The sequence below is a fragment of the Vipera berus genome (genome assembly GCF_964194415.1).
Source record: "Vipera berus genome assembly, chromosome: 1".
NCBI classification, from domain to species: domain Eukaryota; kingdom Metazoa; phylum Chordata; class Lepidosauria; order Squamata; family Viperidae; genus Vipera; species Vipera berus.
Window position 1 is genome coordinate 162,277,256 of NC_138202.1, and position 143,244 is coordinate 162,420,499.

The 143,244-nt window shown below is 43.2% G+C and overlaps 2 protein-coding genes and 2 long non-coding RNA genes across 12 annotated transcripts; 2 read left to right on the forward strand and 2 right to left on the reverse strand.

Annotated features, from left to right (window-relative positions):
* Positions 1 to 34,101: 34,101 nt before the first annotated feature.
* Positions 34,102 to 56,330, forward strand: HNRNPA3 (heterogeneous nuclear ribonucleoprotein A3). Of its 7 annotated transcripts, none has more exons than XM_081313617.1 (16): positions 34,125 to 34,184; positions 37,964 to 38,067; positions 42,618 to 42,740; positions 43,591 to 43,737; positions 43,861 to 44,071; positions 45,589 to 45,678; positions 45,767 to 45,859; positions 45,951 to 46,028; positions 48,598 to 48,735; positions 50,679 to 50,804; positions 51,092 to 51,163; positions 51,250 to 52,700; positions 54,576 to 54,633; positions 55,379 to 55,440; positions 55,786 to 55,889; positions 56,167 to 56,330. In XM_081313617.1, exons 2-11 carry the CDS (start codon positions 38,005 to 38,007, stop codon positions 51,145 to 51,147), a joined length of 1,125 nt encoding a protein of 374 aa, XP_081169743.1. In that variant the 5' UTR covers positions 34,125 to 34,184; positions 37,964 to 38,004; the 3' UTR covers positions 51,148 to 51,163; positions 51,250 to 52,700; positions 54,576 to 54,633; positions 55,379 to 55,440; positions 55,786 to 55,889; positions 56,167 to 56,330. The 7 variants fall into 7 exon arrangements, with proteins under 7 accessions (XP_081169749.1, XP_081169743.1, XP_081169745.1 ...); XM_081313619.1 differs by having other exon boundaries at positions 55,838 to 55,889; XM_081313618.1 differs by having other exon boundaries at positions 51,250 to 52,423.
* A 2,525-nt stretch (positions 56,331 to 58,855) lies between these two features.
* NFE2L2 (NFE2 like bZIP transcription factor 2) lies at positions 58,856 to 89,446 on the reverse strand. Its single transcript, XM_081313616.1, has 6 exons — positions 89,210 to 89,446; positions 65,389 to 65,658; positions 65,149 to 65,241; positions 62,834 to 63,031; positions 61,972 to 62,022; positions 58,856 to 61,218 (listed from the first exon to the last, which is right to left on the reverse strand). The coding sequence occupies exons 1-6, from the start codon at positions 89,228 to 89,230 to the stop codon at positions 60,295 to 60,297; spliced, it is 1,557 nt and encodes a 518-aa protein (XP_081169742.1). The 5' UTR covers positions 89,231 to 89,446; the 3' UTR covers positions 58,856 to 60,294.
* A 7,086-nt stretch (positions 89,447 to 96,532) lies between these two features.
* Positions 96,533 to 109,628, reverse strand: LOC308663827. Of its 3 annotated transcripts, XR_014025501.1 has the most exons (5): positions 108,639 to 109,628; positions 108,190 to 108,275; positions 106,106 to 106,188; positions 105,752 to 105,841; positions 96,533 to 96,640 (listed from the first exon to the last, which is right to left on the reverse strand). It is a non-coding gene; the product is annotated as an uncharacterized lncRNA (long non-coding RNA). The 3 variants fall into 3 exon arrangements; XR_014025500.1 differs by lacking the exon at positions 108,190 to 108,275; XR_014025502.1 differs by lacking the exon at positions 108,190 to 108,275 and having other exon boundaries at positions 96,539 to 97,226.
* LOC308663835 lies at positions 100,673 to 105,546 on the forward strand. The gene is made up of 3 exons (XR_014025506.1): positions 100,673 to 100,919; positions 101,088 to 101,140; positions 105,005 to 105,546. It is a non-coding gene; the product is annotated as an uncharacterized lncRNA (long non-coding RNA).
* Positions 109,629 to 143,244: the final 33,616 nt, after the last annotated feature.

Consider the following 143,244-nt stretch of genomic DNA (forward strand, 5'->3'; position numbering starts at 1 on the left):
GTGTTGGCAGGGGGGCAGAGGTCGACCCCTAGGACTCTCGCTTGTGGAGTTCCTCAGGGGTCGGTCCTCTCGCCTCTCCTGTTCAACATCTATATGAAACCCCTGGGTGAGATCATTCGTGGTTTTGGAGTTGGGTATCATCAATATGCTGATGATACCCAACTTTTTATTTCGACCCCAAACCACCCCAGTGATGCCCTCGCTGTGATGTCCCGTTGCCTGGAGGCGGTTCGGGTCTGGATGGGGAGGAACAGACTTCAACTCAACCCTGACAAGACTGAGTGGCTGTACATTCCGGCTTCCCGGGACACCTGGGATGTTCCATCTCTTTCTATGGGGGGTGAGCTTTTACCCCCTGTGGATAGGGCTCGCAACTTGGGAGTCCTCCTAGATCAGGGGTCGGCAACCGGAAAAAGGCAAAGAGCCACTCAGAACCGGTTCCGTCACAAACACAAAAAAGTGGGAGCCGCAAAATGTGCACGCGCGTGCATGCACGCACGCGCATGCGCAAAACAAGGCAAAACGTGCACCAGCCCTGCCCCCATCCACCTCCAGTATGGATGGCTCTGCCAAAAGAAAAGCAGCCGAAGCAAGCCTCCCATTGAGAGAATGGGGCGGCGGAGGCTTGCAAAAGGCGGATCCAGCCTCTGCCGGCAGACACGCTTGCAGCTTGCAGAATGGCGGATCCAGCCTCTGCCGCCGGCAGAGGCTGGATCCGCCGTTTTGCAAGCCGCCGCCGCCCCATTCTCTCAATGGGAGACTTGCTTCGGCTGCTTTTCTTTTGGCAGAGCCATCCATACTGGAGGTGGATGGGGGCAGGGCTGGTCCCGTGACAGCCAGTCGGGCAAGCAACGCGAAGAGCGGCAGGGCTTTATTTTTGCACCGTGGAGCTCCCCCTCCCCCCAAACTCCCCCTCCCTCCCACTTCCCAGAGCTGAATACAGGGTATTAACCGGCGGCGGAGGCTTGCAGAACGGCAGATCGAGCCTCTGCCGGCGGAGTTTGGAGTTGGGTAAGGAAGCGCAAAATTCAGGAAGGAAAGCGGGGCGGCGGGCGAACGGGAGACCTGCCGACGTTTGGGGAGGTTTGGGGAGGTGCACGCCGGGGAAAAGGCTGGGAGAGGAGGGGGTCCGGGCTGGGGGGGAGGCAGAAGCGAGGGATCAGGACTCCTCCCGCTTGGCTGCTGCCGCCGCCGCCACCACTCCTACGGCCGCCGCCACCTGCTCTCTCGGCTGGTTGCTTTCTGCTTCTCTCACCTGCCCTGCCTCCCCCCGCCTGCCCTCCTTCCTGCCTTCCTTCCCTCCGCCTCGCCTTCCCCGCTCCCGCGTTTTCCCTCTCCCCGCCTTGGATTCGGGGTGATTCCCCGGGAGAGGGCGATGGGATTCCAGCAAGCTTTCAAGCCTTCTCGGCGGTCTCCGGCACGGCTCAGGAAGCGTTTCTGTGCCGCCCGGCCGGAGCCTTTGCCTCCTTCCCTCCCCCAAGCGAGGCGTCCTTTTTCAAGTTGCAAAACCAAGCGGGGTGAAGCGGGCTGTCGGGAAAGACATTCAGGAGGGTCATCCTGGAGAGGAGAGGGAGCGGGAGAAGGAGGAGGAGGAGGTGATCGACTCGCCCGACCCAGTCCGGGCCGGCCAGCCCCGTAACATCCGAGCTTGCACCGCGGGCGGAGAGGCAGGAAGCCAAGAGGAAGAAGACCGCCAGGAAGCTGCCTCTGCAGCCGCCGCCTCCTCCTCCTCCGCCGCCGCCGCCTCTGTCTCTGCCGCTGCTAGGAAGGCTGCCGGTGCTGCGGCCGCCTTTGCCACTGCCTCCTCCGCCACCAGGGCCCGACCGGAGGTGTCGCCGCTGGAGGAGGAGGAGGCGGCAATGTCTTTCCCGACAGCCCGCTTCACCCCACTTGGTTTTGCAACTTGAAAAAGGACGCCTCGCTTGGGGGAGGGAAGGAGGCAAAGGCTCCGGCCGGGCGGCACAGAAACGCTTCCTGAGCCGTGCCGGAGACCGCCGAGAAGGCTTGAAAGCTTGCTGGAATCCCATCGCCCTCTCCCGGGGAATCACCCCGAATCCGAGGCGGGGAGAGGGAAAACGCGGGAGCGGGGAAGGCGAGGCGGAGGGAAGGAAGGCAGGAAGGAGGGCAGGCGGGGGGGGGGGGGCAGGGCAGGTGAGAGAAGCAGAAAGCAACCAGCCGAGAGAGCAGGTGGCGGCGGCCGTAGGAGTGGTGGCGGCGGCGGCAGCAGCCAAGCGGGAGGAGTCCTGATCCCTCGCTTCTGCTTCCCCCCCAGCCCGGGAAGCCTCCTTCTCCCCCACCCCATCCCTCCCCCCCAGCCCGGACCCCCTCCTCTCCCAGCCTTTTCCCCGGCGTGCACCTCCCCAAACCTCCCCAAACGTCGGCAGGTCTCCCGTTCGCCCGCCGCCCCGCTTTCCTTCCTGAATTTTGCGCTTCCTTACCCAACTCCAAACTTTCTCTAGCGCCCCTGTGCTTTAGGAGGGGGAACCAAAGGCGGAGCCGTTTCTCTCTCTCCCCCCCCCCCCGCTTTTGCCGCTCCCCCACCCAACCAGTATCCCGCTTCTCCTTCCTCGGCAGCTTTGCAGATGGGCCACACACACACACACACACACACACAAAAGCACAGAGAGTTCCCCTTCCCCTTGTACAGGAATGAAAGGCCCCCCGAAGGAAGCCCAGCCTCTTCACCGCACCGATCCGCTGAGGAGGAAAAAAGCTTATTTCTATTGCCACGTGCAAACTAAATTAAAACAACTTGGGAAGCTCGCCCGTGGGCTGCATTTAGAAGGATTTGGGGGCTTTTGTGATTTGCTTCGCCTACAAGTGCCTTAACCACGACTAGCCCATGGCTCCAATTCAACAAATTCCCCAAACAACGCAATTCCTTGCAGCGATGCGGACAAGAGGGAAAGGAAGCCCAGCGGCCGGACCGCGCTCCCGCCCTGCCTCCCCAAGGGCTTGTGCGCGTCCTAATGGCTTGCGCGCGGCCTCTCGCAAGGTTGCTGCCCCTCGTGAGCCCGCTGGCTCCGTCTCTCTCTCTCTCTTCCTTCCTCCCTCCCTCGGTCTCCCCATCCCCCTTTTCCGGCTCAGCCCCACTTCACAAGGAGACCAAAACGGGGACATCATGGCAGAGCGGAGGAGACACAGGAAGCGGATCCAGGTACTGGGCTGGCTTATCTCCTCCCTCTTTTCGCAACCGCTCTGCGGGATGAGTTTCCCTTTTCCTTCTGGCTCACCCCCCCCCGCCGGGTCACCCTTCCCTCCTCCCCCTCCGCCTCCTCCGAGGCCGCCGCCAGTCAGCATCTCTCCTACCGTTTCTGCAGCTTTTCCGTCGCCCCCGCCGCCGCTCCCCCTTCCCCGCGGAGCCGGCCGCATCCAGCGCCTTCTTCCTCTGGAGGGGAAATCGTGGCCCCTCCAGTTCCCGCTTCTTTGGGCCAAGCGCCGCCTTGAAACTTTGGAGAGCTGCGCGCGCACCTCCACCCGTTCGGAGAGGTGCGCGCGCAGCAGGCGACTGGGAGCCGCAGGAGACGGCTCAAAGAGCCGCATGCGGCTCCGGAGCCGCGGGTTGCCGACCCGTGTCCTAGATTCACGACTCACTTTGGAGGATCATATAGTGGCCGTGACTAGGGGGGCTTTTGACCAGGTTCGCCTGGTGCGCCAGTTGCGGCCCTATCTGGACCGGGAGGCCTTATGTACGGTCACTCACGCGCTCGTGACCTCTCGCCTAGACTACTGTAATGCTCTCTACATGGGGCTTCCCTTGAAGACTACTCGGAGGCTCCAACTGGTACAGAATGCGGCCGCGAGAGTTGTCTTGGGAGTTTCCCAGTACTCCCATGTTACACCTTTGCTCCGTGAGCTGCATTGGTTACCAGTTGTCTTCCGGGTAAGGTTCAAGGTTTTGGTTATGATCTTTAAGTCCCTACATGGCATGGGTCCATGATACCTCGAGGACCACCTGCTGCCGGCGTCGACTCCCCTCCGCCCTGTGCGTGCCCACAGAGAGGGCCTCCTCAGGGTGCCTCCGGTCAAGGAATGTCGACTGGTGGCCCCCAGGGGGAGGGCCTTCTCTGTGGGTGCTCCGGCATTATGGAACCAACTGCCGGTTGAGCTCCGGACGGCATTAGACCTCCGATCCTTCCGTCGCGGGTTGAAGACCCATTTATTTGAACTAGCGGGTCTGGCCTGATGGGGGTATATGGGTTTTTATAGGCTTGTTATTTTTTATCATTCTTGTTTTAACTTGGGCATTGATTTAATTGTTTTTTAATTTTTGTATTGTTATTTATACATGCCCTGTGAACCGCCCTGAGTCCCTTTGGGAGAAGGGCGGTATAGAAATCTCAATAAATTAAATTAAATTAAATTAAATTAAATTTTAGTGTTAGTACTTTGTATGTATCTATGTTAAAGGGGAGTTAAAGCACATTATGAATTTGGTTAATTTTATATTATGGATAATTTTTAGTTAGAATATGATTATTATATCTATAACCCTGTATTTAGCTCTGGGAAGCGGGGGGGAAGGGGGGTGGTTTGGGGTGGGTGGGTTTTGGGGATATGTATTGTAAAAAAATGTTTTTGTAAAACTCTTTAATAAAATAAAAAAAGATGCCGACATGAAAATAATATCAAGACAACATCCCTGCTTATGAACCATGAAAGCTCTTAGTTTTCAATATTTTCTTGTAATGTTACCACATCCATAAAATACTATATTTTATAATTACAATTTATAGGCACCTTAGGCTGCTGACTGCTCCTCGTGCAGTTTAAGCAGTTGGGGCAAGATTCTGGAATGTATGCTTCTACTTTTCAGATCCTTGGGCTGCCAGAAGAGGTCATTGCTCAAATGATCTATCTTCTGAAATAAAACCAACTAGCTGGACACCATGTGGAACTTGAGCAAGAAAAAATGCAAATGGTAAGTGACACGAAGTTATGCAGGCTGATGAAAACCAAAGCAAACTTTGAAGAGTTCCAAAGGAATCTTTCCATAACAGGTTAATGTGCAATGCAATGATAAATACAGGGTAAGGAATTGAAGATAATGTAAACATAGGAAGAAAGAAATGCATAACATACAGTACACTGGCTGTGTGCATGCAACATCCTTACCCATGATTAATAAAACATATTTTACTCAATCAATTTTTTTACGTTCACTTGTCATAATGAGTCACAAAGAATGGGATGGACTCTCATAACACGCTAGGCCCCAAATGTGATTCAGTATATTGCTCTAACACAGGGATCTTCAAACTTGGCCCTTTTATGACTTGTGGACTTTCACGCTGGCTGAGGAATTCTGGGAGTTGAAGTCCACAAGTCATAAAAGGGCCAAGTTTTGTTCTGTTCCCGCAACAAGTCTGAAGACCCTGCTTTAACACAAACTTCCTCTAATGTGGTCAAAACTGGCAGCGATTAAAAATACATCGTGGTTTACATATCAATAAAATATTAACTCAAGGTACTTCCATGTGCGGCCAGTATGATGCTCCTGAACCTGTGTGATTCCCAAGCTGCTTATTTTATCCGGCATCTGAACCAATTTATCTGAACCCCAAACCATCATGAGTCTGGCTTTCCGGTAGAAATACTGGAGCTCAATGTCCTTCTTCCATTGACAGGAATACTTCTCTCATCTTGTGTCCTAATTCTTCAATCTCCCTTTAGGGGCTTGACTGCTGTAGCTTTATCACTACAATTTTATTCACTTTTAAACTGATCAAAAAATAAAATAAAAAATAAAAAAGGCTCCTTGGTAGTTTTTCAGCCCCCAATAGCACAGTACAGAGTTTTAATCAATCACAAAGGTAGCATGAATTAAGAACATGGAGATGGCAAAGCAGTGGCTAGATGTTTTAGCTGTTCTGTTGGTCAGCTGAATGGAGCATTAATTGCTTTGTTTTATTATAGTTGTTGGGTTGTTATTAATTTCTTTTATTCAGGAACTCAATCAGCACACAAAGAAATCTCCTTTTATTTTATCCCTACATCAACAATTTTGTGAGGTGAAAGGCCCAAAATCACTGAGTGAGTTTCAGTGGATGAGGGTCTCCTTGAACCTAGTGCCACGTTGTTATTGCAATAATGTTTTGAGTGAATTTGACCGTGCGTGGTCTTCAGTGTCTCAGGATTTGAAGAGTGAAAATGGTGGTGGCATAGAGGTGTCCTCAGAGTTATGTAATGGGATAGGAAACAAATTCCATATTGAACCTAAGATGTGGCCTTGGAAGGGATGACCATTTTAAACACCAGAGATGCCTTACAGAGCTCTACCTCTCATCCTTGTTGTTTTGTCCAGTGAACCAAAAGGATGATCTATTGTCTTTTGTTCAGGAAAACTCTTCAGGACTGCTTTATTTGTTCTTACCAAAACTCAACTAGTGTATTTAGGAGAGGGGAGTACTTACATTCATCTAGACTGAGGCAGCCATTTGGTTGACCACTGACTCCTTCTCGTGACAGGCCTCCTTTCGTAACCACTAAGTCACAGGATGAGCGAAAATTGAGAAATCATTCAGACAATTCACAGATTTCCTTAAAACACTTTTTAAAAGCGTGATGTAAAGAAAATGCAGACTCTATTCATTTGGAAGGTTACTCTATGATGGCTTAAGAGATGTTGTATAAATAGCCTAGCACAGGGCTTTTCAACTTTTTCATCCATTGTGCCACATTTAGGATAGGGCAACATCCGAGTACCACCTAGCAAGGTGTCAAAAACTTGATGACCAAAAAAAAAAGGAAAAAAGTGATGAAGTACAGGTAGTCCTCGACTTACAACAGTTCACTTAGTGACTGTTCGAAGTTACAATGGCACTGAAAAAAGTGCCCCCCAAGCCACAGCCGAGCAAGACACCTGCCTGCCCGCCTGGTGGCACCCTTCCTCCTATCTGAGGTTTTCATTGGATTGGTAGCAGGGGTGGGGTGAGGAATGTTTGGTTTTTATTCCTCCCATCTGCCTGGTGGTTGTAGCACGTTTTGGTCACTTCACATGACCCTGGGACACTGTGACCACCATAAATATGAATCAGTTGCCAAGCATCTGAATGTAAAACAAGACTCTGGAGATGCTGCAACATTCCAGCTGATTGGTGCTTCTTCTGGGCTCAGCAGACATGCCGGGATCAGCGCCAAGCTCCAGCTGGAGCCTGGCACTGATCCTGGTGCTTCTGCTGAGCCCTGACAGCCCTGCAGCTCCAGCCATCTCTCGCTCAGGCTCATTCTCCTCCCCCGTTACTTTTCTAGGATGGCCGCATACCACCTGCTAGGTGCTAATGTACCACAGGTGGTACCCGTACCACTGGTTGAAAAGCCCTGGCCTAGCACTATGAGTACTGTACAATATAGAGACAAGGCTCCCAATTCGTCCCCATATGTTACAATACTCTATATGACATTTTAGTGCTGCAAATTCTGGATCTGACCATCAAGATTAACAGATGTCGAGACTTAGGAAAAAGTGCAAAGAAGAGCAACTAAGATGATTAAAGGCCTGGAGACTAAAACATATGAAGAACGGTTGTAGGATTTGGGAATGGCCAGTCTACAGAAAAGAAGGACATGATAGCAGTATTCCAGTATTTGAGAAGCTGCCACAAGGAGGAGGGGTTCAATTTACTTTCCAAAGTAACAGAAGGCAAGACAAGAAACAACAGATGGAAACCAATCAAGGAGAGAAGCAGCCTGGAATTAAGGAGTAATTTCCTAATAGCGAGGACAATTAACCATTGGAACAGTTTGCCTTCAGACATTGTGGGTGCTTCATTACTCAAGGTTTTTAAGAAGAGCCTGGACAGCCACTTGTCTGAAATGATATAGGGCACAGGTGTCAAAAGTCGCCATGTCACATGATGTTGTCGTGACGTATCGCGACTCTTTTTGCATTACTGGCAATGATGTAGATGCGGCTTTGGTATAATGAAACCGGCCCATGGGCCGGCAGTTTGACACCCCTGATATAGGGTCTCCTACCTGAGCAGGGGGCTGGACTAGAAGACCTCCAAGGTCCCTTCTATTCTGATTGACGTCCAAAAGCAAAATTGAGCACATCAAGATTGGGGAAAGCTTTTAAATCTCAGGACTATCAAGTGAGATATTTGTAATTCTGACAAGCCCAAATTTTCTGTTGCTAAGTAAGACATTAGTTGAGTTTTGTCCCATGTTATGACCTTTCTTGCCACACTTATTAAGTGAATCACTGCAGCTGTTAACTTAGTAAAACAGTTGTTAAGTGAATCTGGCTTCCCCTTTTTTGCTTATCAGAAGGTGATCCCATGATTCAAGGACACTGCAACCATCATGAGTCAGTTGCCAAGTGTCTGAATTTTGATAATGTGACCAGGAGGATACTGCAATAGCCATAAATGTCAAAAAGTTATAAGTCATTTTTTTCATGCCACTTCGAATAGTCACTAAAACGAACAGTTGTAAGTTGAGAACTACCTACCTCCTATTCTTTTATATCCAGGAATTAATAATGTTGAACCCCAGCCTGCTTTGGTGGAATACTAGTTGACAGTGCTTTTTTTGTAAAAGAAAAAGGTGCCGGAACTCACACATGTCATACAACCTGCCTTGCCTACCCTACAAGGTTTCATCCAAAAAAGGTGCCGGAACTCCGTTCTGAGCGTTCTATGAGAAAAAAAAGCCCTGCTAGTTGATATGGTTTTGTTAAAGTCAGTAAGACTTAAAACAGGTTAAAAACAAGCTGAATTAGGCGGTGAATTGGAGTGCTAGTTGTTTAATGCTGTTTCTCAATTGTACATACTATAATGTGCTGTTGTTGAGCAGCCTCTTTTTCCTGGTGTCCATTTGTAGTTAGATTCAAAATATTGCCGTGCAGTATTCATAAACATAAGAGGCACAAGAATATCAGAAATGGTATCCCTATCTCATATTTCCCTAGTAAAGCAGACTTACAATATTAATAAATCACAGAGAAATGGGTGGGTAAATAAATAAATAAATACATAATCAAACAAATAAACAAATAAATAAATGTATTTGCTTTTTTACTAAGCAATTTCTTTGCCTGGTTCTGTATATAAATCAGAAGCTTAGCAAATATAATTAATGTCAGTTATGTGATTGCTTTAAAACAAACAACATCAATTATTTCATATCTATCTCTACATTTGCAAGTTTTATTAGAAAAGATCATGTATTTTTTACAGGGAATATGTAGTTTTTGTCATAATCCAAAATCTGTTTTAATATTCAAGTTTAACAGCAAGTGAAATAATTAAAACCTGAAAAAATAATACTTTTAAAAATATTACTTTCTTTAAAATTTAACAATATTAAAATCCTCTATGCAATAAAACCTAGTTTATATTTTGAATCCACCAAGTAACAACTCATCCTCATTTGTGCTGTACCCTCAATTGTGAACAACCGTTAATAATTTTGAAGCATCCATTATAATACCATTGCAGAGTTACTGAAGTAGTTTTATTAAGGTAAATTTATAGTAATGGTAGAAATTAATACCACTCTTATTTTCACCACAGTCTAGCTTTATTGAATGCCGTGGGGCATATTAATCAGTAAAGCCAAACAGAGCATGAAATAAAAGTATAAATTAACCTGTAACATGAATGAAAAAATAGGGATTAATAAATATGAAATAAATAACACTTTAGCGATAGTCAACAGCCTGGTTTAACCAAGGCCAGAGTGCAATAATGCAGAAAACAACTACTGATATTTATTTCAAGTTTAGAGCTATAACCCCAACAAACATAGTATAATCAATACCATACAATTCAAATTACACTGGAATTATTATATTAAACTTTCAGGAATAAGGCTAATTTAAATAAATAAGCTCTATAACCCGAGTAAATACGAATTAGAGAATTGTGTTGTCCTATTGCAGAGTCTATTTAGGTCAATCATAGGGTTGACTGATAACATTAGAAAACTTTTTCTACCCTATTCCAAACAACATGATCTGGGGATGGATGGATGGATGGATGGATGGATGGATGGATGGATGGATGGGCAGACAGTTGGATGGATAGGGAGGGAGGGAGAGACGAGAGAGAGAGACCCACCCCAGAGAGGAGGAAATTCTACATTGCTGATGGAGAAGACACTGTGTTAGGCATATGATTAAGTCTACCTGGTTGGGTTGGAAATATATAAGCCATGATGTATGATATCACTTTAAATGTGATGATTGGCCAAGGGTGTGTTTGCCTCCCAACGGCCATAAGAGGGAGCTAGGGACGTAGTTTCTCTCTCTTTGCTCTTGCTGTTTTTTCACTGTTAGTTACTCTGTTACTGCTATTGTTGTTTTGCTACTGTGTTAAACCTGAACAACTGTGTTTTGACCTTTGGAGAAGACTTTGTATTTGGAATACTCCTTGGACTGTTACTATCGTTTATCTGTTCTTTACACGTGTATGACCTGGACTGTTTATTTTTGACTGTGCTTTGTATTACACCACAAAGTAAAGTATTCTGTTTTTCACACCTCAGTGTATCTGTGTGGTTACTGTGTGAACTTCGCTGCTCTCAGTACCCTTTTTTGTCTGTGCAACTTCTTGTTAGCTCAAGGAGATCTCTGCACAATTCCTGACACACTGCATCCTGCAGTCCTATTAATCCATGGACACTTCTGTGGGCATAAAGCATTGCCCAGAAATTCTCACCAGCCATAAAACCTAACAAGAGTATTGAGTAGAGCTTGGGGACTGATTAAACAAAATTAAAACTGTTCTATTGTATGCTCCCTAAATAGGGTTCATTAGACCAGCCAAGAGATGATGGGGCATCTTAAGGGAGCTAGTTCACTTTTTGTTTTGTGATTATTTGTCTTTACCTGGCAGTCATTGTGTAAATTAATCAGTCATCCCTGTGGCAACCATGTTGTGAGTACACCTATCATATCCTTTAATTCAGGGTCCCCAACCCTATGCCGTGGCTCACTACTGGGTCTTGAGCTGTTCGGAACTGGGCTGCAGAAGTGGTAGGCAAGGCGTGAGCATCCCCACTTGTGCGACCAGTGGGCGCACGTGCCCGCCACTCACGCAAATGGAGCTGCGCGCATGTACTTGCCCACCACATGCACAGAAATATCCCCTCTCCCTCCCCCACCGGTCAGCAAAGCTGAAAAGGTTGGGGGAACTCTGCTTTAAGTGGAGCAGTGGGCTAATGCCTCCTTAAGTAACACCAGCTGCCTGCAATTAGTGCAGGTTCGCATCCCACCAGGCTCAAGGTTGACTCAGCCTTCCATCCTTCCGAGGTAGGTAAAATGAGGACCCAGATTGTTGGGGGCAATTAAGCTGACTTTGTAATAATGCCGCTTGGGGTGGTGGTGAAAGCCCTAATAAGCAGGCATATACATAGAATGAAGGCTACTGCTAAGCTTGTAAGCCGCCCTGAGTCTTCGGAGAAGGGCGGGATATAAATGGAATTAAAATAAAAAAAATAAAAAATAAAGTATTCTGAATGTGCTTTCTTCTCCAAAAGTTGCCAGCAACCACTCCGCACAAACAAGGAAAGCCCCATCTGCAGGACACAGGCAACACACAAAACCACACTCCCTCTGGTCAGCGGAAAAACCTCTCTCCACGTAACCAGTCCCTGGAGCCCAAAAGGTTGGGGACCTCTGCCATCCCAGACAAATGGTTGTCCAATCTTTTCTTGACACTTCTAGTGATGGGGCAGCCGCAACTTCTGGAGGGCAGGCTGTTCATTCTGCTCATCAACTGTTCTCATCTAGGACAATGGAACACACATCCCAAGGAAAGTACAAAACATTAGTAAAAAAAATCAAACTCTCACCATCTTCAAACAGTGACCTATGGCAGAGATCAAAAGATGGTTGAAAGAACCACAAAAAATACTCCTGAGGTATTATCATAGTAAAAACCTCAATTTCACGGATCCTGCAGTTAGCAGACTTTGGATGCAACAGACCAAATTTCTATTTTGCCCCACAAAATAAACGGTCTAGGTGAGACAAAACAAATTAATATAATTTTAATTTTATGGCATCCTGGCAATTTAGGTCACTTTGCTTAATCAAAGGTGAAACAGATCACACATGACACATTCAAAGTGTCATATTTCATGGACAAAGACACTTCCTCCACTGAATTGTTAAAGGAAGGTTTTGTTGTATCACTATGTTATAATTTCAGACAGAACTTTCCAACATAGTGAAGGAAAAAAACAATACATGATGTAATGAGGGGTTTTTTTTGTTTTGTTTTCTAGCCATCTTGTTACAAAGCCTGATGATGATTAAGGTTGAAGGGGAGTGAGTGGCCCAACAACAGCCATCTGGTTTCCATGTTCAGACCGGAAACAGAGATTTTCTGTTCCTAGTCTAGCACCTTAACCATCATTATACTATGCTGATTCTCAACAGAAGCCTTAAAGCAGGGGTCTTCAAACTTGGCCGTTTTATGACTTGTGGACTTCAACTCCCAGAATTCCTCAGCCAGCATGCCTGGCTGAGGAATTCTGGGAGTTGAAGTCCACAAGTCATAAAAGGGCCATGTTTGACGACTCCTGCCTTAAAGAAAGGGTCTTCAAACTTGGCCACTTTAAGACTTGTGGACTACAATTCTCAGAATACCTTGGCCTGCCAGTCCACAAGTCTTAAAGTGGCCAAGTTTGAAGACCCCTGCCTTAAAGAAATCAAAGCCCTTCAATAAGGCCTCAATAAATTGAGAATAAAAGAATACCAATACTTTTGTTAAAAAAAAATAAATGCAATAAAATGTTATGATAAAAAATAGGTTTTTTTTAAAAAAAACTCAGAGATGCCAAATTAAAAAAATAGAAAAGTCCTGGTACATGAATAATTACAGTAATACCCCCACCACCCCAAAAAAAGTTTTTTACATAAACAAAGTTAAAAACTGTGACTATTTGACCCAAACTTGCTGCTATAGGATAACCTATGAGCGCCCTCTTCTGGATTTCCTGTAAAAGAATTAATAGGTAAACTACAATCTTAGCCTTGCTGTTCCACCATTAAGGTTATGAAAGGGTGAAGGTGAACTTAACCACTGTTGAAATGTGTACTGTACTGTATCAAAATCCTTTAAAAAAATGCTATCCCCAAACCCTCTTTTAAAGCAGTATTAAACTAAACTGCAAGTTTTAATCAAAATACCTCTAAAGATTCCGTAACCCCTCCCATTTAATGCTGATGTGTCTGCCAGTTGCATGAGCCAGGTTATGTTATGTTTGCCTTTATAAATATACCCTAGGTGCCAGGCAGCCAGTTAAAGATCTGAGAAAATGTAATGATGCTGAGCAGGAGTAAGTCTTCACATTTAGTCAAATGAAGTCCCAGTTTTCTTCCATGATGTTCCCAAGGAGTTCTGTCAGCTAATGAGCTGCTAATGAGCAGCTATTTCCTAACAGATGTGAGCAAACCACCATCTTGTGATGAAAAGCTCAGTAGGTGAGCTTTTGGAAAGAGAAGAAAGCAAAGTTACTGGCTATTGTGCTACTGGATATCTGTTGGCTTTCTTAGAAATGCTCTTCCTGCTTTGACTGAAGGTTGTGTGTGTGTGTGTGTGTGTGAGAGAGAGAGAGAGAGAGAGAAATGGGCAACCATATACATTATTTAAATATATAAAGAGTATTAATGAGCTATTCACTGAATCACAGAAGAGTCAAAAGATGGCCACAGAAAAACTGGGAGACTTTGCTCACATATACAGTTATTCTTCTGTGAAATGGGTACAGTTCTAAACAAGCAAATGTTTCTTGCAAAAATAGGAGCGGTATGATCTGGAGGTATTCGTAAACTAAGCCCATTAATAATCAAATGTGAATTTTCTACATTTCAAGCCTGCCTCCTTAATAATATTTTCTCATGTATGTTAAAATCATTAAGTAGTACAAAACCAACTTTAAAAAAATAAAAGGCTGGATTTTTTTTTTCAATTGTGAAATATGTGTCAAGTGTGTCATTATATAAAGCTGGATTACGTGAATTTGGGGAATACACATGACCTTTGGACTAAACCTCACATTCCATAAATGTGGTGTGAATGTACCTCATTAACTATTTTAACACTAGGTCTTCATAGAGCTACCTTCCTCTTGTCCCCAGTCCTTAAAGTCACTGTTAGTTGTTCCAGTTTTAAATACTGATTTTTTTTTCTTCTCCTGCCACACTTTTGTGGTATAGATGCAATATAGTGTGCTTCATTAGCAATGTAATTTCAGGCCACTCTTGAGAGAGACTAATTGTGTGTTGCACAAAAAAAATTAAACACTGATATAAACCAGGAAAGAGAGTTATGTTCTGTTCTCTGTTTCTGGCAAAAAGGTTTTTTATGTGATCATACTTTTTACTGTTTTCATTACTGTGATTGAGTTATGCCTAGGGCAGGAGAGCCAGTTTGGTGCATTGTTTTAAAGTTATAGATTGGGAGATCATGAATAGCCGCCCTGAGTCTTCGGAGAAGGGCGGGATATAAATGGAATTAAAATAAAATAAAATAAATAAAGCCAGCTGAGTGACTTTGGGCCGTTCACTCTCTCTCAGCCCAAAGAAGGAGGCAATAGCAAACTACTTGTGAAACCTTGCCAAAAAACCTGCAAGGATTTGTCCACTAGGAGTCAAGATTGACTTGAAGGCATTTAAAAAAATTCTGGATCCATGGCCATCTGTAGATTAATTCTGGGTGCTCTGGCCAGAATACCAGAATCACTGCCATTCCTAGACAGAACAGCTCAAAATTGGAGCTTGGTTATCATTAATACCCTTGTGCCAATTCTCCACATCTATGTCCTATCAGCTGGGCTATTTCTGGACACAGGTTGAGCACTTCCAGAAGAGTGTTACCCTTCTATTCAGAAATAGGCTGTTGGATAGGTCACAGATGGAAAACATCTCCACACCTGACACCTGTTAGTCTGGCACATTGATTGATGGTTGTCTAACCATGCCACTCCAAATACCTGCCCACACTCTTCCAGTCTAAATTGGGTTGCATGATTGTATTCCTACCAGCAAGTGATGCTGGGGGAAGATGATAAAGCTGGGGGAGTCTTCCATTTGCTTGTCCCATGTTAAAATGGTAAAGACAGCATCACTGCAGGTTTTTCATTACTGTGATAAGAATAGTACTCAGCAGACAAGGCAGCAAAAGTTATGCCAGTATACAGTACTTTTCCTACTGGTTCAAGAATCAGGGGAGAGCACTTTAAGGTGACCATTGGCTGTGCCTTTTATTTGGCACTTAAAAAATGAAGAGTGCAGCGCCACCCAGTGGGTGAAACTGGAAGCAATTAATACAAGATACTGTAAGTACAATTTCACCAAGTTAATTTCAACATAGTACGATTACTCCCCATATGTTTAATAATTTTTCTGTTTTGCCAACACTTGAGGGACCACTCATGACCCTGAGGCACATTTGATATAAAACAACCAATGGTATGTATGTATGTATGTGTGTATGTGTGTGTATGTGTGTGTGTGTATGTGTGTGTGTGTATTCATATTCATATTCCTGCACTTTCCGCCTCATTGGACCACACCAGCTCTGCTTAAGTGCTGGTGACTGTCATTATCTCTCATTTATTTTCACAAAATGTTATTGGAAGTGCTTCTATCTGGGGTGTCTTTATTCACAGCGACTGACCTTCATAAGTATATGTGACATTTAAAGAAAAGTTTGACTTTATTGCTTTTCTAATACTTTGGGCTATAAATTATTTGCAAGTATTAGTAATAATAATTGATTCCTACCTGTTAGTAATAGAGTTATAAACAGCTCTCACTATTTAACTATTTAACAAACAGAATGCCTTTAGCCCCTAATTTTATTTCTTTATTATTCTAAGATCTCTACAGCTTTTCAAAGATCAGATAAGCCTAATCAAACTTGAAAAGATGACCCATCAATGGTTCTTTGCATATACAACATACTTGCTACCGTATGTAATTTACAGATTTTTTTTGCAGTTTGCTGAGGATTGAATAAACAAACATAAGGTGGGGAAGAAAAGGACCATTTTTTTCCTTCTGAAACACAGGATCCTTATTTTTAGTCAACATAGCACCATTTTTAAGCCAGTGCAGAATCTCAATTTTATTAGCCATTTCATAGCCCTCTTTATGTTCACAAGTGAACCAGCTAGACAAATAAGACAGCTACACTCTTTGTTGTTGTTGTTAGCTGCGAAGTCATGTCTGACCCATTGCGACCCTATGGACAACATTCCTCCAGGCCTTCCTGTCCTCTACCATCTTCTGGAGTCCATTTAAGCTCACGCCTACTGCTTCAGTGACTCGATCCAGCCACCTCATTCTCTGTCGTCCCCTTCTTCTCTTGCCCTCAATCTTTCCCAGCATTAGGCTCTTCTCCAGTGAGTCCTTCCTTCTCATTAGGTGGCCAAAGTATTTGAGTTTTAGCTTCAGGATCTGGCCTTCTAAAGAGCAGTCAGGGTTGATCTCCTCTAGGACTGACCGGTTTGATCACCTTGCAGGCCAAGGGACTCGCAGGAGTCTTCTCCAGCACCATAGTTCAAAGGCCTCAATTCTTTGGCACTCAGCCTTTCTTATGGTCCAACTTTCACTGCCATACATTGCAACTGGGAAGACCATAGCCTTGACTATACGCACTTTTGTTGACAGGGTGATGTCTCTGCTTTTTAGTCTGCTGTCTAGATTTGCCATGGCTTTCCTCCCAAGGAAAGCTACACTCTTAGTGACTTTTTAAAGGAAAAAAATGTGTTAAAAATTACTGCATTTTTCAAAAACAAAAACTGCAGTATGTCTAATGATGTGTTTACAATAAGTAAATAAACAACGGGCAAGGTCTACAGTTGTAAATACTGAAATGAAGAGAGATGGCTGATAAAACGTCTGACATGAGCCAATCGTTCCATAAATACAGTGATAACATTACAATTCCATATAAATATAATTAAATCCTATTGCAAAGGTGAGAAACTGCTGCCAGATTTTACTTTGCTATTTCCCTGTTGCCATTGCACTCTTGGTACAGTGACGGGATAACTGACAAATAAAACATAATGTCGACGAAGATAAAATTACATTATGTATCCTTACAAAAATATCAGCCCTGTGATGGAAACAATCAAATTCATCTCTCTGCCACTAGCTGGCACCATCGCTTTAAAAATGTCATTCAAATAGCTATCTCATTTGGGGATTCCTAATTAGGATTGAAAGCCCACATATTTTGCAGGCAGAAGAGGTTGTCAAAGCAAAATCCAGGGTCGAGCAATCTGGGCACATATATTCTTTTTTTTTTACTGCAACAAAAGCAGTCAATAAAAAAAAGGTCCAGTGGCCTCTGAGCGGGGGGGGGGGGGGCGGCTCACCAAAGTTAAACGGAAAGGGGAGAGAACAGATAAATGTAATTTCTCAAAACAGTGTAAAACTAAATAAGGTGTATTATTTACTGTAGCTTTGCTTGCTATTATAGATTCACGCTAGACCAGAGGTCAGCAACCTGAAACAGTGAAAGAGCCACTCGGAACCGGTTCCCTCACAAAAGGAAAAACTGGGAGCCGCAAAAAATGTGTGCGCATGCACGTACATGCGCACATGCGCAGAACAGATTTGACTGAAGACTGGAGCCAAGGTGAGATATGCACCTACCCTGCATATTTGAATTGACTGGTTGAACTTTTTTTTTTTTTTATTGAAAAGTTTTAAAATACAATTTTCCTTTAAAAAACCCACCTTCCCCCTCCCTGCTCCCCCCCTACCTCCCCCCAACCTCCCTCCCTCCTCCCCTCCCTCCATCCCCCCCTCCCCCCACCCCGACTTCCCAGAGCTAAATACAAGGTATATATCTATAAAAAGGCAATCATAAACAACCATATACTACCCACTATAAAATCTAAAATCCATTACTCTCTAGCTTATATAGGATAAAACACACCTTAACAATATTAACTATATATAAAAAACTAGAATAAAAAAGGAAAAAAAACGAAAGAAGACTTATTCGAATGGTACATAAAACTTCTTAACCCTATACTTGTTCTGGATAAACTCAATCCATTTTCTCCATTCCATAATATAGCGTTCTTGCGAATGATCTTTCAAATAGGCCGAAATCTTCGCCATCTCTGCCAGGTCGGAAACCTTTAAAGTCCACTCTTCTATGGTCGGCAATTCCTCTTTCTTCCAATATTGGCCTATCAAAAGTCTTGCTGCCGTAATTAGGTTCAACATCAACTTAGTGTCCACAACTGTAGCGTCTGCAATTATTCCCAACAAAAAAAGTTGCGGACAAAACTTTATCCTCTGTTTAAAAATCTTCTGCATATTCCACCAGACTGGTTGAACTTTTTTAGTCCCACTTTTTTTTTTGGACTACACATAGCAGAGGACTGGGAACCACAGGAGACAGCTGAAAGAGCCGCATGCGGCTCCGGAGCCGCGGGTTGCAGACCTGTGCGCTAGACCTATGCAATTATCCAAATTCAAAAGGTAAAATGCGGCCACTTGGGTAACCTTGGGTGGCAACTGTCTTGAAAATTGAGAGCACCACACCGAGAATCATGTACATTGCACATTGAATGCCTGCTTTAGACAGAGGGATCCCAAAACATGGGAAAGCAAAGATATGGGCTACATAGCAGGAAATCCTAAGGATGTGATTGACTGGCCAATTTGGGGAAGCTAGGCAGGTCTTTGTCCTTGTAGCTGGGGGTGAGTTAGAGCAAACAGCCCTTTCAGGAGGATCAGCAGAGCTGGGGGAAAATCCATTGTAAAGGAAAAGGAATCTTGAGGTCATCAGCTGATGGAGGATGGGGGGGGTTGGGCTTCTAGGCTTGTTACCTGTGTGCAGATCCTTATGAGGGCTCCTTGGGCTGTACTTTGAGCTGGTGAGAAGGCTTCTCCTTTGGTTAGATGGGAATGAAGAGGAATGTTGTCCAGGACAGGGAAGGACAATTTGGGCCTGATTGGATCAGGCAAAGTGAGCCGCTGGATGTGACTCTAGAGGTGTCCGAAGCAGGAAGGAAAAGGCTGCAGTTTCTGTTTTGTTTGCTAGATTTATTTTCTCCACTATAGCAACTCCTTAAAACACTGTCCTATATGAGTGTGTTTATCTTTGGATACTGGTAGGTCATTTGGAGAGAGAAAAATATATTTGATTTAAAGGTGTTCTGAAGTGTTCTCAACACACCTCCATGTGCTGTTACCCATTCTGTCATTCGAATGCAAAGATCTAACACAGGCAATGAACATTTCCTTTTGCCTGGAAGTGAATAATTTTCCTCTTGTAGATTGTGCTTTGCTAATGGCCACCAGCTCTTTTTATAGTCTAGTACTGAGGGAATTAGTTATCCCGAAAGACAAGTTGGATTTATCATTGTTTATTTGACAACGTATGTTGTATGAACCCATCATTGTAGTTTATGGCTTTCTAAAGACAAGCTATATGTGACTAATTCAACAGCCATTTATTAATCCAATCATGATTTAGCACAATGTGTCAGGTAGGTCTCTCTGTTGAAACCCTCCCTTGTTCAGCTTTAAAACATTCAGCACTCAATTCCAATTCATACATCCTGGAATAGATCCAGTTTGCACATGATTTGTATAAGCCATGCTTTGCTTTATTGTGGTGTGTTGAATAAACTATACTTGGTGAGGTTTGCAAAACTAAGTTAACAGCTAGGTTTATAAAAATCACTGAAAATATCTCTGAAACTGGGGCTGGTTGAATGATATTGGACTTATTTTTAGCATTTTAGTGTTCTTTGCTCTTCTGGCAAGGACTGTTTACTTAGCACTAGTATGAGCAAGGATTATAGTTCAGTTTCAGATACTATGTACTTTACAGGTAAAACATCTCCTCAGTTACAAAAAAATGCCAGGGAAAAGCTTTAACTGAGACCTTAAAAGGCATTCATCATTTGTACAGATACTAAGTCAAAACACTGGGAACAAAAAACTAGGCAACCCTTGAATTATGGTAAAAGGATACAGAAAACAAATAAGTCTTAAATGCTAATAAGCAATCCTCTGGATCTCTGCAGTACACTGGTTAGCCCTAATATTTGGAGAAAAGCAAGGATAGATAAATCTTCCAAGCTTGGTGTTTGTTGAACAGGTAGTAGGTACATTCACAAAATTGCTGCTACAGAAGACCTACTGGTTTGTGAAATATCTGCTATACAGTACTGGGCAGGACCAGACCCCAATTCTTATTTACTAGAAAACAAAGTAATTCCACAGGATGCTTTCTATCAATCTGCCATTTCTATCATTAGGCCTTTTGTGAGAATGAATGAAAGAATGGAGCTTGGCTCTGCAGTATGCCAGGTCTCTTAATTTTACATTTATTTTTAGTCAAGTGGGACAAGAAACTTGGTCAAGAAACTTGGTCAGCATTAAGAAAGTTATATAGAGATAAGCTGATATCTGTGGGCATCATGTTGCCTTATTCCTGTAGAAGAGTATAGTGGACTGGATAAATTTGCGCACCAAACCTGTCTATAATATAGGAATGGTGCTCAGCTCTCTGTCATGGTTCACAGATCCACTCATTGGACTAAACCAGAGGTCTTCAAACTTGGCCCTTTTATGACTTGTGGACTTCAACTCCCAGAATTCCTCAGCCAGCATGCCTGGCTGAGGAATTCTGGGAGTTGAAGTCCACAAGTCATAACAGGGCCATGTTTGAAGACCCCTGGACTAAACTGTAGGTTAAAACATTTTTAAGCTTTTTAATTTAAAAAAAAATCGCCTTATTTCCTGACCGGCTTTTATTTATTTGCTGATTTGAGAGTGGCTGGTGCTAACTGCCGTCTGCTTATGCTTGGTTTAATTCAGATTCCAGGCAACATGCCGACTTTATTTCCAATAGAAACCACTCATTTAATTGCATGACAAGTTTTATGAGTCATGCCTCAGGCTGCATTTTTACAGGAAGTACCTTGGTACTCAGGAGACAGGAACTTGCCCAAAGCACAGCCAAAATAAGCTTCCTTCCTAAGCGAAGGGTGATTCTTCACAGATTTGTATTCATGTAGCTGAATATTTATTTATATAATCTCTTAAAGCTGAATAGCCTAAGATGAGGGATTAAAAGAAATCACTTCCATTCTATGGGTTTAATTTCCTTTTCTTATTTAAAATAGATTTTAATTCTAAAGCTGATTAAATGAATAATGAACCACGTCTATTTCTAGCTGTATAGAGACTGGCTGACTATTATTAATCCAATCTTGAAATCAGTATATGATTTAATGGGGCAAGTTGTTACGTACAAATGACCTGACATCTTCCATCTCCTACTTGTAACCTTCTCAACTTCCACCTGAATGAGTGGCTGAGAAGCTTCCTAATGTTGAAGTTAAACATTAACCAGGTAAAGCAAAATTCAGGTAAGAAAAACAAGCTCAGCTTAAAAGGGATATTTTAAACACTAATGTAGCCAGCATTCAGTAAAAAAAAAATGGGAGAGTGGGGAAGGCCCAAGAAAGTTTGCTGGCACAACTGAAGACAGTAGCATTGCTTCTCAGATCATAATATCCTGATCACTGGCACTGAAATTTACGTTATAACCCCTTTCTATATACCCTTAAAATCCATGGTTAGAGAGTTATCAGTCTGTTTAACTTCAGCTTCATTAATTTCACTATCATTGACTTGATAGTGCTTGAAGTAGCTTAAAATAAAGCAAAAACCACAGTGGCCAGGAGTGGAATAAAATTGTTGCTGCTTATTTTCTAATTAAATGTAAGTGTAGTGTCTTAACTTGATCCTGAAAAGTTTCATTTGGTGGCTCTTAATCACCATCCCAACCAAGCAGCTGCATCTTTTTCATCCTTAGTACAAGATGTTGGCTTGGGAGCACTGAATTCTCTGCTGTTAGCCACAAGCTTCTTCTGGACACGGAAAAAGAGCAGCCTAATTTTTTCAGACTGGAGTTATGGTTAAGATTGTGGGTAAATTAAGAGTAAGAGTGTATTGGCCCTGCAAATCCCAGTTTAAACCCAAACAAAACTGAGCTATGCCATCCCTATTAAGTAATGATATCAGGTGGGAACTGACTCCCAAACAAATGAAAAAGATCAAGTTGCCTCCTCCTGCAGTATCATTCTCATTTTATAAACTCTGTTTCACTTAACAGCTCTAACAGCTGCAGGACTACTTAGTTTTGAAATGCCATGAAGTTGTTTATACAGGTAATCCTCAAGTTACGAATGTAATGGAACCTGCCAATCATAGGAATCATGTAACTCCCTGCTTTTGCCCACACAATCACTAATCAAATGGGCGGGACATTAATTGCACGAGGTATCTCAGGACGGAGAAGGCTATGGGGGGGCCTAGTGCTTCCAACCACCCAAGGTCTCCCCTGACCCACTGAGAGATCTCATGCTTCCCCCTCACCCCCATCCTGCCCGACTGGGTTACTTAGCTTAAGTCAAGGGTCTGCAACCCGCAGCTCCGGAGCTGCATGCGGCTCTTTCATCCCTCCCAGTCCTCCGCTGCTATGTGCAGTCTCACAAACAAAAGAAGTGGGACTAAAAAAGTTCAATCAATTCCAACTTCTCGCGGGGGAAAAAAAAAGATCTTGCGAATTGGGAATTGGTTGAAATTTTTTTAGTCCCACTTCTTTTGTTTGTGGGACTGCCCACAAATTTCTTTTGTTTGTCGGACTGTCCACAGACTTTTGTTTCTGGGACTGCACGCAGCGGCAGAGGAAGTGACGGAGGACCGCGGTGGAGCTAGAAAGAAGGTGCCACATGGGTCCAATCGGGGGTGCAGGATTTTTGCCAAACAACTTGTAGAGAACCAGGGAAACAGGCCTGGTTGGGGGCTGCCAATGCCGCTGCCATGAGGCTTACCAGAGGCCCCCCGAGCGGCCATGATTCCCCCCTCCCCAGCCAAGCAGTCACTATTGTCGGTCCTACTCCTCACCTGGCCAGCCGCCCTCACACTCTTCTCCTCCTCGTCCTCCCCACTCAATCGGCTGCCAGCGGCTTGGATAGGTCTGCTCCGTCTGAGATGAAGAAAGCAAAGGTGCAGCAGAGGGATTGCTCTCATACAATTAGAGCTGGGTGCGCTGCTCGCTCATGTGTCCGACTTATTGAGAGCAATCCCGCTGCTGCGCTTCTGCTTTCTTCAACTCGGACGGAGCAGAGGTACCCAAGCCTCTGGTGGCCACTTGAGTGGGGAGGATGAGCTTTGCTGCTGCTGCTGCTGGGCCATGCCTGGGCTACACCCTGCTGCTGCCTCCCAAACTGCACCTTCACCACTGGGGGAAGCAGTGACGAAGCGCACCGTCCTGGGGAGAAGCAGTGGCGGTGGAGCACTCTGTCGGGATGGGTGGGGGAAAATAATGGCTGGCAGCAGGGCACTTCGTGCAGGGGGAAGCAGCAGCAGCTGTGGAGCGCTCCGTTGGCAGGGGGTTGACAGAAGCAAGGGCGGCAGGATGCTTTGTGCGGAGGGGAAGCAGCATCAGTGATGGAACGCTCCGTCGGGGGGGAAGCAGTGGCTGTCGGCAGGCGCTTTGTGCGGAGGGGAAGCAGCAGCAACAGTGGAGCGCTCCGTCGGGGGGTGGGTGGGTGGAACCAGTGGTGGCGGGGCACTCTGTGCAGGAGGGGAGATAAGCAGCAGGGTTTTGTGGCTCCCGTTTTTTTATTTTCTGAGAAATGGGTCCAAATGGCTCTTTGAGTCTTTAAAGTTGCCGACCCCTGCCTTAAGTAGATCTCAGTGATTAAGGAAGTTGTCTAGTCTCCAACCTCTCTGCCGCAGTTTTGCCTTGAGCAAACTGCAGGGGAGAGTCCCTCTAGGCTCCGGTCATCTTTACAAAAAGCCTTTGCCGCCGAGAACGGAGGCATGGAGGGAAGCATGAGCCCCTCCCAGCCTCTGTTCTCAGCAGCAAAGGCTTTTGGCAAAGATGGCAAAAGGCTTTGCAAACAGAGGGAAGGCTTTGGTGCTTCAGGCCTTCCCTCCGTTTGCAAAGCCTCTTGCTGCAGATCTCGTCTAGGCCTCTGTTTGCAGAGAACAGAGGCCTAAAATACCGTGATCTACTGATCTACTGATTTCACGTGAACTTGTGGCACTTTACACCTCCATTCTCTGCGAACACACCAAAAGCATGAAGCACCAAAAAAGGCCAAGAAACCGAAGGCTCACCAGATCTTCGCAAAGTAGTCAGTATCCACAGGCCCAGTGTCTGTGGAGGCCCGGGGAGGGGTGTGTGGAATAGGCAGGGCGAATGTTGCAGTACCTCTGTGGTTGTTCATAAGAGTGAACATCTGCCGTGGCACTGCAACATTCGTAACTTCAGGACTGTGTCATAAGTACTTGGCGGGGTTATGTCGTAACTTTGAACGGTCACTATGTGAACTGTCATAACTCAAGGATTACCTGTATATTTCATGGAAGCAGTAAAATCACAAAAGGAAGAGGATTGGAAATTTAAAAGGTAGGAGAAGACAGAAGCATGACTATAATGATCACACAGATTGCGGTTTTGCTAGTTTGCAGCATCAGTTCCTGCCCGTGGCACAATAAAGGTAAAATTAAAGGCAACAGTTGTCAGTATTGTCTGCAGCAGGTAACTAGCACACCAACAGAGGAATAGAGATATCTCTAGTACAGAACCCAGGTTGCTAGCACAGGGAAAAGAAATAAAAAAGTAGTTTCAAATATCAGACATGTACTTAATAAGGAATCTAGATTAGAAATTCCTGATGTTGAATTACAATTTCCAGCAAGCTTCATCGCTGGCCAAAGAGCCTTGGTGGAGCAGTGGGCTAATGCCTCCTTTAAGTAACACCAGCTGCCTGCAATTAGTGCAGGTTTCGAGTCCCAGCAGGCTCAAGGTTGACTCAGCCTTCCATCCTTCCGAGGTAGGTAAAATGAGGACCCAGATTGTTGGGGGCAATAAGCTGACTTTGTAATAATGCCGCTTGGGGTGTGTGTGAAAGCCCTAATAAGCAGGCATATACATAGAATGAAGGCTACTGCTAAGCTTGTAAGCCGCCCTGAGTCTTCGGAGAAGGGCGGGATATAAATGGAATTAAATAAATAAATAAATAAATAAATAAATAAATAAATAAATAAATAAATAAACAAATAAATAAATACTTGTATAGGGCTCCTAAGAGTTAAAGCTCAGCAACATCTGGAGGGCCACAAATGATCCCCCCCCCAACTCCTACAGGCATTCCAGATGAGAAGGAATCTAAGAATTCACTGAAAGCCCTTTGCCTGATCTTTGGTAACAGAGAAGTGATTTTTACTGAAAGCAAACGAAAGATCAACCCGGTGACAAAAGCTATTACAGTTTAGGGCAGCATAGGCAGAGGGAGTGGATTGTAAATAAAAGAATGAGGGAGGTAACACTGCAGCGTATTCAGTTTTGCCATGCAATTTCTTGAGGTACTAAATGCAACAGTATCAGGAGAAATGGAGAATTGTGCAGAAAGAAGGAAACTCTAGTATGTTCTCAAAGCATGTTGCAGTTGAAATAAATTTCTTTCTCGGAAGAAAGGAAGACTGTTCAGTGCTGATAACATTCCTATTATGGAGCATAAATAAATAATAAACACACGTGCTGCTTCTTTAACCGTTTAATCTTGAACTTCTTCAAGCACAGCTATTAGGAACTTGGGTATTATAAATCTTTTAAAAATTATACTCCCAAACATGATCGTTACTGAAATGTTTTAACCATTTTGCACCTGATGTAGTTCTGACAGCTAGGGATTACATAATGACAGATTTACAGTTATTTCACCCATGAAGCTTTCTAGTTTAGGATTGGTATGAATGGGAAACTAACTCTTCTGCTTTTCACAGTTGTATAACATGCCAAAATGCAGCAACCTAAACCTTGTGGAGTGGAAAAATAGTTATGGATAAAAAATGACATGTAGATACTCTAGCAGTAATACATCATATTACACATGTAATCCCTGATTGACTCCATTCCTCCCTTTGTGGTTTAATGGCTGTTTTGGGGGAACCATCACCCACAACTAAATTCTGTTGCAAAGCCAAAAAAGTAATTACTAACTAGTTACAGGACATAAATATATATATAAGTGGTGAGGTGTACTATATTTTAATTTCAATTATTGATTTTTTTCTATTTGTTCTAGATATGCAGTACACTGTCCTATGTCATGTTTATGTTACTCTGTGTCTTTTGTAGAAATAGACAGTTAGTTTTACATATAATTAGCAAGTGAACTAAATCAAACTCACTAGATCAAAATGAGAAATTGAGATATTTGGGGTTTTTTAAAGTAACTTCTCATATGATAATTGATATTATAAATAGGACACTACTTTGCTTCTTCTATATTACTAATGTACATCTTGAGTATATGACAGTATAATCTGGGAAATCTCTGTGAAAAAAATAATTCCATCGCCAGCACCATAGAAGTCCTGCTCTGGGCAGTTTGTGAACCAAAAAAATAATACAGTAACATTTTCAGAAGATCTCAGTAAGTAGAGAGAATTAATGAGAGAAAAAATACAAAGGTAACTCAAAATCAAGTTCTATATAAGAAGATCCTCAAAAGATATGCCCGCTCACAGATGCATCTTACGTGCTCTTCACTTTTGCCCATTCGCTTTTCAAGCAAGACAGGTGAAGAAAAAAAGCAATAGAAATTCTACCATGTGAACAGGAGAGCTGCCTCCCCATTCAGTACGTAAAAACAGAGAGGAGTCAAGCACTAGTAGCCCTTAAGTTTCTAAAGAATCGAGAAATTTTAATGATGGGATGCAGGACAAGCTTTGACTGCTCATCATTAGAAATCCACCCTATATTTCCCTCCAAAGGAAATGTGGAACTGCAAACGTCTTGTTACAATATTTTGTCTGGATTGAAAGTTGAGCCAATTAATTTCTCTTGTTAATTAACACAGCTCCCAAAGTACAGGAGTAATGTTTAAATTAACATTATTTACATAGTTTATATGGTTACTATCATAAACAAGGAACTCTGGGCACCTAACAAATAATAAAAAATATAAAATAAAATAAAACAAAGTGCAATAACACAATAATCAAGTCACCACACAAATAACTTACAGTCTCTGATCAGCAAGGCTCTTGGGTGTGGAAAAACCCTCACTCTGATTCCTTCAATTGGGCTCAGGAGTTCAAGATGTAGAACTTTCAGGACTGGTATTATAAGGGTCCATTTGCACCAAATGCAGCTTTCACCTGTTCTGCAAGGATGTGTGGCAGCATATGAATACTGTCTGTTTGCCCCATTCAAGGGTGCATTGCCATTGCAATCACAGAACCCAATATGGGTAGTGCTTCACTGTTAAACTGCTATTTAAAGCAAATAAAACCTAAAAAACAACTAGTGCTTTTATTTTATCTATTCATTTTCAAATTAATCTATTAATTTGCTTAGTTTTGATTAGATCAATGATAGGACTCCTACTATCATTTACATATGCTGGATTGTCTAGGTACAGATTGGACCTATTAAAAGGTATGTAATTGTAAAAATGTTTTAGAATGTAAAACCCTTGTTGCTGATTACTGAATTATAAATATATTTTAACTGAAATATACTTTATACTCTTAACAAAGAATAGAAACTTTTTCTATTCTTTTTTATCCATGCACATTAACATATGCTTTTATCTCAAAAAGTGATTGTTCTGATCTGAAGGGTATTTCAGTTTCATGAAATCATATGCATAAGAATTAATCACACAGATATTCCATTATATGTATTGTACAGTTGACTTGAACTTAATTTTTTGTTTGTGTAAACTGCTTGTTACTCTTCTTTTTGTTAGCATAGGGGTATGATTAATCATATGTTCTATGAAAGCAAGAGACCTCAAATCATGGGTGTCCTAAAGGCAAGAAATGTCATCAAGTTATATATTGCCAGAAATATCTGCAGTATTCAGCACTTTCCTATAGTGCCTGTTGCAATGTAATCTATGATTAAGCATTTGGATGTACATTACTGTACTGAAAAGAAACACAAATGTATCAGTGATAAACCAATGGATTTATGCTTTAATATGTTCATCAGTACTTAGACTGCTATCTGTTCTGTATTTAATGAATTTAGTTTTGGCAAATGATCGTGTTCATTAATTCTGCCAAGACATTTCGTCTTATGCTTAAAATATGCTTATCACACTCCCAAAAAGTCAACCCATTTATGGGAAGCCATGTCACACATTAAAAGCAATCAGTCAACAAGAGAAAACTGTTGCATTTGAATGAAGTAGAAACAGATTATTAGACAGACCGTGTTAGACAGAGTGTTATCTTTCAAATCCACTAGCAGTAAGAACTGATTCTTCAGATCTTATATCTATATTCTGAGGGAGGGTGTTATACCCATCATATAAAAACAGCATAATGTAAAAAAAAACACCCCAGTAGTCTCCTACTATTTTTCTCCTACTAAACTGTTATTAATGAGTGCTTCCAGAATATGGGAATTAAGAAATTTGCTTGTTCTAGTTGAGGCTACAATCCTTTCAAAGCAGCAAAAATATAATTTGGGGGTGCTTCTAGCGTCTATACTGTAGATTCGATTGTGACAGAACTTTCTCACTCTGGGAGTGAGAATAGATGTTTTCTTAACATTGATAAAGAAGAGCAGATGACATTCCTTTGTTTCCTACCTAAAGGCTAACTTGTTACACCTTAAATGAAGTAGAAAGATCAAGGACATCAAGCAAGACCTACTTAAATTTACTCATAAGATGAGCTAAAGTACACTCATGTCCAGTTTATCAGGTTCCGTAACCTTTTTCTTTGCAATAAACCTGACTAAAACTATTGTGCAAGAATCTACTTTCCTTGATTACTGTTAGGGGGCTTAACCAATGATTTATTAGGCCAGTTTCACTGACATACCAACTACAGCACCATCCTTTTCTGGATACAGATAACAGGTAGCATAGTCTACACACTGTGTTCCCATGTTTAGATAATTCCAGCACTTTATGTGAAGCTATTCTTTACTGCAGAAGCGGCATCCATGAGGAACACTAAGGCCAGGCTAGATACCTGGTTATGTTCACATTGCATTAAGGAAAGGAGTAATTGTGCTACTTTTCAACCAGTTTCGGAAGATAAAACCCTAAAAACCTTGAGACCAGCAGAGGCCTTCCTTAATATAGATCAGAGAAAAGCCTGCTGTTTGAACCAAGAGTCATGATGACATATTTTGAAAACACTTTGCCCAGAGACCCTGCAAACTTAGCAATCTTCATTCTCTATAGTAGTGTTTCTCAACCCTAGCAACTTTAAGATGTGTAGACTTCAATTCCATAGTAGCTGGGGAATCCTGGGAGTTGCTAGGGTTGAGAAACTTTCTGAAAACTCTTACAATCAGTATTATTGCCACTTGCCCTCACAAAACATAGTTTCGCCAAGTTTGCAACTACAGTATGTCTGCTGTTTTGAATTAGGGTCATATCCTGGAGTTGTTCTGTCTCAATCTATAGATAAAGTTGCCTAACCATAGCTATCACAGGCACTTATATGGCAGGACTTCCCTCAGACCCTCCCTCTCCTTCCTTCCTTCCTTCCCTCCTAAGAACAGAGCGATGGGAAAATATTTGAGATGAGGGAGGGAGAAAAACAGGCAAGAAACGCAGCTGGGGAAGTGTCATCCTTCATGAGGAATGAAGAAATACACCATCGCCTGGAAGTGGCCAGCACAGGGCCCTCTCCTCACAGCGCCGAGAGGCTGAGCCGGGTGGCACAAATCTGAAGAGAAGCACAACGCTGCCCAGCCCCTAGCCTGCCCGAAGTAGGCAGGGTCATGTGCTGGCCACTTCCAGGCGATGGTGCATTTCTTCATTCCTCACAAATGGTGATACCTCCCTAGCGTGCACCCACGGGCAGGGCCAATGCGGCAGGGGCCGGTCCCTCATTGTTTCCAGATGGCCTTGTGGAGCTAAGACTAATGTATTTCAGCATAGATGACCACCACAAAATTGTACATTGGCTCCTGGCCGGCCTGGGCCAGAGCCAAGGCAGCGGGGGCCGTTCCCTCACTGTTTCCAGGATGGCTTCGCGGGCCACATGAAACCACTTCGCGGGCCAGATCTGGCCCCCGGGCTTTGTGTTTGACATGTCTACACTAAAAGGTTATGATTTCAGGTCTAATTTGCTTCTGCTAAATCCTAAGAATTAAATTATCTTTTATCATGATTCCTTATTTGTTTAATAAATATGCTAAGGAAATTACTTGTCTTAAAGGAAAAAAGGTGAGATTTTTTTGTGTGTGTTTAGAAGCCTTTGAAAAAGAAAATTCAGATCAACAACCTATAGTCAAATCCAGCTGCAGAGAGTTGACTATTATTGGTTGAAACACAAGCTAGGGCTTTTGCAGGGAGCTACTCCGCCCCCCCTCCCTTGTACAGACCTGCATTGCAGTCATGGATTTTTTTTTAATCCTGCTCATCAGTAGAGACAGTCAGAAAGGGCACATACATATCTCCTAAATTCTGATGTTTAAAATCGGGTATTATCAAAAGTTTACATCTTATTTGTAAGTATGATAACATCTATTTTCCCACTGTAAATCTCATCATGGAAATTAAAGGGATTACAAAGGAACATACTTAAGTGAAATCAGCAGTCACTAACATAAGCTAAAATACAGCAAATGAAATTTGTTATCCTTCAATAAAATATGAACAATCTCCCTTCCATTTTAAGTACTCCCTCTGATAGACATATATTTTATGGACTAGCGTAGACATTTACAGGAGGTGGAATAAAAAAATGTTACCAGTCACAAGATAAAAACATACAAAAACATGCATTCCTGCATTGTATAATATTGCTGGTATGCCAGTAGGGATAAGTAAAATTATTGAAATAAAAAGGAAGAGGTTGCTCTGTATACAGTAATTCTGTATACATTATTAAAGCCTCCTCCAATACATTCTTTCATAGGGATGTCATCCTTGAGAAAGAATATACAAAGACAGATACATTATCCATGCAGCAGTAATTATTGCACAGGATAGAATCCATCTGCTAGTAAATGAACTGCAGAGATATAAAACCCAAGATACAAAATCAAAAACCTAATCACCATAGTTCTAAGCACACAGCAGATGTTCGTAAGTATATAATTGACAAATTTAAATGTTTATTCTGGATTATCTAATAAAATATGTAGTATGATATTAAAAAAAATTGGTAAAGAAATACTAAAAATCTGGATTGTTACCACACATGGAGTTACAAATAAGATCATCTATTTCTGAAAAATAAGCAAGATAATCTATTTCTGAAAAACTAACACCAGCTCTTTGACTACATTCTTTTAAGGCAGCATTAAAATGTCAAATAACAGTTTTAGAGAAGTTGGATTTTTCTAGAATATTTGTCTTAAGATTTAATCAAAAATATTTTTCATGTTCTAGAGATGGATTCTTAAAAATTGATTCTTTATAATTGAAAGAGAAAGCTGTGCAAAATAACTCCTGAGCAGTTGGCCATCTTGGCATCACTAGGAAACGTCTCCGCATTCACCCCTCATAGGTTTTATTCCTGAGATTAGCAATTGGATGTTATACATTTAAGAAAAATTTAGAAAGACATAAACACAGATCATGCTTCTTTAATTTTCTAGCACACATTTTAATAAACCTTATTTTCAAGAATAAATTTTCCAGTCTCAGATTTCTGGATAAAATAAATAGGTATATGAATGAATGTGAAGCAAAGTTATATTACCTTCATTTTTCACCATGTAATTAATTTGATTTTAAAAATTCTTGCTTGTTCTCAGATTGCCCAGCTAAGTGAAAGCATGTAAGACAATCTTAACTGATCCTGAAAAGCTAAAGTTTCGACTAGGTCAGGAAGTCAAAAATAATTTTGAAACAAGGTGACGACAACCCAAATTATGTCCATGAAATCACCAGAAGTCAGGTCTGTCTCAAAGGGAACTTTTTTCCCATGCTTGAAGTAGGTTTAACTGTTATTAAACTGCAACTCAGAACATGTTCTCACTGTTAACATTATTTTGGAGCATTGTTTTCCATAAATCCTATTATATATTTGTGTACAGTTAAGTGCATGTATTTAATGTCTCATCAAATCATTTGTGCATATATTATCTGCCTCTTTACTTCCCAGGAATCTTATGAGAAATCTTATAGTAACACAAACCATTGGAGGTCAAGATATGAAATTGTCGTTAATGGTCCTTTTTCAACTAAAATGTGAAAAGTGTTTACTTGCCGTGCTGTAAATTTGTAAGAGCGTTACCACTTGTTTATAAGATTTGGTTAGTATTAATCTAAATACTTCAGCTGAAGATCAGGAAAACCAAAACTCTAATCCTAACCCAAGTTATCATCCGTCTTCTGGAGCGTTTTTCAACTGAACAGGACAAACGTTGCTGTTTGAATTTCACCCAGCCTACGCAACTGTGCATAATAACAAACTGAGGAAGCCAATCAACCGCCCCTACGCCTCTGAAGAAAAGATTTCAGGTAAGGTCTTAGCCGTTGTTCCCGAGAGAGATTTTGTTCTTCTAGAGAGGCTGAGGGAGGGGAAAAGCGCTTTTCTTTCCGCTGGGGACAACAATGGCGCCTCCTTCACCTCAGCTTGAAGGAGGCGCAGCCGAGAATGGCACCCGTTCTCGGGCAGCCCAGCAACAGCGAAAGGGTCAGCCGAAGAGCGCTGCTTGGCAGAAAACTAACGTTTATTTATCTGACCGATGAAATTCCAATTGAAGCCGCCTCTTGGGAGTATTCAGTTAAAAGAGGGTGAGCGAGACTCCCATTTCCTCTTGAGGGTCTCTTTTGTGGAAAGATGATGGGGGAAGCCAGGAGAAAACACAGGATGGGTATCTTTATCAAACCAACCTGACCTGAACATTTATTTCGAATTCGGTCAGCGGGGTCGACCAAATTTGCACGGTTAACAGCTTCTTGCGTGTGTGTGGGGGAGGGGGGAAGCAACAAGCGCCATCAAAGCGCCTTTCACCCTGCGAAGCCGAAGGCAACTCGGCTCCATGCGGCGGAGCCCAAGATGGGAGATTGGCGATGGAGCCAATCACCTCAGAAAGGGCGCTTGTCTTTCGCCCGGTACCTTCTTTCTAGGGACGGCGAAAGCGCGGCCCAGAAAGAACCAAGTGAACAACCACGCTGCTCTTAAAGACAGGGGTAGGCAACCTTGGCTCTTTTATGACTTGTGGACTTCAACTCCCAGAATTCCTGAGCCAGCTTGGCTGGCTCAGGAATTCTGGGAGTTGAAGTCCACGGAGTCAGAAAAGAGCCGAGGTTACCTACCCCTGTCTTAAGACAAAGCAGCCGGGGTTTCCGACCGCTTATTCCCTCCCTCCCTCGCTGTCCTTTTTCAACCCGGCGCTGCCTTGCACTGCTACACTACACCGAGAACCCACTAGGGCGGGTCAGATCACGTGAGGTTTGTACTCCCAATAAACCAGGAAAAGGCGCGCCAGTTCGGGAAAAGCTATATAACGCGACTGTTCTATACGCTTTCTCTTAAAAAAAAAAGGCCGCTTAAGGGAGAAACACGACTAAGCCGTCCTCGCCTTCTCGAACCCAGCTTGCTTCGGTCCGAGGCACGAGCTGAGCAAGAGGGAAAGCGCTCCGTTCTTTCTATCCACTTCGCCTCGATGGTCTAAAGCAGGGGTAGGCAACCTCGGCTCTTTTATGACTCATGGACTTCAACTCCCAGAATTCCTGAGTCAGCATAGCTCATGGACTTCAACTCCCAGAATTCCTGAGTCAGCATAGCTGACTCAGGAATTCTGGGAGTTGAAGTCCATGAGTCATAAAAGAGCCGAGGTTGCCTACCCCTGGTCTAAAGGGAGGCGCCGCAAGGTGACGGACAGCCGCGCGCACCAAGCGCGCGCGTGGAATTCTCCTCCCAGCTTCTACCGTTGCGCTCTTTCGTGGCAACCCCCCTCCCGCTCTTTCCTCTTCAGGTAATCGATGACACGACCACCTGGTCCTCCCGCCGGCCCCGCCTTGTGAAATACTATGCCGTACAAGTAGTTCGTAATCAAAATTATAAAATTGAAAGAGCCCCTCCTCCTCCTCCTCCTCTGCCCCGGTTTCCTGGCCGTCGAGCCCGCCTTCCTCTCACGTGCCCTCGTTTCCTCTGACCCGCTCCTCCCACCTTCTTCCTCTCGACTCCATATTGAGGCTGAAGGAGGCAAAAAAACCCCAGTCACAAAATGGAGGTAACGATGCTCGGCGTCGCGCGGGAAGAGCGACGGGCAAGGGGCTCCGCCAGCAGCGGACCCCGGAAGATGGCTAGGCGCGGCAGACGAAGCAAACGAGCGCGGGGGGGCCTGGCTCCTTTCTCGAGCCGGCTCGCTTCTCTGCCTTCCCCAGCTTAGCCGCGCGACGTCTCCGAAATGGCGCAACGAGGGGGAGGGGGAGGAGGAGTAAGGCTTGGAGTGAGGAAGGCGGCTGTTTCGGCCGCCATTGTGACCCCGCGCGGGGGGACACCACAGAGGCTGAGCTCCAGCGAAAGCAGCCGCAGTACAGCGGGGGGGGGGTGAGGGGTGGAGGGAAGAATCGTCAGCGGGGCCCGTTAGCTCTAAATTTGAGGCAGCCGACCTAGTTTCCTTGGAGGGATGGCTGGGGCTAACAGAGGATACAAGCGCGCGCAGTAGAGACGACGCACGTGCAGATCCCGCCGCCGACTCGTAATTTATTTATTTATTTTTATTTATTTAGATTTATATACCGCCCTTTCCCGAAGGACTCAGGGCGGTTTACAGGGCATTTAAAAAAGAAAGTCAATACAAACATTAAAACAAATTAAAAAAAAGATTAAATAAAACCCTGAGAAAATTAAAAACCCAGTTAAAATTAAAATTAAAAAAAAATTCTCAGCCTGGGCCAGAGAGCTCGAAGAGCCAGGTCTTCAGGTCCCGGCGGAATGAACGGAGGTTGGGGGCAGTCCTAAGCTCCGCAGGCAGCTGGTTCCACAGGGCAGGCGCACGTAATTGTGCAGGGTTTGGTTAATCCCTTAGGAAAACGTTTCCCTTTTACAACTGCGTGTGATATTTTTGCAATCCACGAGCAAATCCCTTTGAATTAGGATCCCTAAATATGAAATGTTGAACGCTGCTTCTGGTCGTTGAAAACATGCTAAATATTGCACAGTTAAGATTTCTGTCTGGGACGTCTCTTTTATCCCCACCCCAACCCCGCGTGGAGTGATACTTTGGGTACGTCGCCAACTCACCGCGAAAATAATACCATAGGTGCTAGGGTTAGTTTTCTGTTTAAGCAGTCCTTTCTGGTAGGATTTGAATGGTTTCGATATGAAAGCCATTGGGCTTCTGATCGTTCTTAAAAGTGGTGCTGGATCACAATGTATTTGTTTGGAGTCAGTTTTTTTTCTTCTTCTTGAAGCTATGGGTATGAATTTTGCTGGTTCAGATAACCACAATTCTATCTCAGGTTTAATGAACATTTTCAATCTTTAGATTCTTAAATGACTAATATCCAAACCTAAGTTCTGTTTTGTAATTACATAAACGTGAATGTTCATACTATACCTGATCCTGTTATGTCTTTGAGTGCTCTCCACGCTTGTAAGTACCACAGGATTAGTGTACAGTAATTAAATCCTGCTCTTTTTGAATCCAGATGTGACATAAAAGTCAGTAAACTGTATATAATAAGATTACACTGTAGACTAGATTAACTTTCTAGACCCTTTAATTCTGTATTTAATTTATCCTCATAGCTACAATTTTAAAAGTTTTTTTTGCCTCTGTCACATAAATTGCCAAACTATTCAATTTTAGGAAATCATTAACCTACACACGTCTAAATTGCAGAAGAACAGACAGCTCTGGTTATATGTTACCAATTTATTTGAGAAATGTGCCCCTCAGTTGAGTTCCAAGTAGGCAGAAGTATACTATGGTTGAACCTAAAACACTTCATTTTGAAAATAATCATAATTTGGGGCATAAAATGTACAAATTGTTTTAATTGTCAAAGGATTCAACTAGTGAACAGTCTTTTTCAACAGCAATTCAGGGTCAGAAGATTACTTTCGTATTATATTTTTAACACTGAAGATCAGTGATCTAAGGTTCTAATCTAGCTGCTTGTTTCTTGCTGAAATCAGCTGTGTGGGACTCTGCTGGGGCTTGCTATTGTGTGTTGTTTCCAGGCTTGCATTCTCTATCTTTGCTTTTCCAAATTATGATTTGGGAACCTGTGTCAGCAACTGATGCTTCTGTGTCACCTATAGTTTTGAAGGAAAAAACAGAAAGGGCCTTTCTTGTATTTCTTGTTTGATTTTTCTTTTTCTGGCCTTGTAGAAGGCAGAGTTTCCTATATACATTAGTAGAAAAGCCCACAGTTTTAAAATTCTATCTACACATTTTTAAGTGGGCAGATATAATATGAAGGCAAAATGGATTCGAAAAACTGTCCAAGTTATATCCCATTTTAATCTTTTTATTTCAAGAAAAGTTTTGTATGCATATCAGAATCTTAGCAAAAAAAGAGAGCAGAGAAAGTATGCAAAAGTATGTTGAAACCCAAGAATACTTTTAATTGGAAAAGGTGTTTTTTGTGATTATACCAGTCTCAATTCTACTTTTAATTCAATTACTTCAGGACTATTGCAAGCAATTATTTTAGCTGAATGCAATTTTATCAATTTTAGATTCAGCTCACTCAAATCTATAGTCTTTGGGTAATATGTTTTTTGTACAGTTTTTATAACCCTTCCCAATGCAACATTTTTTAAAAGAGATAATAGAAATATCTCTGATGGACACCAGAAACGTTCAGACCTGGTTAAAAGAATGATATATGGGTAGGACAACTCTATGAAATACCAGAAAAGATGCTCAAACCTCTAAAGGCAAGGAGTTCCAAAGAATAGAGACTAACAAAGAGGACTTGCCACCTGACCTTATCTCCATGGTGGCAGTGTTAGAATGTGGTATTTCAGGCTAATTCTGCTGAGTGCCCACTGCCAGCAGTTCAGGTCTCACCAGCTCAAGGTTGACTCAGGCTTCCATCCTTCCAAGGTTGGTAAAATGAGAACCCAGATTGTTGGGGGTAATAGGCTGCCTCTGTAAACCACTTAAAGAGGGCTGTAAAGCACTATGAAGTGGTATATAAGTCTAAGTGCTATTGCTATCTCCATCACTTCACATAGTGTGAAGGCCTTTTTGAGATATTCTTATCCAACAGTTAGGTTCACCCCTCTGAAAGCAGCACCTAATAACTTGGTGCAGTGGAAGTGCTGTTTTTAAATGTGAAACATGTTAAATAATTTGTTAACTACTTAATAATTTTGGCCAGTGAAATACTAGTGCCCAGTTACAACTGCATTTAAATGGTGCATTTTAATTAATATATATGTGAACAAGTTATTGAGCACTTACATGCCCAAGCTTGAATTAAGATGTTCTTAAGGAAAATAGTGAAAAGCTTCTTTTCCAAATGCTCAAGATAGCTTTCAAAGCATTGCTATAGCAAAAGCCTTAAAGTACTATATTAGTAACCCCTCCCAGATCTAGAATAGCACAGTCAAGAGTAATATCCAGGGAATAGGGTGTTTATAAACTGAGTAAAATGGAGATGCTCTTGATTCTCTCCCCCCTGGTGGGATTTGCTTCTTTAGTCCCTATGATGAATGCAAATAAATATAGTATCTATTTAGAAACAATTTTAGTCTATTCTTATTGCATAGTTTTGAATACAGTTTAATTGGCTAGCAGTTCATTTTGCTATCTTTATGGCATATGATGATGAACATGCTTGTTTTTTCAGTTGATACTCCCTGTATTTTTATTTAAAAATATATTTCATCAGTTGATAATAGAAGCCCATCCTTTTTTACTTATTCTCTCATACAGTAACATTATTTAAGCTAAAGTGGCTCCAATATGTTGTCCATTGAAAATTAGGGCCCCTTTATTTTGTATGAGAGTAAGGAGAAAACTCACAGGAACTCGTACTACTTGTTACCTAGGTTAAAAGGAGCAACTGAGTCAGAACACACTCACTCCCAAAATGGCGTGTAAAGAGGAGAGAGAGGCTGAAGATTACAAGAGAAGGGGAAGAAGATCCTCACAGGTGGAATATTTTTATGATTTTAGCTTTTTTTACTTGAGTTAACTGGAGTCAGTTTTTGCTTGCTGCTGCTTTGATCAGTCTTTGTGGCTCAAATTTCACATTGCACTACTCTGTTCTGCTTCGCTTTTGAAAAGACAATATTCTTTCCTTTTCCTTTTCCCTGTATAAATGCTTACAGTAAGTTCAGTATTATATGTAAAATTCTATAAATTAATATATTACTGTAAAGGGAATAATTTAAAAACTAATATCTAAATAAATCTTAAAATTGTAGTTAAATTATTAAAGTCCAGAAACAGGCAATTCCTGGTGGTTCTGACTGCTTGGATGGGCATGTCTAGTTGACTAAAATCCAAGTTGCATTGAGATAACTACAGGTAGTTCTCGACTTACAACAGTGCAAAGTTACAATGGCACTGAAAAAAGTGTCTTATGGCCATTTTCACACTTAACGGTTGTTGCAGCATTCCCATGGTCATGTGATCAAAATTCAGATGCTTGGCAAATTGACTCATGATGGTTGCAATATTCTGGGTTCCTGTGCTCGCCTTTTGCAACCTTCTGACAAGGAAAGTTAATGGAGAAGCCAGATTCACTTGACAACCGTGTTACTCACTTAACTGCAAGATTCACCTAACAAATGTTTCACTTAGCAACAAATTTTGGGGTCAATTGTGGTGGTACATCGAAGACTGTCTGTATTGCTGCTATTGCATCAATATTGTTCCATAAAAACTAGAACATTGAGAATTAAAATTTTACATTCTTTAAAAAAGTACATTGTTTCATTTGGTAAACTGAATCTAGACTCAAGAGTTGCTTATTGCATCATTCAAAACTAGTTCAAATGCAGCTCTGAATTGATCAATTAGCTTCACTTGAATACACACCTGAATCTTTGGGTTATGTAATATTTATGTATGTTCAGCAATTAAGCTGTTTTTGAGCACTATTGCCATCTGTTGAAAATTAACTATAGAAATTGTAATTATTAACAGTGTTTAAGCAAATAACATTCAAAATATTAGAAGTAATCAATATATGCTTTAAAGAATGGAACTTTAAACTCCTATAATTGAAGATTCCTTCTTATATTCATTACGATTTCCATCTTATAACATGGTTATAAGGAACTGCAGGGACTTGCTACTGTCAATAGACAGATGGCTTGTATAACCCTCATAAATGTATCTTAAGGGATTAGGGAGAATTAGAACAGATACAGTGGTAGTTCTTGATAAAATTGTAACTGTCCAGACTTACTTTTAGTTTATTTAGTGGAGCCTTTATTTCCCTTGTAGTGTTGAATTAAATAGAGATTATCGAAACATAGAAAACTGACGGCAGAAAAAGGCCTAGTGGTCCATGGCCTTTTCCATCTCTAAGAAAGAGATTGTTGGGGCTAGCAATTTGGTAAGGAAAGGCTTTAGAATTAAGAGTCATGGAGACCTTTTACTGCTTTACAACAGGTGATATATTCTTGTTCTTGTGTCAGGGAAAGATTAAAGTATACAAGCAGTGTTTGACTCATTATAAATGCAACTATGCAAAGGGGAAATGTAGGCTAGCTGTTTTGTCAAGTATGGCCATTGATTACAATTGAAAACATAGGAGATCAGAATAAACATTTTAGCTAGGTTATTAAGGCTATTCACATTTCAATGTTTAGTTTCCATTATTCAGATACTAATTAAAACTCCCTTGAAGTCAGCTGTTGTGATAAAAATCAAATAGTTTTACAACTCAAATGCAGGTTTTTTTCCTATTATTTGTGCCTTTATTAGACACACCCTATTTGATTCGCTGACAAAATGACAGTTAAATAACTTCCTCCTTCCTTTGCAATCTTAGAATTTGAGTTAATGACTTCAGTCTTTTAAAATGTGCTGTTACTGAAGCAGAAAAAAATTGTGATCTGTTTTGATAATTACCAATTAATCTGATTAATTCAAAGAAATGTACAATTTCTAATATGCACATTGAACTTAATGATAGCAAATTTATGTTTCTCTTGGTGAATTGTTTCAAATGAAGAGTTGCTAAACAGGGAAGTGAGAATGTTAATATGAAAAATATTTTAATCCATTACCTGGATTTATCCATTTGTAACTAGTGATATGTTTGGAAAGAAAATGTATTAAACTCTGCACACATTCTCTTCAAGGTCTGTTGTTTCATTCTGCCCACATGAGACTGTTTTCAGAGAGAAGGATCCATAACTGTTCATCTGCTCTGAATTCTATTAGTCTAGAATTTGGAGCAAATCCGGAAGTTCTGGATAGAGCAGAGGTCCCCAACCTTTTGGGCACCAGGGACTGGTTCCGTGGAGAGAGGTTTTCCACGGACCAGAGAGTGCGTGATTTTATGTGCTGCCTGCATGCCACAGATGGGGCTTTGCTTGTTCGTGAGGACTGGTTGCTGGCATGCCGCAGCCTGGTACCAGTCCACGGACCAGGTGTTGGGGACCCCTGGGATAGAGGAAACAAGATTTTCAAATTGAGAGACTGGACTAGGAAACTATTGAACAGCAGCAAGGAGAGAGAATAATTTCTGACTTTTTATTGCTTTTTTGTGATATGTAGAAATGAAAGGCCAGATTCTTTAAACACTCAACCTAGTGTTTAAAGAAGTGTAGTCCCCATCCTTTTTGGCAGCTTGGCACTGGCGGGTTGCCATCAAGTAAAAGGATGTGCAGTTTCTATAGCCTGGGATATATTTATTTTAAAAAGTTCCATCTGTGGTTGGCTGGTTGCCATCTATCCCTCCATCTTAACTAATATGGAAGATATAAGTCAGTGATGGTGAACCTTTTGGGCTTGGCATATCAAAAATTCAGAAAATGTATAATTTGACTGCTGACGTGGTCTCCACCATGAACGAAAGAAACAATTCTGTATCTCTCCATTATCTAGGCTGCCATGAACAACAGCACTCACAGAACCGAGACTAGGTCTGAAGTAGAAGCCCAAGTCTCATCTTCAGTCCTTGCACCTCTGCTGCCACTCAAAAAACCGGCCTTGCCCCATTCCCTAAGAAGCACAAGCCTTGAAGAATTGTGTGATTGCCCCATAGCCCAGCATTGTCCAAGAATTGCCATGCATAATTTACTTTCAGGCGGTGCTCTTTTTCTGTTGACAGGCCCTTGTGGCCTATACAAGGCTGCTGGGTTGCATGACACCTTCATTTATGAAGCATCTTCATAGAATGCTCTTCCACTGCCTCCAAAAACTGTGTGAAAGCATGCCCTGTTTTTTGCATGATTTTTAGAGGCTCTGGAGGCATGTCCTCGACACTGAAAATTGTGTGAGAATAGGTTATGCTTTCAAGAATTTTTGGTGAACACTGTCACCCAAAACAATCTGACATGTCACCTTTGACATGCATGTCATAGGTTCTCCATTTCTGATCTACGTTGTTGGTTTTTTTCAGTCCAGGGCATTACATCCAAAGTTGGCATCAGTCACTCAATTCTAAACCAAGCAAAGCATGTGGAATGCAAATATTTCACACTGCGCATGGGTTGTCTGGAAGCTCAAAATCATATAGCAATTGGAAATATATTTCCCTGTGTTTCCCTTTCATCTTGCTTTCTGTACTATCAGCCTGTCTGGCAATTCCAGCTTTGGTTCTTTTTGTCATCAGCAGGCGGATTACTAAGTGACTTGGGGAGATGGCTTAGAAGTACTCTTTCCCCACTTTTTCCTCCCTTGCATAGAGTCTAGGCAGATACCACCTCCTCTATAGCATGGCTTATGCAAAGCCATCTTTGCTTTTCCCCACAGTACCACTTTGTTCAACATTGATTTCTTTGCGGTGGCACCAGCTACTTGATGCTGTGAGGGATACTCGATGCTTGCACTGTGTGGGACAAGCTAGCTTTGCAGAAGACATGACTTGGGGGAGAGGAAGGATGCCTAGGACTCAAAAATCTGGGACAAATGCATACATTGGTACAGGAATAAAAGCTGAAATAGCATCTGATGTGTGAGCCATCATGGGCCTTACAGAAAAACTCCGCAGGCCACAAATTTGAGATCCCTGGAATAGTATGACTAGAACCCAATAGCTTTTAACTTTGTTAGAATGTTTTGAACAGAATAGTATGAACATTGCAAAAAAAATTGGAATCTTGCTAAGTTTTTTTTAAAAAAAAGATTAATAAAATTTTCTAAGTATGGTCCTTTAATCATAGCTAGATAGAATGTAATGAAATTCTAGCATCAATAACCCTTTGTATGGAAATAAAGTTTTTTTATAAACAGGGATATTGGCAGTTTTACTGTACTTGTGATTCCTTTTCTACTTTTCATAAGTCATAGATTTCAGTTGGACAAAACTTAAAGCAGTTATGAATAGAATTGTAGCCTCAGATTATAGCTGTATGTCCACATGTTAGAAAGTAAGTACGTAAGTGCATTTGTATCATACTAAGCATATAGCTATAGAAGCAATAAGTTATTTAATAATTGCAAACTGTATGGAGAAACAAATGTGAATTTCTGAGTAGCAGTATGAATCTAGTGCAGATTTTGAAACTCTTCTTTTTTCAGGGTCATGATCCTAAAGAACCAGAACAATTGAGAAAGCTGTTTATTGGTGGCTTGAGCTTTGAAACAACAGATGATAGCCTAAGAGAGCACTTCGAAAAATGGGGCACGCTCACAGATTGTGTGGTGAGAAATTATAACATTTGTATGTCTGTGCATTTGGGAAAAACCCATACACTAGTCCAGGGGTCAGCAACCTAAAAAAGGAAAAGAGCCACTGGGAACCGGTTCCATCACAAATTTAAAAAAGTGGGAGCCGCGTGCGTGTGTCCATGCATGCGCAAAAAGTTTTTTTGCGCATGCGCGGACACACGCGGTTGCCATTTTTTTAAAAAAAGTGAGATGGAACCGGTTCCCGGTTGCCCGATGGCGACGGCCCGTCTGCAAAGCTGCCGCTTTCAGCAGCTTTGCAGACGGGCCACGGCAGCTTCTTCAAAGAGCCGCGCCCCTGCCCATTCTGAGAGGTGCGCGCGCACCTCTCCGAACGACCGGAGGTGCGTGCGAACGACCGGAGGTGCGCGCGCACCTCCCCAAACCTTTGGAGACCTCTCCAAAGGTTTGGGGAGGTGCACGCGCACCTCCGGTCGTTCGGAGAGGTGCGTGCGCACCTCTCAGAATGGGCAGGGGCGCTGCTCTTTGAGGAAGCTGTAGCGGCCCTTCTGCAAAGCTGCCGAAAGCGGCAGCTTTGGAGACGGGCCGCTACAGCTTCCTCAAAGAGCAGCGCCCCTGCCCGTTCGCGCGGAGGTACGCGCGCACCTCTCCAAAGGTTTGGAGAGGTGCGCGCGCACCACTGCCCGTTCAAAGAGGTGCGCGCGCACCAGGCGGCTGGGAGCCGCAGGAGACGGCTCAAAGAGCCGCATGCGGCTCCGGAGCCGCGGGTTGCCGACCCGTGCACTAGTCAATAGGATTAGAGCATTAGATTTTAAACAAAAAAAATGTTTCAATCAGCATTCTCTGTATTATATATTTCTTGAAGGTGATGAGAGACCCACAGACAAAACGGTCTCGGGGCTTTGGTTTTGTGACCTATTCTTGCGTGGAAGAAGTAGATGCTGCAATGTCAGCTCGACCACATAAAGTTGACGGCCGTGTGGTAGAGCCAAAAAGAGCCGTTTCTAGAGAAGTAAGTAATTGTTAAAATGTTACATCTTGATTATACAAATGTTTGCTTTCTTCTAAATGTATTTTTCAAATATTGAACTAATTTAAAAGTTTGAAATACTAAATTTAACTTAAAATTTCATAGGATTCTGTGAAACCTGGTGCTCATTTAACAGTGAAGAAAATATTTGTTGGTGGAATTAAAGAAGACACAGAAGAATATAATTTAAGAGAATATTTTGAAAAATATGGCAAAATTGAAACCATTGAAGTAATGGAAGACAGGCAGAGTGGAAAGAAAAGAGGTTTTGCCTTTGTGACATTTGATGATCATGATACAGTAGACAAAATTGTTGGTATGTAGTATTTTGTCTTTGTAGTAACTTCTGTTCAATAAATATTGATTTATACTATGTTTTAATAAACAAAGAACTTTTCATTGTAGGAATAGTATAACAGTTCAGTGTTTTAAAAGATTGTACCTTGTAGCCCCAAATTCAATTCTTGACTTTTTTTCTCATGTGGTTTTAATTTAGTTCCTACAGTTTCAAATATCTAACAGTTGTTTATTCACAAGCAAATGTTTGACTCCATCATTTCCATTACCTAGAGCTTTCTTGAATTTTTCCAATATACTTAAATGTCTGCCTGGGAGGCAGTATGATAGTTAATATTTCTCATATAAATTATATTATTCTCAGTTCGCTTGTTTGCTGTTATTGGTACACAGAAATCCACTTTAGTACCTGGTTGAATTTCCCAAACTAAATTGAACAGCCTAACTTTAGCAGAATGTAAAAAACATTTAAAAAAAAAACAACAACCCTGATTCCAAAGGAAAGATATGCTATACTTACAACAAGAGAAATAAGTAGGGGAATGAATTTGAGAGATTCCAGCTCAAGTGATTGTTAATTACACAAAGACAGGTTGGATTGAGGTCAAAGCTCTAATTACAGTTTCAAATTTTAAAATATCTTTATTATATTAAATAACAATAAAATACAAACTAGCATGAAAGAAAAAAGGAAGGAGATAAAAGGATAAAGTTTAAAAGTAACAAAAAAGTAAATATTGATGGACCAGAAGCAGGGGTCTTCAAAATTGGCCCTTTTATGACTTGTGGACTTCAAATCCCAGAATTCCTCAGCCAGCATGCTTGTCTGAGGAATTCTGGGAGTTGAAGTCCACAAGTCATAAAAGGCCCAAGTTTGAAGACCCCTGATTTAGTATAATTGGGTCATTACTGAGGAAAGCACAAAAGAAACTGAAGGAAAAATTGTTTGACAAACCAGATATTCCCTAAATCCAAGAACTCTTAGCTCTGTTGCAACAAGATTTGCCAATCTAATAGCTTCCTACTTGTACAAGCAGAATTTTATCTGTACTCTACACTCATTCAACTGAGTTGGGCTGATTGGAAAGCACCAGCCTCTGGTTCCTCATTGTCATGTTTTGCTTGCTTGCTACTTGAGCTCTTTTACTTCTCTTTAAAATTCTCTTGGGTCCACATATTCTAGGGAGAAAAGGAGGAGGAGGCAAGCTGATTGGAAACCAGAATTCTGCTTTTTTTCTACCCAGAGTTGCAAGGCAAACCAAGCCAGATTAGAGATCAAAACAATTTTGACTCAGTTTAAAGTTAAGAGATAAAAGTCTAGATAAATTACTTTGCAAGTGTTTGTGGATAACCTAGAAAATGAAGAGTTTTCATCATACTTTTAATTACCTATGGATAGGAGAGTCAGTATAGGTTCTTTATTTTATGTTCCTGTTTGTTTTGATTGTTTTGGTATATTTTACAATATTTTGCATAAATCATTACTGAGCAGATTGCATATTTTCATAGTATTACTTATTTTGAAATTTATTTTAGTTCAGAAATACCACACTATAAATGGACATAACTGTGAAGTGAAGAAAGCTCTCTCCAAGCAAGAAATGCAGACTGCAACCGCACAACGAAGTGAGTTTTACTCAGTAGGAGTCCAAAATACAGCAATTATGCTATCTACAAACACTATTAGGCATTTACTGTGTTGTTTTTATTTAAGGTCGTGGGAGTAGTTCAAGCAACTTCATGGGTCGTGGGAATTTTGGAGGCAGTGGTGGAAGTTACAACAGAGGTGGAAGTTTTGGTAGTAGAGGTACATGTTAGTTCTTCCCAGTGTCCTTCCAAGATGCTATTTTACACTGTCGTTGATTTGTTCATAACATAATATTTTTGTTTTGCTTTAGGAGGCTACAGTGGTGGGGGTAGCAGCAGCAGTAGAGGAAGCTTTGGCAGCGGCGATGGATATAATGGTTTTGGTGATGGTAAGCATGGTAGTGCAAATACCACTTGCATAATACCTGAGATGTGTAACTTTCAATAGCTTGGTTACACTGGTGTCAAAATGATTTCAATCCAGAAGTGGACCTAGCAAGGATCAGATTGGAAAAGGTTTTTAAGGGATAACATTTTTTCTGTATAATTCCCCATTGCAACCACTCCTGTCCCTGGTATGAAAAGGGGTAAGACGTTATCATTAAAGAAAACTAAAGTATCATAATAGGACACATTTTTAGTAACTTATGGAATATCTTGACATAGGAAATGTTAAGGTATACAAAAATATACGAAATAATTACATGCTTGTAAGTCATTAGTAGCTTAACCCATTAATTTCAATGGAGCACAGTGTCATTGCTTTCAAAGCATGTGCTAAAATATGACCTAATGTCTTCCTACAGAATATTGCTTATGTTCATTTCATTTCATTTCATTTATTATATTTGTATACCGCCCTTCTCCCGAAGGACTCAGGGCGGTGAACAGGGCACATATAAAAATACAGAATACAAAAATTAAAAAAGAATTAAGAGCCCGAGCTAAAAACAGTAGAATAATATAAAAATCCCCAATAAAAACCCCAGCACATCCCCCATCAGGCCAGGCCGGCTTGTTCAAATAGGTAGGTCTTCAGACCGCGTCGGAAGGAGCGACGGTCAGGTGCCATCCGGAGCTCAACTGGCAGCTGATTCCATAAAGCCGGGGCGCCCACAGAGAAGGCCTTCCCCCTGGGGGCCACCAGCCGACATTCTCTGACCGGTGGCACCCTGAGGAGGCCCTCTCTGTGGGAACGCACAGGGCGGAGGGAAGTTGACGCCGGCAGCAGGTGATCCCTGAGGTACTCCGGACCCATGCCATGTAGGGCCTTGAAAACCATTACCAAAACCTTGAACCTCACCCGGAAGACAACTGGTAGCCAATGCAGCTCGCGGAGCAAAGGTGTAACATGGGAGTACCGGGAAACTCCCAAGACAACTCTCGCGGCTGCATTCTGTACCAGCTGGAGCCTCCGAGTGGTCTTCAAGGGAAGCCCCATGTAGAGAGCGTAGCAGTAGTCCAGACGAGAGGTCACGAGCGCATGAGTGACCGTACACAGGGCATCCCGGTCTAGATAGGGCTGCAACTGGCGCACCAGGCGAACCTGGGCGAAAGCCCCCCTAGTTACAGCTACTATATGATCTTCCAAAGTAAGCCGCGAGTCTAGGAGGACTCCCAAGTTGCGAGCCCTATCTACGGGGGGTAAAAACTCACCCCCCATGGAAAGAGGTGGAATATTCTGAATATCCCGGGATGCCGGTATGCACAGCCACTCAGTCTTGTCGGGGTTGAGTTGAAGTCTGTTCCTCCCCATCCAGACCCGAACCGCCTCCAGGCAACGGGACATCACGTCGAGGGCATCACTGGGGTGGTTTGGGGTCGAAATGAAAAGCTGGGTATCATCAGCATACTGATGATACCCAACTCCAAAACCACGAATGATCTCACCCAGCGGTTTCATATAGATGTTGAACAGAGGCGAGAGGACCGACCCCTGAGGAACTCCACAAACGAGAGACCTCGGGGTTGACCTCTGCCCCCCTGCCAACACCGACTGCAAACGTCCCAGGAGATAGAACCACTGAAGAACTGTGCCTCCCACTCCCAATCCCCTGAGACGCCGCAGCAGGATACCATGGTCGATGGTATCGAAAGCCGCTGAGAGGTCTAATAGGACTAGGACAGAGGAATATCCCCTGTCCCAGGCCCTCCAGAGATCATTCACCAGAGCGACCAATCCCGTCTCCGTGCTGTACCCGGGCCTGAAACCCGATTGGCACGGGTCTAGATAATCCGCTTCATCCAGGACCAGAGGGAGCTGATGCGCCACCACACTCTCAACAACCTTCGCAAGAAAGCAAAGGTTGGAGACCGGACGAAAGTTATTTAACACAGCTGGGTCCAAGGCAGGCTTCTTGAGGAGAGGTCTCACCACCGCCTCCTTCAAGACGGCGGGGAAACTACCCTCATTCAAAGAGGCAGATATGACCGCCTGGAACCAGCCTCGTGTCCCCTCCCGAGCTGCATACACCAGCCAGGAAGGGCACGGGTCCAATAAACATGTGGTGGAGCTCAATCTCCCCATAATCCTGTCCACTTCCTCAGGGGTCACAGAATCAAACTCCTCTCAGATAACATTGACAAGACCGCCCGTGTCCTGATCGTCAGACTCCACCCAGCTGGAGTCCAGACCGGTCCGAATCCGAGAGATTTTATCCGACAGATTTTGACCAAACTCCTCGGCACGACCCTGCAAGGGTTCCTCCCTCACCTCCTGATTAAGGAGGGAGCGGGTCACCCTAAACAGGGCGGCCGGGCGGTTATCTAGGTACTTCCATTTGTTTTGATAAACAGTTCTGATCAGCCAAAGGCATACGTGGTTGTTAATCAGGAATGATGCATGCTGCGAGCCAAAACATCTGAAATAAAGAGGCATTGCATAAAGTTGATTGATTTTATTTCCCAAGTTCCACTTCCTTTTTATTGATAACAAATGTTTCTTACATTTAATTCAAGGTGGAAACTATGGTGGTAGCCCTGGATATGGTGGCCGAGGTGGTTATGGTGGTAGCCCAAGCTATGGAAATCCAGGTGGTGGATATGGCGGAGGAAGTGGAGGCTATGATGGTTATAGTGAAGGAGGAAGCTTTGGAGGTGAGAAGCCTAAATTGCATTAGAATTATAAATATTTATAAATATAAATTTAATAAATAAAATTTTATCCTGATCATTAAAAATTTCAATAAAGCAATTTTTTACCTGTTGCTTCAAAACATCATGTAGGTTTTATTAAGAAAAAGGTTGTGCATTGTAAACTTGTTCTCAAAGTACACTTCCAGTGTTGTGAAATCACATTTGAAAAAATTTCTGAAGGACTCAGAGGCATGTTTCAATGCTTGCTATCATCTATGTTAGATTGGTAGCTTAATTTTCAAGACCTCCAATGCTAGCTGCTAGGGATATGGCATTGATTTTTTTAACCTGTATCTGTTTTATAAGTAGTCTGTTCTGTTAATTTTTCTGTAGCATTCTGTATTATTTTTTTAAAGGAGATATAAAGGGCATAGGGATTGGCCTTAAAGGACAGAAGGAAGAGCCACTGTTAGGTAGTAGTCAGATAAGCACCAGGGCCAGAAAATAATCTCACACCTGCCCCTACCTAGCTCAGATAAATTGGAAGGAGGAAGAAGCACATTCAGACATGCAAAATTTTCTTGCTATAGCTGTATAATAAAAGTAATACTGACCTTCATGGCATTTGTTTCTTAGTCTGATCTACATGTAGGATTAACAGTAGGTAAATGTCACATTTTTTGTGAAATTTTCCCCAGTACTATTTATATAGCAATAACACTTAAACTTCTATACCACCTCATAGTGCTTTAGAGCAGTCTCTGGGCGGTTTACAGTGTCAGTGTCATGGTTCCAACTAATGAAACACTTAAAGAACCTTCAGGCATTGTTTATTCTAAAAAGTCTATAATAATGAGAAGAAAGCGCCATGGCATGTTGAGATGCCAAAATCTGAATTCCCCTCCCTTCAGCACCTAATATCCGACACAGTTCCCTCCTCCAATTTGCAGTCATAATTCACATTCTCCAATCAGTTTGAAGGGCAAAGCTTCCCTTCTGTTCTTATTAAAAACAAGTGGGATAACATTCTCCTCTCCCCAGCTTCATCTAATTCTAAGAGCAAAACAATTTAAAGGAAAAGGCTGCCTCTTATATTGTCAAAGCAAAAACATCCAATGTTTGCAGCATTGACAGCATATTGCTTCCAAAAAACAATTCTCATTTTACCAACCTCAGAAGGATGGAAAGTTGAGTCAACCTTGAACCCCTTCAGGCTTTCTGTGAACAGAGTTTGCCTGTAGTACTGCAATACAATAGGCTGAGATGCATAGACACATAACTTCTGGATGCTTTAGAATTCTGACAGAATTGACCATGATGTGATTAGTTAGAAACCTGTTGAGTAGTTTTGCTCAAAAGTTTAAAATATCCCATAACATTCTTACAAGTTCGCTGCAGGGCACAGTTTGGGAACTACAGGGCATCATGAAAAAATTATGGGACACTTAGGGATACTTTGAACTGAGAAAATTTGGGAGTTTCTACAGTATATCAAGTCATCAGAAAGCCAGCTATCTGCCAGCTGGTTTATGGAGAGGCTGGTATGTCACTTTCTTACAGACTTGTTTTTTTTCCTTATTGAAAAAAACATACTTTGGTACACTTAAAGTGAAGCAGAAGGACACCCGTGACTTTTCTTCTTCCCAGTGTTCCTAAGGTTTATCATACCAAAGTTACTGGCTGGAACCAAATGTTGCTTGTTTCTTACCAGTGGGGAAAAGAAGAGAAACAATGACTTAATGACTTCTATTTTTGTAGCTAAAAACTGCATATGTTTCTATGATATACAGCTCACATTGTACATTGAAATTTCGTAGATTTGCCTTCAGTAAATCCCTAAAATGCATATGTTGCATATTAAATTGTATGTAATAGTGCTTCATTTATTTAATCTAGTGAAGTACTTTTGTAATTTCAAATTGTATAACAGACTTAATGAACGTAAAATTAAATGTCTCTTTTAGGCAACTATGGTGGCAGTGGAAGCTACAATGATTTTGGCAACTACAGTGGACAGCAGACTTCAAGTTATGGGCCCATGAAAGGAAGTGGCAGTTTCAGTGGCAGAAGTTCAGGCAGTCCCTACGGTGGTAAATGCAGCATTAAAATATATTTTTTATTTTTTTTATTTTAATTCCATTTATATCCCGCCCTTCTCCGAAGATTCAGGGCGGCTTACAAGCTTAGCAGTAGCCTTCATTCTATGTATACGCCTGCTTGTTAGGGCTTTCACACATACCCCAAGCGGCATTATTACAAAGTCAGCTTAATTGCCCCCAACAATCTGGGTCCTCATTTTACCTACCTCGGAAGGATGGAAGTCTAGGATCTTTCAACAAAAGCTTGAATATAAACGGTTATTATGCTCCATTTGTAGGTGGCTATGGGTCAAGTGGCACAGGAAGTGGCGGCTATGGTGGAAGAAGATTCTAAAAACTAGTGGATAATGGTATGTATGCTACAAATAAGTGTTTTTAATTAAGCTTACAACATTTATTTGAGAGTAATCTTTTTTTTTTATCCTGTATTCAACAGGCTACAGTTCTTAGCAGGAGAAAGCGAGGAGTTGTCAGGAAAGCTGCAGGTTACTTTGAGACAGTCGTCCCAAATGAATTAGAGGAACTGTAAAATCTGCCACAGAAGGAGCGATGAACCATAGTCAGAAAAGTTACTGCAGCTTAAACAGGAAACCCTTCTTAAGGACTGTTATAGCCACAGTTTGCAAAGAGTGCAGCTATTGATTTAATGCAATGTAGTGTTTAGATGTACATTCCTGACTTTTTTAATTTGTTGTTGTAGCTTTGTCTTTTCTTCATAAAATCAGGTATATTACCCTGTAAATTTGTGGTAGTGGTACCAGGAATTAAAAATAATTAAGGAACTTTTAATTTTTTTCAATACTTGTGTAGTTCAGTTTTTTCTTACCAAAACTTCTTTAAACAAAGAAATGTAGTTTTAGGGTATATTCTTGCTAGGAAAAAAAAATCAGTGCATTATAATCTGTATTAATTTAAACCAATAGAACTGCTGAACCATTTTAAATACCTTAATTTTTTTCTGCATATGTAACCAAATGACATGAGTTGCACATGCATAGGGAGAGGAAAGATGTTTGCATTAAAGCTTGTGTAGCTGTATAATTAGGACTGAGTCAATTTAAACCAATGCTTGTGAATGATAAAAGCTTTACTTTCAAATGAGAATTCCAGATATTTCTGGGCTGTGCATATAAATTTGTAGCATTTGTTTTTAGTTTAAACCTAAGTAAATAAGCATTGAAGAGATCTTTTAAAGTTTATTCAGTTTGCCTCCCACTTTGCTAATATATAAAGGAGCTACAAGAAACATTGGCAGAACAGGTTTCTGCCTTTTATAATTATTGAGACTCAGTTTCCCTCAAATTGCAAACAGATTAAATGCACACATATAATTGAATTAAAACTTTGAATCTAATAGCGTGGGTCTGTTACTTAGCTTACAGTTCTACAGTTTCATATGTATATATATATATATCTGCCCCCAAAATATAGGTTCATCTATAAAGGTGCCTAAGTTCTACTGTGTATAATTCTGTATGCCCCTTTCTATCTGATGCTAATTTGCAGCACAGAAACAATCTGAGTTCGTTGGAATAAGTATAACTCTTCTGAGCATGAATGCATCAAGATGTTTCACACATTTTCTAATGCCCTGATAATGGGTCTTGAAGGTAAAGGGAAAGAAATAGGAGCTAAATTGGTAGAACCTGTTGTTGCTAATGAGGGTCCTATGACTACAATTAAATAAATACTGTGCGTTGGAATGATTTGATAAAAATTATTAAAGTCACAATCATGACTGAGTTGTTTACTCCTTCACTTACCTAGATTTATTTACAGCCACGTTCCCTAATAATTTGCTATCCTTCTTAATCTGATCAGACTTCTTTTTGAACTATTGCCAGAGCAGTCCTTTCTGTCAGTACACATCCAGAAGAGTAGGGCACAGTGAGTAGAAGAAATTCAGACATTTTTCACCTCTTTCTTCTGTAGGTCAATAAGTTTAAGATAAACTTAATTCCAGTGTAGGAATTGATTGCTGAACAAATTGCTCAAGAATCAGACATGAAGTCATCATTGGGTATAGAATGCTATGGTTAAAATTTACTTTAAAACTATATATAAGGAAACATAGTGGTGCGATGGTTGGAATACAGTATTGCAGTCTAGCTCTGCCAAATGACAGCAGTTTGATCCTAACCAGCTCAAGGTTGACTTAGTCTTCCTTCCTTCCAAGGTTGGTAAAATGAGGAGCCAGATTGTTGGGGACAATATGCTGCCATTTGTGAACTGCTCAGAGTGTTCTAAAGCAACAGACTCCAACCTTTCAGACTTGATGACCCGGCCTAGGAGGGGGGCATGTGAATGGCAGGCACAAGCGTGTACAGCTCCCATTTGTGGGAGCGGTTGGGTGCACACACCACTCACATGAATGGAGCTTTGTGCATGAACGGAGGTTGTTTGTGCTCGAAGCTCCACTCAGACGAGAGGCAGCACTTGTGCGAACAGAGGCGGCTCTCGTGCAAAGCTCCATTCACACGAATTGAGCTTTGTGGCTAGCGGAACTTTGCACACAACAGCAAATGCCCTTCACTCGCACGAGTGGAGCTTCATGCACGAACGCACCCTTGCCTGCCACACGTGAGTGAAGCTTTACATACGGACAGTTGCCCATATCTGCCGCGGCCCAGTTTCAAACAGGCCACAGCCTGGTAGTGGGCCACGGCCCAGGGGTTGGGGATCTCTGTTATGAAGTACCATGGGGTGATATATAAGTCTAAGTGCTATTGCTACATGTGAACCCAACTCAAGAGTATCAGTCTCCCAAAAACCTACAGTTTCATATGAGTAAAGGTGGGAATGAAGTGTTCGTTTCTCGATGTGTCTTATCTCCAAGAAAGTGCATTCCAATAGTCCAGGAGTAGGCAACCTTGGCTCTTTTATGCCTCGTGGACTTCAACTCCCAGAATTCCTCAGCCAGCATGACTGCCTCAAGAATTCTGGAAGTTGAAGTCCAAGAGTCATAAAAGAGCCAAGGTTGCCTACTCCTGCAATAGTCAAAGCTTGTTGAAAGGGATTCAGCTGTTACTGTAGCGTTCTTATGTACTTGTCTTATTTTTTTAAATTTCTATGTCACCCATCTCCCTAGTAGAGTGACTCTGGGGGGACCTTACATTAGTACACACGTGCATTTCCTGTAAAGGTAGATCAGATACAACTCATCCCTTCTAACACTGAATTCAACAGCATAACTGGAGTAATCGGTTAAGAACGTTCAATCTGTTTTTAATGGAGATGGAATGACTCTTGATGTTATAAAGACAAAACACTAGTGTGTTAATCTTTTGTGAAAATGTGAAACTTGTAATCAGTGACTTAGACCTAGATCTCTGTGAATTCTGACAAGTAAAAGGAGTGTACAGTGAATAACCGGCATTAAAGATGTCTTAGTCGAAATGAGGATCAAACGAGATTCAGACAGGACTTCAGCGCCCAGGTCAGCAAAATGAAAGGACAAGGCAGCAACAGCTTCAACTTCCAAACAAGAGAAGGCATAAATATACTATGCTGATAGTGAGCAGCTTCCCCAAAATAGTTAAATCTGCCCGTCAGTGATGCAATAACGAAGAAAGTCTAGGAAGAGTTCTTCACCAATTGGAGTCTCCCCAGGTCATAGCTACTTGAGTTGGCCCAGTCGTAGGTCTAGCATTTAGACCTGAAAGGGGAGTAAGACTAGGTAAGGTTTGTCTCTAACACTTTCCATGAATTAAAAAATAATAATTCCTCTTTGAACGTGGTAAGAAAGATCTGTTTGACTTGCAGATTGTTGAAGAAACCTCTGTGACCAGAGGTGGATATCTTATTGGAAAACTTTGGCTTGGTAAGAATGTACAACACTGATAATTTCTTTTATTGTATTCCTGAGCTCTGAAAATTTTAGTTTTGGAGACCAGAACAAACTGGGTAAATGTGAAATATATTGAATAATTGTTGTATTCAAATCAATGTGGATGGGTATATTGAATCATCTAATTGGCATTTAGGTCTAACGTGTAGTAATAGCATGAATGGAATGGGGGGGAGGACTACTCTGAGCCTGAAACAAAACATTTTCAATATTTTGAGACGGATTTTTTTTTCCTGATGAAACAACATACCTTTGACCACTTTAGCATAGGAAAAACGGGTACTCCTTGAAACATGTTTTGCTCCCCTGCTTTCCTAGAACAAAAAGTTCCCATTGTTATTGTAGCAGAATATGGAAAGCAACGGAACAAATTATTTTGTTTTACTTTTGGGAAATCTTAAGAACAGTGATTGATTGCTTTTTGCTATTTCCATGCTCCTGGCATATAGCCTCTTAATGCTGTTGCCAAAATTTGGCAAGAATCGCTATTTTGGAGGGATAATTTCCCAGTAATTTGGGTAAGAAAGGTGTATGATGCATCACAGATTGTTGAACATACCTAATTGCGTACAGGCAAATAAAAAAAAACCACAACCTTTCACACAACCTGAAAATCCTGATTTTATTACTTATGTGATTTTTCAGTTAGAAAAGTAGCCAATATAAAGTTAGCATTGCTGGATTCCTATTGGTAATGTTTCTAATTGCCAAATTGCAGGCACGAAAATCAGTAACATGCTCACCTGGAATACTTGATGTGCCCTCTAAATTAATTTTCAGGTAACAAATCTTTAAAATGAGTTTCTGGGTTTTTTCTGTGTTTTTTTTTTGGATTTTTAAAATTCTATAAATCTTAATTGTGTAATACTGAAATTCATTTGCCTTATTCTGTTATTCTGCATGTAAAAGAATAGGATTGTGGTTCCAGATTGTCTGCCTTTTCTGGCTGTCAGCATCTCAGTTTAGCTTGCAAGTTATGAATTTATGAGTAGTTTACAATTTCTGTACCTATCTATAGTAGCATCAAATGTACAACTTGTTATGTTAAAAGTAAATAGGAACTGTGGCTAGCTGAAACTGAATATTAGAGAATATTTATGGACTGTGTCTTGCTATTAATCCTAGGACTATGAGTGGCAAAGAGCACCTATGCTCCCTTTTTGTCTTATGAAAACAGGGTTGAGGCTAAAATGGGTAATCTCAGCAATCCCCAGCAAGATGGAAATGGGGTGAGTGCGTGTGTTTCTCTGTGCCTCAAATTTGGATATTGATATTTTTATCGGTAAAAGAGTACCTGAATCCTGTATGCGCTCAGCTAAATATTTTCCCAAACAAGACGGACATTAACCAACTGCGTTTGGTGATGGGCTTTATATACATTATGATGCTAGAACAGTGCCAGCATTAGGATCTTACGGTTCTCAATAAACTTAGCAAAGTTATGATATTCAGTAGGTTACCACTGTTAATGTGCTAAATTGTTTGCTTTTATCTTCTGCTCTGCAGGATGACTAATCCTGAAGAAACAATCGTCTGTTTCCATAAATAGAAATTTTTGATTCTTCAATGGAACATGCATACAACTGATAGCTATGAGAGCAAAAATTGAACCATGTAATAATCAAATGCTTATAATAAAACAATTAATTACGATAGTTGATGAATCTGAATTCTAGTACTGGATCATCATTTATTTCTGCATTAAGCAACTGACTTGCATGATTTCTTCTGAATTGTTACGACGCAAAGTTGAAATATTTGAAGCCACTTAAAAGAATGTCGGATTCACGTTGCTCATTTAGTGCCACATGAAACAACAGGTTCTATGCAAATGTTTGGCTCTACCATAGGGGATATGTCTCGAGTTTAAGGTCACATCCTGCTAGAACAAAACTTCAGGGCATGCTTACATGAACAAGCACACTTTCATAATTTCTAGCTGACATGGATTAGTAATTTAGGTTGATAGGTCAGTGTACCGTGAATGATCTGAGAATGAAGAATACAAGCTACATACTTAGATTTGTATCACATTACAATTTTCCAATGTTCCTCTTTAATTTTGAAGCATGAGTAATTTTACAATGATGTATTTGTGCAATTTCACTGTAAAACAGTAATCAGATGCTTTTTAGGCAGGGGAACAGAGGCCAGATAGGCTTTTTTCTTCTTCCCTAAGTCTTCAAAGAATTAAGTATGAGATATAAAAAGCTGAAGACCCCAAACCACATAACTGACTTTCCATAAAACTACAGTTAAAACCCATGAGAATTGTAACCATTGCAGTGCTCTTTCAAATAAGGTAATCTATTTCTTTTACCACATAAAAGAGTGGCATTTTGTTCAATAAACTCTTCACAAAAATGCTATTTTTTTTCTTAATAGTAGAAAGATAAAGCAGTGCTAGTTTTAAGGTGAAAAAAGAACCCAATAAAAGTAAAAAATGGTGGAAAAGGAGGAACACTCATGAATGGATTAGAAGATACTGTATAACAAAGAGCTCTTGCTGTGGATCTCATTCTAAAGCCCTGGTTCTGTTCCAGTTCAGTGTAGAAGTCACTCGAGCCTAAATTAGCAACAACAAAATTGTACAACAAAGAGCTCTTTGCTGCTGTGGATCTCATTCTAAAGCCCTGGTTCTGTTCCAGTTCAGCGCAGAAGTCACTCGAGCCTAAATTAGCAACAACAAACTGGGACAATTTGCAATTTGCATCCTGATGCCACTTCCAATGCTAAAATCAGAGTAACATGCTCTCTCCCGTATTGAGTGGAGATGAAATCCACGTTCAAATCCTTCAAGCACAAAACCTGTTGGATGACCAATGATAGCTGTTCCCTTTACGCTGGACTGAATTTCATTACAGAAAAACAATGGGGTGAAATCTATTTTCAGTCAATCTTTCTGGCAAAGGGATTTGAGGTTTGTTTATTTTTTAACCTGATGCCATTCTAAATAGTCTTGAAATAAGATTTGCTTTGGCTGCAATCCTAAAAAGGTAAAGGTTCCCCCACACATGTGTGCTAGTCGTTTCCGACTAAGGGCCGGTGTTCATCTCTGTTTCAAAGCCGAAGAGCCAGCGCTTGTCCGAGGACGTCTCCGTGGTCATGTGGCCGGCATGACTAGACGCCAAAGGCGCACGGAACGCTGTTACCTTCCCACCGTAGTGGTCCCTATTTTTCTACTTGCATTTTTACGTGCTTTCGAACTGCTAGGTTGGCAGAAGCTGGGACGAGTAACAGGCGCTCACTCTGTTACGCGGCACTTGGGATTCAACCCGCCAAACTGCTGACCTGATCGACAGGCTCAGCGTCCTAAATGCTGATTATTCCCTTTAAACCCTTTGTGGTCCTGAGTATCAAGTGTATCTTGTCAGCACAGATCAGCTGAAAGGGGATGTTTCAAGTTTCCACACAATGGGATGTACAAGGAGGAGGGGTTTAGAAATGAACTGCTTGGCTCCCACAATCTGCCCCTCAAAGTCAGAATGGCTCCCTTCCCTATTAATATTTAGGAGGGCCATTAAAATGCTTGGAAAGAGAAGGGGATGACCAGCAGCAAGGATGAAGGACATAGTCACTGTGGGTGCATACTAGACCTGAAAGACTGGGCCAGGGGCAGATTGTCATGGAAATCGATGTGGTTGCTGAATTGACACCGAATTAATGGCACGTAATCATTTACAATACTTTTATGTAGATCCTTTGGGGATAAATGTTATATATCAAACTAAGGTACTGTCCATTGCTCCTCTCAAGAGACAACTGATCTTCAAAAAAAAAAGTTTCCTGAAAACTACCTCTTAGTATTGTGTTTTTTCTTCTTAGTTTTCTTCTGAAATATAGAATAAATAGCTGCACTCTGAAACTAAATTGCAAATGTGCTTAAAAGAATAAAATTGAATTGAATAACTGAGTTTATTTAAAGTCCAACTTTGCAAGGGTGCTGGACTTAAATCTAATGGTGCAGTTATTTGTCTAGTGCACCCAAACGGCAAAACTATGAATTATGACCGAGAGGTTATTTAACAGAACCATGCATGGGACCTTGGAGGTCTTCTAGTCCAACCCCATGCTCAAGCAGGAGACCCTATATCATTTCAGACAAGTGGTTGTCCCAATCTCTTCTTAAAAACCTAAAGTTTAGGATGACAAAGATCCCCCACTCATCAATAAAGCCTTGTTCAACTACCCAATCTGGCTTCAGAGACTTTTAATACATTTCAGGTCAAATATATGGAAATATAAGAGCTAGAATAAAAGTTGGGATAATAAAAGCTTAGATTCACAAGAAGCTGTTTGTCTCTATCCAGTGACCTACACTCCCCCATTTCAACCACATTCAGTAACATAGCTGTGCAGCTTTGGCTGAAACAAAATCATACTTTACATAACAATTTACTAAATTATCAAATAAAAAATTTAAAAGCACAAAACTCTTTTATCTTCTAACAATCTTCCAGTGATCAGGTTCCTGAAGCTCCCATTAATTTTAATGAAAGAATGTTGAAGCACATGCTTAATGTTCCTACTCTAAACTATTCTTCAAAGTGCTTGTCTTTGGTTGGGTTGTGCCCTATTGCTGCACTATGCATATCACTTTACACTGCATTCAAGCTGCTATATTAAAGTAAATACACTTGTAAACTAAAAAATTCATTTGTATTTTATAAAGTGATGTACCTTAAGACAGAAAATTAATTTTGTAACTATGTAGGATCAGCAGTTAAATCACGCTTGATACTTATTTGAATAAAGCAACTATAGAAATTGTATATAAATAAGACATCTTGAAATATTTACACAAGCACAAAAACTGCTTAAGCTGCTATTATATAACAGGAAGAACTAGTGTATTGTGGAAGTATTATCCATTGTGCATACATTTTGTTTTACGCTAATGATTTAGTGTGTTCATACATTTGACTCTAAAGAAACGTATAGTCCAGTGATGGCGAACCTTTTAGAGACCGAGGGCCCAAACTGCAACCCAAAACCCACTTATGTATCATCAGGTGCCGGGTGGGTGTGGCCAATAGGGTGGGCGTGGCCCATTGGGTGGGCGTGGTTGCAGTGGTAACAGCAGACTGGGTGGGACTAAAAAGTTCAATCAATCTATTCCAATTTTGTGAGATCTTTTTTTTCCCCGCGAGAAGATATTGATTGATTGAACCCAGCTGAAGGACTAGGACTAGGCGACGGCGCACGTGCCCAGAGAGAGGACTCTGCGTGCCACCTGTGGCACCCGTGCCATAGGTTCGCCACCACGGGTATAGTCACTTGAAAAAGGACAATGTTGGGTTACATGATGCTTAGCAATAGAAAATAGCAATGTAAAAATAATCATAGAAATATTTTTTTTGTCTCCCTGATCTTCAGAACTTAAGTCTCTAGCTTCTTGCTCTTAGGCACAAGGAAAATGCTCCCATCTCTGGTTTGCTGCAGTGAGTAATCATTTGGAGAGTATTGCTTGCCATCTTCATCCCGAAGCACGCTGAAGACTTCAAGGTAGAGGGTGCTCAGTTGCTTTTTCAGCAGCTGCAGGCTTTTGTTATTGTCCACCTTCTCTTTCAGGAGCTTCTCTTTCTCCTCCTTCAGGTAATCCAAATCATGCTCCAACTCAGTAATGTTTTCCAGTTACCTTTTACGGCAGTTTTGAGCAGCTACTTTGTTCTTGCCTCGCCTTCGTATGTCACGAATAAGAGTGAGCTGAGCCTCGTTGAACTGCTGCTTGGACATCATTTCATTGAAGTCATCCACGGGGAGGTTGATGATTTTTTCAACAGGAAAAGGGATCTGCAGAGCTTTTGCTCTCAGCTCATCTCTAGTGAGATGAGCTTCTTGTTGGTTGAAGGGCTTATCTTTCATGAATGGAGCTTCAACGTGGCCAGGATTGGCAGGCAATTCTCTTTGAGCTGTACTAGTAAGCGGTAAGTCAGGCTTTGGGGTGCCTTGCTCCAGAGATGGAGAGGCAGGAACCTGCAGGTGAAATGAATGAATCGTTGCATTGGTCGGTGACACAATTCCAGGGGCGCTATCAATCTCCTCCATTTCTGAATCACTGCATCCAAAGCCTGTATCCTGACAGACCGAAGATGACTCAACAGAATGAGCTGGGGAGGTTGTATTGGGACTTGCATTCAGTGAAATACCAGAATCCGAATCATTATACTCTGGGGCATTTCCTGCAAGGTCTTGGTTAAAAGCTTTGCACTGAGCAAAATCCGAAAGATCTATCGTTTCACTTAAAAAGCCAGCAATTGCCGGATCCACAAAATGAGATGGTGGAGTAGCCGCTCTGGTGTCCATCTTCACATCAATAAAGGAATAGAAATCCTCACAGAAATCAGTGCTACGTTGACTAGAATCTTCTGGCAACCCCAGACTGGAATAGGGATCCTCCAAAGGTTTCAGGAAGTCTTGACTGCAATTAACAACTTCTTTCTCCATGGCAGATATTGAATTGTAGAAGGTAAAGTTATCGGCTGCCTCTGAAGTGGTACTTACAGCAAATGGGTTTGATGTTACATCGGCGAGACTGTCGTTTTGTATATTAAGACACTGTAGAAAGAAAGGTTCCAAAAATGTTCAATAAAACTTACACAATAATCTTATGTATTTCATTTTAGAATTTGTACTGGAGGGTTTTCTGGTCTGAAAGCCACACTAGAATTTTTATCGGCATGCTTGCATGCCGCATAGCAACTAAGCTTTGGTTTAATTCAATTTAAATGTAATTCTGAGTAATTATATGATTCCTTTCCATCTGTTTAACATTTCTGTCAGATGAAAAATGACAACCTGGGGGAGGACCTCTGAGAAGGACAATCTCCCTAACCGTGTTTTACACATTAGCAGTTTCTGAGCAGGTGATGCATCTCTGGAGCTAGGGAGGCAGTATTTATGGGTAATCTTGTGCCACACACATGGACACTGTAGTCTTCACTGTCACCTTTTTACATACTATGAGACTAGAAAACCTAGTGAGACAAACATCAAGCAAGAGAAATGAGGGGGAGAGAGATGCAAGTATTTAGTATCATCCCCCTTTTCTCCACTGACAATTTCAAAAAGGAAATGTGAATACTGAGAAGGGGATGAAATGCATCAGAACTTTGAAACTACAACTATCAACTCTTCAGTCATTCAACTTGTATTTGAATCAGTTGCCTAGCTCAACAAATTTGTTTAAATGTAAGAGTTTGCAAGAGTTTACACTGTTCCTCATAATAGGAACGGAACCATTTCTTTTGTAGGACTGAGTGGTCTTTGAAAAGTGATATGGCCTTTCAGTATAAATAAATGTAGACCTACCAGGTTTCTTTCCTCCAGAATGAACTTCTGTTTGAGAAATTTCTGTTTTCCCTGCATTCAGGGTAAAATAATTTGTGTTTTGTTTATAAATTCCTGCTCCTTGTGATTATTGTTACTCTAGATTTACAAAGTGTCATTTCTCAAAACAAAATCCATGACATATGAAAAAATTTAGGCTTTTAAAATATTTTAATGTCTCTGATGAGCTTGCAAATAATGGGATTTCTGGAGTACCAAGCTGAGGATTCTGTTTGTTTTTAAGAAAAAGCAGACTTAACTCTTCCTATGCAATTATGGATAAAACTGAGCAAGATTTTTTTTAAAAAAAACACCTCCCCAATTGTCAAAAGGATATTAAATAGCAAGATTTCTCTCCCAATAAAAATAACCAGGACTATAGCAGGGGTAGGTAACTTTGGCTCTTTTATGACTCGTGGACTTCAACTCCCAGAATTCCTGAGCCACCATGGCTAAGCTTGGAAACCTCTCCATTTCTCCTCAGCATGGCTGGCTCAGGAATTCTGGGAGTTGAAGTCCATGAGTCATAAAAGAGCCAAGGTTGCCTACCCCTGGACTGTAGCAAGTTAGAGCTTTAGTTTATAGTACAAATTCTGTCTAGAAAATAAATATTTCATTTGCACTACAAATAAATCTTGGTTGCAAGTTAAGTAGTTCACAGCTATTAGAACACTGTCACGTTGTTATTTGGTGACGTTTCTTTCCCCCACCCCACCCCTGAATTATCCTATGCAGAGTGATGTGGGAGAGAATTGACTGAGAAGACAAAAATGTCAACAGTCATTTTTCCTTTTACCAAAATATCTGTCCAAAATACATACCAAACACTAACAGCAAGTATTACCTGCAGTTCTGGAATAGACAGGAGTTCTTCCCACACTTGTTCTATATCTTGTGTGTTCTCTACTTTTGTATCTAATAATTCTGGAATCGTAGACTGAAGTACAGATGAGTCAAGCCGCTGCGTATGGTTAGATTCAACAAAGACCTGGTTGGCAGCCATTTCCAAAGGTGCCACTTGTTGAAATTCAGCTGGAGAAATCTAGAATATATGCAGTAGATCATTGATATACCTGTGCTTGGAACCTTAAACATTAGCATGAAAAGATGTATGTCAGACATGTCAAACACAAGGCCCACGGGCCGGATGCAGTCTGACACGTTCCGTCCGGCCCGGGGACCTACTCTGGAAACAGTGAAGGACTGGCCCGCCGCACCTCAGCCCGGCCCAGGCTAACCGGGCGCTGATCTACAACCTGGTTGTGTCCATCAAAGCCAGGATGCACTCAGCCTTAAATCCACGGGACAGCGCCACCCCATCCCTGGGTGTGCGCGCAAGTATAGTCCGGCGTCCCTGCTGGCTGTCTTGCCTTGCAGGCTGACTTCAGCCAGGATGCCAGCACTGGCCTTCTCCTGTGCGCACAACCGGGGGGCAGGACAGAGGCGGCGGGGCAGCTCCTTGCTGGTTCCAGTGGATCTTAGGCTGAGCACGTTCTGGGTTTGATGGACGCAACACCCCCACCCCCCCACCAGCACCTCCAGCCTTGCAGCCACGAGGCATCCCTTTCAACGGGACTGCCCCCGCTCACCCACATGGTATAGGAATGGCAGGCAGCAGCATATTAGTGCTGGCAATCCCTCCCCCTCCCATCATCCCTTCCTGAGTGCGGGGGGAAGGAAAGAGATGAGAAGGCGAAGGAAGGAATGGAAGGAGGAAGGAAGGGAGGGTGGGGAGGAGGGAGGGAAAATGGAAGGAGGAAGGAAGGAACAGAGGAAGGAACAGGGAAAAAGGAATGAAGGATGAGAGGAAGGAAGGGTCGGAGGGTGAGAGGAAGGAAGAGTGGGAGGAGAGAGAGAAAAAGGGACGGAGGAAGGAACAGGGAGAAAGGAATGGAGGGTGGGAGGGAGGGAGGAAGGAAGGAAAATAGGGCTAGATAGGGCTCGCAACTTGGGGGTCCTCCTAGATTCACGGCTCACTTTGGAAGACCATATAGGAGCCGTGACTAGGGGGGCCTTCGCACAGGTTCGCCTGGTGCGTCAGTTGCGGCCCTATCTTAGCCGGGACGATTTATGCACGGTCACTCATGCGCTCGTGTCCTCTCGTCTGGACTACTGCAACGCTCTCTACATGGGGCTGCCCTTGAGGACTACTCGGAAGCTCCAACTGGTACAGAATGCAGCCGCGAGAGTGGTGTTGGGAGCCTCCCGATACTCCCACGTTACGCCTCTGCTCCGTGAGCTGCATTGGTTGCCAGTTGTCTTCCGGGTGAGATTCAAGGTACTGGTAACGGTATTTAAAGCACTCCATGGCATGGGGCCGGAGTACCTCAGGGAACATCTGCTGCCGGCATCAAGCTCCCTGCGCCCTGTGCGTTCCCACAGAGAGGGCCTCCTCAGGGTGCCACCGATCAGAGAATGCCGATTGGTGGCCCCCAGGGGGAGATCCTTCTCTGTGGGCGCTCCGGAGCTGTGGAATCAGCTACCGGTTGAGCTCCGGATGGCGCCCGATCTTCGCTCCTTTCGTCGCGATCTCAAGACATTTCTGTTTGTACAAGCCGGCCTAGCCTGAGGGGGAGTGTTGGGGTTATTTTATTTTTCGTTTTTTAACTTTTCTGGGGGTTTTTAGTGTTGTATTTATATTGTTTTTAACTAGGGCAATTTGTTTAATCTTATTTTAATGTTTGTATTCGCTATTTTATTCTGCCCTGTGAACCGCCCTGAGTCCTCAGGGAGAAGGGCGGTATATAAATGTTATTAAATTAAATTAAATTAAATTAAATTAAAAGAGGAAGGGAGGACAGGAGGGACCATGTCCCGGCGCTCGCCCCGGTCCCATCCTCCTCTGCCGGAGACCCTCAGATCTGCCCCAGTCCTACCCAGGCACCCCTGAAGCGAGTGAAGTCAAGTGGGCCACACCTACCCAGTAGGCCATGCCCAACCCAGTCACACCCACCCAGTAGGCCACACCCACACCAGCCACACCCACCCGGCCACCCGAGGGCAACCACAATGCTGATGTGGCCCTCAATGAAATTGAGTTTGACACCCCTGATGTATATCATCAAATCTGTGGCTCATAATATTAAGAGGAATGTAAAAAGGGAAAAGGACAGAGATGCAGTTAAGTCCATAAAGACTGTCAAAGTGGTGAACATTTACCTCAGTCTCGTCTCCAAATGAAAATGTTTCTGCTAAAATCTGTATGTAGTCATCAAACAGATCATCTGCATCTTGTTTGGAAATATGCACACTCTGTGTAGGAAGCACAGGAAGTTAGAACTGTGTTAAATGCAGATTCATTGAAGACACCCACAGCAACCAGGGTGGAAGAAACAAGGAAGAGGGAATATGGTGTTCCAATCAATAAGAACAAAAGGGCTTCTATGTTTACAGCTATACCTGTGAATAATTGTTGGAGATGGCAGAATTTCCAGATTCAACAGCTTGAGCTGGCTGGATAGGAACATATTCCCCGGTTTCCTCATCCAGATGCAACTGGGCAAGAAAAGCCTTTTCTTGCTCTTCCCGAAGCTGCTCTTCTCTCTCACTTTCAAGCTTTTTCTGTTTCTCAAGTTCATATTCCTTCTTTCTTTGACTGAAATCAAAAACTTCACGCCTTGCTCCCAGATCTATGTCTTGTCTCCAGAGAATGTCAATCAGAGTCACATCCTATATGCATAAGAGAAAGAAAATAAAGACCATCAGGGCTGTCTGCCTTTTAAATGTAGTATTCAAAAAGAGTGGCCATTATACCTAAACGGTTGAAAACAGAACCAAAGCCCAAAGTTTATGGATCGATATTAACATCAATGTTATATCCCCATAATATAAAATTCAGTAGGCATTTGATTACAAAACATGGAAATGTAGCAATAAGAAGAGTGATTAAATTTACTGGCACTGTAATTCTGAGCGCTGTTTGAAGTTAAAGTAAAATATATGTACTGTAAACACTTACTTGAAAACAATCCTATCAATTATTTGTGAAGAAGCATGCACTGGGGTCTGACTGCACACCTGTAGTCTTAAATGTGTTTATTGGCTTATTAGCAAATGTAAATAGGACTGAATTGTCCATGTCATAAATAAGTAGATCAGATTCCAAAAAATATTCAAAGGCATGCACCGGTAAGCATTAATAAGTAGTTCAACACAGAATGACGTAATGTTATTATATATGTGTGAATACGGTATTTTCCGGTGTATAAGACGACTGGGCGTATAAGACGACCCCTGACTTTTGAGAAGATTTTCAAAATTATTCGTCTTATACGCCGGAAAATACTTACATGCCAGTTGCCAAGTGTCTGACACAAGCTCGATTCAGCCCCGTCTGATGCAGATGGTGCAAAGCCTCCCTTTTGAAGCCCAAAGAGGCTTTTCCTTCCACCCATCCTTTGGAATAAACGCAAGAGCTGCGTTCACACAACGCGCTCTTCCAGGCCAGACTCTGCAAACGGCACGCCAGAAGCTGCAATCACCGCGGAAACTCCGAGTCCACGCCTTTCAGCAGCCTGCACAGCTGAGCGCAATCCGGCTTTGAGAGCACATTTGCAGACAGAGCAGCCGCCGCGTCTGGAGCCAAGCCCCGCCCAGGAGGCAGTCGGCCAGGCGGGCCCGGAAGACATGCTGGAGAGCCAGGCTTGGGGCGGCCATGCTGAGGCCGGCTTGCAAGGGCCGCTGCGTGGTCTGCGGGCGAGAGGGGTGCCAGGCTGCCAAGTACCACTGTCCAGACAGCCGGGAGAGATAGCGGGTAGCAGGGCGCGCTCTGCTTATGCTCAGATGCCGCTTGGGCGAGGGGGAGGGGCTTCCTGCCGCTCCCGGGGTCTGGCGTTTGCAAGGGGGAGGGGAAGGGGCTTAGAGGCTCTTGGGGGTGGGAAAGGAGAGTCACGTTGGAGGGGGGACTGGACTAAGGAGGCTTGAAGTTGCTTTGCAAGAACGGTGCACTCGATTGATTTATGTAATATTTTCCGGCGTATAAGATGACTGGGCATATAAGACAACCCCCCAACTTTTGAGAAGATTTTCATGGGTTAAAAAGTCGTCTTATACGCCGGAAAATACGGTACTAGTAATCTTGCCATGTTTTTTAAATGTCAGTGATTGTTGGTGAGACCATTAAAAGTCATTGTTCTGCCAGCAGCAAGATCTCTGCTGGCCCAGCAAGAGTTTCTATTGCAAATCAGGGCTGTTTCTGAAGGAGGCAGAGGAGGAGAGGTCCCGGGGCTTATGGAGCGAAGGAACTGGATGAGGCTATCGGCAGGCTCAGAGGAAGGGAGAGGCTTTTGGAGGAGTTGGAGGCAGTGGCAGCAGCGTGCTCCAGGAGCGAAAAGGAGCTAGGCCCCTTTAAGGAAAAGGTGGAAGAGACAGGATCAGAAAAAGAAAAAAAGGGGGGGGAGGTTATCAAGCTAATTTGAGGGCTAATCCACATGGAACTCCATTTCCATCTGTCCTGTTTGCCATTGTTCGCTCCCTAGAGACTAAAATGGACGTTCTGAAACTTGAGCTGGCCCCGAACAAGGAGTGTCTATCGAAGGTGGTGACCCTTTGAGAACTGTATGCAACAAAATTTCATGTTGATGTATGCCGATTGGTGTACATTCAAAGTGACAATAAAGTTGTTAATATTGTTATTTTCAAGATTGCCAAAACACAGCTAAGTAATACATTCTTGATATTACTCATTGCTACTGATATTGATAGGAATTATATCATGTCTACTAATATTTACCACCTGTTACATGAACAGATGACAGCTATTCTTTTATCTTTTTTTTAATTATTCAATGCTTAGAAGTCAGCTTGATTAAGTTAACTCCAGTTTTTCACTACTATTTTGTCTTACTAGAGAAACTGGCCAGCTAAGAATATTCAATACTGAATTATAGATAAGGCAAATCTCTCTTTAAGGAGACTTCCAAAAGTTATGACTGTAAATGACACCAGATATTGCAAGCTTAATTCTTTTATAAAAATGAATCTAGGGAAAAATCCAGGAGAAAAATTATTCTGCTAGATGACAACAGCAAGACTTTATTGTTCAGCCATAAATTCATACTGTCATATAAAATCTTGGAATAAGGCCTTCATTGCAAAATAACTAAAAACAAACTTAGCTCATATCATCTTATGAGCTTATCATGCTTTACAAGTTACTTCAATCAGACGTAAGTATGCAAATGCAATTGTGCTGCTTTATTCAACAAGGACATTGTTTTATATGTCATGTTTGTATTCTAACCACATATACGGTAAATATATTGCTCTAAGTCTAAGATATGGATCCCTGAAAGCTGTTTGACTTATATAGGATTCAACAAGGGATTGGAATAGAAGACCTCCAAGATCCCTTCCAACTTTATTATTCTATGTTCTGTGTTCTAAAATAATTATCTTCTTCTAGGCCAGACATGTCAAACACAAGGCCCAGGGGCCAGATCCGGCCCGCAAAGTGGTTTCATTTGGCCCCCGAAGCCATCCTGGAAACAGTGAAGGAACGGTCCCCACTGCCTTGGCCCTGGCCCAGAGACCCTCCTCCTGCCAGAGACCCCCAGATCTGTTCTACTCCTGCCCATAGGCACCCTTGATGCGAACGATGTAGAGCTGGCCATGCCCACCCAGTAGGCCATACGCACTCCAGCTGTGCCCACCCAGTAGGCCACACCTACCCTGGCCATACCCACCCGGCCCCCCGAGGGCAACCACAATGCTGATGTGGCCCTCAGTGAAATTGAGTTTGACACCCCTGTTCTAGGCAATGCAACTGGTACTCAGATAATATATGTGGTGTATCCTCAATGTCTGGTAAACCACAAATAAATATATGTTCATGACAGTGAACTCAATTAAGCTTTTCAGATTAACCACTGTATCTAACTGTTAAAAATGTGCACAAATAAACTTCCATCTAAGATATTGGGCTTTTTGTAACTGAATATTTTTCAATTGGAAAATTATATTTGTAGTGGTTCATCCATTTAAACATTTCAGTCCTGCTGAGAGTAGCTACTGTATCTCTCTTTGAGTTTCTATGCCAGAGATTCCTTGCACAATAATTTTCTTAATTTATTACCCAGATACAAAAAGCAGGAAGTCCACAGCTCCTAATGTAATGTGTAACTTACACTATCCAGGAGGATTCTAACTGAGGTTTAGTCTGTCCTATCAACCACAATTTTGGGGATCTTATCAATTTTGATTTAGAAATAATTTTCCACTAATAAAAGTGATTTCCCCCCACAAAAAAATCTTATTCATACAATCCCAAAGGCCAATTCCATTTCACAAATTTCTAAATGTTATATAGACATCATAATCTACATTCTTGAAAATAAGAATGACCAAACCACTAAATATTTAATACAGTAACTGCATTTTTGGATCTCAAAATTTAATCAAAACTGAATATCCCATACTCTAGTTATAAAATATCGAACTTTTTAAAAAACAAAACAAAACTTGTTTTTATGTACATTTATGGGATTGATGATCACCAGAGATGAATTCTGTAAATGCCTGAACTTCAACCTTATATTCACACAAAACATCCCATAATACATACCTACTCAATTTATCATATGCTTTCTCCAAATTAAAGATATACAATAAATTTTCTTTCTCACATGTAGACATTTCTCAATGACCAACTAAAGGGCAAAAATCTGGTGTGCACATTCTCTGCTCAGCATACAGACACTCCAAAGTCCAAATTTTAGTCATGGATCAAAATAGATTTTCATCAGAATTCTGGCAAGACACTTAGTAATATAATTCTCCTGTTCCTGTCGTCTTGCTACCTCTCCATTAGAATAGAATAATTGCATTTTTTCCAAACATCAGACAGAAATGAAAACATCACACACATATTAAATCACGTTGCACAGTCATTCTCCAAGGAAGCCACATCCATATTTTAATATTTCTCCAGATATATTATTTGTATCTCATAGCATTTTCACAACATACATCTCTTTCATTTCATCAGTTTCTTTCCTGGACATTTATGGCTACTTTGCATATCAATATAATTCCCATACAAAATCCCATACAAATCTCTAAAGTAATTTTCATCATTTTTTAAAATTCCATTCATTCTGATGACACCTTAATCTACTTCACCCACTTCTCCGCTCTTTTTAAAAAATTTCTGTCTTAATTTCCCTGCAGTTTCTCAGCATAGTCTTAATCAGTGCTTTTTTTGTAAAAAAGGTGCCGGAACTCACACATGTCATACAACCTGCCTTGCCTATGCTACAAGGTTCCATCCAAAAAAGGTGCCGGAACTCCGTTCTGAGCGTTCTATGAGGAAAAAAGCCCTGGTCTTAATTACCGTATTCCTTGTTTCCTCCGACTACAATTTTTGCAATTTTATTTCTCCCATACTACCTTATATTCATTGCAAATTCCCACAACCTTTCATCATAAGAAATGAAATCAATCATGCTTTTAAATTTATATTTATTCTTTGTCATGTCTATATATGAATAGACTTCTGCTTATGCCATACATCTTTTAAAAAGAAACATTTTCTAACCAGATACTGACCACTTGACATAACCTCATAATTTTCATTCATTCTTGCTCAATCACTTTTTCTGTTATCTGTCATTACATTCTCACCCATCCATTCATGTTCACCTAACAGAATAATTTATTTTCTGGGGTCATGTTCAGTCATAATGTTGTATATTTTTTTCTCAGACTCATTTCTGATTTTTCCATTATCACCATTACTGGAGCACAAAATATAACTACAGTCTATACTTTCCTATTTTAATATACCCCAAGAATCTAGATAATGTCTACTCATACTATCCTTTCATGTTCCATACTATAATTTCATGTACATCAATTCCATAAGTTGAAATCATCTTCGAATCTTTTACAGCATTCTTTGTCTTCATTTCAGACATTAAAAATATTTTTCTTTCAGGCTCTTTATTATTTATTTCTCTTGCATGTTACAATCCTAATTATGCAATGTTCACAAAATAGACCCCTGAATATTTAATTTCTATGTCCATCAGGGTTTGGGCACTTCAATATTTCACACAATGCTTTTAATAAGAAAGGGCAAGGGTAGACAAGGTTACCAGATTTAGACCCACATGCAAAATTCCTTGCTAATGGTAAGAATACCAGCTAGTGTAGCACCTTTAGGTCAGTATACCAACCACTCTTATAAAGTTGTTTTCCCTTTCAAAATAATTAATGTGGCATCCTAAATATATTATTACAAATCTAAGTTCATTAAATGATTTTTAAAAATCTAAACGCATTAGCTGTAAGTTGATATTAATGCTAAAATAAGGAACAAAGTGTTCGTGATAACGGTACATACACCGAGCCACATGTCTTGTTTTTCAGATAATGATTTATTACATCTTTAAAACAGTTCAGTGGGCTACCATGTGATTTGTTCTTCAATAAGTCTTTTATTCTGTTTTTAGTTTTTCAAGTTCTCATATTGCATCAGGGCATTTATATAACTGCTTGGGCAAATCCAAGAAAGGGAAATATCCAAGAAAACGGCCTAAAAAAGGGTTCAAAATCTTAGGGTGCTCTAAATAAATATTTTTTTCTGTTATCTCGGGTGCAGTGTAGATATTCCCACCATCTGACCAGTAGAATCATATTGCATTAATACTGACACGAAGCCCTGATTTTTCTGTTAAACAACTATAGAGTTATGTATTGTGAACTGAATCCAGAGCCTGAAATCAACCTTACAATCGGAATACAAGTGGCACTGGACTCCTGGATAATGCCTTTTCTTTTCTATGTTTTTACTGTTTTTCAAAACAAGCCAACATAATACACAATACCTCAGTTTACATATTAACAACAACCTTGTGAGGACACTCTGAAGAAAAACAGTTGATTGAATCTGAATTTTACTGTCTTCCAAAATATACCGTAATCTAATTTTAACCAGAAATCTATACAACAGCAGGAGGAGGAGGATAGAAAAATGAAGCCATTTTTTTCCCCTGACATCAGTGTTTTATTTATCTTAGTATTAAGCTCTACAACCTGTCCTTAACTTCAGGGCCAAGTCTTGAATCAACAAGGATCATGTTTAGATTTGTCCTCCTGCAAAACAAAAACTCCTCCAATTTCTAAAGCGATTTGGATTTATTGAACGTTTCCAGAAATGCTGGTGGTAGCAGAAAGTTTTTTTTTTAATGGTCTCTCCTTCCCTCCTTTTTTCAGAAGATTGGCTCATCTTCCACAGCACTTTTAATGGCACATCGGGCTGCAAGGAAAAGGAAGTATAGGAAATAAGCATGCCTCATTCTTCTTTCATTGTGAATAATCTCTATTCATAGTTAGCTAGTATTCAACTCAAAGAAAATTCTTGACATAATTCTTGGTATAAAATGTCTTTGCTCCGGCGCAAAATAATCACTGCTTCTTCATTTCCATTGGTTGAGAAGAAGTGTCTCTGGAGATTTTCAGTCATCCAGGTCGTAGTTGTCTCAAAAGACAACTGGACTGTTTTTTCCTTGTCACAACTGAAAAAGCTTCTTGGATGAGAAGAGAAAAGTCTTCTTCCTCAAGGAAAAAACACTCCAGTTGTCTTTTGAAAAAGCACCTTTGAGATAGTGAGGAGAAGGCTTCCCCAGTAGGTTCAGCTGTAAACAGCTCTCTTTTTAGAAATTAAACACTGACTGGCATTCGTCATTAAGTCAATTCTTATATGCTTTCTCTGTTCCAAGCCACATTAATAGCTTAGTTTGAGTTTATAGAAAGCAATTTTAATGAGATAAATGTAACTGTTAAACAATTCACATTAAGTTGTGAATTGTCATCTGGGCCCCCAAGGAATTATTTGTCTTTAGGTTTATGTATTAACATGTGGCACTGGGGTAGACAATTGGTTATTTTATGTGAAACTCTTGTGGGTGTATTGTAAAGTCTGACAATTCACTCCTATAGCTTTTTAGCAAACACATTTGCATTAGATAAATAATCCATATTTAGAATTGTGTATTAGCTACTGTACATAAGAAATATTTCCTATGGTGTATATATTTGCAACAGGCTTTACAAATAAATTAACTATAGAGTAGATAATCTGTACAAAAACATATGTAATGAAGTTTGTGAATGAGGAGAAAAGACTTTTCAGTGCCCTGCCATTGATCCTAACTCACATACTTACTGTCAAAAGAGAAAAATCCTCGAAGTGTGACTCTTAAAAACCACCCAATCAGCTTGAAAAATTAATTTTACAATAAAAATAAAAATAAGGCAGGCCTACTTCTCCCAAATCTACAAAGAATAGTTACAGGAATTGGGTATGTCTAGTTTAATGAAAAGAAGGACTAGGGGTGACATGATAGCAGTGTTCAAATATTTAAGGGGCTGCTACAAAGAAGACCGGGTCAACCTATTCTCCAAAGCACCTGAAGGCAGGACAAGAAGCCATGGATGGAAACTAATCAAAGAGAGACACAACCTAGAACTAAGGAGAAATTTCCTGACAGAACATTTAATCAGTGGAATGACTTGCCTCCAGAGGTTGTGGGTGCTCCAACACTGGAGGTTTTAAGAAGACATTAGACAATCATTTGTTTGAAATGGTATAGGCCGGGGTTCCTGCTTGAGCAGGAGGTTGGACTAGAAAGACCCCCAAGGTTCCTTCCAACTCTGTTGTTCAGTTAAATCTAAAAGGAACTATTGTTGATCTAAGCTTGAGTTATAACTTCCTGGATTGAGTATCTTAAATTAGCTGATAAGCAGTGTGGGTTATTACCTCATTACTGTGAAGAAAGTCAATTCTGAAAGCTATACATTTACTAATTTTGGTCTTTAGATTGGGAGCTTTTTTTCTTGCTATTATTGCACAACACTGATACAACCTGAAGCAAGTGGCTAAGACGTCTTAAAATGGCATAGGTAAAATACTTTAGGAAATTGGATTACAAATACTACAATCCCATCCGCACCTACAAAACAGGATTTCCTTCTTAATTTACACTAAGAAAATGTCTGGTGAGACTGACTTTGTTATTTTTCTGTCAAGAGACTTGCCATTATTATGTATAAGAAATGAGAATGATAGTCAACGATATATATACTCTTGTGACATCCATCACAGTTTTATTAAGATCTTCATTATTTAATATATTTAATTTATTTAATAATAACAAACTATTAATTCAATAAAAGCTGAATTCAGGAAGTGCTTTAACTAGAGAAAGAAATCATCTATCTATAACCCTCCCTATGCAGCTATGTACCGAGTATGAAATACAGTTCAAAACTACAAGTTAGTTTTGGTTGGTTAAAATGTTTATAACTATCCTGAGACTTCCGGTCCTGCACAGCAGCGGAGCAGTCAAGGGGTTCGGGACTCTGTGCCCTTTGGCTGAGTTTCTTCCTGTTAGGGAACCCTAAATGGGCCAGAAGCCACCCCAAAGAGGCAGCAAAGAAGGAAGGAAGTCCCGGAGACCTCAGAGAGACGGCAATTGACCCGATCAGTCCAGAAGAAGCCTTCCAGAAACCAACAGGAGAAAGGAGAAAGATTTAAGGTGCTGGTACTTACCTTTAAAGCCCTACATGGCTTAGGCCCGGGATACTTGCAGGACCATCTGCTGCCGGGAACAACTTCCCATCGCCCAGTGCGCTCACACAGAGAGGGCCTCCTCAGGGTGCCGTCGGCTAGACAATGTCGGCTAGCGACCCCCAGGGGGAGGACCTTCTCTGTGGGAGCGCCAGCCCTATGGAACCAACTCCCCCTTGAGCTTCAGATGGCCCCGGATCTCTGGTCCTTTCGCTGCAGCCTCAAAACACTCCTTTTCCATCAGGCTGACCTGGACTGACAGGGATTTTAATTATGTTTTTAATTTTTAACTTAATTTTAATTTATTTTACTGGGGCCATTAATTTAATTTCTTTTTAACTTTTGTATTGTTGTTAGCCACCCTGAGTCCTTCGGGAGATAGGGTGGCATATAAGTCCCAATAATAAATAAATAAATAAATAAACTTCAGAGTCTAGCCCAAACTGCAAGCAACCGAAATCAAAAGCACTATTTTAAGCTGATTGTAAACAGCGTCTTTGAATCTGGGTAAGAACATTGATTTTCTCTATCCTACTTATCTCTGAAAGTGAAGGAGGGGGATTTTTGCCCCACCCTTTTACTAACGGAAGCAGCGAATTAAACCTTTTGAACGTATTGAAGTGAAATGAAATGACTATACAACCTAAATTTGGATAAGTTTGAAGTTACTGAATGGTTAAGATTCTCATTTTAAAGGCAATTTGTTCATTTTGAAAATTTGAAAAATAAACCAGTGCTGACATCTAGTGGTGGATGAAGGCTATGACAGCTATGGCTTTCATGCAGGACTTGGCAAAATCTGGAAAAAACTAATCTCCACTTGTGACCTTCAAACCTCTAACAATAGAGAACAGCTGTGACAAAAAAGAAAACAATCCTGGCTGCAGACAAAGTGAGACTTACAAACTTCAGGGAACAACCAAAAAAAAACTTTTTTGAACTTTCTGGATTACAAGAATCTATTTAACTCTGACCCCAAAGCTATTTGCAGAGAAAAGAAAATTTGGATTCTTGATCATCATGAAAAATCAGAGATTTATAGAAAGAACCTATCAAGAAAAAATAAATACTTTTCAAGAGGAGACATATGATATGTTGCAACTATTTTAATTAACAATGATTTCAAACCACAAAGAAATCCAAAATAACTTTGAAAATATAAACCAATTCATCTCCAATTTAACTTTACAACAACAAAAATCCCAGGAAACAACAAAAGAGAAGGAACAGATAAAACAGACAACTGAACACAAATGTTAGGATAGAGACTTAAAGATGGAACCTAACAAAACAAAGAAGTATGATTTAACCCAAGTGGGGAAAAATTACAAGAAATACCGGATTTGGAAAAGACAACTTATACTTTAACACCACAAAATAAATTTGAGGATAAGAAAAAAGATTGGACAAAATGGACTGCAGAGATGCCAGGAAAAACACTAGAACTGGTGAGACAAAAAATGATAAGAGAAGCAGAGAGAAAATGAAAGAAAAAGATTTTCAACAAAAATGAATGGGCAAATGCCTCTCACAAATATATTATACTTGACTTACCTTTTATATCTACAGTAACACCTACAAGAATATGGAAAGATTCTTTGACTCAGTAGAACATATTGATTAAGGAAGATACTGGGCAAAAGAAAAAGGCTAAAGTGAAAATTAAGAAAATAGACGATGGGGCTTATCAGAGAGAATATTTAAAAAAGAAACACCTGTTCGAATATGGTTAAAGAAATAGGAAAAATTTGGATGTGAATTTTACTTTAAGAGGGAAGAGCCCCTCAAGTAGCATAGTACTTTCTTTTCCTTCTTTTTTTAGTTTATTTCTTGATATGAATAATACAAAAGAGTTGGAATGGCTTATATAAAGGAAATGTTTTAGATATCTAAAGGTGATTGACTTTAAGAAAATTATAATAGATTAAAAAATGTTTTGAATAAGAGTTAAAAGACTAGAGGACTAGGTTTATTAAATGGAATATTTAAAGATTAAATATATTTTTTAAAGAATATAAAAGAGAACGAAATTTTTTTGGAAATAAATATGTATTAGTTTATAGGAAATAGGGATTTTAAATAGCATGCTATCTTTTTATCTCTTTATTCTTATTCTTATTTCTTTTTTTAGTCTTATTTATTCCTTAAGAAAGGTAAAAGTATTGGGTTGACTTACATGAGAAAAAATAGACTTAAATATTTAAATGTAATTAACTTTGACAAACAATTAACCAGCAAGAATGTTTTGAACTTTGTGGGAAAAACAAATGTAAACAAGAACTGTAAACAGGATCTATGATAAGACAACCAGAATGACTAGATAGAAAAGCAATATTATATTGATGTGATTATCTGTAGAAATATTAGAAAACTTTTATACTCAGTCATCATTCATTAAAACAACAAGAATTGTATTAACTTAAGGTTGGTAAAAGAGAACATTATGGGGAAAAAGAGGAAATCAAGTAAAGTTATTGTGTGGATTATAGATTATAGAAATCAACTGTTAATGAATGTTTCTTAAATGTAAACCCAGACAACACACTGTTTACCGAATATTAAGGTGATTATGTTAAAAAATTCATAAAACATTTTTTTAAAAAAAATGTTTGTAACTATCCTTATTTATAATTTATACAAAATATTAGATGTTAAAACAAATCCATGGAATCTTACCAATATCAGAAGCAAAAGTGCCACCAAGAATATTATTAGTGGGGGATCCAATCCTACCATTTTTCTAGCTCTTTCCCCATATTTATATCTAACTTTCCATGTCCTTGTTCAGCTCTTCAAAAAACTGCAGAACTAGAATGACCAGAGGCAACAGTCGGACAAAAAAGTTATGATCTATACCTCCTGACAACTCTTATCTCTCTGCGACCACATGCAGTGACAAGTTCCACGAGGCACTTCCCATCAGTTCTTGTGGTTGTGTACTAACAAGAAGGACCTCAGGGAAGAAGCACTGGATTGCACAACCCACAGTCATTCTTGGAAAAAGGCTACTACCCTCACTCAACTCTGCTCAACTCTGGCTTCTCACGAGGGTTAACGGCAATCACTCACAGGGATTGGTTAACCTGCCGGTGTCAGATGGTCTTAATCTGGGGAAAACCCTCTTATAACTGACAAAGAAAAAACAGAGGAACCTGAGAAAATGGGGGAGACAATTCCAAGTCAGGCAAGTCAGCTTCTCACCTCCAAAATATAGAAGAGATAGGGCAAAGATGTCATAGTTCAAATAGATATTTTTTTAAAAAAAAAATCCATTAATTTGTAATAAACTTTCTCTTCAATGAAATTTGTTTCCAACACGGTGGGAAGCACAAATGACTATTGTTAGACTATTCTTTCTTATTAAACTGGACAACTGCATACACAGTACAGGCAATATTCCAGAAATAATTAAGTTTGATTTTACTGCTCCTAACCAACATTTATATGAAAACTTTTCTATGAAGTCTCCATTTCCCCCCCCCCCAATGAGGTACATTCTGATCACTATATGTGAGGGTGCAAGTGTTTGTGTGCATGCGTGAAGTCATTTGAAGCTTCAAACTGTTTTCTAAAGATTTTTTTTAAAAAAAATCACACACACACACACACAAAATTAGATTCCTTTGGAATGGAATATGGCTGTTGGGGCCAAAATAAAGTTTAACTAGCATGTTAATCTATATCTATTTTTCCCTCAGACTGCTATTGTAACCCAGCCTATACAGTTAATGATTAATTCTAGCAACAAATTTCTGCTTAGAACTGTGCAACACTAAGGCCTTACCTTACAAACACACACTGCCATCATACACTTTCTGCACCATTTTAAAACAAATACTAACCCATCATAAAAGCAATCCTGAATGTAAGACAATCTCTCACAAAACCTAAAACAAGCAAAAAAAAGGCTGTACAGGTAGATGTCGACAACTGAGCCCCAAGTTTTGGTTCCTAAGCAAAAATTTGTCAAGTGAATTTTTCGCATTTTTACAACCTTTCTTGCCACAGTTGTTAAGTGAATCACCACAGTTAAGTTAGTAACACGGTTGTTAAGTGAATCTGTCTTCCCCATTGACTTTGCTTGTCAGAAGGTTGAAAAAGATGATCCTGCGACTCCGGGACACTCCAACCATCACAAATATGAACCAGTTGCCAAATGCCTGGATTTTGATCACGTGACCACGGGGATGCTGCAACTAAATGTGAAAAATGGTCACAAGTCACTTTTTTCAGTGCTGTTCTAACTTCAAACAGTAAGTCAAGGACTACCTATAAAGGCACATACAAAATATGCCCAAGTTTCTCTACTTTGTCATTTGACAACCCTGCTCTTCAAAGAACCAGTCCCACAGATTTTTCCCCTCTCTCAACAAATGAGTGCACATGACAGCTTTGCCTGCTTCCTTATCATCTGCCTTTGCCTACAGGCAACTGTGAAACAAGGGCAAGACCCAGAAAACTGTCTTGAAGTCTATTGATTAAAAATAACTATCTGTCAAATCAGGCGCCCTATCTGTAAAAGTAATTGATTCCCCATCTGCACCAATGGTAGTCTCGCCCTCTCCCCACAAAAAGTACCAGGAAAAGAAGTATCTGGATCCCACAATTCTAATCCCAAACATGCTTAATGTATAGTAAGTAGCTCTGAGGCTCTTCCTTTCACATAAAGTATGTTAGATCAGGGCTTTTCAACCTTTCCACCCATTGTACCATTTTTAGGATATGGCAACATCCGAGTACCACGTCGCCTAGCAAGGTGTCGAAAACTTGATGACCAAAAAAAAGAAAAAAGTGATGAAGTACAGGTAGTCCTCAACTTACAATAGTTCACTTAGTGACTGTTCGAAGTTACAATGGCACTGAAAAAAGTGCCCCCCAAGCCACAGCCGAGCAAGACATCTGCTTACCTGCCCAGCGGAGCTCTTCCTCCTGTCCGAGGTTTTCATTGTTGTGAGCATTTCTTTTGAGGATTGGCAGTGGGGGTGGGGTGGGGGTGTGTGGTTTTTATTCCCCCCCCTGCTGGGTTTTGGTCAGGTCACATGATCCTGGGACACTGTGACCGTCATAAATATGAATCAGTTGCCAAGCATCTGAATGTAAATCACAAGACCCTGGAGATGCTGCAACATTCCAGCTGATCGGCGCTTCTTCTGGGCTCAGCAGAAGCGCCAGGATCAGCGCCGAGCTCCAGCTGAAGCCTGGCGCTGATCCTGGCACTTCCGCTGAGCCCCGACAGCCCTGCAACTGCAGCCATCTCTCGCTCAGGCTTATGCGGTGCTGCCACCGGTTCAGCTCATTCCCCTCCCCTGCTACCACTTTTCTAGGATGGTCGTGTACCACCTGCCAGGTGCCAATGTACCACAGGTGGTACCCGTACCACTGGTTGAAAAGCCCTGTGTTAGATCTCCTAGTCCTATTCTGCAAGTGGGCTAACTCTCCTTTCATTCCCATCCAGACTTTTTTAATGGAGCACCTCCAAGTCTCCCCAAGTAAAGCAGCTCTCTCTACTTCAGGCACTCACCCTCTCCAAGTTGAGACTGACAAAAAATACTACTAATAATAATAAAAAACGGAAGGGCCAGCACATTCAACCTTGTTCCCCTCTGAAGCCACAACAGCAGCATCTTTGCGTTCTTTCCAGACACTTGTTTACATGATTGGATCTCTTGACCACTTCCTAACTTTCAACACCAACTTCCCTGTCTTGGTGGGCAATTACTTAACTAGAAACCTTCTTCCTTCTGGGCAAATATTAAGCCTTCTAGGTTCACACATTCTACCTAGCCATAGTTTTCGACATAGCCCTAACATGTGTTGCCTGAACCCACCTTTGGAGTTTATGGACTAACGTGTTCTGTGAACCAAGCAAGGGCAGCAGAGTTAAACAAGCAAGCCACAGTCCAATGTACAAACGGTAGACAGGGGTAAGTTTGCACAACAGGAAATGGCAAAGGGAAAATTTCTCCACTCTCTTCTCTCCAGCTTCTACTTGTACTCTTGCAAGGCTGTAACTGAAAGCCAGTAGGTGGAGAACAAACTGGGCTGAGAAGCTGTGGGGCGGAAAGGTATATCAAGAAGCCTCTCATACTGCCGCTGCTGCTGCTGCTGCTGCCTCATTCCAAATCACCCAGTTCTCACAATGGTTGTGGTTTTACCTGCAAAAGTTTATTCTGGGGCTTTTCTTTGTGTGGGGTTTATAATGCTGTATTTGTTTTTATTTCCAGTCTTTTCCAGTGTTGCCCTCCTTTTCATTTCCCAAACTCTCAAAACCAGTTTAAAGACTAGCCCACATTGGCCTTCCAGCAGATAAATTCAAAATGCCGAGAATTGCACAGGCTCACCCACTGGAAACCACAAAAAAAACCCTACACTGTAACGGAATGAGACATTACCTGCAATCATTGGCACTGGACAGGTAGTCCTCTTTCAAGCAATTACAATTGGGACCAGCAACACAGTCATTTGAGTGAAAGAGTGGCCAAGTTAAACCACAACTGTTCTTACAATCTTTCTTCAGCTTTCCTCCGATTTACAGCTTTATATGTGGAGAGCATAAATGCAAGGATTGGTCACAAGGTTACTTTTTGTCACTGTTGTCAGTGCGAAGAGTTTCTGTAGGAGGCAGTCACTATATGAGGATTGCCTGTATAGTTGAAGAAAGTTGCAATTGAGACCTTTCTGATGGAAAAGGGAATAATTTTCTCCAATAATCTGACATGTGAATAAACAGGAAATATATGTCCCCATCTTTCTTTCTTTTTCTATTTCTTTCCTTCCTTCTTTCCTTTCTTTCTCTTTCCTCTGTCTCCCTCCTCCCCTCCCCTCCCCTCCCCTCCCCTCATGTCCTTTTCCTACCTTCCACTCCCATTCCTTTTCTCTGCCAATTCCTTCCGTATTTTGTCTGTGAGTAAGAGAGCCACCACTAAAAGCAAGAGGGGTGCTCTCAATATTTCGAGAACTGACACATGACAACATTCAGTTTCTGCCCTCCAACAATAATTACTTTGTGACTGGGCCCATTGCATCATCTTATGTTACCTAAATTTCATCCAGTCATCTTTTGCTAAATAAAAGTAAAAGTGATTGATAATTGAATATGTTGTATTATATATTTTTATATGAAAAAAATATTTTAATTATACAAAAACTCATTTTTTAAATAAAAAAATCTGTTCCTTTAAGAAGAAAAATTTTCATTTCCTCTATTCTGTTTGTTTTCTGATAGCAAAAGTTGATGTATTAGGCCAGGGGTCTTCAAACGTGGCCCTTTTATGACTTGTGGACTTCAACTCCCAGAATTCCTCAGCCAGGCATGGGAGTTGAAGTCCATAAGTCATAAAAGGGCCAGTTTGAAGACCCTTGTATTAGGCAAAATAATATCTTCAATGCAAAAGTCAGTTCAAAATATCTACAGATTACAACTGCAATCTTTTACTCTTGGTAACCAGCATACCTCTCTTTGAGAGCAGTATTTGAAAAGGCACATTCCAAGAACAAAGCTGCCTTGGGGAAAAAGAAATTATTGCACAACTCAATATCGCTCTGGTATTCAGAACACAAAGTTTGCACGCTAAAGAACGAAAAAGGGCCATTTTAGGGAAGCCACGACTAACAACTGTCACTTTCAAAATTCAGAATTGTGCTATTATAAAAACTTATGTGCCATTTATTAAATCATACCCGCAGAATCAAGGAATGTATGAGTTGGAAAGGATTTATAGGTCATCCGGTCAAGCTACTGCTCAGTGGAGGAACACACTACAGGTATGTGCTCTCTTACAGACTACAATTGTGACCAGCAAGTTGCTCACTAAGTGACACAGTGGTGAATTGAAACCATGCCTAAGGCATCAGTTCTGGCCGGTCATAACCCAATTTTTCAGCATTGTCCTTATTTCAATGGTCACTGAACGAACAATCTGTAAGTGAGGATACCTGTACATTTTCTCAGAGAGGTAGACATCCCAATCTACTTTGAAAACCTCCCATTTTTCCTCATCTAAGTGTTCTGATCTGTTATGTAGCCACCCATAAACGCTTCTTGCGAGATGGGCTGCTTTATAATTTTGAAAGAAAGAAAATAAAGCATAATAAACTATTTCACTGCTTACAGTTCTTACCCTTAAGAAATTCCTCCTCATATTCAGCTTGACTCTTCTTTCTTCTAAATTTAATCTGTTAATCCGTATTTTGCTCTTAAATTTCAGCAAAGAACAGATTTAATCTCCTCTTGCATCTAGCACCTTTTTAGTTAATTGTAGACTGCAACTTGTCTCCCCTATATGCCTTTTCTTATGTGTGCTCCTTTAGCTATTTCTCACAGAGTTGGCTTCCAAACCACTTTCCATTCTGATAGTTCTCCTGTGCACCAACCAGTCTCTTTCTTTCAAAGTGCAATGCCTTGAACTACACAGTATTTCAGGAGTGTTCTAGCCACACAGAGTACTGATTACACAGATTGCAACAATTACATTCTGCAATCTGGGCACAAAGTTTCTATTAACTACAGCTCAGTTTTGTACCTGCTGTATCCTACTCTTGCTCAGATTCAGCTAATTTGTAAGGATCCTTCTCACATATATGACCACCAAGCCACAATTCCCAAACCCTATAGCTATGTATTTAGTTTTTCTAATGCAAACCCTTACCTTCCTCACAGCTAATATCTTCATTGGCTTTTAGTCCCATGTTCAAATTTCTGAGGTAATTTCAAATTGTGATTTTTGTCCTCTATTAGTCAATACCTAGTTTATCATCTAAAGTATTAGCTAATGACTATCTTAGTGTCATCAGTCCACCTGATAAGTTTCATTTCTATTCCATCATCTGGATCATTTCTAAATATGTCAACTCACAATTCAATATTTTAGCTCCTGGATGATGTACATCTATTTATAAAGTCTCTTTGGGCTGGATATCAAACCTGATGAAAATTCACATTTGTCCATTATGCCCACAAAGGTATCATGGAAAAATCTGTCCCATGTTTTACTGTGATCAAGTTATAATACCTCCATTGCATTCCCTTTGTCTACCAAATTAGTTATTCTGTCATAAGAAGAGATTAGTCTAACAGTATTGGTGGCATTTTCTCCCTAAGTGTTCATAGACATGCTGCTTGACAATCTCTTCTAGCACCTTGCTCAATATAGATTTTAAATAATTTGTAGTTCTGTATTCCCCCTCCCTTTCCTTTTTTGATATTGGGATTGAGTTTATTCTTCCCCAATCTTCTGACACCTCACTAGTTCTCCAGATCTGTTCACAGATGGTGGGAAAAGCAGAACAAGAGACATTGCAGGTTGAGAGAACATTTTGCATCCCTCTACCTTAGCCACAATTTTAGTCTTGTTTCAGTTTTGAATATTATGTTGGGCCTAAACCCACAATGATATGGCTGCTTGCAAATGTAATTGGTATATTGTCAAAGGTATATATAGCTTAGCACAATGGGCAATTCCCTCTATTCAACAAACCATGGCTGATATAATTTAGTATAATGTATCTGATAAATACTAACCTTGGATATGTTCAAAGCCAAACAAACCTTTTTCAATTCAGCATAAAGTGTAAATGTAGCCACTATAGTTTAAAGTCACAGTAGTAATATTCTGCTCACCCAGTATGTACTCCTGTTTTCAGGGCCAAAATTCATGTCATTTCTTTTCTCTATACACCAGCGGCCCCCAACCTTTTGGGCACCAGAAATCAGTTCTGTGGAGAAAGGTTTTTCCGAGGACTAGAGGGGGTGTGGTTTTGTGTGCTGCCTGCATCCCATGGATGGGGCTTTGCTTGTTTGCGCGGACCGGTTACTGGCATTCTGTGGACCGGTGCTGGTCCACAAATTTGTCCACAATTTTATTTACCTGCCAGACCAATGTAACACTGTGATGCAATCAAATAGTTCTTCAGTCTTAAGCCACAGCTTTATTTTTGCTCTGCACAAAGCATCTACAAACTGGGCATAACTTTTTTACGCCTTCAAGTCAGCGTTGACTCCTGGCAACTGCCTTTCATAAGAGTTCAAAAATGAATGTATAAATCCACGTGACTCAGCTTGTCTTGCCCTAGAGGATCAACTTCATATCAGAATCTTCTGTTTAATAAAATTGCCACAGAAAGAAAAGTCTCTCTTTTTGTATTTATTACTAAGTACAAGCTTAAAAAGATGTTTTATTTCCCACAAAGGTTAAGTTTCTTTTAAGTTGATTTTTGGTGAGTTCACGGACACACATTCGGGGGGGGGGAAGGGGGAATTGGTAGCAATACAGAAATGGTTTCCTGTTTTTCCAATTTCCCCATCCAACACACAAAGTTGTGGTGTAGGTTCTACTTCTAGCAAGACCAAATTTCTGAGCTACACAAGTCTGCTCAAGAGTTGTTAGTACAAAAAGGGCAACCTGTAAACAGCACTGGCCGGTACTACTCCTGAATTGAGGCAGGTGGGACTGAGATCTTCCATTTCACTGAAAACCTTGATATACCTCAGTAAAGCTGAACACTTTTGCTACATGTCTTTTCCCAGTCAATCCCATATTGCAAACCATAACCATTTCGTAGCCAGGACCATATTTATCTAAATACATCATGGCTACTCCCTTACCCAATAGATACTGTTATCATTCTGTGTGCATAACATTAATATATTTAGTGTTCTTTTGAAATAGCAAAACTATTATTAATTGTAAACTATCTCTCCTTATTTATCACCATGCTTGGCTTCCCAAAGAACAATTGACAGTGGCAATCTTTGTACTTAGAGGTAAGTAGATAATTAACAATACCGTAAAATTGAAGGTCCAGAAGGCCAAGTCTTAAGAGACCAGATGCACAATTGGGTGGTGATGGAGAAACACCAATAGAATTTTATTTGCATCTGTGTTTCCCATGCCACTCTTTCAAGTGTAAATCAGTGACAGAGCAAATTCTCCTTTATAGATTGTAAAAATACAGAATGACAGAAAAGGAAAGGACTTTGGAGGTCTTTGGAGTCCACCCCCAGCTCAGGCAGGAAAACCTGCACCATTTACATGTATATCAGCCTTGTATTCAAGCAAACTATAAAAATTTTACTATAGCATTGCTTGTCCCTATTCTTGAGAATACAGGAGATAGAAAACACTGCCCTATCTTTTTAAAAAGACCTCAATCTGGGGAAATAAGAATGATATTTAAAAAAAATAATCCTTCTGTTCCTTCCTGAGCATCATATACCTATTTGCAGTTTATCTGATTCTGGAAACATGGGATATATTCAGTTTTAGATTTAATACTATTTTTTTAAACACAGGTTTAACAGACATGTTCCACATTGCGTGCAAACTTTTAAGAATATGATTATTGAGGACAAACAAGTAATTGGCATTTTTGAATGTGTATTCATAAGAAAGAATCTCAGAATTTAAGGCAAAATTTCTCAAGACTTAAAAAAAAGTTGTTTTTTTAATGACGATTCTACTAATTTGTGTATTTGATGCTTGACAACTGGCATAAAGTACACTTTTAAGGGTTCGGAGATTAGACCTGTGGTGATTTAAGGAAAGTTCATTTTCATTGGGGCACCTGTGTTTATGAAATATCTTCCCCAGGCAAGCAAGTTAGCAACACTTTTATCACTTTGATGAGAAAGTAATACCATTTACTTCTCCAAGATTTAGTATCCGATATTTCAGCATTTCTTTGGTTGACTTCAGATTCTGTGCATAGAAAAAAGGGGGCAGTTGACTTTTGCCAATTCCTCATCCTCCTTGGAACTTTCCAAAATCCTGAAAGGGTATTCCAGACAGCTAAATCAGTCTCCAGTGGGAGGTGGTAACATAAGAAATTTGGTAGCAATAGCAACAACCAACACTTCTTCTGAGCTTCCTCTGATGAAGAGACTCTCATGGGTCTCCATGAACAGAAGACACCCCTTTGCAGAAGTACACATCTGGAATCTTTCTGTGAATTATTTTTTAATTAAAATTTTTAGAATATTTTAATTGAATTTTGCTTGTTTTTCTGTGCTTCTTTATAAGGCCCATCTATACTGATTTTATTTTAGATTAGTTTTATCAAAAATCCTTCAAATAAACTATGTTAAATGCCCAAAACATGTACCGTACTCCTCCTTATTTCTGACATTAGCATTAAGGTTCCCCTCTGAGGAGATAAGTTACACAATAGGACTTATATCTGAGTAAACATGCAATGGATTATAAAATTTACTTTACTGAAAAAAAGCAGAGTATACTTTTTATCATGTTCAAACTAATCATGTCACTAGAAAGTATTTTAAATAAATGTTTTGGATATTAGTACACATAAGGCAAAGCAGCACATTTACATTCAAGTAAATTCTGACATGGGCAAATACAACTTTAAATCGATTTCTAGCCTTTGAGCATGTACAGACATGTATCTGGTTCCTGATCCATTTCACAATGGCAAAATAAAAGTATTTCCAAAATGCCTGCTTTTTCCTTTTTTAACAGTAATTTCATGCACACGGTGCTCTGGATCTTCCAAACTGAAGCCATTATAATTAAATACACCACAAGCATTCATATGGAAAACCTCCTTTAATCATGCACATACATAACCCAAGACAAAAAAAAAGTCACCAGGATTTGGGTTTCCCCCTTTCTGCTCTTTGAAGGACTTTGGAATTACAAATTGCCTAAAGATATTTTGCCCAAGCCCTGTTTCTAGAAAGTTCCAAATCTGAGGGATCTTTTACCAGAAAGTTCCAGATGGGGGGGGAACCCCAGGGCTGAAGCTAGGAACACAGTTAGAGTTCTGCTAGATCTAGCCAAAGTTCCCTTTAGTCACAAGCTGGCTATCAGAAGCTTCAGGACGTTCATTATGTAACACGGGAGAGGAATTTACAGCAAGACTTTCCCTGCTGTACCAACCCAGGAGTTGGACTCTTAAGGCGCAGGGCCGTCGGTAGCCCAGCCTTCCACGAGCATGCCTACAAGTCACCACGCAAGCCGTGAATTGTCCATCACAATATGAAAGACGCGGATTTCTATAGTTGTGTAAACTCTAAAACGAACTCTGCGTTGCTGTCAAGTTTCCTTGGTAGCCGCAGCCAACCTTGTTCTCAGTCCTCACTTTTGCAGCTATTCGGAGGAGGGGGGGGGGAAGCTGTACACTACATCTTAAAATCCCAACTCCAGGTATCACTAGAAATGAAGGACTGGAGGGGGAAAACAAACGCATTAAAACAATACGTCGGGACCCGCCGCTTCATCCACAGAAGCTGCGAGTGCTTCATCACTGGAGGTTTTTAAGAAGAGATTGGACAGCCACTTGTCTGCAATGGTATAGGGCAGGGGTAGGCAACCTCGGCTCTTTTATGACTCGTGGACCTCAACTCCCAGAATTCCTCAGCCAGACCGACATGCTCTACGTACAGTCACTCATGCGGTCGTGACCTCCCGGTTAGACTACTGCAATGCCCTCTACATGGGGCTGCCCTTGAGGACCACCCGAAGGCTTCAACTGGTGCAGAATTCAGCCGCGCGAGTTTTGATGGCAGCTTCCCGATACTCCCGTGTAACACCTCTTCTCCGTGAGCTGCATTGGCTTCCGGTTGCCCTCCGGGTGAGATTCAAGGTGCTGGTAATGACCTATAAAGCCCTAAATGGCTTGGCTCCGGACTATCTAAGGGAACACCTGCTGCTGGCATCATCTTCCCATCGTCCTGTGCACCCCCACAGGGAGGGCCTTCTCAGGGTACCGCCGGTTAATGAATGCCGGCGGGTTATTCCCAGGGGAAGGGCGTTCTCTGTGAGTGCGCCTGCCCTATGGAACCAACTACCCACAGAACTTAGGACTGCCCCCCCCCCCCGACCTTCGCTCATTTCGCCGGGACCTGAAAACTTGGCTCTTCTATCTGTTTGGTCCAGACTGTGGGGTTGTTAATTTAACTGGGTTTTAGATTTACTCTTGGGGCTTGAATTTAATTTAATTGTTTTATTTGTTTTTAATTTTTTTGTATTTATGGTTTTAACTGCCCTGTAAACCGCCCTGAGTCCTACGGGAATAGGGCGGTATACAAATCCAATTAGATAGATAGATAGATAGATAGATAGATAGATAGATAGATAGATAGATAGATAGATAGATAGATAGATAGATAGATAGATAGATAGATAGATAGATAGATAGATAGATAGATAGATAGATAGATAGATAGATAGATAGATACCCCTGGTATAGGGTCTCCTGCTTGAGCGAGGGTGGGGTGGGCTGGACTAGAAGACCTCCAAGGTCCCCTCCAGCTCGATTCTATCCTAAAGTCCCAAAGCTTTTCCCCACTCCTCCAACCTTCCCCCCCTCCCACCACCCCCACTCGCCGACGAGACCGGTAGAGGCGTCGATGAGTCAGCGCGGTGCAACGTGACTGTTACGTCACGACAGGAGGGCGGAGCTAGGCGGAAGCCAGAGAGTCCAGAGTTAGTCGCGGGGTGGGGGGAAGGGGGAGAAGAGTGGGCGGAACGCCTTCTGCTTAACGCGACCTCTGGGTCCGACTCAAGAGAACTAAATTCGCTAGTTAGCTGCTAGACCCGTCTTCCCCACCCCCACCCTCCAAAAAAAAACCCCGCTCCGCTGGGGAAATGTCCGCCTCGATACCGACCCTCTGGCCGCGAGGGTGCTGGATCTCACCTGCGGCATCTCGACTTCCATGGGGACCGGCGCCGGCCACGGCTGCCAGCAGCGTCTTCAAAACTCCCCGTTCCTAGACGACGGAGCTAGCCGGGCCGCGGCGTCCAAAGCTCCAGATCCTCGGCCGCCGCCGCCGCCTGAACTTCTCCGCGCCCAGCCAGCCGCTTTCTCGGCCCCCCCGTTCTTCCTACGTCCCAGACTGCCGGGAAACCGCCGGCTGCCCCGCCCCGTTGCTCCCGAGCCACTCGCTGGCCTGGAGAGGCAGGAAGGCGGCTTAGGAAAAAGCCCCTCCTCCTCCTCCTCCATTGCGGAGCCGAGACCCGGCGGGACTGGCTGGCGGAAGCGGGGAAGCCCCGCCAATTCGCCCCATCTCGTCCGCTGGTGGAGTCGGGGGGTGGGGTGGGGGTGTTATTTGGGGTGGCAGCCGGAGGCCTCTCCTTGTGGCCAGCCTGGACACCCGGAGGAAAGCGGGGCAGCGTGCGGAAGCGGCAGGAGCTGTTCTTTGCGAGGCAAATCGAATAAGTGTCGAGAAGCAGCGGGGGGAGATGTGATGGGTGGGATTGGGACCGTCCAGACGCAGGGGTCTTCAAACTTGGCCCTTTTGTGACTTGTGGACTTCAACTCCCAGAATTCCACAGCCAGGCATGCTAGCTGAGGAATTCTGGGAGTTGAAGTCCACAAGTCATAAAAGGGCCAAGTTTGAAGACCCCTGGTCCAGAGAGTCCAGGGATAAGTCAGCGGCAGCTGTTTGCAGCTGCTTTCTTTCCCTGGTTCAGGGGTAGGCAAACCTCGGCTCTTTTATGACTCATGGACTTCAACTCCCAGAATTCCTGAGCCAGCTTGGCTGGCTCAGGAATTCTGGGAGTTGAAGTTCATGAGTCAAAAAAGTGCCGAGGTTTGCCTACCCCTGCCCTGGTTCCTCTCCTAAACTGGCAGGGCTGCAATTCCTTTTTTGGCTCTTGCCCTTTTTTTTGACTTCGGCACACAGTGGAGGAGGCAGCTGGTTCTTGCCCGCATGCCTTGCTTCTCTGGTCAAGCAGATTGTCACTGGACCTGGGTGTCCGCTAGGGCGAAGATGAGAATGATGAAAAGAAACGATTTATTCTCTGATCTAACATTCACTTGGCCGCTTTCACACTGAAGGGAACGGAGGCCTGAAAGAAGCACCACTGCCAAGGGCAAGGGAGTTGTCCACAAAAAAAGGCCAGCCCAGGAACTTTGGTGGCTTCTCTTGGACAGCTGATAGGATTTAGCTTTGGAAGGTTCCTGGATGAGCCAGCTGAGCTTCTGAAAGAGCCTGTGGATGCAGATATTTACTTCTCAAGCAGATGCCGGTATCTGATCCCATATAAATTGTATCCACATTCCTTAAAACTGGAAGGAGGTTTTTTAAAAAAAAAACTTGAAATGATGCATTTCAGAAGTAAACTGAACTGAAGCAATGCTGTTCAATTTCAAGCCCTTCATATGGCTCATTCTTTGTAAAGAGCTAGGTAGGGTGGGTGAGAGCTAGTTTGGGGCAGGTACCAGTCTACAAACCAGAGAATTGTCTCCCCTTAAGTATAAAGCCAGCTGGGTGACCTTGGCCCAGTCACTCTCTCAGCCCTAGGAAGCAAGCAATGGCAACCACTTCTGAAAACTTGCCAAGAAAATTGCTCGCTCTCTCTCTCTTTGTGTGTGTGTGTGTGAGAGAGAGAGAGAGAGAGAGAAAGAGAGAGAGAGAGAGAGAGAAACCTATGCTCAACAAGCCTGGTCTCTTCATATCTAACAAAATAAAATTCAATGTGAAAAAACTAAGGTTCTACATTTAGGCAAGGCAAGAAAAACCAAATGCACAGATATAGTATAGGTGGCACCTTGCTCAGTAGTAGTAACTGTGAGAGGGATCCTGCAGCCCTAGTGGACAATCACTTAAATAAGAGCCAGCAGTGTGTTGCAGCTGCCAAAAAAGCAAACACAGTGCTAGGCTGCATTAACATTGGTTTGTGCTTAAATTGTAAGCCGCCCTGAGTCTTCGGAGAAGGGCGGGATATAAATGGGATTAAAAATAGAATCAAGATCATATAACACAGACATGTCAAAATTGTGATGTCACGTGATGTTGCACAACGTATTTTTCTCCATTGCCGGCAATGGGGTGGGCACGGTTTCCTGATGACACGTCCGGCCTGGGGGCCGGCAGTTTGACACCCCTGATATATAATGTTTTAAATGTGTGTTATGTATGTGTACACTTTGAGAGCAAGCAACTAAATTTCATTTTTAATGTGTGTTGTCATACCCAAAGGGGAAAAAATGACAATATAGGACAGGTTATCTAATCTAATCACGTGAAGTGTTAATACCACTTTACAATGCCTTGGTAAGGCCACACTTGGAATACTGTATCCAGTTTTGTTCACCACGATGTAAAAAAGATGTTGAGACACTAGAAAGAGTACAGAGAAGAGCAACAAAGATGATTAGGAGACTGGAGGCTAAAACATATAAGGAACGGTTGCTGGCATTGGGTATGTTTAGTCTAATGAAGAGAAGGACTAGGGTTGACATGATAGCAGTGTTCCAATATCTCGGGTTGCCACAAACAAGAGGGAGTCAAGCTATTCTCCAAAGTACCTGAAGGCAGGACTAATCAAAGAGAGAAGCAACCTAAAACTAAGGAGAAATCTCCTGACAGAACAATTAATCAGTGGAACAATCTGCCTCCAGAAGCTGTGAATGCGCCAACACTGGAAGTTTTTAAGAAGAGACTGGACAGCCATTTGTCTGAAATGGTATAGGATTTCATGCCTGAGCAGGGGGTTGGACTAGATGACTTTCAAGGTCCCTTCCAAATTATTATTATTGTTATTATTGATCATTGCACAGTCAGCCAGATGTTCAGATTGGATTTGGCATTTTTGTCTACCTATCGAGTCCTTACCAAGGACCTGGGATAGGCAGATGTGGATATTTGATGGTATTATAAGTATCGTCGCAGGATGGAAGCAGTTCCTAGTAAGGCCGCCTTTTGCAATTGACTAATGGCGAGTTTGTCAGTACCAATGGTGTTCAAGTGGTGCTCCATTTGTTTTGGGATTGCACCCAAGGCACTTCTTCTTCTTCTTCTTCTTCTTCTTCTTCTTCTTCTTATTATTATTATTATTATTATTATTATTATTATTATTATTATTTTGTTTTTATGTGTTCTGAGAAGGTTGAAAGATGGGAGGCTATATAAATATTATAATATTGTTTTAATGGTTTCATTATTTTATATTGTCCTTTTATGACAGGCATGTCAAACTCACGACGTTACGGAGCTTTTTCTCCATTGCCGGCAATGGGGTGGGCGCGGTTTTGTTCTGACGCATCCGGCCCATGGGCCGGCAGTTTGACACCCCTGTTTTATGATGAGGTAAGCTGCCCAGAGTCACATGACAGTGAGACAAATGACATAAATTTAATAAATAAATATTCCACTTTAAGGCATAACCAGCATTTGCAAATCACATTAACAAGCTTCTCTCAACACAGCAAGTCCAAACCAGACAACCCATTTATACAAGATATGAGAGCTCCAGTCATAATCTTTCTCATTGGGACATGAACCAGCATAATATAGCAGTTCAGAATGCTAGCCTAGGATGCTGCAGACTGATGTTCATCAGTCCTGAAGGTCAATGAGTAATTCCAGCACGGTTCTTAGCTTTCAAAGCTATAATGCACAGTTCCAGTGCTGGTGGTGAGCAGAAGAGGAAGAGATAGGGTTAATGTGCCCTGCCTTCCTCAGTGGGAAAGTAGGAGTAGAATATTATAAATAGATAAAATAATTTCCTGATTTTTGTAAGATCTTACTACAACTTGTAGAAACAGAAAATTTGAGAAATACTGCAGTATGCAAACAAGCTTTGTAATCTTATTGCCATGACAGCGATGTATATAAAAGATGAATCACTTGCAAGAGGGAAAAACTGACAACATTGTGGGATTGTTAAATGTAATTTGAAACCATTCTGAGGCCTCCAGACTGCCTGCCAGCCACAGCATACAAACATTAGTAAATTAGTATGCAATAGGTAAAAAAAGGTAAAGGTTCCCCCGCACATGCGTGCTAGTCGTTTCCGACTCTAGGGGCCGGTGCTCATCTCTGTTTCAAAGCCGAAGAGCCAGCGCTTGTCCGAGGACGTCTCCGTGGTCACGTGGCCGGCATGACTAGACGCCAAAGGCACACGGAACGCTGTTACCTTCCCACTGTAGTGGTCCCTATTTTTCTACTTGCATTTTTATGTGCTTTCGAACTGCTAGGTTGGCAGAAGCTAGGACGAGTAACAGGCGCTCACTCTGTTACACGGCACTCGGGATTCGACCCGCCAAACTGCCGACCTTCTGATCGACAAGCTCAGCGTCCTAACCCACTGAGCCACCGCGGCCCTTAGTATGCAATAGATGGTGTACTAAAAGTCAGGCCCCACAGACAGTTTTACTTAAATTATATCAAATGGTCAAGTTGGTTGCCATTCTCTTCTAAACTTGTTTGATACATGATCTTTGAAGGATAGGAATATTTTCTCCAATGTTCACAAATTCTAATGTGACGGTCTCCTTTAGAACATTTATTGACTGATGAGACTTTCCTTACCCTGTAGTGTACACTATAATAAGTTATAAATTATATGACAATGCTACTTAAACCAGTAGACATCTTGATGTGAAATGTTTAGGACACTTCACAAATGAAATAGATGGCAATGGATTCCAACAGTGGAAACTTAAAAGCCAATCTACTTGGCATTTTAGGCCACTGAGTTGGCATTATATCAAAGCTTTGGGTATGTAATATATTGGTGATATGTTATCATTCCCTAATTGTCCACATGTTTGAGGAATAATATGGATTTATGTGAGAGGAAATGCCTTATTGCAGACATGTCAAACCTGCGACTTCACGTGACATCACGCAACGTATCACAACTTTTTCCCCATTGCTGGCAATGGGGTGGGTGCGGTTTCGGCATGATTTGACATGCCTGCCTTATTGGAATCCATGGGAACAGGGAGAAATTAGTTTGGGAACAGCCGTTGATCGTGGGATAAATTGGGAGCGAAAACACATGCACTGTTTTTCTAATCTTCCCTACATAGCAGCTTTTTCAAAGCCAATATTTACCTAGAGGGAGAGGGAGCCTAATGCATGCCTTTTAATTTAGGTTGCTTTTTTGATTAAATGTCCTGAAAATTTAGACTGAGTGACTCCAGAGAGTTCTGCATGTGATGAAATATCACGTAACAATTCACCTAAGTGGATTGTCAACAATATCATTGCAATGCTGCCAGAGGTTGGTGGAGTAACAGCACAATAAATGTGGATTGAATTGCAAATTGGTTGCAGTACACAGTGGCCATAGCCAAGAGCCACCTGCCAAAACAAAACCCAGATCTTCTCAAGAGGCGTTATTAGCTTGGTCATGGAGATTGAATTAGCCCAGGGGCTCAGAGAGAGGAGGTGTGGAGCAATACCTTTTTGATATAAAGTTTAGGAAAAACATTGAAAGCTTCTAGCATATCAGAGCTTGCCTTTGTGTGTGGATACCATGCTTCGACCAAGTATAGGCTTACTAACATTTCTTAAAAGATTAACAATTGGTCATATTACCTATCAGGCCTTCTGATATTACTAAATACAATTCCTACCAGTCCCAGGCACTGTAACCCAAACTAACATGGGTCCGGGATATCTGAGGGAACACCTGCTGCCGGCATCAAGCTCCCTTGATGCTCCTGTGCGCTCCCACAGGGAGGGTCTTCTCAGGGAGGGTCTCCCTGAGGGAGACAGGGTCTTCTCAGGGTACTGCTGGTAAAAGATTGCCGGCGGACAATACCCAGGGGGAGGGTCTTCTCTGTGGGTGCGCCGGCCCTTTGGAACCAGCTGCCTGTAGAACTTAGGACTGCCCCTGACCTTCGCTCATTCCGCCGGGACCTGAAGACCTGGCTCTTTGAGCTTTCTGGCCTGGACTGAGAGTATTAACTGGGGTTTCAATTGTATTCTAATTGGGGTTTTTATGTCAAGGTTAATGTAATCATTTTAATTGTTTTTAATTTTTGTAATTTGCTGTATTGTTTTTTTAAAAAAACCTTGTGAACCGCCCTGAGTCCTATGGGAGAAGGGCGGTATATAAGTCTAATGAAATTAAATAAATAAATAACAGGTGCTCAGAAATCTAGTACAGCAATATCTGGAGGACCAGGGGGGACCTGTTCTTAGGCATAATTAGCATAATGCTGATCACTATGCATAATTAGCACAAAGCTAATGCCCATGTTTGTTTATTTAAGACATTTGATAACTTGCATTATCAATTTAGTCTATAACTGAAGGAAATGACTGATCTGTGATCCATTGCTTCATAATTCTACTCTCATAGAGGCAAGAAAATAAAGAGTTGTTTTGTCTGTTCAGGTAGCCTCTTGAAGTCTCCTAAGCATATCAAACATATTTTAATAAGCAGTTACATCCTGGTTAGAATGACAGTGGCAACTCTCCTATTTCTTTTGCATGAAAACTGAAGTATAACTGGGGAGTCTCACACTCCAGAAATTCCGTATGTAAGATGTAAGCCTATTTCATCTGTTCAGTAGCCTCTCCAAACTCTGTGGCAATAATTTGATTTCAGATGTAGAATTGATTGTCCTCAAGTTATGCTGTTGAATATTGAAAGCAAATCCTGAATTCAGTAGAAGACTGTACAAACAGGAAAGGCATAGACAAATTTACTGCTACTGGGTGGAAAGCCAGACTTCCAGGAAGCAGAATTTAGAAGCCTATCTTTTTTCTAAGACATTATCTTTTATGTAACTACTGATACTCCTCAAGTGTGCAGTTATGTTTGACTCCATAGGATGCTTATAGTAATTCTTCATTTATCTATTCACATACTAACATTTATGTCACTATCTTTTCTTATCAACTTAAGTATTTTGGTTATCAAGTTTCTAGTAGAAACATCATCTGCTATCTTTTGATCTGTCCCAATACTTTATATCTGGTCTAGATGGAGATATATTGAGGTCCAAATAGACTTTTGCACAATGACTTCTGAGGAACTAGTTTCTTGTTAACATGGTTGCCTTTAATACTTACCATAAGTGCCTTACCATTACTAGAAATATGCAGTACTCACTGTTCCAAGGACAGGACATTCCAGAAATATCAGAATATTCCATCCCCCCTTCCCCCCCCCCCGACACTGCTGGTCCAGTTTTTCCATGAATAAAAGGGTAGAAAGTACCAGATCACTAATGAAGCAGCCAAATCACAATGGTTCAGAAAAAATTAATACACGGTTTCTTGTAGGTAAAATAATTTGTATTTCCTTTGCCTTGGCATGTTCAAGTGAGGTAAGTGGGACAGCATCTTGCATTATGATCTGGAGGCTTTTGAACTTGTGGAATCTGAGGAGGCAAAAAAGGGTTTAATACACTTTTATCCCAAGCTTTCATATGGCCACCCAATTTAAATAAGGTGACTCTGGGTGTTATGCAACAAGGTAAACAACGGTGGGGGGGGGAAACAAAACAAAGCCATATCTCATTAAAGTAACCCAAATGTGCATAATCGTGAACTAACCAAATTGATCAAAACAACCAGCAGTGTTTTCCCCTTCAAAGACCTTTGAAAGGTCTTAACTATCTTTCAAAAGACCATCAGGGTCAGGGCCCACTGTGTATTGTGGGGCCTTTGGTATAAGGTCTGCCACAGGTAGGCTTCATCCCTGTCTTGCTGGCTCCTTTGTGTGCCAGAATGGGGCCTGGATGGCTAGATCAGAAGATGGTTAGTGTTTCTTTGAGAGATGTTCATCCTTTCCTGAAGAGAGCTCTTTTGATCCAGCTATGTTTAACAATTTTCAATATGGTGCTGGGATATATAAGGGTAAACTTACAAAACATTATTTTCAACCAGTCTGGTCATCAAAAAAGCCTATTGAGGTTCCTGGCCCATAGGGATGGGACATGAGAACTCCTTCGATAATATTCTGGGCTTGATTAGTTTAAAAAGTTTAAATAGGTTAAAAAGACCTGGAAAACTCCTTAAGGCCTTAGCCTGTCATATGATTGTTGGGATAATAATAATAATAATAATAAGAAGAAGAAGAAGAAGAAGAAGAAGAAGAAGAAGAAGAAGAAGAAGAAGAAGAATTTTAATTTAATTTAATTTAATAATATTTCTATACCGCCCTTCTCCCGAAGGACTCAGGGCGGTGAACAGGGCAAGAATAAAAATACAAAATTACAAAAGTTAAAACAAGATTAAATAGATGCCCATATATTAAAATACATCTTAAAAACCCAATAAAATAACAATAACAGACCCCCCCCAATCCCCTCATCAGGCCAGGCCAGCTTGTTCAAAAAAGTATGTTTTTAGCTCGCGGCGAAAGGAGCGAAGGTCGGGCACCGTCCGGAGCTCAACCGGTAGCTGATTCCATAGCTCCGGGGCGCCCACAGAGAAGGATCTCCCCCTGGGGGCCACCAGTCGGCATTCTCTGACCGGTGGCACCCTGAGGAGGCCCTCTCTGTGGGAACGCACAGGGCGGAGGGAAGTCGATGCCGGCAGCAGGTGTTCCCTCAGGTACTCCGGACCCCTGCCATGTAGGGCTTTGAACACCATTACTAGTACCTTGAATCTCACCCGGAAGGCAACTGGCAACCAATGCAGCTCACGGAGCAAAGGTGTAACGTGGGAGTATCGGGAGACTCCCAACACAACTCTCGCGGCTGCATTCTGTACCAGTTGGAGCTTCCGGGTGGTCCTCAAGGGCAGCCCCATGTAGAGAGTGTTGCAGTAGTCTAGTCGAGAGGTCACGAGCACATGAGTGACCGTGCATAGATCATCCCGGCTTAGATAGGGCCGCAACTGGCGCACCAGGCGAACCTGGGCGAACGCCCCCCTAGTCACAGCTCCTATGTGGTCTTCCAGGGTGAGCCGTGAATCTAGGAGGACTCCCAAGTTGCGAGCCCTATCTACGGGGGGTAATAGTTCACCCCCCATAGCAAGAGGTGGAATGTCCGAATAAACCCGGGATGAAGGTATGCAAAGCCACTCGGTCTTGTCGGGGTTGAGTTGAAGTCTGTTCCTCCCCATCCAGACCCGAACCGCCTCCAGGCAACGGGACATCACGTTGAGGGCATCACTGGGGTGGTTTGGGGTCGAAAGGAAAAGCTGGGTATCATCAGCATACTGATGATACCCAACTCCAAAACCACGAATGATCTCACCCAGCGGTTTCATATAGATGTTGAACAGGAGAGGCGAGAGGACCGACCCCTGAGGAACTCCACAAACGAGAGACCTCGCGGTCGACCTCTGCCCTCCTGCCAACACCGACTGCGAACGTCCCTGGAGATAGGAGGAGAACCACTGTAAGACTGTGCCTCCCACTCCCAATCCCCTGAGACGCTGCAGCAAGATACCATGGTCGATGGTATCGAAAGCCGCTGAGAGGTCTAATAGGACCAGAACAGAGGAATGCCCCCTGTCCCGAGCCCTCCAGAGATCATTCACCAGCGCGACCAATGCCGTCTCCGTGCTGTGCCCGGGCCTGAAACCCGATTGGTACGGGTCTAGATAATCCGCTTCATCCAGGACCAGAGGGAGCTGATGTGCCACCACACTCTCAACAACCTTCGCAAGAAAGCAAAGGTTGGAGACAGGACGAAAGTTGTTCAATACAGCTGGGTCCAAGGCAGGCTTCTTGAGGAGAGGCCTCACCACCGCCTCTTTCAAGACGGCGGGGAAGCTACCCTCACTCAGAGAAGCCGATATAACTGCCTGGAACCAGCTGCGTGTCCTCTCCCGGGCTGCATAGACCAGCCAGGAAGGGCACGGGTCCAATAAGCATGTGGTGGTGCTCAGCCTCCCCATGATCCTGTCCACTTCCTCCGGAGTCACAGAATCAAACTCCTCCCAGGTGATATCGACAAGACTGCCTGCGTCCTGCTCGACAGACTCTGCCCAGTCAGAGTCCAGACCGGTCCGAATCCGAGCGATTTTGTCCGACAGATGCAGGTTAAACTCCTCGGCACGACCCTGCAAGGGTTCCTCTCTCACCTCTTGATTCAGGAGGGAGCGAGTCACCCTAAACAGGGTGGCCGGGCGATTATCTGCAGATGCGATAAGGGTGGCGAAGTGGTTAGACCTCGCCTCCCTTATCGCAGCGAGATAAGACCTACTATAGGTTCTTAGTCGCAATCGGTCGGATTCGGATCGGCTGGATCTCCAACCGCTCTCTAGGCCCCGTCTCCGACGCTTCATCTCCCGGAGCTCCGCGGAGAACCATGGAGCTCGGCGGGATCTGCACTGGGTCAGGGGCTGCAGGGGTACAACTCGGTCAAGAGCCTCAGTGGCTGCCCTTTCCCAGGCTTCCACTAAGGCGTCTGCCAAGCTGTGAGCAAGGGAGGCAGGTGGGGACCCCAGCGCCGCCTGGAACCTCTGGGGATCCATTAAGCATCTGGGGCGGTACCATTTAATTGGTTCCACACACCCACGGCGGGGGGTGGCAAAGTGGAAGACCAGCCGCAGGAGATGATGATCGGTCCATGACAGGGGCATAGTAATTGGAGAGCCCCCACCAAGATCATCTAACCACCGTCCAGATAAGAAAACTAAGTCAAGGGTGTGGCCTCCCTCATGAGTCGGACCCGAAATTACTTGCGTCAGGTCCATGGCCGTCATGGAAGCCATGAACTCCCGAGCCAACTCAGATGATCCTCCCAGCGATGGTAGATTGAAGTCCCCCAAAACTATAAGTTTCGGGAACTCAATCACCAACCCAGAGAGGACATCGAGAAGCTCAGGCAGGGCTGCTGCTATGTGACTAGGCGAAAGGTACACCAGCAGCAAGCCCAACTGCGCACCAGGGCCGCATCTCAAAAAGAGAGACTCACACCCAACTATCTGGGGAACGGTGGCCTCCCGCGGACACAAGGTCTCCCTCATGACAACAGCCACACCCCCACCCCTACCCTGAGCCCGAGGCCGGTGTAGCACCCGGAAACCTGGTGGGCAAAGGTCAACCAGAGGAATCCCTCCCTCTGGGCCCAACCAAGTCTCCGTGATGCAAGCCAGGTCCGCCTGCTCACCCTCGACCAAGTCACGGACGAGAGGAGCTTTATTAGCGACAGACCTGGCATTCAAGTACACCAGCCGGAGCTCAGGAGGCTGCACATCCTCACTCCCGGAACCTCGGGGCGGAGCCAGAGGGTCGGAGTGCCCCACCGCTTGTAAGCAGTGGAGAGGCCTTCCCTGAGAACGATATGGCCCTCTGATCCTGCACCTGCTGCCATTCCCTAACGTCGTGGGAATAGGTATTCCCACGACCAGCCCTGGAGCCCCGGAGGCAACCGACCCCCGCTCCTCCCCCCCGCGATCTACCTTGGCACTGGCCTGAACAGAGGTTGTTGGACTGCCCCCCTTGTCCAAACAACCAAAAAGAGTACCCTCCCCCCTCCCTAGCCCCCTAAAAAATTTAGAAAGAAAACTAACCAGGGGCCTCCTATTAGGTTTCCGTCGAAGGCCCCTACCCGTGCCCAGCCAGAAGAAGAAGAAAAAGAAGAAGAAGAAGAAGAAGAAGAAGAAGAAGAAGAAGAAGAAGAAGAAGAAGTAGTTGGAAGGGACCTTGGAGGTCATCTAGTCCAACCCCCTGCTCAGGCAGGAAACCCTATACTATTTCAGGTAAATGGCTGGCCAGTCTCTTCTTAAAAACCTCCAGTGTTGGAGCATTCACCACTTCTGGAGGCAGGTTGTTCCACTGGTTAATTGTTCTAATTGTTCAATTTCTTACATTAATGGATATTGTATGTTCTTTGGGCTACAGTATTCCTTTTTCTGTTTTTGCTTTAGACCACCAGGGGCCTGGGAATTGGAACAATATATAAAATAAAGAATAAATACAGGTAATCCTTACAACAGTTCATTTAGTGACCGTTCAAAGTTACAACAGCCCTGAAAAAAAGAAATTTAGGATTATTATTCACACTTAGGATTGTTGCAGTATTCCCCCTGGTCACTTAATCAAAATTCAGACACTTGGCAACTGGCTCATATTTATGACAGTCACAGCATCCTGGGATCAGGTGATCACCTTTTGTAACTTCTGGCAAGTAAAGTCAATGAGGAAACCAGATTCATGGTTAGTAACTGTGTCACTCATTTAAAAAATGTTTCATTTAACAACAGAAATTTTGGGCTCAATTGTAAGTTGAGAACTACTTGTACTGCTAGGGGAAGCAATTATAATTATACCCCTACGTAATGAGCAGACTGCTGTGTGAAGTATGCTCTACCTTGAATGCATTTTGGAAATCATTTTCAGAGCAGTATGTTCCCTGATGCTCAAATTCATTAACCCTCCAGCCAAAACTTGACTGTAGCTCCCACCAGTCCACCTGGCAGCATAGTCAAGTACATCCACAGAGTGAGATACTTTACAACAGACATGTCAAACACAAGGCCCGGGGGCCGGATACGGCCCGTGAAGTGGTTTCATGTGGCCCTCGAAGCCATCCTGGAAACAGCGAGGGAACGGCCCCCACTGCCTTGGCCCTGGCCCAGAGACCCTCCTTCTGCCAGAGACCCTCAGATCTGTCCCACTCCTGCCCAGGCCCCCATAGGCACCCTTGATGCGAATGATGTAGAGCTGGTCATGCCCACCCAGTAGGCCATACGCACTCTAGCCACGCCCACCCAGTAGGCCACACCCACCCTGGCCATACCCACCCGGCCCCTTGAGGGCAACCACAATGCTGATGCGGCCCTCAATGAAATTGAGTTTGACACCCCTGCTTTACAATATATGTAATACTTGTTTTTCAAGTTGTTGAATCTCAAGGAATGTAGTATTTCTTCATTTTTCCTGATTAGGAGAAATAGGCACAAAAAAGTTAACACTGGAAAGTGAAGAAATCAATTTCCGCATTGTACTAAAGCAAAGTTAGATATTCCAAACCTACAGTAAAAAAAGTTTTAAGGGAAAAACCAGGAGGAACCAAGACTCAGAATCTGTATTTTGACACTTGAAATATTGTTTACGTAGTTTCAGTTTCTGATGTTAAAAGTATCATCCCTACCAATACTGCCATAGGCATCTTTGGGGGATTGAGGAAATATCACGATGCAAACTCTGCACTATGTACTGTACATGCACAAATACAAAAGGGCAGAGTTTGCATTATGATGTAACAGTACATATTTTGCCATTTTGGCATCATCAAATTTAGGAATGGATGCCCATGCTTCTGATTATTTTTTTTAGGTGTGGGGAGGATATATATACATAGACACATACATACATACACATACACAAACATACACATATATACATACACTTCTGTGAATAAATGTGTGTGTGTGTGTGTGTGTGTGTGTGTGTGTGTGTGTGTATACAGTATATAACATATAAATGAGTGGCATGGTGGCCTAGAGGTGGAGCTCTCACCACACAATCAGGAAGCTGTGAATTCAATCCTATGTATCGGCAGATATTTCCTTCTCTGGGTACAAAGAGAAAATATCTGCTGGGAGCTCCATGTAGGCGTCAGAAAGGGCAGCCAGCCAGTAAACACTCAGATCTCTTCAGTCAGCCAATACCACGCAGTAGTCACAACAGTGACAGCTCATATTTGTGTAATCTAAAATTTACACACACACACACACACACACACACACACACACACACACTGTATGTGTCTGTGAATTTTGTTTGCTTATTCCTAAGCATGTTGACCCGAGATGAAATAAACTTGAACTTGAATATCAATTTTTTAATAAAATTCATTGATTATAGAAAGCAAAATATATTCCTGTACTGAGGCAAACTTATCTAATGTTCATTTCCAAACATAAACTGATTTATTTTACATTATGGCTGATTGGAGTACCAGCTAAAAGGCTGTTTTACCATTTCCATTTCTTTTTTTCCCTAAATTTTCCATCTTCTTAGCTGGTCCTCATCTCTTTTACCTCTTGGGTACAAAATAAGCTTTAGCTCAGGGGAATAAGCAGCTCAGATGGCTGCTGTGCTCAGCCAAAGCCAAATGCAGCTGTTTTTCAAGATAAGGAAGAAAAAAAAGACCTGTGGAGCGCCAGTCAAAGGAACCAGTTGAATACAACAAACAAAATAGTGTATCTCATTTGCATAGTGGAAAAAAAACCTTGATGAACTGAGGCCATAAAACAAATGTTTTTATTTGATGTTTGAAAGTCTCTCTAAAGAGACTCTGTTTACAATGGAGGTGGCAGTGTCTGAAGGAAACAAGAAGGGCATAGGAAAATATTCCATCCTCAAGGGGCTGTGATTGGGACTACCATATCTGGGATGCAAATATCTGGATGGCCACTAGGTGGTAGTTAACATTTTAAGATTTTCTGTGTTTGTGCCGCTATTTAGAGATAATCCTGATATTTGGAGCCCGAATCAGGTAGCCTTGCACAAATACAGTTGCTGCAATGCATACAACCATGTTGGAAAAGTGTCCTGAGGTTGCCTGTACTTTAGCAAAATTTTCCCAAAGGTGCTTTTTCAAGAGGCAACTGGACTTTCTTGTTTTTCTTTAAAGACGTTTCACTTCTCATCCAAGAGGCTTCTTCAGCTTCAGCTTCTTGGATGAGAAGCGAAACGTCTTCAAAGAAAAACAAGGAAGTCCAATTGCCTCTTGAAAAAGTACCTTTAGGACAACCGTGACCTAGATGACTGAGAAACTCCATAGACATTTAGCAAGATTGGGGTATCCTGTTTCCAGCATCCCCATTTTTGGATTTCTACTAAACAGCACCACTTAGTGGCTCACAAGGGCAGTAGTCCCTGTGTCTCTACCTTCACTACATAACCATTCAAGAACGGTGAATAAATTGGGTTAGCTCTTTACTGACATAAAGGAAAGATTGATGAATTGAATGGTAAGGTTTAATTTCTTTAATAACCAAGTTTTATGTCTGTTATAAATATGTATAGTTAGAGTTGGATGGATGGCTGGATGGCTGGATGGCTGGATGGCTGGATGGATGGATAGATAGATAGAGAGATGATAGATAGATAGATAGATAGATAGATAGATAGATAGATAGATAGATAGTTTCCCGAAAGTAAAGCCTACTCCGAAAGTAAGCCTAGCTTGATTTTTGAGGGTGGGCCCAATATAAGCCCTACCCAAAAATAAGTCCTAGTTTTGGGGTGAGGCATGCGCTCTGCACCCACTTACTTTGCAGCCAGGCCTCTCCTCGCTGGCCCACTTCTTCTGTGGCATCTTCTGCAGCCAGGCCTGCATTTCTCAATCAAAGGCCTTTCCAGAAGGCCTCTGCAGCTGAGCACCGAGCTATGAATTCAATCCATAGCTCGGTTTTGCAAGACCTCTGCAGCCGAGAACCAAGCTATGGATTCAATTCATAGCTCGGTGCTCAGCTGCAGAAGCCTTTCGGAAAGGCCTGACTGCAAAATGCAGAGCGGAATGTAGCTACAGAATGAAGCTGCTTCTTCAGCTGCAGAAGAAGTAGACCAGCTGAGTGGGGCTGTCAGTGCCAAAGGTAAGACATCCCCTGAAAATAAGACCTGGTGCCTCTTTTGGAGGCAAAAAAAAAAGATCTGCTCTTACTTTCGGGGAAATGCAGTAGATAGATCTGAGCTTTTCAGCAACATGGTGGAACTAAGGTAACATACGACATACAACCGACAATTTTTGCTGGCATGGCAAGTTTCTAGTTGTTTTGGAACTGTTGGTGAGACCGTTAAAAGTCGTTGGCACTGTTTGAATTTGTTCTACCAGCAGCAAGATCTGACTGCTGGCCCAGTGATGGATTGTATTGCAAATCAGGGCTGTTTCCAGAGGAGGCAGAGGAGGAGAAGACCTGGAGCTTATGGAGCGAAGGAACTGGATGAGGCTGTCAGCAGGCCCAGAGGAAGAGAGAGAGGCTTTTGGAGGAGTTGGTGGCGGCGGCAGCAGCGTGCTCCACGGGCGAAAAGAAGCAAGGCCTCTTTAAGGAAAAGGTGGAAGAGTCAGGATCAGAAAAAGGAAAGAAGGCGAGGTTGTCAGAATACAAGCGAATTTGAGGGCTAATCCACATGGAGCCCCATTTCCATCTGTCCTGTGTGCCATCGTTCACTCCCTAGAGACTAAAATGGACAATGTGAAATTTGAGCGGGCCACAAACAAGAAGTATATATCGGAGGTGGTGACCCTTTGAGAGCTGTATGCAACGAAATTTCATTTTGATGTATGCCGATTGGTGTACATTCAAAGTGACAATAAAGTTATCATCATCATATTCCTGCAACATATGGAATGGAATGTTGCTCTGTTTGTTCTCTTTTTTATCTGTTATGGAAATAATCCTACTGGATCTTTTCCTGGATTTGATGAAGGCCCATGTGGGATAGCCACAAGTTCTGAGGGCTTCCTTGATACAGTATGTTTTAGTTCTTTTTCTTTTCCCTCTTTGCTGCTAGGTAAACCTTGAATAATTCACATGGAGAGAAAATGACAGACACAAGCTATATTTGATTTGTTTCTTACCTTCACTCAGGTCTATCTCTCAACCGTATCAATTTCAGGAACAGAAATAGAAATAGAGGAGAAATAAGAGGAGTACAGTTGTCCCACAACCTGAAACAGAGGAGAAATAAACAGTACAGTTGTCCCACAACCTGAAATTCTTTTTGGCTTTTAAATTAAAAAAGAGATTGTTCCATTTAGCTATTGAGGTACTATCCCCTCTTCTTTGCAGGATCAGAAATTGCTAAATTATTCACTAGGCTACTGTCACTGATTTTTCGTATCAAACTGCCTTCCTCCCCCCCCTAGCAGTTTGTAAAGTATTTATAAACAAGCACAGTATTACAATGGAAAAGAAAATTTTAAAGTACTTACAAATCAAAACAGTACTGCCGTCTTCAAGTGAACAGCAACAAAAGAAGCAACAGGGCAGCAATGAGTGATTCACTCCTTTAGTCCTCCATCCAGCAGCGATGAGGAAGAAAAAAAAAGAGAAAAACCTGATGCAAAGTTCCTGGATCTTGATTGCCCATGAGACCAGGGGCAAAAAAAATGCAGCAAACATATGGGCATCAGAAGTTGCCTGTCATAATGGCAGGTGACAAAGGACAGTCATGGGACTAAAAATGGCCACTGCTCTAGGAGTGATGGAATCCAGATCACATGGTTGCAGAGACTTCATGTTGGTTGCAATTTTGAACTCTTATCACATGCACGCTTTAGGGATGCATTTATAACTTCGAACAGGGCTGGGAGTGGGAGGCACTGTTTTACAGTGGTTCTCCTCCTACCTCCTGGGCCGCTCGCAGTCAGTGTTGACGGAAGGACAGAGGTCCACCCTGAGATCTCTCGTTTGTGGAGTCCCTCAGGGGTCGGTCCTCTCTCCCCTCCTGTTCAACATCTACATGAAGCCGCTGGGTGGTTTCGGGGTGGGGTATCACCAGTACGCTGATGATACCCAACTTTTTCTTTCCACCCCGATCCAGCCCAGTGATGCCCTCACCATGATGTCCCGTTGCCTGGAGGCAGTCCGGGTTTGGATGGGGAGAAACAGGCTTCATCTCAATCCTGACAAGACTGAGTGGCTGTTCATACCGGCATCTCGGGCTGACCAGCCTTCTCCATCATTAACAATAGGGGATGAGGTATTACCCCCCGTTGATAGGGCTCGCAACTTGGGCGTCCTCCTGGATTCACGGCTCAGTTTGGAAGATCATATAGGAGCCGTGACCAGGGCTTTTGCCCAGATTCACCGGGTGCACCAGTTGCGTCCCTATCTGGACCGAGATGCTCTATGTACAGTCACTCATGCGGTCGTGACCTCCCGGTTAGACTACTGCAATGCCCTCTACATGAGGCTGCCTTTCAGGACCACGCGAAGGCTTCAACTGGTGGAGAATTCAGCCGCGCGAGTTTTGATGGGAGCTTCCCGATACTCCCGTGTAACACCTCTTCTCCTTGAGCTACATTGGCTTCCGGTTGCCCTCCGGGTGAGATTCAAGGTGCTGGTAATGACCTATAAAGCCCTAAATGGCTTGGGTCCGGACTATCTAAGGGAACACCTGCTGCCGGCATCATCTTCCCATCGTCCTGTACGCCCCCACAGGGAGGGCCTTCTCAGGGTACCGCCGGTTAATGAATGCCGGCGGGTTATTCCCAGGGGAAGGGCGTTCTCTGTGAGTGCGCCTGCCCTATGGAACCAACTATCCACAGAACTTAGGACTGCCCCCGACCTTCGCTCATTTCGCTGGGACCTGAAAACTTGGCTCTTCGATCTGTTTGGTCCAGACTGTGGGGTTGTTAATTTAACTGGGTTTTAGATTTACTCTTGGGGCTTGAATTTAATTTAATTGTTTTAATTGTTTTTAATTTTTTGTATTCATGGTTTTAACTGCCCTGTAAACCGCCCTGAGTCCTACGGGAATAGGACGGTATACAAATCCAATAAAATAAAATAAATAAATAAATAAATGCCATTCAGGAGCTGTGGTGGCACAGTCATTAGAATGCACTATCTCTGCCCACTGCCAGGCGCTCAATCCTGAGCAGTTCAAGGTTGACTCAGCCTTCCATCCTTCTGAGGTCAGTAAAATGAGGACGCAGATTGTTGGGGACAATATGCCAACTCTGTAAACTGCTCAGAGAGTGCTGTATAGCACTATGAAAGGTATATAAGTCTAAGTGCTATTGATATTCATACCTTGAGGATTACCTGTAAACTGGCAGATGGAACATTGCAATGTAAGCCCTAGTCCTTCTGGGTGTACATGTACATGATAACATACCAAAGGGAGTAAGGTTTGCATTAGAATACTACTACTGCCATATTGCCACGGTTTACGCTCATACCACAGAAGCCACTTCTAGTCATGAGTTAGTAATTTACTTTTCAACTGCACTGGATCAACAAGTGGTTGGTAACACAAATCCCATGCTAGATGCAAAGAAGTAGGACGTACCAGATTAGAATTTCTCCGAGCAAATGCTCAGTTTGGGATCCTTACTGACACTACCATCTGCAAAGCCATGCTGTTTTCTTAGAAGCCTAAATCGAGAAGAAGGATACTTTTGCATTGGTGTTACTATGAATCAGGTATCCTAATTTTGGGCTGATAGGTACATTTAGAATTTTGAAAATTCTAAATGGGTTCTTTACTATACCATGTGGGACATAAACAAATATAAAGTGAGATTTACCAAAATCCTCCCTGTATTCCCATCTTGTAGGACTACCAGATCTAGACTAAAAACATTCGCTAGCACTGGAAGGCAGCAAAACACCACAGCAAAGTGTAGCTTTTTGCTCCCATCCAGTAGCCATCTGAAATTTGCAGCTGTGCACTGGCAAACCTACCACACTTCACCTTCCTCCCTCTCACAAGATGGATGCTCCTCTTCCCCTGCTTACCTTTATCCCCATTCAGGATAGGTAGACACTCAGGGCTTTTATCCTCTAAGAAAGTTCATGGAGCTCGTTTGGGTGCCAAAGCAGTTTGGGAAATAAGACGATCATAGAGACTTTCCTGCATTCCAGCTTCACATTGTTCTTGCCTCATATTCATAAATAAATATGTGGAAACTAGTTAGAAATTACGGAAATCGCGGTCACAGATCAGAGAGAGACGACCTGGTTTACACATTACATACTGCCTGGGTTCCCAAAGTGATCTTTTTTCTCATTGAATAGCTGGAATTTTATGTCATCAAGATTTAAGAATTCCTAAACAGATTTTTTTTCCCCGTAAGGGAAGCAGAAGCCTCCTTCAAACTAAGAATCAATTGGGGTGATAGTTAAGTGCTGGCCTACAAACCAGAAGACCATGAGCTCTAGGTCCTCCTTAGGCATGAAATCTGGCTGGGTGACTTTGGGCCAGTCACTGTCTCTCAGCTCAGCTCATCTCACTGGGTTGTTGTTGCGAAGAAAATAGGAGGAGGAAGGAGTACTAGATATGCTTGCCCCTTAAGTTACTATTAAAGTAATAAAAGTGGGATTAAAAATCTTATAAATAGATAACCCTCTCTTTGCCTTTCCAACTACCGTGGCTGAGAAAAACTAGGTTCAATCCTAACATGTAAAAAGTGAAGTCTCCCCAAAGTTGATTACAGATCTATTTTCTGAAATGTTGCCTGCATCTTTTTGGAGAAGTTAACTATAAATAGTACCAATTCTAATTGAGTTTGTGATGCAACCAGGAGGACTAGAAACAGGACTAAGTTGAACTGATTAAATGTGTCCAAAACACTATGATAGAAAACAAAACAAAGAATATAGAAGAACAATAGAAGAACAATGAGGTTTTTAAAATTGTTTTAGATTACTATTTTAGCTTGTTGTTGTTAGCTGCGAAGTCGTGTCCGACCCATTGCGACCCTATGGACAACGTTCCTCCAGGCCTTCCTGTCCTCTACCATCTTCTGGAGTCCATTTAAGCTCACGCCTACTGCTTCAGTGACTCCATCCAGCCACCTCATTCTCTGTCGTCCCCTTCTTCTATTGCCCTCAATCATTCCCAGCATTAGGCTCTTCTCCAGTGAGTCCTTTCTTCTCATTAGGTGGCCAAAGTATTTAAGTTTTAGCTTCAGGATCTGGCCTTCTAAAGAGCAGTCAGGGTTGATCTCCTCTAGGACTGACCGGTTTGATCGCCTTGCAGTCCAAGGGACTCGCAGGAGTCTTCTCCAGCACCAGAGTTCAAAGGCCTCAATTCTTTGACGCTCAGCCTTTTTTATGGACCAACTTTCACTGCCATACATTGCAACTGGGAAGACCATAGCCTTGACTATACACATTTTTCTTGACAGGGTGATGTCTCTGCTTTTTAGTGTGCTGTCTAGATTTGCCATGGCTTTCCTCCTGAGGAGCAAGCGTCTTTTAATTTCTTGGCTACAGTCCCCATCTGCAGTGATCTTGGAGCCCAGGAAAATAAAATCTGTCACTACCTCCATTTCTTCCCCATCTATTTGCCAGGAATTGAGAGGGCCGGATGCCATGATCTTGGTTTTCTTAATGTTTAGTTTCAACCCAGGTTTTGCACTCTCCTTCTTCACTCGCAACAAGAGGCTCTTTAGTTCCTCTTCACTTTCTGCCATTAGAGTGGTATCATCTGCATATCTTAGGTTGTTGATATTTCTTCCGGCAATCTTAATTCCAACTTTTGATTCATCTAGCCCTGCCTTTCTCATGATGTGCTCTGCATATAAGTTAAATAGGCAAGGCGATAGTATACAGCCTTGCCGGACCCCTTTCCCAATTTTGAACCAATCAGTGGTTCCGTGTCCAGTTCTCACTGTTGCTTCTTGGCCCACATATAGGTTTCTCAAGAGACAAATAAGATGGTCTGGTACGCCCATCTCTTTAAGGACTTGCCAGAGTTTGTTATGATCCACACAATCAAAGGCTTTAGCATAGTCAATGAAGCAGAAGTAGATGTTTTTCTGGAACTCTCTAGCTTTCTCCATGATCCAGCATATGTTGATCTCTAGTTCCTCTGCCTCTTCGAAATCCTGCCTGTACTTCTGGTAGTTCTCGATCCACATACTGCTGAAGTCTAGCTTGTAGGATTTTAAGCATAACTTTACCAGCATGAGAAATGAGTGCAATGGTGTGATAGTTTGAACATTATTTGGCACTGCCTTTCTTTGGAATTGGAATGTAAACTGATCTTTTCCAACCCTGTGGCCACTGTTGAGTTTTCCAAATTTGCTGGCAAATTGAGTGTAGCACTTTTACTGCATCGTCTTTTAAGATTTTGAATAGCTCAGCTGGAATACTGTCACCTCCACTAGCTATGTTGTTGATCAGCTTTTCTAAGGCCCACTTCACTTCACATTCTAGGATGTTTGGCTCGAGGTCAGTGACCACCTCATTGTGATTATCAGGGACGTTAAGCTCATTCTTGTATAGTTCATCTGTGTAATTTTGCCACCTCTTCTTAATCTCTTCTGCCTCTGTTAGGTCCCTGCCATTTTGGTCCTTTATCATGCCCATTTTTGCATTCTTGAAAAGATCTCTGGTCCTCCCTATTCTATTTTTTTCTTCCATTTCTTTGCACTGTTCATTTAAGAAGGCATTCTTATCTCTTCTAGCTATTCTCTGGAATTGTGCATTTAATTGGGCATATCTTTCTTTTTCTCCCTTGCCTTTCGCTTCCCTCCTTTCCTCAGCTATTTGCAAAGCTTCCTCAGACAGCCATTTTGCTGCCTTGCCTTGCCTCGCCTCGCCTCGCCTCGCCTCGCCTCGCCTCGCCTCGCCTCGCCTCGCCTCGCCTCGCCTCGCCTCGCCTCGCCTCGCCTCGCCTCGCCTCGCCTCGCCTCGCCTCGCCTCGCCTCGCCTCGCCTCGCCTCGCCTCGCCTCGCCTCGCCTCGCCTCGCCTCGCCTCGCCTCGCCTCGCCTCGCCTCGCCTGCAATGAACATCAGTTAGAGAAGATACAGCGGGTACTCTGGCAGCAAAGGAAAACAATGGTGGCAACAAAGGAAGGGGGGAAAAAGGCAGACTACACTTAAGAGATAAAGAGTGCCAAGATCAGAGAGTCAATGCCAAGTGGTGGCAGTGCCAGAATGGAACCACACAGGCAATGAGAACATCGGAAAAAAAATGAGATACAGCAGGTAAGCTGGCAGGAAGTGAAAGCAATGGCGGCACTAAAGTCAAGGAAGGGAATGAAAGCATCAGAGAGTTGTAGTGCCAGAAGCGAGGCACGCAGGCTCTCTGAAGATCAGAAAAAGATAAGATACGGCGGGTACGCTGGCAGCGAGTTAAAGCAATGGCGGCACCAAAGTCAAGGAAGGGAATGAAAGCATCAGAGAGTTGTCGTGCCAGAAGCGAGGCACGCAGGCTCTCTGAAGATCAGAAAAAGATAAGATACGGCGGGTACGCTGGCAGCGAGTTAAAACAATGGCGGCACCAAAGTCAAGGAAGGGAATGAAAGCATCAGAGAGTTGTAGTGCCAGAAGCGAGGCACGCAGGCTCTCTGAAGATCAGAAAAAGATAAGATACGGCGGGTACACTGGCGGCGAGTTAAAGCAATGGTGGCACCAAAGTCAAGGAAGGGAATGAAAGCATCAGAGAGTTGTAGTGCCAGAAGCGAGGCACGCAGGCTCTCTGAAGATCAGAAAAAGATAAGATACGGCGGGTACGCTGGCGGCGAGTTAAAGCAATGGCGGCACCAAAGTCAAGGAAGGGAATGAAAGCATCAGAGAGTTGTAGTGCCAGAAGCGAGGCACGCAGGCTCTCTGAAGATCAGAAAAAGATAAGATACGGCAGGTACGCTGGCAGTGAGTTAAAGCAATGGCGGCACCAAAGTCAAGGAAGGGAATGAAAGCATCAGAGAGTTGTCGTGCCAGAAGCGAGGCACGCAGGCTCTCTGAAGATCAGAAAAAGATACGGCAGGTACACTGGCGGCAAGTTAAAGCAATGGCGGCACCAAAATCAAGGAAGGGAATGAAAGAAAAAAAAAAACATTACACTTAAGGGTAGCTGTGCCAGCTTTCCATTCAAAAAAAGCCACCCCACCCATCACCCCACCCATTCTCTGCTCTGTTCTCCTCCATCTCAATCATTCTGGGCATGTGTCAAAGCTCTTTCCCGGGGTTCCTTCGTAGCAGCAGCTGCAGCAGCGTACAAGTAACTCCATCTGCGATGACGTAGGGGGGCCCCCCTTCCTTCATCTGGAAACATGCAGGTGCAATGTCTTCTGAGCAGGATGACTCCAGCTGAATATGTTTACTCTGCAAAAAAGGACAAAAAAGCTTAAGTAAAAAACAGTGCCCATTAAGAAATGTGACTCAGATCACCCGCTCCTTACCTGTAAACTCCAAGCTCTCACTGTCCCGCCACACAAAGGCAAACGTGGTCTTCTTGGTATCTCTCTTCTCCAAAAGGCAGGCTGATGAACGGTCTTTGCAGAAGGGCTCTACGTCCATCCATCGAGCTGGCTAATTCTAGAAAGAGGGAGAAACAGGTGGTTAAAGACTGCTTCTTGTCCCCAAAGAGTGCTAAATGCAAATCACTAAATTGCTTAATACAAAACAGCTACTGAAGTTGACCCTATCTATGCTCAGAAAAAAGAGTGTGAACTGAATAGGACCCAAAATATTGGAACAATTCTGCGTTTCACCAGCCACTAGCTTGCCGCAAAGCAACTCAACTACCTTGTCCTATCACTTTGTTTTGGATTTTGTTGCTAAAATGGCCCCTGGAGGTCTTTCTAAATCTCTCCTCTTTGCCCAACCCTCAGAGGATTTGAGAATAGGATAATCGTACATCTCTTTGACCGAGCTTCAATCTGAAACTTATTCCCAAAGCTTAATTTGAACTAATTTCAATGGCATAACATTGCTCCAATTTTCAATTGGTATTTTTTTTTATCATGGTAGGCACCTCGATGATTTAAAAAAACAAAAGTACTGGTGCTGCAGGCACAGTGATGGTTACATTTCTGTTTTTTTATGTTATAACTGTGGGCAGCAATTAACCTTAGCAATTTTAAAAGTTTAGGTTACATTGATTCCTATTGTTTAGTAGACTAAGGTTTAAGGTATAACCTATGTTTAGAGTTATTTCTAATTTCACATTTGTACGTTTCTAAGTTCCTTTATGTCTATCCAGCTTTTGTTTCTTCTACCATCTAAGTGCCTCAAAAAATACTAACAGGTAATCTATAAATAATACAATTCAAATTGCTCTTAAAATTACGCAAGAGAATCGTTCAGAAATCAAAAGCTCAGCAAAAGAGATGCGTTCCTACCTTGTCTCTAAATACCTGGAAAGTGGGGCCCACGAGCACCACCTGGCAGGCAAGCTAAAGGGCCCTTTGCAGTAGACTGCAAAACTCCGGACCTGGGCTGTGGGAAGACATTTCAAAAGGTCCATCCTGCTATTTCCCACCCAAACTGCAATATTTAGTGGAAATTGAGTATGTTTGGGAGCCAACTAAAAGCTACAACAGGCAGTGGGAAATACGGTTAGCCGCCTGTTACAGCTTTTAGTTGGCTCCCAAACATATTCAATTTCCATCCCCATCACTTTAAAAGGAAAAAGCCTGAACCTCAATAAAACTGGGAAAGAAAGACACCCCAAATTCCCCATTGACTACTTATCCGGTTTCCTGAGATCCAGCAGTGCTTCTTTCCCCAGAGCTGGCTCCAAAAGACTGAAGCGCTCTGCTCAGCCAGCAGCCTTTTATAGGACTGGCCTCACCCTTCTACCTGGGCCACACCCAATAGATCAGTGAAGGCACCTGCGACTGGGAGGAACTAGCAAAATTGCAAGCCAGACTCTGCAAAGACTCAAGTCTCCTGTTGCCTCCCTGACCCGCTTTTGATTCTGGTACATCTGAAGCAATTACCATTGAGGTGGTCTTGCCATCTCTGAGTGACCTACACGTGTACTGGCTGTTACCATTGACTTGCCTTGTCCGCCACTAAGTGAAACACGTCACTAAGTGAAACACATGTGTTGTCTGTTACCATTGAGTTGTTCTTGCCGCCTCCAAGTGACCTACACGTGCACTGGCTGTTACCATTGACTTGGCCTGTCCGCCGCTAAGTGAAACACGTCACTAAGTGAAACACATGTGTTGTCTGTTACCATTGAGTTGTTCTTGCCGCCTCCAAGTGACCTACACGTGCACTGGCTGTTACCATTGACTTGGTATGACCGTCGCTAAGTGAAACACATCACTAAGTGAAACACATGTGTTGTCTGTTACCATTGAGTTGTTCTTGCCATCTCTAAGTGACCTACACGTGCACTGGCTGTTACCATTGACTTGCCCTGTCCGCCACTAAGTGAAACACGTCACTAAGTGAAACACATGTGTTGTCTGTTACCATTGAGTTGTTCTTGCCCTCTCCGAGTGACCTACACATGCACTGGCTGTTACCATTGAATTGGCCTGTCCGCCACTAAGTGAAACACGTCACTAAGTGAAACACATGTGTTGTCTGTTACCATTGAGTTGTTCTTGCCGCCTCCAAGTGACCTACACGTGCACTGGCTGTTACCATTGACTTGGTATGACCGTCGCTAAGTGAAACACATCACTAAGTGAAACACATGTGTTGTCTGTTACCATTGAGTAGTTCTTGCCGCCTCCAAGTGACCTACACGTGCACTGGCTGTTACCATTGACTTGGTATGACCGTCGCTAAGTGAAACACGTCACTAAGTGAAACACATGTGTTGTCTGTTACCATTGAGTTGGTCTTGCCCCCTCCAAGTGACCTACACGTGCACTGGCTGTTACCATTGACTTGGTATGACCGTCGCTAAGTGAAACACGTCACTAAGTGAAACACATGTGTTGTCTGTTACCATTGAGTTGGTCTTGCCGCCTCCAAGTGACCTACACGTGCACTGGCTGTTACCATTGACTTGGTATGACCATCGCTAAGTGAAACACGTCACTAAGTGAAACACATGTGTTGTCTGTTACCATTGAGTTGGTCTTGCCGCCTCCAAGTGACCTACACGTGCACTGGCTGTTACCATTGACTTGGTATGACCGTCGCTAAGTGAAACACGTCACTAAGTGAAACACATGTGTTGTCTGTTACCAATGAGTTGGTCTTGCCGCCTCCAAGTGACCTACACGTGCACTGGCTGTTACCATTGACTTGGTATGACCGTCGCTAAGTGAAACACGTCACTAAGTGAAACACATGTGTTGTCTGTTACCATTGAGTTGTTCTTGCCGCCTCCAAGTGACCTACACGTGCACTGGCTGTTACCATTGACTTGGTATGACCGTCGCTAAGTGAAACACGTCACTAAGTGAAACACATGTGTTGTCTGTTACCATTGAGTTGTTCTTGCCGCCTCCAAGTGACCTACACGTGCACTGGCTGTTACCATTGACTTGGTATGACCGTCGCTAAGTGAAACACGTCACTAAGTGAAACACATGTGTTGTCTGTTACCAATGAGTTGGTCTTGCCGCCTCCAAGTGACCTACACGTGCACTGGCTGTTACCATTGACTTGGTATGACCGTCGCTAAGTGAAACACGTCACTAAGTGAAACACATGTGTTGTCTGTTACCATTGAGTTGGTCTTGCCGCCTCCAAGTGACCTACACGTGCACTGGCTGTTACCATTGACTTGGCCTGTCCGCCACTAAGTGAAACACGTCACTAAGTGAAACACATGTGTTGTCTGTTACCATTGAGTTGTTCTTGCCGCCTCCAAGTGACCTACACGTGCACTGGCTGTTACCATTGACTTGGTATGACCGTCGCTAAGTGAAACACGTCACTAAGTGAAACACATGTGTTGTCTGTTACCATTGAGTTGTTCTTGCCGCCTCCAAGTGACCTACACGTGCACTGGCTGTTACCATTGACTTGGTATGACCGTCGCTAAGTGAAACACATCACTAAGTGAAACACATGTGTTGTCTGTTACCATTGAGTAGTTCTTGCCGCCTCCAAGTGACCTACACGTGCACTGGCTGTTACCATTGACTTGGTATGACCGTCGCTAAGTGAAACACGTCACTAAGTGAAACACATGTGTTGTCTGTTACCATTGAGTTGGTCTTGCCCCCTCCAAGTGACCTACACGTGCACTGGCTGTTACCATTGACTTGGTATGACCGTCGCTAAGTGAAACACGTCACTAAGTGAAACACATGTGTTGTCTGTTACCATTGAGTTGGTCTTGCCGCCTCCAAGTGACCTACACGTGCACTGGCTGTTACCATTGACTTGGTATGACCGTCGCTAAGTGAAACACGTCACTAAGTGAAACACATGTGTTGTCTGTTACCATTGAGTTGGTCTTGCCGCCTCTAAGTGACCTACACGTGCACTGGCTGTTACCGTTGACTTGGTCTGACCATCACTAAGTGAAACACATCACTAAGTGAAATATGTGGGTTGTTTTTTTAATCCCATTTATATCCCGCCCTTCTCCAAAGACTCATGGAGGCTTACAATCTAAGAAGCACAAATCAATGTGCTTAGCAATGTGTTGGCTGTTACCATTGAGTTGGTCTTGCCATCTCTTGCGTGACCTACACCTGCACTGGCTGTTTCCATTGACTTGCCCTGTACCTCACTAAGTGAAACACATCACCAAGTGAAACACATGTGTTGTCTGTTACCATTGAGTTGGTCTTGCCGCCTCCAAGTGACCTACACGTGCACTGGCTGTTACCATTGACTTGGTCTGACCGTCACTAAGTGAAACATGTCACTAAGTGAAACACATGTGTTGTCTGTTACCATTGAGTTGGTCTTGCCACCTCCAAGTGACCTACACGTGCACTGGCTGTTACCATTGACTTGGCCTGTCCGCCACTAAGTGAAACACATCACTAAGTGAAACACATGTGTTGTCTGTTACCATTGAGTTGGTCTTGCCGCCTCCAAGTGACCTACACGTGCACTGGCTGTTACCATTGACTTGGTATGACCGTCGCTAAGTGAAACACGTCACTAAGTGAAACACATGTGTTGTCTGTTACCATTGAGTTGTTCTTGCCGCCTCCAAGTGACCTACACATGCACTGGCTGTTACCATTGACTTGGTATGACCGTCGCTAAGTGAAACACGTCACTAAGTGAAACACATGTGTTGTCTGTTACCATTGAGTTGGTCTTGCCGCCTCCAAGTGACCTACACGTGCACTGGCTGTTACCATTGACTTGCCCTGTCCGCCACTAAGTGAAACACGTCACTAAGTGAAACACATGTGTTGTCTGTTACCATTGAGTTGTTCTTGCCGCCTCCAAGTGACCTACACGTGCACTGGCTGTTACCATTGACTTGGCCTGTCCGCCACTAAGTGAAACACGTCACTAAGTGAAACACATGTGTTGTCTGTTACCATTGAGTTGTTCTTGCCGCCTCCAAGTGACCTACACGTGCACTGGCTGTTACCATTGACTTGGTATGACCGGCGCTAAGTGAAACACATCACTAAGTGAAACACATGTGTTGTCTGTTACCATTGAGTAGTTCTTGCCGCCTCCAAGTGACCTACACGTGCACTGGCTGTTACCATTGACTTGGTATGACCGTCGCTAAGTGAAACACGTCACTAAGTGAAACACATGTGTTGTCTGTTACCATTGAGTTGGTCTTGCCGCCTCCAAGTGACCTACACGTGCACTGGCTGTTACCATTGACTTGGTATGACCGTCGCTAAGTGAAACACATCACTAAGTGAAACACATGTGTTGTCTGTTACCATTGAGTTGATCTTGCCGCCTCCAAGTGACCTACACGTGCACTGGCTGTTACCATTGACTTGCCCTGTCCGCCACTAAGTGAAACACATCACTAAGTGAAACACATGTGTTGTCTGTTACCATTGAGTTGATCTTGCCGCCTCTAAGTGACCTACACGTGCACTGGCTGTTACCGTTGACTTGGTCTGACCGTCACTAAGTGAAACACATCACTAAGTGAAATATGTGGGTTGTTTTTTTAATCCCATTTATATCCCGCCCTTCTCCAAAGACTCATGGAGGCTTACAATCTAAGAAGCACAAATCAATGTGCTTAGCAATGTGTTGGCTGTTACCATTGAGTTGGTCTTGCCATCTCTTGCGTGACCTACACCTGCACTGGCTGTTTCCATTGACTTGCCCTGTCCGTCACTAAGTGAAACACATCACCAAGTGAAACACATGTGTTGTCTGTTACCATTGAGTTGGTCTTGCCGCCTCCAAGTGACCTACACGTGCACTGGCTGTTACCATTGACTTGGTCTGACCATCACTAAGTGAAACATGTCACTAAGTGAAACACATGTGTTGTCTGTTACCATTGAGTTGGTCTTGCCACCTCCAAGTGACCTACACGTGCACTGGCTGTTACCATTGACTTGGTATGACCGTCGCTAAGTGAAACACGTCACTAAGTGAAACACATGTGTTGTCTGTTACCAATGAGTTGGTCTTGCCGCCTCCAAGTGACCTACACGTGCACTGGCTGTTACCATTGACTTGGTATGACCGTCGCTAAGTGAAACACGTCACTAAGTGAAACACATGTGTTGTCTGTTACCATTGAGTTGGTCTTGCCGCCTCCAAGTGACCTACACGTGCACTGGCTGTTACCATTGACTTGGCCTGTCCGCCACTAAGTGAAACACGTCACTAAGTGAAACACATGTGTTGTCTGTTACCATTGAGTTGTTCTTGCCGCCTCCAAGTGACCTACACGTGCACTGGCTGTTACCATTGACTTGGTATGACCGTCGCTAAGTGAAACACGTCACTAAGTGAAACACATGTGTTGTCTGTTACCATTGAGTTGTTCTTGCCGCCTCCAAGTGACCTACACGTGCACTTGCTGTTACCATTGAATTGGTATGACCGTCGCTAAGTGAAACACATCACTAAGTGAAACACATGTGTTGTCTGTTACCATTGAGTAGTTCTTGTCGCCTCCAAGTGACCTACACGTGCACTGGCTGTTACCATTGACTTGGTATGACCGTCGCTAAGTGAAACACGTCACTAAGTGAAACACATGTGTTGTCTGTTACCATTGAGTTGGTCTTGCCCCCTCCAAGTGACCTACACGTGCACTGGCTGTTACCATTGACTTGGTATGACCGTCGCTAAGTGAAACACGTCACTAAGTGAAACACATGTGTTGTCTGTTACCATTGAGTTGGTCTTGCCGCCTCCAAGTGACCTACACGTGCACTGGCTGTTACCATTGACTTGGTATGACCGTCGCTAAGTGAAACACGTCACTAAGTGAAACACATGTGTTGTCTGTTACCATTGAGTTGGTCTTGCCGCCTCTAAGTGACCTACACGTGCACTGGCTGTTACCGTTGACTTGGTCTGACCATCACTAAGTGAAACACATCACTAAGTGAAATATGTGGGTTGTTTTTTTAATCCCATTTATATCCCGCCCTTCTCCAAAGACTCATGGAGGCTTACAATCTAAGAAGCACAAATCAATGTGCTTAGCAATGTGTTGGCTGTTACCATTGAGTTGGTCTTGCCATCTCTTGCGTGACCTACACCTGCACTGGCTGTTTCCATTGACTTGCCCTGTACCTCACTAAGTGAAACACATCACCAAGTGAAACACATGTGTTGTCTGTTACCATTGAGTTGGTCTTGCCGCCTCCAAGTGACCTACACGTGCACTGGCTGTTACCATTGACTTGGTCTGACCGTCACTAAGTGAAACATGTCACTAAGTGAAACACATGTGTTGTCTGTTACCATTGAGTTGGTCTTGCCACCTCCAAGTGACCTACACGTGCACTGGCTGTTACCATTGACTTGGCCTGTCCGCCACTAAGTGAAACACATCACTAAGTGAAACACATGTGTTGTCTGTTACCATTGAGTTGGTCTTGCCGCCTCCAAGTGACCTACACGTGCACTGGCTGTTACCATTGACTTGGTATGACCGTCGCTAAGTGAAACACGTCACTAAGTGAAACACATGTGTTGTCTGTTACCATTGAGTTGTTCTTGCCGCCTCCAAGTGACCTACACATGCACTGGCTGTTACCATTGACTTGGTATGACCGTCGCTAAGTGAAACACGTCACTAAGTGAAACACATGTGTTGTCTGTTACCATTGAGTTGGTCTTGCCGCCTCCAAGTGACCTACACGTGCACTGGCTGTTACCATTGACTTGCCCTGTCCGCCACTAAGTGAAACACGTCACTAAGTGAAACACATGTGTTGTCTGTTACCATTGAGTTGTTCTTGCCGCCTCCAAGTGACCTACACGTGCACTGGCTGTTACCATTGACTTGGCCTGTCCGCCACTAAGTGAAACACGTCACTAAGTGAAACACATGTGTTGTCTGTTACCATTGAGTTGTTCTTGCCGCCTCCAAGTGACCTACACGTGCACTGGCTGTTACCATTGACTTGGTATGACCGGCGCTAAGTGAAACACATCACTAAGTGAAACACATGTGTTGTCTGTTACCATTGAGTAGTTCTTGCCGCCTCCAAGTGACCTACACGTGCACTGGCTGTTACCATTGACTTGGTATGACCGTCGCTAAGTGAAACACGTCACTAAGTGAAACACATGTGTTGTCTGTTACCATTGAGTTGGTCTTGCCGCCTCCAAGTGACCTACACGTGCACTGGCTGTTACCATTGACTTGGTATGACCGTCGCTAAGTGAAACACATCACTAAGTGAAACACATGTGTTGTCTGTTACCATTGAGTTGATCTTGCCGCCTCCAAGTGACCTACACGTGCACTGGCTGTTACCATTGACTTGCCCTGTCCGCCACTAAGTGAAACACATCACTAAGTGAAACACATGTGTTGTCTGTTACCATTGAGTTGATCTTGCCGCCTCTAAGTGACCTACACGTGCACTGGCTGTTACCGTTGACTTGGTCTGACCGTCACTAAGTGAAACACATCACTAAGTGAAATATGTGGGTTTTTTTTTAATCCCATTTATATCCCGCCCTTCTCCAAAGACTCATGGAGGCTTACAATCTAAGAAGCACAAATCAATGTGCTTAGCAATGTGTTGGCTGTTACCATTGAGTTGGTCTTGCCATCTCTTGCGTGACCTACACCTGCACTGGCTGTTTCCATTGACTTGCCCTGTCCGTCACTAAGTGAAACACATCACCAAGTGAAACACATGTGTTGTCTGTTACCATTGAGTTGGTCTTGCCGCCTCCAAGTGACCTACACGTGCACTGGCTGTTACCATTGACTTGGTCTGACCATCACTAAGTGAAACATGTCACTAAGTGAAACACATGTGTTGTCTGTTACCATTGAGTTGGTCTTGCCACCTCCAAGTGACCTACACGTGCACTGGCTGTTACCATTGACTTGGCCTGTCCGCCACTAAGTGAAACACGTCACTAAGTGAAACACATGTGTTGTCTGTTACCATTGAGTTGGTCTTGCCGCCTCCAAGTGACCTACACGTGCACTGGCTGTTACCATTGACTTGGTATGACCGTCGCTAAGTGAAACACGTCACTAAGTGAAACACATGTGTTGTCTGTTACCATTGAGTTGGTCTTGCCGCCTCCAAGTGACCTACACGTGCACTGGCTGTTACCATTGACTTGGTATGACCGTCGCTAAGTGAAACACGTCACTAAGTGAAACACATGTGTTGTCTGTTACCATTGAGTTGATCTTGCCGCCTCCAAGTGACCTACACGTGCACTGGCTGTTACCATTGACTTGCCCTGTCCGCCACTAAGTGAAACACATCACTAAGTGAAACACATGTGTTGTCTGTTACCATTGAGTTGATCTTGCCGCCTCTAAGTGACCTACACGTGCACTGGCTGTTACCGTTGACTTGGTCTGACCGTCACTAAGTGAAACACATCACTAAGTGAAACATGTGGGTTGTTTTTTTAATCCCATTTATATCCCGCCCTTCTCCAAAGACTCATGGAGGCTTACAATCTAAGAAGCACAAATCAATGTGCTTAGCAATGTGTTGGCTGTTACCATTGAGTTGGTCTTGCCATCTCTTGCGTGACCTACACCTGCACTGGCTGTTTCCATTGACTTGCCCTGTCCGTCACTAAGTGAAACACATCACCAAGTGAAACACATGTTGTCTGTTACCATTGAGTTGATCTTGCCGCCTCCAAGTGACCTACACGTGCACTGGCTGTTACCATTGACTTGCCCTGTCCGCCACTAAGTGAAACACATCACTAAGTGAAACACATGTGTTGTCTGTTACCATTGAGTTGATCTTGCCGCCTCTAAGTGACCTACACGTGCACTGGCTGTTACCGTTGACTTGGTCTGACCGTCACTAAGTGAAAGTCATCACTAAGTGAAACGTGGTGTGTTTTTTTTAATCCCATTTATATCCCGCCCTTCTCCGAAGACTCAGGGCGGCTTACAATCTAAGAAGCACAAATCAATGTGCTTAGCAATGTGTTGTCTGTTACCATTGAGTTGGTCTTGCCATCTCTTGCGTGACCTACACCTGCACTGGCTGTTACCATTGACTTGGCCTGTCCGCCACTAAGTGAAACACATCAGTAAGTGAAACATGTGGGTTGTTTTTTTAATCCCATTTATATCCCGCCCTTCTCCGAAGACTCAGGGCGGCTTACAATCTAAGAAGCACAAATCAATGTGGTTAGCAATGTGTTGGCTGTTACCATTGAGTTGGTCTTGCCATCTCTTGAGTGACCTACACGTGCACTGGCTGTTACTGTTCACTTGGTCTGACCGTCACTAAGTGAAATACGTTACTAAGTGAAACACATTTGTTGGCTGTTACCATTGAGTTGGTCTTGCCGTCTCTAAGTGACCTACATGTGCACTGGCTGTTACCGTTGATTTGGTCTGACCGTCACTAAGTGAAACATGTCACTAAGTGAAACACATGTGTTGGCTGTTACCATTGAGTTGATCTTGCCATCTCTGAGTGAGTGACCTACACGCGCACTGGCTGTTACCATTGACTTGGTCTGACCGTCACTATGTGGAATACGTCACTAAGTGAGACACGTGAATTGGCTGTAAGTTGGTCTTACAGTCACTAAGGGAGCTATTTGGCCTGCTGCCCTCAGGAGCATTGAGTGTGTGAGGGCAGTACCATTAGTTTGGTTCTGCAGCCACGATTGACCCTCGAGTAGGCGGCTTATTACCTTGATGGGCTCTGCCTCCTTTTAGTACTCTGCTCCTTAATATTGAGATTACTCACAGCACACCACTGAGGGTATACCATCTGTTTTTGAGATCCCTCTCAGCATATCACTGAGATATCTCTGATTGCAATGGCAGACGACTCGGCATCTCAAACTTCTCCAAGAAAAGGAAGTCGAAATCCTCCACCCAGGAGGCGACTGGCAAACTGAAGGCCAAGGCTATTTCAAGAGCCTTGGTGGAGCAGTGGGCTAATGCCTCCTTAAGTAACACCAGCTGCCTGCAATTAGTGCGGGTTCGAGTCCCACCAGGCTCAAGGTTGACTCAGCCTTCCATCCTTCCGAGGTAGGTAAAATGAGGACCCAGATTGTTGGAGGCAATAAGCTGACTTTGTAATAATGCCGCTTGGGGGTTTGTGTGAAAGCCCTAATAAGCAGGCATATACATAGAATGAAGGCTACTGCTAAGCTTGTAAGCCGCCCTGAGTCTTCGGAGAAGGGCGGGATATAAATGGAATTAAAATTAAAAAATTAAAATTAAATTAATTAAATTAAAAATTTCTGCCAAGAAATCTTCTAAGGCGGCTGAGAAGGAGGCCAGCAGGAGGCACCGGGCCTTAGAGAAACAATTCTCCAGGGCACAGCGTCTGGGCCTTGGTCCTCAGAACCTCATGTCTTGTTGTCACAAGGGCAATTGCAGCTCCTGATCCAGGGGATCAGATTTATTTATTTTTATTTTATTTTTATTTTAAAGAACGGAAGACGTGGCCAAACATGGATCTGGACCCTGATCGAAAGGAATGCCCACGGTTGTAGGTGGTAGTTCTCCTATCCGCTCTTTTGAAAGGTTGGATAATGCCTGGCGTTTCTCCCTGCATTCCATCAGATAAGGATTCAGCGCCTCCCAATTAGCTGTCCACCGCGGTACGGAGCAGCTGCTCAGCACCACTTGGACCGGACATCAGCCCGCCAACCCTTAAGCCACAAGAGTCTGCGAGCGGTGACATTGGATGCCATGGATCGAGACGAAAATCTGGCAGCACGTAGTGACGCGTCCGCCGTGAATTCTGAGGCAGCACTAACGTGCTCAAATCCTGGGGCAAGCGCACTTCCTCCAGTGGGATTCTGGTCTGTAGTTGACGGATCCAGAGAATGGAGGATCTTGCGAAAAAAGGAGGTGGAATTAGCCGCTCTTAGGGCCCATGCCACCTCCAGAGCTTCAGCCATATCTCCTGACACCGCAGAGGAAGAGAACAACGGCGTTAATGGTTCATCCACAGCAGGAACATCTAACACCGCTGAAAGTGCCGGATCCACATTAAAAAAGACACCTTTTATCTCCTACCCCCAGTGGGGGGAAAGGTGCCTAGAGTCCCCCATTGAGACTGTATCGTGCCCAGGAATAAGGGAGGACAGGCAATTGCTGTTGGATGAAGGTGAACGGGTGTCCTGGCTGGTGGAGGGCCTTTCCTGGGAACTAGAGCCAATTTTTGCGACACTACTGGCCTTGTGGAGCATTGATTTAAAGAGAGATGGATTGATGAACAACCTGCCTCCAGAGGTGGTGAATGCTCCAACACTGGAGGTTTTTAAGAAGAGACTGGACAGCCATTTGCCTGAAATGGTATAAGGTTTCCTGCCTGAGCAGGGGGTTGGACTAGATGACCTCCAAGGTCCCTTCCAACTTCTTCTTCTTCTTCTTCTTCTTCTTCTTCTTCTTCTTCTTCTTCTTCTTCTTCTTCTTCTTCTTCTTCTTCTTCTTCTTATTATTATTATTATTATTATTATTATTATTATTATTATTATTATTATTATTATTATTATAGTTCTATGAAGGGAGGGACATGGTGGCTCAGTGGGTTAGGAAGCTGAGCTTGTCGATCAGAAGGTCGACAGTTTGGCGGGTCAAATCCCGAGTGCCGCGTAACAGAATGAGCGCCTGTTACTCATCCCAGCTTCTGCCCACCTAGCAGTTCGAAAGCCCGTAAAAATGCAAGTAGAAAAATAGGGACCACTACGGTGGGAAGGTAACAGCGTTCCGTGCGCCTTTGGCGTCTAGTCATGCCGGCCACATGACCACGGAGACGTCCTTGGACAAGCGCTGGCTCTTCGGCTTTGAAACGGAGATGAGCACCGGCCCTTAGAGTCGGAAACGACTAGCACGCATGTGCGGGGGAACCTTTACCTTTAACCAGGGCTTTTTTTCTCATAGAACGCTCAGAACGGAGTTCCGGCACCTTTTTTGGATGGAACCTTGTAGGGTAGGCAAGGCAGGTTGTATGACACGTGTGAGTTCCGGCACCTTTTTCTTTTACAAAAAAAGCACTGCCTTTAACCTTTATGAAGGGAGGAGGATCAGGACACATGTCCCCATCCTCCAACAACCTATTCCATCTGATCCCCTGGATCAGGACCTGCAATTGCCCTTGCGACAACAAGACATGAGTTTCTGAGGACCAAGGCCCAGACACTGTGGGCGTGCAAGTCTCCTCAGGTCCGAGGTGTATGAACTTTGATGTTGATGTGGGGGGGCAGGGCTCTGGAAGTCAGGTCTCTCGCTACAAGGAACCATTTCCACCTGTGCTGTCCTGGTAAATGGAGATAACACTGACTCTCCTTATGGGGACAGAGCCCCTGGGACAGTTGAAGTAGAAGGAGCAAGCTGTGGACCAAAGACTAAAGTCTCCACGAGATCTGGAGATGTCATTCCAGAGGCCTCAGCACCATGTCGCCTTTGTGCCCTGGAGAATTGTTTCTCTAAGGCCTCCTTCTCAGCCGCCTTAGAAGATTTCTTGGCAGAAATTTTTAATTTAATTAATTTAATTTTAATTTTTTAATTTTAATTCCATTTATATCCCGCCCTTCTCCGAAGACTCAGGGCGGCTTACAAGCTTAGCAGTAGCCTTCATTCTATGTATATGCCTGCTTATTAGGGCTTTCACACACACCCCCAAGCGGCATTATTACAAAGTCAGCTTATTGCCTCCAACAATCTGGGTCCTCATTTTACCTACCTCGGAAGGATGGAAGGCTGAGTCAACCTTGAGCCTGGTGGGACTCGAACCCGCACTAATTGCAGGCAGCTGGTGTTACTTAAGGAGGCATTAGCCCACTGCTCCACCAAGGCTCTTGAAATAGCCTTGGCCTTCAGTTTGCCAGTCGCCTCCTGGGTGGAGGATTTCGACTTCCTTTTCTTGGAGAAGTTTGAGATGCCGAGTCGTCTGCCATTGCAATCAGAGATATCTCAGTGATATGCTGAGAGGGATCTCAAAAACAGATGGTATACCCTCAGTGGTGTGCTGTGAGTAATCTCAATATTAAGGAGCAGAGTACTAAAAGGAGGCAGAGCCCATCAAGGTAATAAGCCGCCTACTCGAGGGTCAATCGTGGCTGCAGAACCAAACTAATGGTACTGCCCTCACACACTCAATGCTCCTGAGGGCAGCAGGCCAAATAGCTCCCTTAGTGACTGTAAGACCAACTTACAGCCAATTCACGTGTCTCACTTAGTGACGTATTCCACTTAGTGACGGTCAGACCAAGTCAATGGTAACAGCCAGTGCGCGTGTAGGTCACTCACTCAGAGATGGCAAGATCAACTCAATGGTAACAGCCAACACATGTGTTTCACTTAGTGACATGTTTCACTTAGTGACGGTCAGACCAAATCAACGGTAACAGCCAGTGCACATGTAGGTCACTTAGAGACGGCAAGACCAACTGAATGGCAACAGACAACACATGTTTCACTTAGTGACATGTTTCACTTAGTGACGGTCAGACCAAGTCAATGGTAACAGCCAGTGCACGTGTAGGTCACTCAAGAGATGGCAAGACCAACTCAATGGTAACAGCCAACACATTGCTAAGCACATTGATTTGTGCTTCTTAGATTGTAAGCCGCCCTGAGTCTTTGGAGAAGGGCGGGATATAAATGGGATTAAAAAAACAACCCACATGTTTCACTTAGTGATGTGTTTCACTTAGTGACGGTCATGCCAAGTCAATGGTAAAAGCCATTGCATGTGTAGGTCACTTAGAGATGGCAAGACCAACTCAATGGTAACAGACAACACATGTGTTTCGCTTAGTGACGTGTTTCACAGTGGCGGACAGGGCAAGTCAATGGTAACAGCCAGTGCACGTGTAGGTAACTTAGAGGCGGCAAGACCAACTCAATGGTAACAGACAACATGTGTTTCACTTGGTGATGTGTTTCACTTAGTGGCGGACAGGGCAAGTCAATGGTAACAGCCAGTGCACGTGTAGGTCACTTGGAGGCGGCAAGACCAACTCAATGGTAACAGACAACACATGTGTTTCACTTAGTGATGTGTTTCACTTAGTGACCGTCAGACCAAATCAACGGTAACAGCCAGTGCACATGTAGGTCACTTAGAGACGGCAAGACCAACTGAATGGTAACGGACAACACATGTTTCACTTAGTGACATGTTTCAATTAGTGGCGGACAGGTCAAGTCAATGGTAACAGCCAGTGCAGGTGTAGGTCACTCAAGAGATGGCAAGACCAACTCAATGGTAACAGCCAACACATTGCTAAGCACATTGATTTGTGCTTCTTAGATTGTAAGCCTCCATGAGTCTTTGGAGAAGGGCGGGATATAAATGGGATTAAAAAAACAACCCACATGTTTCACTTAGTGATGTGTTTCACTTAGTGACGGTCATGCCAAGTCAATGGTAAAAGCCATTGCATGTGTAGGTCACTTAGAGATGGCAAGACCAACTCAATGGTAACAGACAACACATGTGTTTCGCTTAGTAACGTATTTCACTTAGTGACGGTCAGACCAAGTGAACAGTAACAGCCAGTGCAGGTGTAGGTCACGCAAGAGATGGCAAGACCAACTCAATGGTAACAGCCAACACATTGCTAACCACATTGATTTGTGCTTCTTAGATTGTAAGCCTCCATGAGTCTTTGGAGAAGGGCGGGATATAACTGGGATTAAAAAAACAACCCACATGTTTCACTTGGTGATGTGTTTCACTTAGTGGCGGACAGGCCAAGTCAATGGAAACAGCCAGTGCAGGTGTAGGTCACGCAAGAGATGGCAAGACCAACTCAATGGTAACAGCCAGCAAATGTGTTTCACTTAGTGACATGTTTCACTTAGTGACGGTCAGACCAAGTCAATGGTAACAGCCAGTGCACGTGTAGGTCACTTGGAGGCAGCAAGATCAACTCAATGGTAACAGACAACACATGTGTTTCACTTAGTGACGTGTTTCACTTAATGACGGTCATACCAAGTCAATGGTAACAGCCAGTGCACGTGTAGGTCACTTGGAGGCGGCAAGAACAACTCAATGGTAACAGACAACACATGTGTTTCACTTAGTGACGTGTTTCACTTAGTGGCAGACAGGGCAAGTCAATGGTAACAGCCAGTGCACATGTAGGTCACTTAGAGACGGCAAGATCAACTCCATGGTAACAGACAACACACGTGTTTCACTTAGTGACGTGTTTCACTTAGTGACGGTCATACCAAGTCAATGGTAACAGCCAGTGCACGTGTAGGTCACTTGGAGGCGGCAAGATCAACTCAATGGTAACAGACAACACATGTGTTTCAGTTAGTGACGTGTTTCACTTAGTGACGGTCATACCAAGTCAATGGTAACAGCCAGTGCACGTGTAGGTCACTTAGAGATGGCAAGAACAACTCAATGGTAACAGACAACACATGTGTTTCACTTAGTGACGTGTTTCACTTAGTGGCAGAATGGGCAAGTCAATGGTAACAGCCAGTGCACGTGTAAGTCTCTTGGAGGCGGCAAGACCAACTCAATAGTAACAGACAACACATGTGTTTCACTTAGTGACATGTTTCACTTAGTGACGGTCAGACCAAGTCAATGGTAACAGCCAGTGCACGTGTAGGTCACTTGGAGGCAGCAAGATCAACTCAATGGTAACAGACAACACATGTGTTTCACTTAGTGACGTGTTTCACTTAATGACGGTCATACCAAGTCAATGGTAACAGCCAGTGCACGTGTAGGTCACTTGGAGGCGGCAAGAACAACTCAATGGTAACAGACAACACATGTGTTTCACTTAGTGACATGTTTCACTTAGTGGCAGACAGGGCAAGTCAATGGTAACAGCCAGTGCACATGTAGGTCACTTAGAGACGGCAAGATCAACTCCATGGTAACAGACAACACACGTGTTTCACTTAGTGACGTGTTTCACTTAGTGACGGTCATACCAAGTCAATGGTAACAGCCAGTGCACGTGTAGGTCTCTTGGAGGCGGCAAGATCAACTCAATGGTAACAGACAACACATGTGTTTCAGTTAGTGACGTGTTAAACTTAGTGACAGTCATACCAAGTCAATGGTAACAGCCAGTGCACGTGTAGGTCACTTAGAGATGGCAAGAACAACTCAATGGTAACAGACAACACATGTGTTTCACTTAGTGACGTGTTTCACTTAGTGGCAGAATGGGCAAGTCAATGGTAACAGCCAGCGCACGTCTAGGTCACTTAGAGACCGCAAGATCAACTCAATGGTAACAGACAACACATGTGTTTCACTTAGTGACATGTTTCACTTAGTGACGGTAAGACCAAGTCAATGGTAACAGCCAGTGCACGTGTAGGTCACTTGGAGGCAGCAAGATCAACTCAATGGTAACAGACAACACATGTGTTTCACTTAGTGACATGTTTCACTTAGTGACAGTCATACCAAGTCAATGGTAACAGCCAGTGCACGTGTAGGTCACTTGGAGGCGGCAAGAACAACTCAATGGTAACAGACAACACATGTGTTTCAGTTAGTGACGTGTTTCACTTACTGGCAGACAGGGCAAGTCAATGGTAACAGTCAGTGCACGTCTAGGTCACTTAGAGACGGCAAGATCAACTCCATGGTAACAGACAACACATGTGTTTCACTTACTGACGTGTTTCACTTAGTGACGGTCATACCAAGTCAATGGTAAAAGCCAGTGCACGTGTAGGTCACTTGGAGGCGGCAAGATCAACTCAATGGTAACAGACAACACATGTGTTTCACTTAGTGATGTGTTTCAGTTAGTGGCGGACAGGGCAAGTCAATGGTAACAGCCAGTGCACGTCTAGGTCACTTAGAGACCGCAAGATCAACTCAATGGTAACAGACAACACATGTGTTTCACTTAGTGATGTGTTTCACTTAATGACGGTCATACCAAGTCAATGGTAACAGCCAGTGCACGTGTAGGTCACTTGGAGGCGGCAAGAACAACTCAATGTTAACAGACAACACATGTGTTTCACTTAGTGACGTGTTTCACTTAGTGGCAGACAGGGCAAGTCAATGGTAACAGCCAGTGCACATGTAGGTCACTTAGAGACGGCAAGATCAACTCCATCGTAACAGACAACACATGTGTTTCACTTAGTGACGTGTTTCACTTAGTGATGGTCATACCAAGTCAATGGTAACAGCCAGTGCACGTGTAGGTCACTTGTAGGCGGCAAGATCAACTCAATGGTAACAGACAACACATGTGTTTCACTTAGTGACGTGTTTCACTTAGTGACGGTCATACCAAGTCAATGGTAACAGCCAGTGCACGTGTAGGTCACTTGGAGGCGGCAAGAACAACTCAATGGTAACAGACAACACGTGTTTCACTTAGTGAGGTGTTTCACTTAGTGACGGTAATACCAAGTCAATGGTAACAGCCAGTGCACCTGTAGGTCACTTGGAGGCGGCAAGAACTACTCAATGGTAATAGACAACACATGTGTTTCACTTAGTGACGTGTTTCACTTAATGACGGTCATACCAAGTCAATGGTAACAGCCAGTGCACGTGTAGGTTACTTGGAGGCGGCAAGAACTACTCAATGGTAACAGACAACACATGTGTTTCACTTAGTGACGTGTTTCACTTAGTGGCGGACAGGGCAAGTCAATGGTAACAGCCAGTAAACGTGTAGGTCACTTGGAGATGGCAAGAACAACTCAATGGTAACAGACAACACATGTGTTTCACTTAGTGACGTGTTTCACTTAGCGACGGTCATACCAAGTCAATGGTAACAGCCAGTGCACGTGTAGGTCACTTGGAGGCGGCAAGAACTACTCAATGGTAACAGACAACACATGTGTTTCACTTAGTGACGTGTTTCACTTAGTGACAGTCATACCAAGTCAATGGTAACAGCCAGTGCACGTGTAGGTCACTTGGAGGCGGCAAGATCAACTCAATGGTAACAGACAACACATGTGTTTCACTTAGTGATGTGTTTCAGTTAGTGGCGGACAGGGCAAGTCAATGGTAACAGCCAGTGCACGTCTAGGTCACTTAGAGACCGCAAGATCAACTCAATGGTAACAGACAACACATGTGTTTCACTTAGTGACGTGTTTCACTTAATGACGGTCATACCAAGTCAATGGTAACAGCCAGTGCACATGTAGGTCACTTGGAGGCGGCAAGAACAACTCAATGTTAACAGACAACACATGTGTTTCACTTAGTGACGTGTTTCACTTAGTGGCAGACAGGGCAAGTCAATGGTAACAGCCAGTGCACATGTAGGTCACTTAGAGACGGCAAGATCAACTCCATCGTAACAGACAACACATGTGTTTCACTTAGTGACGTGTTTCACTTAGTGATGGTCATACCAAGTCAATGGTAACAGCCAGTGCACGTGTAGGTCACATGGAGGCAGCAAGATCAACTCAATGGTAACAGACAACACATGTGTTTCACTTAGTGACGTGTTTCACTTAGTGACGGTCATACCAAGTCAATGGTAACAGCCAGTGCACGTGTAGGTCACTTGGAGGCGGCAAGAACAACTCAATGGTAACAGACAACACGTGTTTCACTTAGTGAGGTGTTTCACTTAGTGACGGTAATACCAAGTCAATGGTAACAGCCAGTGCACGTGTAGGTCACTTGGAGGCGGCAAGAACTACTCAATGGTAACAGACAACACATGTGTTTCACTTACTGACGTGTTTCACTTAGTGACGGTCATACCAAGTCAATGGTAAAAGCCAGTGCACGTGTAGGTTACTTGGAGGCGGCAAGAACTACTCAATGGTAACAGACAACACATGTGTTTCACTTAGTGACGTGTTTCACTTAGTGGCGGACAGGGCAAGTCAATGGTAACAGCCAGTGCACGTGTAGGTCACTTGGAGGCGACAAGAACAACTCAATGGTAACAGACAACACATGTGTTTCACTTAGTGACGTGTTTCACTTAGCGGCGGACAGGGCAAGTCAATGGTAACAGCCAGTACACGTGTAGGTCACTTTGAGGCGGCAAGAACTACTCAATGGTAACAGACAACACATGTGTTTCACTTAGTGACGTGTTTCACTTAGTGGCGGACAGGGCAAGTCAATGGTAACAGCCAGTACACGTGTAGGTCACTTGGAGATGGCAAGAACAACTCAATGGTAACAGACAACACGTGTTTCACTTATTGATGTGTTTCACTTAGCGACGGTCATACCAAGTCAATGGTAACAGCCAGTGCACGTGTAGGTCACTTGGAGGCAGCAAGATCAACTCAATGGTAACAGACAACACATGTGTTTCACTTAGTGACGTGTTTCACTTAATGACGGTCATACCAAGTCAATGGTAACAGCCAGTGCACGTGTAGGTCACTTGGAGGCGGCAAGAACAACTCAATGGTAACAGACAACACATGTGTTTCACTTAGTGACATGTTTCACTTAGTGGCAGACAGGGCAAGTCAATGGTAACAGCCAGTGCACATGTAGGTCACTTAGAGACGGCAAGATCAACTCCATGGTAACAGACAACACACGTGTTTCACTTAGTGACGTGTTTCACTTAGTGACGGTCATACCAAGTCAATGGTAACAGCCAGTGCACGTGTAGGTCTCTTGGAGGCGGCAAGATCAACTCAATGGTAACAGACAACACATGTGTTTCAGTTAGTGACGTGTTTCACTTAGTGACAGTCATACCAAGTCAATGGTAACAGCCAGTGCACGTGTAGGTCACTTAGAGATGGCAAGAACAACTCAATGGTAACAGACAACACATGTGTTTCACTTAGTGACGTGTTTCACTTAGTGGCAGAATGGGCAAGTCAATGGTAACAGCCAGCGCACGTCTAGGTCACTTAGAGACCGCAAGATCAACTCAATGGTAACAGACAACACATGTGTTTCACTTAGTGACATGTTTCACTTAGTGACGGTAAGACCAAGTCAATGGTAACAGCCAGTGCACGTGTAGGTCACTTGGAGGCAGCAAGATCAACTCAATGGTAACAGACAACACATGTGTTTCACTTAGTGACATGTTTCACTTAGTGACAGTCATACCAAGTCAATGGTAACAGCCAGTGCACGTGTAGGTCACTTGGAGGCGGCAAGAACAACTCAATGGTAACAGACAACACATGTGTTTCAGTTAGTGACGTGTTTCACTTAGTGGCAGACAGGGCAAGTCAATGGTAACAGTCAGTGCACGTCTAGGTCACTTAGAGACGGCAAGATCAACTCCATGGTAACAGACAACACATGTGTTTCACTTACTGACGTGTTTCACTTAGTGACGGTCATACCAAGTCAATGGTAAAAGCCAGTGCACGTGTAGGTCACTTGGAGGCGGCAAGATCAACTCAATGGTAACAGACAACACATGTGTTTCACTTAGTGATGTGTTTCAGTTAGTGGCGGACAGGGCAAGTCAATGGTAACAGCCAGTGCACGTCTAGGTCACTTAGAGACCGCAAGATCAACTCAATGGTAACAGACAACACATGTGTTTCACTTAGTGATGTGTTTCACTTAGTGACGGTCATACCAAGTCAATGGTAAAAGCCAGTGCACGTGTAGGTCACTTGGAGGCGGCAAGATCAACTCAATGGTAACAGACAACACATGTGTTTCACTTAGTGATGTGTTTCAGTTAGTGGCGGACAGGGCAAGTCAATGGTAACAGCCAGTGCACGTCTAGGTCACTTAGAGACCGCAAGATCAACTCAATGGTAACAGACAACACATGTGTTTCACTTAGTGACGTGTTTCACTTAGTGGCAGACAGGGCAAGTCAATGGTAACAGCCAGTGCACATGTAGGTCACTTAGAGACGGCAAGATCAACTCCATCGTAACAGACAACACATGTGTTTCACTTAGTGACGTGTTTCACTTAGTGATGGTCATACCAAGTCAATGGTAACAGCCAGTGCACGTGTAGGTCACTTGTAGGCGGCAAGATCAACTCAATGGTAACAGACAACACATGTGTTTCACTTAGTGACGTGTTTCACTTAGTGACGGTCATACCAAGTCAATGGTAACAGCCAGTGCACGTGTAGGTCACTTGGAGGCGGCAAGAACAACTCAATGGTAACAGACAACACGTGTTTCACTTAGTGAGGTGTTTCACTTAGTGACGGTAATACCAAGTCAATGGTAACAGCCAGTGCACCTGTAGGTCACTTGGAGGCGGCAAGAACTACTCAATGGTAATAGACAACACATGTGTTTCACTTAGTGACGTGTTTCACTTAATGACGGTCATACCAAGTCAATGGTAACAGCCAGTGCACGTGTAGGTTACTTGGAGGCGGCAAGAACTACTCAATGGTAACAGACAACACATGTGTTTCACTTAGTGACGTGTTTCACTTAGTGGCGGACAGGGCAAGTCAATGGTAACAGCCAGTAAACGTGTAGGTCACTTGGAGATGGCAAGAACAACTCAATGGTAACAGACAACACATGTGTTTCACTTAGTGACGTGTTTCACTTAGCGACGGTCATACCAAGTCAATGGTAACAGCCAGTGCACGTGTAGGTCACTTGGAGGCGGCAAGAACTACTCAATGGTAACAGACAACACATGTGTTTCACTTAGTGACGTGTTTCACTTAGTGACAGTCATACCAAGTCAATGGTAACAGCCAGTGCACGTGTAGGTCACTTGGAGGCGGCAAGATCAACTCAATGGTAACAGACAACACATGTGTTTCACTTAGTGATGTGTTTCAGTTAGTGGCGGACAGGGCAAGTCAACGGTAACAGCCAGTGCACGTCTAGGTCACTTAGAGACCGCAAGATCAACTCAATGGTAACAGACAACACATGTGTTTCACTTAGTGACGTGTTTCACTTAATGACGGTCATACCAAGTCAATGGTAACAGCCAGTGCACATGTAGGTCACTTGGAGGCGGCAAGAACAACTCAATGTTAACAGACAACACATGTGTTTCACTTAGTGACGTGTTTCACTTAGTGGCAGACAGGGCAAGTCAATGGTAACAGCCAGTGCACATGTAGGTCACTTAGAGACGGCAAGATCAACTCCATCGTAACAGACAACACATGTGTTTCACTTAGTGACGTGTTTCACTTAGTGATGGTCATACCAAGTCAATGGTAACAGCCAGTGCACGTGTAGGTCACATGGAGGCAGCAAGATCAACCCAATGGTAACAGACAACACATGTGTTTCACTTAGTGACGTGTTTCACTTAGTGACGGTCATACCAAGTCAATGGTAACAGCCAGTGCACGTGTAGGTCACTTGGAGGCGGCAAGAACAACTCAATGGTAACAGACAACACGTGTTTCACTTAGTGAGGTGTTTCACTTAGTGACGGTAATACCAAGTCAATGGTAACAGCCAGTGCACGTGTAGGTCACTTGGAGGCGGCAAGAACTACTCAATGGTAATAGACAACACATGTGTTTCACTTAGTGACGTGTTTCACTTAATGACGGTCATACCAAGTCAATGGTAACAGCCAGTGCACGTGTAGGTTACTTGGAGGCGGCAAGAACTACTCAATGGTAACAGACAACACATGTGTTTCACTTAGTGACGTGTTTCACTTAGTGGCGGACAGGGCAAGTCAATGGTAACAGCCAGTGCACGTGTAGGTCACTTGGAGGCGACAAGAACAACTCAATGGTAACAGACAACACATGTGTTTCACTTAGTGACGTGTTTCACTTAGCGGCGGACAGGGCAAGTCAATGGTAACAGCCAGTACACGTGTAGGTCACTTTGAGGCGGCAAGAACTACTCAATGGTAACAGACAACACATGTGTTTCACTTAGTGACGTGTTTCACTTAGTGGCGGACAGGGCAAGTCAATGGTAACAACCAGTACACGTGTAGGTCACTTGGAGATGGCAAGAACAACTCAATGGTAACAGACAACACATGTGTTTCACTTAGTGATGTGTTTCACTTAGCGACGGTCATACCAAGTCAATGGTAACAGCCAGTGCACGTGTAGGTCACTTGGAGGCGGCAAGAACTACTCAATGGTAACAGACAACACATGTGTTTCACTTAGTGACATGTTTCACTTAGCGACGGTCATACCAAGTCAATGGTAACAGCCACTGCACGTGTAGGTCACTTGGAGGCGGCAAGAACTACTCAATGGTAACAGACAACACATGTGTTTCACTTAGTGACGTGTTTCACTTAGCGACGGTCATACCAAGTCAATGGTAACAGCCAGTGCACGTGTAGGTCACTTGGAGGCGGCAAGAACAACTCAATGGTAACAGACAACACATGTGTTTCACTTAGTGACGGTCATACCTAGTCAATGGTAACAGCCAGTGCACGTGTAGGTCACTTGGAGGCGGCAAGAACAACTCAATGGTAACAGACAACACATGTGTTTCACTTAGTGACGTGTTTCACTTAACGACGGTCATACCAAGTCAATGGTAACAGCCAGTGCACGTGTAGGTCACTTGGAGGCGGCAAGAACAACTCAATGGTAACAGACAACACATGTGTTTCACTTAGTGACGTGTTTCACTTAGTGGCGGACAGGGCAAGTCAATGGTAACAGCCAGTACACGTGTAGGTCACTCAGAGATGGCAAGACCACCTCAATGGTAATTGCTTCAGATGTACCAGAATCAAAAGCGGGTCAGGGAGGCAACAGGAGACTTGAGTCTTTGCAGAGTCTGGCTTGCAATTTTGCTAGTTCCTCCCAGTCGCAGGTGCCTTCACTGATCTATTGGGTGTGGCCCAGGTAGAAGGGTGAGGCCAGTCCTATAAAAGGCTGCTGGCTGAGCAGAGCGCTTCAGTCTTTTGGAGCCAGCTCTGGGGAAAGAAGCACTGCTGGATCTCAGGAAACCGGATAAGTAGTCAATGGGGAATTTGGGGTGTCTTTCTTTCCCAGTTTTATTGAGGTTCAGGCTTTTTCCTTTTAAAGTGATGGGGATGGAAATTGAATATGTTTGGGAGCCAACTAAAAGCTGTAACAGGCGGCTAACCGTATTTCCCACTGCCTGTTGTAGCTTTTAGTTGGCTCCCAAACATACTCAATTTCCACTAAATATTGCAGTTTGGGTGGGAAATAGCAGGATGGACCTTTTGAAATGTCTTCCCACAGCCCAGGTCCGGAGTTTTGCAGTCTACTGCAAAGGGCCCTTTAGCTTGCCTGCCAGGTGGTGCTTGTGGGCCCCACTTTCCAGGTATTTAGAGACAAGGTAGGAATGCATCTCTTTTGCTGAGCTTTTGATTTCTGAATGATTCTCTTGTGTAATTTTAAGAGCAATTTGAATTGCATTATTTATAGATTACCTGTTAGTATTTTTTGAGGCACTTAGATGGTAGAAGAAACAAAAGCTGGATAGACATAAAGGAACTTAGAAACGTACAAATGTAAAATTAGAAATAGCTCTAAACATAGGTTATACCTTAAACCTTAGTCTACTAAGCAATAGGAATAAACATAACCTAAACTTTTAAAATTGCTAAGGTTAATTGCTGCCCACAGTTATAAAAAAAAAAACAGAAATGGTAACCATCACTGTGCCGGCAGCACCAGTACTTTTGTTTTTTTAAATCATCAAGGTGCCTACCATGATAAAAAAAAAATACCAATTGAAAATTGGAGCAATGTTATGCCATTGAAATTAGTTCAAGTTAAGCTTTGGGAATAAGTTTCAGATCGAAGCTCGGTCAAAGAGATGTATGATTATCCTATTCTCAAATCCTCTGAGGGTTGGGCAAAGAGGAGAGATTTAGAAAGACCTCCAGGGGCCATCTTAGCAACAAAATCCAAAACAAAGAGATAGGACAAGGTAGTTGAGTAGCTTTGCGGCAAGCTAGTGGCTGGTGAAACGCAGAATTGTTCCAATAGTTTGGGTCCTATTCAGTTCACACTCTTTTTTCTGAGCATAGATAGGGTCAACTTCAGTAGCTGTTTTGTATTAAGCAATTTAGTGATTTGCATTTAGCACTCTTTGGGGACAAGAAGCAGTCTGTAACCACCTGTTTCTCCCTCTTTCTAGAATTAGCCGGCTCGATGGATGGACGTAGAGCCCTTCTGCAAAGACCGTTCATCGGCCTGCCTTTTGGAGAAGAGAGATACCAAGAAGACCACGTTTGCCTTTGTGTGGCGGGACAGTGAGAGCTTGGAGTTTACAGGTAAGGAGTGGGTGATTTGAGTCACATTTCTTAATGGGCACTGTTTTTTACTTAAGCTTTTTTGTCCTTTTTTGCAGAGTAAACGTATTCAGCTGGAGTCATCCTGCTCAGAAGACATTGCACCTGCATGTTTCCAGATGAAGGAAGGGGGGCCCCCCCTACGTCATCGCAGATGGAGTTACTTGTACGCTGCTGCAGCTGCTGCTACGAAGGAACCCCGGGAAAGAGCTTTGACACATGCCCAGAATGATTGAGATGGAGGAGAACAGAGCAGAGAATGGGTGGGGTGATGGGTGGGGTGGCTTTTTTTGAATGGAAAGCTGGCACAGCTACCCTTAAGTGTAATGTTTTTTTTCTTTCATTCCCTTCCTTGACTTTGGTGCCGCCATTGCTTTAACTTGCCGCCAGTGTACCCGCCGTATCTTTTTCTGATCTTCAGAGAGCCTGCGTGCCTCGCTTCTGGCACGACAACTCTCTGATGCTTTCATTCCCTTCCTTGACTTTGGTGCCGCCATTGCTTTAACTCGCCGCCAGCGTACCCGCCGTATCTTTTTCTGATCTTCAGAGAGCCTGCGTGCCTCGCTTCTGGCACTACAACTCTCTGATGCTTTCATTCCCTTCCTTGACTTTGGTGCCGCCATTGCTTTAACTCGCCGCCAGCATACCCGCCGTATCTTATCTTTTTTTGATCTTCAGAGAGCCTGCGTGCCTCGCTTCTGGCACTACAACTCTCTGATGCTTTCATTCCCTTCCTTGACTTTGGTGCCGCCATTGCTTTAACTCGCCACCAGCATACCCGCCGTATCTTATCTTTTTTTGATCTTCAGAGAGCCTGCGTGCCTCGCTTCTGGCACTACAACTCTCTGATTCTTTCATTCCCTTCCTTGACTTTGGTGCCGCCATTGCTTTAACTCGCCGCCAGCATACCCGCCGTATCTTATCTTTTTTTGATCTTCAGAGAGCCTGCGTGCCTCGCTTCTGGCACTACAACTCTCTGATGCTTTCATTCCCTTCCTTGACTTTGGTGCCGCCATTGCTTTAACTCGCCGCCAGCGTACCCGCCGTATCTTATCTTTTTCTGATCTTCAGAGAGCCTGCGTGCCTCGCTTCTGGCACGACAACTCTCTGATGCTTTCATTCCCTTCCTTGACTTTGGTGCCGCCATTGCTTTAACTCGCTGCCAGTGTACCCGCCGTATCTTATCTTTTTTTGATCTTCAGAGAGCCTGCGTGCCTCGCTTCTGGCACTACAACTCTCTGATGCTTTCATTCCCTTCCTTGACTTTGGTGCCGCCATTGCTTTAACTCGCCGCCAGCGTACCCGCCGTATCTTATCTTTTTCTGATCTTCAGAGAGCCTGCGTGCCTCGCTTCTGGCACTACAACTCTCTGATGCTTTCATTCCCTTCCTTGACTTTGGTGCCGCCATTGCTTTCACTTCCTGCCAGCTTACCTGCTGTATCTCATTTTTTTTCTGATGTTCTCATTGCCTGTGTGGTTCCATTCTGGCACTGCCACCACTTGGCATTGACTCTCTGATCTTGGCACTCTTTATCTCTTAAGTGTAGTCTGCCTTTTTCCCCCCTTCATTTGTTGCCACCATTGTTTTCCTTTGCTGCCAGAGTACCCGCTGTATCTTCTCTAACTGATGTTCATTGCCTACATGCCTCAATTCAAGCACAGCCACCATTGATCAGAGTGTCAGTGCCCAGTGTTGGCAAGGCCACAATGGAGGCACGCAGGCAATGACAACATGAAAGCTAGAGAAGATATGGCAGGTAAGCTGGCAGAAAGGGAAAGCAATGATGGTACCAAAATCAAAGAAGGGAACAAAAGCATCCGGTGGATTATACACTAAAAAGACAAACAGTGGCAAGTTCAGAGAGTCAATGCCCACTGGTGGCAGTGGTGGGATTGAGGAATGTTAGGCAATTTGAACATGAGAGCTGGAAAAGATAGGGCAGGTATGCTAGTGGCAAGGGAAAGCAATGGCGGCACCAAACTCAAGGAAGGGAACAAAAGGCAGACTACACTTAAGAGACAAAGAGTGGCAAGATCAGAGAGCGGTGACAGTGTGACTGCTTTTTCTTGCCACCAGGTTACCCGCCATATCTTCCCTTGTTCTGATATTCCCAGGGCTTGCGTACCTCGATTCTGGCACTGCCACCATGGGACATTCACACTCTGATCCTGCCAATCTTTGTCCCTCAAGTGTAGCCTGCATTTTGTTTGCTTTGCATGGAGGAAGGCAAGGCAAGGCAAGGCAAGGCAAGGCAAGGCAAGGCAAGGCAAGGCAAGGCAAGGCAAGGCAAGGCAAGGCAAGGCAAGGCAAGGCAAGGCAAGGCAAGGCAAGGCAAGGCAAGGCAAGGCAAGGCAAGGCAAGGCAAGGCAAGGCAAGGCAAGGCAAGGCAAGGCAAGGCAAGGCAAGGCAAGGCAAGGCAAGGCAAGGCAAGGCAAGGCAAGGCAAGGCAAGGCAAGGCAAGGCAAGGCAAGGCAAGGCAAGGCAAGGCAAGGCAAGGCAAGGCAAGGCAAGGCAAGGCAAGGCAAGGCAAGGCAAGGCAAGGCAAGGCAAGGCAAGGCAAGGCAAGGCAAGGCAAGGCAAGGCAAGGCAAGGCAAGGCAAGGCAAGGCAAGGCAAGGCAAGGCAAGGCAAGGCAAGGCAAGGCAAGGCAAGGCAAGGCAAGGCAAGGCAAGGCAAGGCAAGGCAAGGCAAGGCAAGGCAAGGCAAGGCAAGGCAAGGCAAGGCAAGGCAAGGCAAGGCAAGGCAAGGCAAGGCAAGGCAAGGCAAGGCAAGGCAAGGCAAGGCAAGGCAAGGCAAGGCAAGGCAAGGCAAGGCAAGGCAAGGCAAGGCAAGGCAAGGCAAGGCAAGGCAAGGCAAGGCAAGGCAAGGCAAGGCAAGGCAAGGCAAGGCAAGGCAAGGCAAGGCAAGGCAAGGCAAGGCAAGGCAAGGCAAGGCAAGGCAAGGCAAGGCAAGGCAAGGCAAGGCAAGGCAAGGCAAGGCAAGGCAAGGCAAGGCAAGGCAAGGCAAGGCAAGGCAAGGCAAGGCAAGGCAAGGCAAGGCAAGGCAAGGCAAGGCAAGGCAAGGCAAGGCAAGGCAAGGCAAGGCAAGGCAAGGCAAGGCAAGGCAAGGCAAGGCAAGGCAAGGCAAGGCAAGGCAAGGCAAGGCAAGGCAAGGCAAGGCAAGGCAAGGCAAGGCAAGGCAAGGCAAGGCAAGGCAAGGCAAGGCAAGGCAAGGCAAGGCAAGGCAAGGCAAGGCAAGGCAAGGCAAGGCAAGGCAAGGCAAGGCAAGGCAAGGCAAGGCAAGGCAAGGCAAGGCAAGGCAAGGCAAGGCAAGGCAAGGCAAGGCAAGGCAAGGCAAGGCAAGGCAAGGCAAGGCAAGGCAAGGCAAGGCAAGGCAAGGCAAGGCAAGGCAAGGCAAGGCAAGGCAAGGCAAGGCAAGGCAAGGCAAGGCAAGGCAAGGCAAGGCAAGGCAAGGCAAGGCAAGGCAAGGCAAGGCAAGGCAAGGCAAGGCAAGGCAAGGCAAGGCAAGGCAAGGCAAGGCAAGGCAAGGCAAGGCAAGGCAAGGCAAGGCAAGGCAAGGCAAGGCAAGGCAAGGCAAGGCAAGGCAAGGCAAGGCAAGGCAAGGCAAGGCAAGGCAAGGCAAGGCAAGGCAAGGCAAGGCAAGGCAAGGCAAGGCAAGGCAAGGCAAGGCAAGGCAAGGCAAGGCAAGGCAAGGCAAGGCAAGGCAAGGCAAGGCAAGGCAAGGCAAGGCAAGGCAAGGCAAGGCAAGGCAAGGCAAGGCAAGGCAAGGCAAGGCAAGGCAAGGCAAGGCAAGGCAAGGCAAGGCAAGGCAAGGCAAGGCAAGGCAAGGCAAGGCAAGGCAAGGCAAGGCAAGGCAAGGCAAGGCAAGGCAAGGCAAGGCAAGGCAAGGCAAGGCAAGGCAAGGCAAGGCAAGGCAAGGCAAGGCAAGGCAAGGCAAGGCAAGGCAAGGCAAG

Excerpts from the sequence above, each read along its gene's own strand:
- HNRNPA3 (XM_081313617.1), top strand. The coding sequence starts at position 38,005 with ATGGCGTGTAAAGAGGAGAGAGAGGCTGAAGATTACAAGAGAAGGGGA. Across the intron at positions 42,741-43,590 it reads GCACGCTCACAGATTGTGTG|GTGATGAGAGACCCACAGAC; the intron begins GTGAGAAATTAT and ends TATTTCTTGAAG. Across the intron at positions 45,679-45,766 it reads GACTGCAACCGCACAACGAA|GTCGTGGGAGTAGTTCAAGC; the intron begins GTGAGTTTTACT and ends TTTTTATTTAAG.
- NFE2L2 (XM_081313616.1), bottom strand. The coding sequence starts at position 89,230 with ATGGAAGTCGAGATGCCGCAG. Across the intron at positions 65,659-89,209 it reads TGGAAGTCGAGATGCCGCAG|GATGTGACTCTGATTGACAT; the intron begins GTGAGATCCAGC and ends TTATGCATATAG. Across the intron at positions 65,242-65,388 it reads TCTCCAACAATTATTCACAG|AGTGTGCATATTTCCAAACA; the intron begins GTATAGCTGTAA and ends CTTCCTACACAG.